This window comes from Populus nigra, chromosome 3 (genome assembly GCF_951802175.1).
Source record: "Populus nigra chromosome 3, ddPopNigr1.1, whole genome shotgun sequence".
Lineage (NCBI taxonomy): Eukaryota > Viridiplantae > Streptophyta > Magnoliopsida > Malpighiales > Salicaceae > Populus > Populus nigra.
In genome coordinates, this window is record NC_084854.1 from 24,473,614 (window position 1) to 24,617,792 (window position 144,179).

Below are 144,179 nucleotides of genomic sequence, written 5' to 3' on the forward strand. Positions count from 1 at the left end.
CTTGGTTATAAATGAATATTTTTTCATAAATTGTTTAGAGCTATTTCCAAGTGAATAAAATTTGAATAGTTACTAAATAAACATGTTTGATTTTCAAATAATTCTATATAAATTGTGATAATTATGATCAAATTAGTTCTTAAGAATTTCCAACTATATAATATAGTTTTTAACTGAAATTGAGTAAACACTATGAACATAATTGAATTAAATTTAAATTTCATGATTGTATCACCAAACACCTCCCTTTATTGATGACACGAAAATTTGTTACATAGCCATCGCAAAATAAACCCCAACCAACTAGCAATCCAATTTTCACCAACCACCATTACACAAATTAACACTTCGTTTATAGGATTCCAAAGCATCTTGTGATTTGGAGGGACTTGAATTAAACACCATTGTAACGCTGGTGTAAATATATATAATTTTTTATTTAAATTTAATTATATATATTTTTGTATCGTTTTGATATGCTGATATCAAAAATAATTTTAAAAAATAAAAAAATATATTATTTTGATATATTTCTATCCAAAAATACTTTGAAAAATAATAAATACCACACTTTTAAACACCTTTTAATTAGCAGAGACATCACTTATGATTTTATTTTTTTTAAGAATTAGTTTTTTTTATTTTAAGTTATTAAACTCGAGCTAATTTATGACTAAGCTCAAAGCTTAAGTTTTGAATTCAACAAATTAACTTGAGTTAATCTATATCGATCTAAAATGATATTGATTTAAGATTTTTTTACCTAAAAATAAAACAAATTAGATTATAAATTAGTCTGTTGAACTTATACTAGTAGAGGCATCACTTATGGTTTTTTTAAAAAAAATCAATTTTTTTTATTTTAAGTTATTAAACTCGAGCTAGTTTATGATTAAGCTCAAAGCTTAAGTTTTGAAATTAATAAATTAACTTGAGTTAATCTGTATCGATCCAAAATGATATTGATTTAAGATTTTTTTACCTAAAAATAAAATAATTAGATTATAAATTAATCCGTTGAACTTATACTACATTAACATTTATCAGACATAATTTAAAACTTAGCATAGGTGGCAGATTAACGGGTTAATGTAACAACTAGGGCTGGGGCCAGGCTTATTGACTTGAATGTGGTGTCATGTTATGTAACTCCAATGATTAAAAGCAATAATTTGATCTGCTTACAATGTATTTGCCACAGAAGAGTCACATGAACTTGATTAAGTCGTAAAGAATCACTCAATCAAGTGAGACAAATGATTTTCAACTGAGAAATTATTAGATTACAAAGACAAAGTATCTGTATCACAAGCCATGATTAATAATAATAATAATACTAATAATACTAATAATAATAATAATATCTAATTAACAATTTAGGTAGTAAAATAATGATAAGAGTTTGAGATTAAAAGGTTTTTCTCTTTGTGATCTCAAATTCAAGCTATGTAGTTGCTTATATGATAACAACTGGAGGTTTACATGATCGTTAATTTTAGAGCTTGTGGGATTTGTCAAGGTATGCATAAACTGGCCAAACATCCAAAATTAAACTAAAAATAATAATAATATCTAATTAGATAGACACCGTGCCCTACTCCACCCAAATCCAACGGTTGGCATTCATTTTGGTTAATTACAACGGTCAAATTAACTGATCCACTGCCAAACGACAGCCACTGCAATTTACCGTTGTGGTGGTGACATGGAAGTACTCATTGCCTCCACCAAAAAGCAAGGCAAGGTGCCTTTTCTTTTTTCTTTGCAGAAAAAAAATGATGTTTTCAGGCTGTGGTATTAACACGATGTTTTGAAAGAAAAAAAAATAGTAAAACGAGGTTTTAAGATTATAAAATTATTATAAAAATTATTTTTTACAAGGAGCATAACCATATTAATTTAGTTATAGGTAGTTGACTTTATGTAGAATCGGACTTGAAAAATATAGTGATCAAATTTATATTTCACAAAATAAAAAAAAAACTACCTAAATATGTTCAAACTTCTTTTTAAATTCAAGTTTTTAATACAAATCCTATATCATATGAATTAATATAGTGTTTTGTATTATGATAGGGGTTATTTTTAAAAATTAATTCTTTTAAAAAACGCAGCACACTTGGCTCTGAATCCTCGGGCTAACCTTCTTCTCCGAATCCAGAGAGGTAATGAAGCTGTGATCAACGATGAAAGAATTTGTGGGGACAGACAGAGAAGGAAGCTGTGACAAGGACACGTACAGACAGAGAAATACGCACAGATGGCGAGATTTCGTAAAAGGAAGTGACTGGGCACACCAAATGGGACAAACGCACATGCGAGTGGGAAAGCGTAGAGAGCACATGACAGAGAATGGATCTGAGTCATCTGACCATCTGCTTGGGCCCCACTTATCTCCATTATTTTTTATTTTTGTAAAGTTTTCAATTATTTTTATTGTTTTAATTAAAAAGTCGCCATCGCCATACACTGTTTGCATACCCGCACGAACGTGTTTATTTTTTATATATATTTCTTTTCCCACAATAATGGCAACTTTATATATTTTTTATTGTTTATATATATATATATATATATATATATATATATATATATATATATATATTTTGCAACTTTGAAAACATTATTTTGATCCTTTTAATGCGGTGCACCGATTCATAAGAAAGTAAAAAATCTAAGTCTATTTAAGAGTACAATAACTTCTATTTTTAGATGGTTTTTAAGAATATATTTGCCTTGAAAAAATATTAAATTAATAATTTTTTGATTTGTTTTTATAATTTTAATATACTAATATTAAAAAAAAATCTAAAAAAAAATTATTTTATTACATTTTCAAACCAAAAGCACTTGAAAAACACTCTGTGTGATAATTTCAAATACAAATATAGTCACGAAGACCTATCCTTCTCACTAGGAAATAACATTGAATGTCACAAAATCGACTGCATTGTTAGAGAAAATAAATAAATACATATCTCATGGTTTCATTTGCTATAACTGGGTGTTTGGCAAAGAGGTTAAACCTGTTTTTTCTCAAAATTTGAATTTTTTTGCTTTAATTTTTTTTGGGATCGTTTCTACATGATAATATCAAAAATAAATTTTAGAAAATAAAAAAAATATTTTCATGCATTTCCAAACAAAAAATACTTTTAAAAACAATCTTTATTACACTCTCAGGTACCCTTAAGTAGTATAAACTGATAGCTATAACCAATGTTCCTTTCACAAAGTGATAGTTTAAATTTAAAGGGACTTTCAGTTGAAGTTTGCATCACTGATGATCCTTGCAACACTAGCGTTATCATGGCTAACAACCAAAGAACATGCAACTAATTGAAACTTGCAAGGAGGAAAATCTATCATTTTCATTAACATGTAACTAGATAACATGTCATCAGGTGGACCTAGCTACAGTGCAAGATGTTTTTAGCAAGAAAAAAGCTACATGGGTGTAAGAATGGTATTGCTAAGCCTACCATAAATCTCCCAATCAAACCTCAGAGGCTTCATTCTGATTTCTCAATCAAGTTTCTCCATGAATTCTCTCTGCTACAAAAATGAATAGGTGCTACTTTATGCTCCAATCAAGGAGTTTTATGCAAGACTTGATCTTTTCTTCTTCTTCTTTTGCATATTTTGATGGGAGAAAAAATTAGGTGAACACCATCAAATGTCACACGTCAATTACAAAACCAACCAAATGTCTAACCTCGAAGACCCATCTCTGTTCATCTGGAACCCTTTGTTATGGCATCAGCTTGACGGTCCTGACGGTGACGTTCTCTCTAAAACACCAAATGCAAGGCATGCAAAAACAATAAGAGCGACAATAATCACCAAATATGAAGTTCAACATGTCAAAGGAGCCATGTTTGTTCATTATTCCTTCAATACGTCAAAAACTCACCAAGATATTAACAACGCTATTATGGCAACTAAAATGGTAAAATTAAACTAAAAGTATCTCTTCACAAAGGAAACATTGTTTATGAGAGAAGTTTTGCTAAAGTTCGTCATTCCCGAAAACACTTTGGGTGCCAGTGTGCATCTGCTACTGATTTAAGGATGTCTCCTCTCTGATACTCCATGTTCAATCAATACACATCGATACACACTCAGCATTTTATTATGTTTGATTCAATAATTCATGTAATAAATCATTCTAACATCCAGGCCTCAATCTTATACTGATTTATCAATTAATGTGACGATACTTAAACCCTATTCTCTACTTGAAAAAAAAAACAAAACACTTCTCTAGTAACCAAAAAGTGGGAACGAAGATTACAAACATACCCTTCTTTCCCAGTAAGGAAGGAAGCAAACAAAATCATAGACTGGAGTAATGGTTGATACCAAGATCACATTGAGTCCAGTGAACACCAGCAGTGCAGTCATCGGCCGTGTTCTATGCGGCATTTTCCCTTCAAGTCAAGATTCTTTATCTGCAAACATGAAGTTATGGCTGACATGTTGAAATTTATTGCTGACATGTTGAAATTTAATAACTAAATTAAATCTTAATAAGCTCAATAATAGCCAGGCTGTTTCTCCCTCGTCGAAAACTTTCCCTACTCCCTAGCAAATCAAGCTAAAATCATAAGCAAGCACAAATCCACCTCAAAGCTTTTTTTTTTTTTTAATACTGTTCTGTTCTAAATTCCAATTATTCAGAATAAATCCATTATATTTATACAAAAAAACGTAAATTAATCAATTAAAGGTAATAACAATCAAAACAGGCCCATCAAGCACGGATCTTTTTTCTTCTTCTTCTTTTTTGGAAGCAGAAATGCCATCAAATGCAGTGTATATTAATTCCCATTTGCCAATTTCCACAATAACTCATAAGGGAAAAAAAATAAGGATCAAATATTGCATTTTCGTTTTTTTCTCTTTTCATTTTCTCAGCAATCAATCAGAAATAAGGAATAAAGGCACTAGACAAAGTGAGAAAAGAGTAAAGCCATACCTATTATACAAGATAGCTCCACCGAAAACCAGAAATTTGATTAGAAAAACAGTTCCTTTGTGACCCAAAACCTAGGAGATTGAGAAAAAGCTCTGCTCTCTTTCAAAGCCTGATTCTTTTTGTGTTCGACCAAGTTACCGCTGTGTTTTTTGTTGCAGAGTTGGATGAAGGGGGAAGCTTATGATAGAGCCATTAACGGGCCTTATTGACAAAGGGCTTTAGCCCATTTAATACCCAAATGCTTCGGTTTCTGGCCCAAAAGGATAACTGCCCAGACACTCATAATTTCTGAATAAAAAAAGTGATTTAATTTAAAAATAATTGGTTATTTCTCGTTAAATAATGTTACAAGTACTTAGTTCTAATTAAATAAATTTCACTAAATAGTATAAATTTATTTCATTATTTTTTTTGTATCATTAATATTCATGATTTAGAAATTTTCTTTATATTATAAACATCAAGCCATTAAATATACAGATTTTAAAAGTAAAATTATTTTTGGAACGCGTTTCATAACTCAAAATTTTTTTCATATCATGTCATTAAATATACTAGTTTTAATTGTAGAATTATTTTCTAATTAGTATTGGTTTCCGTATATAAAACTAAAATTGGTTTTGATTAGGATTTAAGTAGGCTAAAAAGTTAAAAAAAAAACACAAATAAATATTGAAATATGCTCGGAAATATTATGTTTTGAAATGAGTGGATGCCATAAATTAAATAGCTAATTCTTATAAGAGTTCATATTAAAAAAAAATTATTTTGATAAGATTAAAAATACTTGAATAAAAATAAAAAAGTCATCGGGTTTTAATTGAATTTACCAATTAATACTAAATTAATTTCTTTATTTTTTAAAGAATATGGTATAAGATGATTTTTTAGTTGATCTGCTAGTCAAATAGAGTTTAATAATAATGGTTATTTTAATATGTGTTTAAAAAAAATGATATATTTGAAAACTCTCTCTCATTTAATATAATTAATAGATTTATTTCTATAATTGTATAAAAATCACATCAGTAATTCAATATTACTAGTATTGAAATGATTTATTAACTTGTATCCTTCGAGCATATGAGAAAAGACCCCCCCCCTCTCTCTCTCTAAAAGGTTTATTAAACCAGTTTTTTAAATAATATTAATCATTGATTTGAGAACCTCGTAAAAGAATTATTATTTGAGATAATATTCGTGAAAGTATAACATTATTCGTTTATGCACGCTCGCGCGCATATTATTAGTGGCCATATTCTTTAATAGTCGTGGTATTATTTAAATAGATGATTTATGTTACACTACAGGTTAATTTATTTTTTTAAAAGTAAAAAAAAATACTAAAAAAACGTACACATTTCTAAAAAAACAAAAATAAAATCTAAGAATTGAGAATACTAGATTTAATAAGCTTGGCTAATCAAATAACATGAATAAACTAATAAATTTTTTTGACAATAATCAACTAAAATATGAAGGTTTCCCAGCACTATGGAAAAATATCTTCAAAATATATTTCTAAAAAATATTTATAATCTTCTTTTATAACGAAGCACAAATCAAATGTGAATGTGATATCATTATATAAAATAAAATAAAAAAATATTAAAAAACCCCAACTCGAGCCCATCCATATTAGCATGTCAAATATGAGACTTAGTTGTGATATTGAAGTAACCCTATTAAATTAAATTATATAAAATCATGAAACTTAATTATTAAACAACTCAATGTTGAAGGGAGAAGTTGTAAAAAAATCATTTAAAAAAAATAAAAAAACTTAAGTCAACCCATGATAACATGCTAACCATGCGACCAATGGTATAAAACTAACTTTCGAGACCCGTGACCTTGGTCATAAACCCTGTGACTAACTCCATAGAAGGCAAACTTTAAAAAATCACAAGCAGAATTTTCAATTAACCAAATGCTAAGAGATGAAATCGAAAAAAAAAACAATAAAATAATGATAAAAAAAAGTAGCAATAAAAAGAATGGAGACTGAATTGAACATAAAAAAATTAAAATATAATACTGAGAGATGAAATTGAAAACAAATTCAATTAAGAAAAGGATTCAAACAAATAAGCAACAATTAAAATAATGAAAATCAAATTTGATAAAAAAAAATAAATGAAACCAAATGATAAATGATGAAATTGAAGAAAAAAATCAATAAAAAAATAAAACAATAACAATTAAAAGAATGAAGATCAAATTAGATATAAAAAATAAATTATATAATACCTTTATATTTTGGAAGGCCAGCGTAAAATTTGAGAAGAGAGAAAAAAGAAAAAAGAAAAACAGAGTTCACTAAAGCCCAACCAATGCATTGTTGTTCACATCATTATTAGAAAGAGGGCATCAGAAAGCTTTCAAGGTTAGCGTTGAAGGCGGCATTTGGCCACCGGGAGACACCAAACTAGCTGCCCGAAAAGCAAAAGCATCTCTTGCCCGCCAATCATTTAAAAAACAACATATATTTTATATTTATTAAAATATTAAATTGTCTCTCATTCAACTTAATTATAACTAAAAAATCAAAGCAAAAATATGAAAACCCTCTGGATGCCAACTAAATAATTTTTGCATCAAAAAGTAATTTAGTCGTTTTACCGTGTTTAAATAAGTGAAAATACAAAAAAGCTCTAGACACCAACTTAATAAATCTTGCTTTTAAAAATAATTTAATTATTTTACTATACATTAAATATGTAAAAATACTAAACTATCCTCAATTAATATAATAATGATCAATAAACCCCAAGAAAAAAACCATACTATCCTGAGAGCTTTCCGAGTGCTTTCTTTTTGGCATTCGAGTGAGAACTTATATTCTATTTTTTAAGAAGCCAATAGAAGGAGAGTCTCAAGTTCCTGCCATTTGAATTCCTTGATAAACCTTCATGTCAGATTGTCAGGAAGGACTTCTATCTTTTTTTTTTTAGTTTAATTATCTAATGGATCTAAAAGTTTAGAATCAAAAAATTTATTTTTTAAATTTTTTCTATGATCTCAGATTCATACCCTCTAATTACTCATATATACTTCTATCTTATCTTGATTTCACGTGTATTGGTTGTCAAGAGGGTGCAAAGAAGCATTTAAAAGATTCAAGGACCGGTCCACATAAAACACAAGCCGCAAGCACTGTTTACGGGCGATGGGAAAAATCTCCAGAGCTCAGATAGAAACTATAATCCTGATTTAATTTGGTTTCTGGAAAACAATTGAGAACTGTAACCTATGTTACATATGACACTCCTATTTCCCATCATCAGTTCTAATAAACACCAAACATTATCGAATTATTGCCACTAGATGTTTTATAACAAGAAGATAAGCATACATCTGTGTGAGCAAACCTGGCGTTACAACTGCACATGAAACCTATAATTACACCAACTATGGCCGCTATTTGTTTTACAGCAAGAAGATAAGCATACATCTGTGTGAGCAAATCTGGCGTTACAGCTGCACATGAAACCAATAATTACACCAATTACGACCTATCAGCACCACAATTACCACCGATGATGATGACTAAGACCACCAGCGGCAGTCCACCCAATGGCATGATGAGAACTGAAGGCCAAGTAGGAGGGTGGTGAAGTGGTAGATATTCATGTTAATTTTGTTGGGGGGCAACATACTGCTGCTCATTCCTGTGGCCGGGCCAACCAGAGAGAACTAAGGGCTCGTAGCCTAGAGAAATAGTCATGTATAGCTAGAAGTGCACGGGCTGATTGCCGAGTTGTCAATATACGGTGCATTTGTTCTAGTGTTTGCTGCCTCAGATTATCAGCCTGAGAATAACCAAAGCAAAAAATAACTATAAGCAATGAAATGCCAATAAGATAATTATATTCAAAATGAGTATGAATGAAGCGATGACAATGGTGGTTTGAGTACAATGTGTAGAGCAGCCTAGGCAAATCATGAGCAACATTGCAACTATAAAAATGACAAGGATTGTATGACAGATTTTTTTTTATTACCTGACGAAGGAATCCCTCTAGAGTTCCTAGCTTTCCCATGGCCATGGCCATTTGACCCATATAGTTCGCCACGTTCCCAGACGAACCTGATGAGCCAGGGTTGCCATTAGCCAAGGTTTCTGCCAGTGATTGCTGCAGCGCTTCCATCCCTTGTGAGAGAGCATCTTCTGCCTGCTGAGAAGATTGTTGCAAGTTGTAAATGCCCATTAGCTGTTGCTCAGTTAGAGGCTCCAGTTGATTCACAAGAAGCTGCACCAGTTTCAACCAAATTCCATTCAGTTCACATAAGAAACCACATGATCACCACCTTTTTTGTGTTAAAATTATTAGAGAACATCCAAGAAGGGTATGATATGTTTGGATTTTGAGAAATGGTGTGGAGTGGAATTTGCTGTCGCTACATTTACCATTTCCTCACACAATCTCATCACCGGGGCATGTACATAAAAGATGGGAGGAAAGTTTTCACTCATCATACACGACAATGGTATAATCAAGAATTCCAATATGAGATGCATCATTCTCATAGCTAGATTACACAACTCTAATAGCAAAATATAGTTAACAAGCCACATCTTAGCAGAGCCAGAAAAAAAAGGGGGGGAGAACATAAAGCAAAGGCTATGGCAAGACAGCACCCACCTTGAGGAGTTCAGATGAGCGAAAGCCACCTATCCACATGAAACAACGCTCTGCTGGTGTCTTCCACATCCCTGATAGGATGTGGAAAACATCAGCTTTTGCAGCAGTGCCTTTCAGCCTGAAAACATCACTGAAGTGTGAAGCAACATTGTCGACAATAGTACGAAGTTCAGTATCTCCTGCATGCGAATTGACTGCAGCCCTCAGCTCACTTATTTGCCTGTTATGTTCTTCTAGCCACCGTGCATACTCTGCATCAAATGCCAAGGCACCTGTAGAACAACGTGATCGACAGGATTTGTATTAAAGATCTACAGAGCCAAGACTGTTTCTACCATTGTATATCTGTGCAGTGGAATAAATTGGAATCAGTAGCACCAAGCAATGAAGACAGGGCACATATATGAATCACAATAGAATAATAATGGAGAGAATGGAAGAGTAAAGCTCCAACAATATCCAAATCACACAAGAAGATTGTGGCTAAAGAATCAAAAGGATGCTCAAGCCCAACCTCCAGCTGGCAGGCCAAACTATATTCGACTCCCACAGCACAAGGTGTTTAATTTGCAATTTGTGACAATAACTAAACAAAAGCATCCCATAAAGATTGTCATGAGCACTAAACAAACAACCCAGAGCTGTTGAAGCAGGAGGAAAGTGTGATGATGGGATGGCAATTATGATTCGCGGAATGCAATTCTATGTGAAACATTGTTTACAGTAGACATCCATTCATAAACAACAAATATAGGGGACAGCGATTGGAATACAACACTTCTCTCACTCACAAAGCATATTTCTTCTGAACTTCAGAATACTGTGCATCTCCAAGGAAAATGTTAATTGCTTGTGTTTTATGGTCAGCAATCAGATCCCATCATGAAAAGTCCTCCAACTTTATCAAGTAGCAAATTAAAGAAGCACCACAATCAGGGCTACAGTTTATCCCATACAAAAGCCGGACACTGTTTATTGCAACCATGGAGCAAATTTGTCAACCATAATGTCATTGTAGAAATCAGTAACTCAACACAATAACATAACGCTCACTTCCTCCAACTTTTCCAAGTAGCAAATATAACAAGCACCACAATGAGGGCTACAATTTATTCCATACAAATGCTGGACACCATTTATTGCAACCATGGAGCAAATTTGTCAATCCTAGTGTCATAGTAGAAATCAGTATCTCAACACACTAGTGTAATGCTCGCTTGATTAACCACAACATATTGAAAACAAACCATCTTTACCATGATCAATTCTGCATCTCCACACAAAATACAAATCAAACAAATGAGAGGTAATTATGTACCATTTCCACTCATTGAATGGGTTTGGTCTCCTGAGCTTGAAATGAAAATTCCCTGCAGTCAAGAAATTTAAATACAAAATATAAGACACAATAGGTAATCCTGCCAAAATAAGACAGAAAAGGAAAACAATAAAAAACAAACCTGTTGCCGGGCTTTCTGGAGCTCTTGCTCAAGTTGAGTCAGCTTCAGCCGGCTGCTCTCCAGTTGTTGTACATATGCCTGAAAAGGAGAAAAGAAAGACAACAAATTCCATGAAGAATGCATAGAACTGTTTAAAATTGAAACTCATAACAAATATAGACCTATCCTTTGCACTCGCAGCTTTCCTAAATAATAGCAAAGGATTGTGGGAAATAACAACAAAAGATCACACAGGACATACTTTTTTCCTTAATCGGCTTTTTCTGGCAGCTTCACGATTTTGAGCAAGCCTTCTTAAAGTCTGCATGACAATAATTAAAAGAAAAACAAATGAATATGTCATAATGTTGGGTGGTGGTTATGTAAACAAAACCAGCTGCATATATGCAACCTTCTGATCCCCTGCTCTTTCCTTTGACTTGTCACTGGAATCGGATGCTGCTATTACAGCTGATTGTCCTCTCTCAAACTGCAAAGGAAATTACTAAATTGTCACCCACAACAGACCAACAGCCTACATTCTACCAGGAAACACAATTTCCTTTTCACGAGAAGGAAACATTTAGAGAGAGAGAGAGAGAGAGAGAGGGAGAGAGAAAGGAGTGAGATGCATAGATCAATGAACTTTTGCAAAACTGAGAATACGCTGCATGGCAAAGTAAGAGACATCACCCTTTGATTTTTTTCATCTGTGTCATCTGTTGAGGTATCAGTTCTAGGACTGGCTTCTGCCATATTGGTCTCTCCCCAATTCTCAGGATGGTTGCTGTGTGTAGAAACTGGATATACTTGCAGTTCTTTTTGCAATGGTAATGTCTGGGACCCCACAATGGCAGCTGATAGATTTATATCTGAGGATGCAAGGGACTGAATTCCAAGATATGAGGAAAGGGAAAAAATCTCCATTAACTTCGACGCCATCATCAATATAAAAGTCAAAGAAACATGGAGGGAAGATAAAGGCTCACCTTATTTAAAGCGCCAAACTGGACATCAGCACCTATTGCCTGGCTGCTAGATTTTAATTGATTAAAGATAGAATCTGAAAGACGAAATAAATGACTAAGGATACAAGGTGCATAAAACTATATCAATATTAAAAAAAAAAAAATTGATAGATCAAGAACATCATCACATAGTAGTGAACTATATCAATATCATAAAACTATGCTCAATGGATCTTGCTGCAAACTGAAATCATCTGGTTTGCAATCTACCTACAACATCATGCAAGGATGTGTTGACGATGTTTCATCTAGAAGATAACCAAATAAAAGATTAATGCTTTAAGTAATGTAGTGAAGAAAAGATGTTATAGAGAAAATGGACCCATGTTGAGAACACTATCCGAAAATCCGTTCTAGAAGATGATGTTTAAGCAACTGACAGATTGACTGTAAGCCCAAATAGAAGACCGGGGATAACAATCAAGTGCCTCCTGAGCTACAATAGTTGATTAAAAGGTATAATGCATGATTTAGTGGAAATTAGATATGCCATGATACAAGGTAAAATGGTTAACAGAAACCAAAGATGTGCAAACAAAATTGAACATCTACGGATCGTCAATACAGAGAAGGAAAGAAAGCTGCTTCTGACAGAAGTCAAGATTTCAACTACATACTTCTGCTAAGATCAACAGCATCATCTATGCGAAACCCAAGAGATTGCTCAAATGTGGCAAAGTCTGAAACTCGAGAAGGATGAATGTTATTTGCTTCTGTGCCACTGAAACATATAACATCAAAATCATGAGTACCAAGAATAACTATACAGAAAGCAAGGCAAAGCTGTCCCAAAAAATTTAGCCTCGGCAGAATTTATAGACAGCAACACCTCAAGTAAACCTTTCTAATCTAACCAACACAATGTAAATTCTAAAGAACATAACTCCATAAACCTAAATAATCAAAAAATGAAAGTAATCAACCACATGAAGAAAAAAATGGAGGGGAAAAATATAATAATCCAGCAAAGAAAGGTAAGAAAAGAGGAGTCACCAAAAGATACTTCACCTACTAAATACCCCCATCATCCCTGGAAAAAAAGAAGAAAAAGAAGATGTTCCATCACGTAAATGTTTCTTTCTAAACTTTTGAGACTTAAACATGTTTCCCTTGCTCTGTACAATGGTGAAATATCAGGCTTCAACCACAACGATGCACGCTCAAGTCAACCACAAAAACACTAAAAGTGTAGAATTCTCTCCAAAATTCCTCCCTTCTAGGACCAGACTTCAGTGGAACAACAACATGCAGCCACTTTAAAATATGATGTTTGAAGACCATAACACAGTTGCAAATATCTAATACAATTGCAGGGCTTCACCAGTGATCATGCAATGGGGCCAAATTTAACTCCTTCGCAATCCTTTCTGATAACAACAAAACAGCCTCACAATACCTATACTATCAAACAGAACCTCACACAATTATATAAACACGCACCTCATGCCATTGTCTACAATCTTTTTTAAAGAGAACAATAGTCACTCCAAGTCTCACAACGTTTTCGTCTAAGAGCATCAAAGGGCTACCTTAGGTTCCATTAAATGTTCAAAAAATGTGCATATATTATGATGCAGTTAGTAAAAAAAATTTAAGACTTGAGTTTCTTCTCACAATTTTTTTCCAGGGAACCAATAAAACAATAAAATGTTCCACATTTAAACTTTCAACTGCAAACAAATGATTTCTTGTGAATTAGCAGGAAGCAATTTCAACTGCACACAATGATTTGTCGCCAATTAGCAGGAAGCGATCACTCAAATTACAGTCTATATTACTTCACAAGAGTAATCACAGCAACGCAGAAACAGACAGCCAACCATGATAAAATCCAAACTTACAATAAAATCAACAAAAATCTTAGAAATAAAAGTATAATTTAGCCAGATAACTTACAACCACAACAGGAAGAATTACTTGTGCAATTCAAACTGATAAAGAAAAAATTGAACAGAAAACAACTCACATGGGATTAGAAGTGGATAGCTGAGGTACATAGCTTGGCATCTCGGTCACAGCTTTATTATTATTATTATTATTATTATTATTATTATTATTATTATTATTATTATGCGTTCTACTCCCCATGAATCATCATCAACACAACCACCACCACCACAAACACCAATCTTTTGTAAGAACCAAACAGACCCTTCTCAAAATTAACCAAACCCAGAATCCAAACACTTCTACACAAAAATAAAAGAAAACCTAATCCTTCAATTACACGTAAAGCACCAACCGTTACCAAGCACTCAAGACCAGAACAAGAAAACAACACCCCTCTATCCAAACACAACCCAAGACGGGAAATTCAAGCTCAAACACAAAACAGCATCTGTGAGACACCAAGGTTGTTCTCTACTCACAAAGCTACAAGCACCAAAAATTGAAAAAACAAAGTAAGGCCTTAAACTTTATTCGAGCAAGAAAAAAAACCCCAAAACAAGAAAAATAATTATCAGTGCTAAAAAACTGAATTAAGACTAATTAAGCAAAACCCAGATGGTGGAATGAAGAGAAGAGTTCAAAGAAAAACCCTAACCAGAAACACAGTCTTGTAGAAGATAAATACTCCAAACTTTTTTGACTTTTTTTTAATTGTACAGAGCATATATATACCATACAAAATAGTATATACAGAAAATATATATATCTATATTAAAAGGTCGCTCCGTGTTCTGTGCAATGAACCCTTGGTTCTTTCTTTCCTCTCACTCTCTGTATTAATAGAGTAAACAATTTTTTGTCTTCAAAGACTCAACCTTTGAATTTTAAGTTCTTTATTTATTTATATATATTCATTATTTACCACCTTTGGTAAGAGATAGTGGAGGAAACGTGACGTTCAGATTATTCCAATCTGCCCCTTCTGTCTTTTTCTATATTTACTGTTATACTATCAATACTTTCTTTTTCTTACTTTGATTTTTCGAAGCTCCTTTTCATTCCATTGTTCTTGGTATTCTTTAAGAGTTTTGAAAACAATGAAAATAAAATTGATATATTCTTAATTTTTTTTATTTTAAAAACATAAAAACTCATTTTAAAATTATCGTAAATAAATTTATTTTATATATTTACTTTTTGTACAGATATATTTTTATCTATTATATATCTGTTTTTCTCTTGGACATTAACAAAATGCAATCTAAGGAATCTTAAAGATCATGCAGGTTAAATTCTATGAAAAACTATTCATTTAAAACGAAAAATAAAAAATGCGTAATTGTTATCTATAAATTAAGTTGGGTTTGTTTGGAATCAGGCAAGAATCATCGCTGCAGAAATATATGAAGCGGGCATTGAATCTTTGTCCTAATTTAGTAAAGAGCACGAAATCTTATTCCTTTTTTTTTTTTTTTTTACTCTTTAGGATACCTCAAAGATTCTTAATTAAGCGACAGTCTAGTAGATTGTTTTCCATGATCCCATGAATATGTCTGATTTTATCTATGATTAATAAAAATCATGAATCAAAAGGGTTTAACTGTAATTTACTAATATTCTCCAGACAGCCAGGTCAACTTTCAGGGGTTGGACAAGGATCCAAAACTCTTGAATGCGGCGACTTTAGAACAGCAACGAAACATCATGGCAAGCTTCTCATCTTCATATTTTCAATAATTGTAATCGTACTTATTGAATTCAATTTGAGGGGTTGATTTCTGGGCTCTGTTTTTTTAAAATTATTTAAAAAAATTAATTCGATTAAATTTAAATAATTCATCGAGTCATTCCATGAGCTAGACGATATTCGATCCAATTAACTTCAATAATTTATTACTAGAAGTTGTTCAAAATAACCTTGTTTGATTATTTTTTTATCCAAACAACATTATTCAAAGTTCTTTCTTCTAATTAAAACAAAAATGTTTTGAAATAAATCTAAATTAACTTTATAAACCCACGAGGGTCATTGACAAACGGTGCCTAACACAGCTGGTACAAAAGAAAAGAAGCAACAAAGAACACATTTAACTTTTGAAATCTGGCTCAAGTTTTCAATCTACTCTCTACTTTGTCTTCTTACAGTGATCTAGTCCCTTCAGAAAAGAAATATTTTCTACATATTTGAATAAGTTATTTATGATCTAGTGATCGAAGCATTCAGATTTAGTCCCACCAACACTGATCCAATAATTCCCTAAATGCTAAAAAAAATAAAAAAGAAAGGAGTAATAGCTCGAATAATTGTCTTTGATTCTATAAAATCAACGCACAACCACTGAAAAGAAAATCGTGGGTATTTTTTGTGTGATTAAGGTTGGTTTTGGGCTTGTGATTAGCCTGGTAGAAGAGAGCAGCAGGTGAATTCCAGCAGCTTTGAGTTCATGAATGCTCAGTCGCTTCGCCGCCAGGTTAGAAGATTGTGCAAGTCTTACCCCTTTTTCCATTTTTGCTTGTCTCGGTTCATGTGTAGGAGAAGCCTTTCCCTACCAGAAATCGAGACCCATGCAATTTTTTAGAAGCAAAAGTCAAAACTGCTTTACTCTCATCAAGGTTAATATTTTTTGAAAAAATGCATTCATCACCTGCTACCCCACGAAAAGACAACTTCGAAATTCTATTATTTTGTTATATATGTGTATATTTGTTTTTGTACTTGAAAGTCTCTTATTTGAATAAGAACACATTATATATGGAGTTTTGTTGCCATTTTTTTTTCAAGTGTCAAATTCTTATTTATTTACTTTAATCATGTGGGTTGGTTGGGTAGTTAAAACAGATGTGAAATTATGATAGTGATTGTTTTTAAAATTTTTTTTTAAAAAAATATATCAAAATAATATATATTTTTATTTTTTAAAATTTATCTTTTACATCAACTAATCAAAACAATCTAAAATATTTTAAAAAAATTAAAAATTAATAATTTTCAGAAATGTATTTTGAACGCTAAAACAAATACAATTTTACTTTTTTTCTTGATTTTTTGGGTTCAAATCTTCAGATTGATATTTAAAAGAATTTATTATATTTTTATAGACACCGTTGAAGGAGAAATTTAATTTCAATTAACATACTAATGAGTCTTTTGTCCGACTCAATACCTCCTTCTCGCCGACATAAATGAGATTTGATCTCAAAATGTCTTTGAATATCTCAATTTGGATTCTAAGACGTGGAGATTAAAGGGATTTTTTTATTCATTTATGAGATCAGAAGTTCAATCCCACAAAAAAAATTATTTAACAAAAAACAAGAGAGTAAATATTATTTAAAAAAAATATCACAGGCAAATCCATTCAAGGAAATATAAGCACCCGTCAAGGGACTTTGTGCCTTCCTTTTATTATTAGAAAACTCAGCTCACTGTGTCTTTAGTCTCAGACTTTCAGTTGAAAGCTGCAAAAGAGTAAATGAACAAAGATTATGCTGTTTGCTTGCAGAGGTAGTAATGAATATTCACTATTCCAGACCTTGCAGCTCAGTACCAAGGTAACCATGCGGCCTTTATAAAATTCGGCTAGCCGAGTAAGAGCTCAGTAAGGTAAACCCAGCTAGACCATCAGGTCAATGGCATTGAGCCTCACTACTCCAGAATGGTTTGTAAGATCAAGCCTTTTCAGACCTCAACAAAGCCCAGCCACTTATTCTCAATGCCCTTGAAGCCCTCTCATATCCATCCAATCGAAGATGAATGGCCCATTGATCTTAATTTGACGCCATGCCTGGGATTTAGAGAGGTGCGATCTGCCTAGAAATTAAAATCTAATCCTCTCGATTGTTAATCGAGTCCAACATTCATGCTTAAACAAGCTTTATTACCAATGGGTTTTCCTATCAACAATGTTTTGTGCTAGTCCTCTAGGTTCATGCATAGATAAATTCATCGTGGACATAATTCTTCATTTATTAGGCCATGTGGGTATACATTGGAAAAATACTCCTATGATAGCATAGAAATATACAGTGCCAATGAAAATCACCATGCTATCTATATAGCCTAGAGCATTAAAATAGGGTTGGACAAGGGTGGTGCTAGTGGTGTGATTTGATTTGTTTAGAGTTGTATTACGAAATGTTTTTTAAATTGTGTTTTGCTTGAAAATATATTAAAATAATATTTTTTTTATATTTTTAAAATCAATATATTAAAATGATAAAACAATATTAAAAATATAAATTTATTTTTTAAAAAAAAATCTTAAAAAAATATATTTGAGCCGCACCTCTAAAGCATTTATAATTAGAAAGTGCTTGAGAGTGAGAGTGTGATAGTGCTTTAAAATGTTTTTTGTTCAGAAATTTATTAAAATAATAAAATTTTTATATGTTTTTAATTTTTTAAAAATTAATGCGGGTTTTACAATGTTAGTAAATTAAATTGTACATGCACTATCATTGCAAATGCACCGTTTTAATAGTCGAATTGCAAGAGGATAGGGACTCGAGCATTATTAATTGAGTACTCGTCTTCGAGAGGGGCCACGATGCCACGGAAGAAAGCAGAGTTTGGCTTTTAGACGGGGACAAGACTTTTACTACAAAACAAATATGTCCATAGCCTATGATTTCCTAGGTTTCCATTAGCTGGATGCACTAGGCTGCCGCTCCCCAATATCCTTGCTCGGGATGGATTTAGGGCAACTCTAGTAGGCTGTCGTTCATTTCTGTGGATACACGAGTCAGATGAGCTGGAATAGATTGTGTGATTGTGTGCAAGAACACGTATACTCTCTCTGTTTTTTTTTTTACTCCAGGGTGCATGGGTCAATTTACATGCATTATAATTAATTTTTAGATTTACTAAACATCTTGTAAGCTCAATGAACATATAAGACACCATGAAAATAATAAATATACACACTAGAACTCCAACCCGAAATAGTTATGTAGTAGCTCGCATGCTATGATTCCCAGGGCTGTTTAAAGATTGATTTATATATTTTTCTGAATTTCAGATATGCTACTACGTACGTACGTACTTATACAAGAAAAAAAAAACGTTTATGAGACTGCCTTGAAATTAAGCTTCTTTTCTCGCATTAATTGCAATCGATGCTCAAAGATATATAAGGACGGGATAATTTGTTTCAAGATGGATGCTGTGTTTAATTAAATCGGTTTGAAATTTAGAGATGAAAAACAACCGTACGTCTAGCTAGCTAGCCGTGTAGGTCAAGATTCATTATCTTGATCCATTGAAAAAGAAAAGAAAATAAATATTCATTTGAATAAGAGAGCTCAACTTCAATACTCATGATGTCATGCATGGTGTTATCCGAGTGAAATAGTTAACCACTCATGACATATACTTCTTCATTCTCTTTTATAGTCTCTCACTTGATTAATGGAGATCATTTGCAGAAAATATTTCAGTCACCATGCATGGTTTTTATGTGAATGCAAGAGTTCATTTGAGCCGACCAACTCTTATTGGGAATGGAGTTTGTAGAATGTTTTGGCAAAATTCTAGTGTGGTTTAACAATCATATAAAAATGATGATTTTTTTCTTGTAAAAAAAACACTGATATTACAGATGAAAAATATTTCAAGGCGTACCAGGGCTTGTAGCCCAGCGGCAGAGGCAAGGTTTCCTTGTCTCTATCACCTGGGTTCAAGCCCTAGCGTGCACGCCTGTCACCCCCGCGGTGTCTTACATGTCTACTGGGCTTGCAGGATGTTCAGTGAGTCCAGGGATTAGTTGTGGTGCGCGTAAGCTGGCCCGAACACCCCGAATTACTAAAAAAATATATATATATTTCAAGGCTATTTATCGATGAAAACCATGACATAAAACTTCCAGTAATAATTTCTAATATAAACAACAATATAATAAAAAAATTAATCAGCATTTATAATGTGTCAAATTACCAATTAAATTTTCATTGGCTATTTTAAAAAGAATTAAAACTCGACAGTTCTCACTTTCCCCACTTTTTCTTCTTCAATTCAATTCAAACTCTAACCCCAATTTTTCAGATTTTTTATAGCCCCCCATTTAAAATCCATCCACCCAACCCACCTACCAAGGCAACCTCTCTCTTCTGGTTCTATTTCTTGTCAAACTTCACACTATCAAATAAAAACACTCATTTATTTTTTGTTTTAACATCTATTTATATTTTAAGTTAATTTATTCAAAATTTATTTGTTGAATTTGTAATTTGTATGTATATTTAAATGTTTTACCTGTTATATAATAATAATTTTATTATATTAATGTATGATTTATTAGAATTGAGTTCTTATCTCGCAATTCCCTTTAATTGTTGTGTTGGAAAAGCAGGAACTGGCCGAAAGACAACGACTGCTGTTATGTTTATTAAATAGATTGGTCAAGCTGCCTCTTGCAGTGGAGTTAAAAGATATTTGATTCTTTTCTTTGCCCCAACAGTTCATCTTGTCAATCAAGAACAGTTCATCTTGTTAATCAAGCATTCTAGCTAGCTGTTCGTTTTAATAAATCAATCTCTGTAAATGTTAATGTGCCAATGCATGTTTTTCACAACATAAAAAAAGGTTTTTTTTCAGTGCTGTTTTATAGTTATTTTCTGTGTATAAAATCTGTCTAATTTACTGGTTCGCATGTTGAAATTAAATGGGTTTTGTACTTGAAGTCATTATATGTTCGGAAGAGAGGTTACTTCTGTTTTTATTTGTTTTTAAAAAGTATTTTGGAATTGATATTTTTTTAGTATTTTTTTTATTATTTTAATATGTTGGTATCAAAAATAAAAAGATATCTAAAATAAAAAAGTATTTTCAAGTATTTTAAAATAAAATATACTATTAAAAAGCATTACCCATCATAATGATCTCAAGCAAATCTTAGAGTGGAAGAGTACACTGGAGCCAAGGGAATAGATAAGTCCTGGGAGAAGGAAATTGATGAGCACGATGTCGATGTGAGTAGGAATTTTTCTGTAGATTGAATATTTCCATATATTATGTATATATATTCCAACAATTTCCTTTCTGGGCTGCCTAATATATATCAGTTATGCTGTGGCTATCTGTACCTGCATTTCTTTCGTCTTGCAATTTTTCCCTAGCTAGATTGAGTTTTCATTTATGAAAAAGTTAATTAATTGTGCTTTGGATTTCTTTTTTATATTTATACAGTTAGATATTAACGTAACATGGATCATCCATTCTTTGGTTGAGTTTGCCCGTGAAAGAGACAATATTCTTTGGTTGTTCGTTGTATTGTTTAAATATGTTAACTATCTAGTAGTAAAAAATTATGATGAAAAATTTACTTTCTTTATAGTTTTAAGATTGTGTCTTGTTATGACTAATATAATTGTTATTGAAAGTTTGTATGGTTATTAATTTCAAAATTTATATAATTAGTTGAGATACACACAAACTGATCCAAACACTCATGTTATATATATATATATAAAATGATTGTTTAGAGATAGGTTTACATTCGTGAAATAAAGATTGTAAACTCCATTGAAATCACCAATAAAAAATTATATTGGTATACTAACCGATGACAGAATTGCAGACAAGGTAGAAAGCCCAAAAGAGATAATTTTTTACGATGGTTTTTCATGGAGAATAAAATTACTGAAGGAGTTTTATGTAATATCCTTTATGAAATATTTTGTTGGTATTTTTTAGTTTTCCTAGACTTTATTATCTTATCCATCCAGTACATAAGGATATTAAATCACATTTTACATGATTGAGTACTATATATCAATAAATGGGTCTGTCATGAAGTGAATTTTTTTTCTTTCTTTCAATAAAGTACACAGTTGAACTTTATATTTGTTGTACAGTCGTGTTTGCCTCATGCGTACCTATTAATTAGATCAATAATAAAGAGATAATTGTATATAAATTCATTTAAATTTATCATATAAAGGTTGTAGTCACTGTGATTCAACAGGGGCCAATTAATTCCTAATGCTAACAAAATGCTATGGTCATATTCAATTAATGTCTTGTTTGGCCTGCGGAATGCATGCAACAGAGCCCGTACCCTCCATTCATTGCAATAAATATTCATGTAAATATGGAGGTGCCCTCCACTTTAGCCTCACCCTTCCCCTCTGTACGTATTCATTGCTTCCATGGAGGGGCAGGTGAGGTGAGATCGATCTTTTTCAGTGGAGTCGGAGAGGCTTGCTAGCCTCCATTAATCAGCCGCCCGCTTGTTGCTCATCTCTCCCACACTCAGAAAAGTACTCTACATGTTGTGAAGTCTCCTAGTCTTATTAATGGTGATTGGTTCTGTTTTTCTTCTTCTTTTTCTTTTTTTGGGTTCAAGTCTAATGGCATTCGGTGCTTGAAGTGAATTTCCATGAAGATGACGGGGTGGACGAGGACTATGACACCCGTAGACCTAGATTTTTAGGTGTGAAGTGGTCATTTTTATTTTTATTTCTACGAATATGGATAACACCTTCTTAAAATATTAATTAGTGATAATTGTAAGTGTAGTTGCCCAATCCGATATCGTTTACAACAAATTAGAAAGCAATAATCATGTTTTTAATCCTTCAAGTTACCAACAAAAGAATTATACTATTTGATTTCTAAATCATCCTCGAACTAATTCTACTACTAAATGAGGCAATCTCTGCAACCTAGAAGAAAAATGAATTCTATGGCCTGATAATCTAGCTAGATTACTTTTTGGATAGTAATTAGTGTCTAACAACTATATTTACCATTACTGAATGCAATTGAAATTAAGCAACCTGTAAACCACATCATCTGAGGAATGAATAGTAGACTGTGCATACTTTACATTGAAAGCATACATTAAATTAATATTATTTAAGTAGTAATTAAGATTCAAGCAAGAAAGAGGATAATTGGCTGATGATGGACTATTTAGCTAGATGATTGCATGTTGAATTTAGAGCATAGCCCTTTCCCTTCAATGAACAGGGAGAGGTAGTGTTCACAATAAATGTCATTTTACTTAATGGCCTATGCTTCATATCATACATCATTACGTGTTCCGTTGAGCACTTAGATTCCTGTATTAAAATTAAGGAAAGTCAAAACACGTGCGAGCACTAATGCCCCAGCTCGAGTTTCTCTTGTGTGCGATGTCCCACACCAAACAAAACTCTATAATATTATTCTCAACAGAATATTTTTTTGACAAAGCGAAAGAAATTTAGAAATGTTGTCAAATTGATAACGCTAGATCAGTGTGGGTGTGGTTGTGTGATGTAATTTTTTAAAATATATATATATTAAAATGATATTTTTTTGTATTAATTTATTAAAATTATAATAAATTGATGTTTTTATATATGAAATGTATTAAAAATAAAAATTATTGTACTCTCGAATACGTACTATCTAACTTTTTAACTAAAGAAAGGTTATCTTAATTTTTTCAAAAAATAATGATCAAGTGATTTATAAAAATTATTTACATAAGTTATTCAAAAGGGGAATTCAGGTGGTGATATGTAATTTCCTATTTATATTTTTATCCAAACGTGCCAAAAAAAGAATACATAATAATTAATTAAGATACTAGCTTGATATGAAACAAGTAACATCCTTCCAAGAAGATAGCAGCTCGTGGAAAATGATCATGGGACAGAAATAAAGAAAACCAGACAAGATTCAAACTTGTTTGGTCTATTTATAGATTCTAGAAAAAGATAATGTTTCCAATGATCTGTGTGAGGAAAATTTCGTGTGGAAGGTGATCATTTGGTTATAAGTGCTTCACATGTGTTTTTTAAAAGTAATTTTTATTTAAAAATATATTGAAAAGAAGTTTTATTTTTTTAATATTAATATATCAAAATCATTAAAAAAAACATAATTTTAATGCTTTTTTTTAACAAAAATACACTTTTAAAAAAACATCTAAAACAAAAATTGCCGCATTCCCTAACATATTATTATGAAATTCAAATAATTTTGTAGGGCTAAATTAACATTTATTTTTATGTTATACAAGTATTTTTATTTATTTCTTTACTTTTTTTTATTTGATTTAAGATTTTTTTCCATCCTTGTAACTTTTTTATTGTGTCAATATACTATAAGTTCAATTCATAAATTAAATATGATATGATATGATAACACGCGAATTATTATATCTATACTATATTTATCAATTTTATTTTATTTCAAAGAAGGAAAAAATTTCTTCTAAATGACCTGTATTTTTTAAAAACTCATAAATATTTCAGGAACACAAAACTCATTTTCTTAGAGTTGAAAAAGAAACATGATGGAGCACTGTTTTTTTTTTATATAATTATAAGAGAGCAAAGGCTCTGGATTCTTTTAAAAATATAATGATATGACGTGGAATTTCGAGTGACATTCAGTGGAGGGTTCGATGATTTATGATGATGGTAAATTGGTAATCAACACTAGATCATTCATGCAGCCGAGCCTCATCAAAGCCACCTATTGAGCTCCATGATTTACACTACTTTACGGCCATGATGTCATCACATGACGACGCGACGACGTCGGAGACATCCAAACAGCCTTTAGATGAATGCCACGTCGTAAGATTATCGACACACCGATCACTCCAAGCTCCCATAGGCCCTATTGCTTTCACGTGAATCCTAGGCGCGTGTTGAACACGTTTACCGCAATCTTCCTAATCTAATCACACAATTTACATTAGGGTGAGTGTAATGATATGGATTTGTTTATAATTGGACCAAAAAATAAAATAAAATGGAAAATCAGACTGATAAAGTAATTTTAATAATCTTTTTAAAGATAATAAAGTTATTTAGTTTCTTATTTATCATCTAAGATCAAGTTCATCTAAAAATATATTATAAAATGATTGATTTTCTAATCTCTCATTCTTTTAATTTTTTTCATCTTAATTTTCATCCTAATTAATTACATAATCTATATATCATGCATATAATATTATATCTAAAATGATAATTTCGATAATCTCGATGAAGGAGGGCATCACAAGAGAGAGAATGAGAGGGCAAGAAAAGAGGGTTTCAAAGAGGGAGAGAGGCTTGGTTCGTTGTGAATTTTTCAAAATAAATTAAACACGATTATCATGTTCACATGCAGATCGAGCTTAAGATTATTTATAGTATAATATTAAGTTATGTACATAACTAATTTAATTAATTTAAATAAAAGAGTTAACAAAATAATAGATTGAGAAATTATTTATTTTATAAAAATAAAAATAACTTAATTAAAAATATAAAATTAGATTGAAAACTACTGTACAAGAAAACATTAAGGACTATTTGAGAATGTAGTAGAAATTATTTTTAAAGTGTTTTTCATTTGGATATATATTAAAATAATATTTTTTTTAAAAAAAATTTATTTTTAATATCAATTAACACATTAAAATAATTTAAAAACAAATCTAAATAAACAACTTAAAAATTAAAAAACACCAGGAAACGGCCACGTCAAATTAACACGACATAAGTCATTTATGCTTGAAAAAAAAATATATATTCTGGAGGAGGCAATTTCTAGTCGTGCTTCGGGCGCGACTGAGACTTGCATGTCTTACCCGAACTTTCTTGATTGCATTATTTTGTACTCTCCAAACGTCCCCTTTTTCAAGCTTCCAAATTTCTCTCTTATCTCTCTCACCTTTTTCTTTCTCAGAAATCTCCTCTGCAGCCTCAAAGAATTTGTCCTTGGGTTGTCCACAATTATCTTTGTATGTAAATATAGTGCCACTCTTGTGATTTCAAAGCTTATCCATCTGCCTCTACAGTCATGGATAACAATCATAGTCACTCGGTAGGTGGTGGTGTGCAAGAAAAAAAAGCACACAGAATTGCCGGAACCAAGAAAAAGCCTATGAAAGTAGTTTACATATCCAACCCCATGAAGTTCAAGGCTAGTGCATCTGAATTTAGGGCTCTGGTTCAAGAACTCACTGGTCAAGATTCTGAATTGCCAGACCCTAGTAAGTTCGTGGACAGTGATGGCCATGATCGTGATGTCGGTGGAAATTATCAAACGGTTCCGAATGCTTCTAAGACTGTTGTTGTTGACGGTGGTCATGCACAAGAAGTTCCCATAGAGGATCCTAGTCAAGTGCAGCCTGAAAGACAAGATGCCCCATTTGAGTCTTTTGATGATGTTTTCATGCCTCAGATGTTAGAGGATATTTCAGAGAAAATGCCATCAAAATTATGGTATGAAGCTTATAACTCATGGATGTACTCTTGAGAAGCCTTGCAATGTAATTTGAGTAAGATCTCTTTGGCCCAGTTTGCTACTACTATTATTTAGGGTATGTTTCTCCCATATTGTACCATAGTAATTAATCACGTGGTTAATCTTTTTCTGTGTAATTAACCTTTTTCTCTGTAGTTTAATATTGAAAAGGGATTGCAACTAGCAGGAGTTTTGTGGGGACTTCTAGTTTAATGTTGAAATGTTCATATTAATAACAATTTGCTTTCCTTTATCTCTACCAGTGCCAATTAGTGAACTTTCAAGTGTGTTTTCGTTTTGAGTAAGGTCTTTTACAAGTTTGGTGCTGGGAATTGTAGCAGAAGATCCAAGCTAGGAGTGGTGCAAGAAACAATGTCACGGGACCCAACTTATATAATCTTATAAACAAGCAAAAAATATATATAGAAACAAGCAAAGTACATCACAAGAAAGGGTCCAAGCCAAAACTAGCTACTATTACAAAAAAAAAACAAGCTAGCTAGCAAGCAAAGAAGGCCTAACACTGAAACTAAACACCATCTAGCAGAGGTGGTGTGAAAAAGCATGATATATTGGATTTTCAAGTGGTCATTGTCTATAGAGAATATTGGTCAAAAGTTAATGGTTCAAGTTGTTAATTTTCTAAGGCATCCCCAAAAGTAATTAAGATTTTCTTAGTTGATTAACCTCGTCCTAGTGATGATTAGTGAGGAGAATCAAATAAAACAGCATTAACTCTTCATATAAGATTACACAAAATACTATACGACTACTTATTGCTTAGAAGTAGCTCAATTTTCTTGCAGTTTAATGATTAATGAAACCTGGATGATTTTGATTGCTAGGCTGGCTGGGCTAAGAGATAGATGTACTATACATCCGCAGGCTGAATTGCCCAGATAATGCGGCACAGCGATGTATGTGTTGTTGTTCGCTAGCAGAGCTAGGTTCCCACTTGCAATGTACGATTAGCTTTTGGGATTTATTAGGGCTTGTCTTTTCTTTAACGCAATTTCCTTGTCTTTTTTTTCACCTTCTAGGGTTCATTGAATCCAAAAGAAAAAGGTTTATTGTTCCTCTCTCTGTGAAGGATCTGAAAGACTGAACATATCCACTAGCTTTCTACTCTTCTCTCTTCCACATTAAGGGCAGATCACAATTAACAGATGCGCTCTCTCTCACCATTTTAGTGCATGCATGCATGCTTTCTGAAATATAATTATTTTGTATCATGCTCAAGTGTCCTTCACTATTTTTAGCCCATGGCGGACAAGTGGACATGAAATTATCAGACATCTATAATCTTGGCAAGTTGTACTACCGTACTGTTCTGACCATAAGTGATATTTTTGTTAGCAGTGGACAGGATTCATCGGGGGGGAAAAAAAACTTGTTCAGTCTCATCAGAAATACCAGACCAAGATGGTTTTGAACACCTTAATCATTTCAAAGAACTTGCATATAGATAGATATTTACTTTGGTAGGAAATCTGAGTTTTTTTTTTTTAAAAAAAATAGCATGGTAAGGAAAGAAATTGAGAAAATAACATTATACTAAAATATCTTATAAAACAATATAATTTAGTGGGTTATATATATATATATATATACATATATATATATATATATTCTGTGGCTCGTGAGTTTCATGTTTTATCTACGACTTGAGAGTTGTGTCCAGAGAACGGTGGGGAAAAATGTATCAAAATATTTTAAATTATAATTATATTTGATGAAAAAAAGATTTAATGAACCATCTAGGAGATAATTATGAATTATATTTTAAATTATAAATATATATATTCAAAAAGATTTAAATCAAAACTTTATATGAGATATATATGAGATATGAGGTATGTTAAGCTAGCAATTTGTGTTTATCATCAGGCTGCCATTAATTTTCCAATCTACATGGGGAAAAAAAAAACTAGAACAAGGTTTGAAATTAACACAAATAGAATGTCATGTCTAAGTTTTTTCTATATCATACAAAATAACCTTGCAATGCTCTTACTAGTGTTTCTCATGCTGCAAGGAAGAAAGAAAAGGCAATATTATAAATTAAAATTAAAAATTTTAAAAAATTAAAAGGTTGGTGAAAACATTGTTACATTGCACTGTGGACATAAACAATATTTTAACTATATATCTTATATTTTAAAAAAAATTGTTGATGGTTAAGGGTGCTATCGTGTTTGCCATAAGACAATTATGATATTTTTTTAATTGATTGAAAGTAATGTGGATATTTATTTTTTGAATGCACGGTGAAATAACATTAATACCCTTGAAGGTGAGAACTTGTTGGTATTTTCATACGAAAAGTGTATAGTAGAATAACAACTTAGCACTACAACTTGAAATGAGGGTTTTTTTTGTTTGATTAGCAAAGTAAAAATCCGCACTTAACCTTGGAGTTTAGTTTTTTACACTTTGGGTCTAAGGGCATCTTTGTCATTGTACTTTAAGTTTTTTGTTATTACTAGGTAAAGTTAAGAGCGATTTGGTCTTTAAAAAATTAAAAGTATTTAGATTAACCTTATTTCATTTTTTTTAATTTGGTTAATCAAGATATTCAAAAAAATCTCGAGTAATATAATGATTAGTAAAATTTATTGAATTTGAATCTACTTTATTAAGAAATAAAATGTAGGAATTATATTGGGTAAAATGGCCCTTTTCTATACCAACAACTAAAGGTTATTAATCTCTTTTATATCCATACTGAAAAATTTTACACTAACAACTTTTTTCCGTGGACAATTATCTTCAAGTTAATTAAGAAATTGTTTTTTTTAAAAACTAAAACATAAATGCTGGAATTAATTTTCATTCGATCTCTTTTGTTTAAAAGCTACAATCCATCGCAATCTTGCATTGCACTCCTCAACTGAGCAATTCAAAATTAAAAATATGTTAAAGAATTATTTTAATTTAATAGTTTAAGTTGTTAAATGGGATCGCAAGATATAATTTATATTATTTTTTAACACATTTTTTCAAGTAAAAGCTCTTTGGACTTAAAACTTGTACATGCTCATATTACCTTTTACTTAATTTTTATCAAATAAATAAGAATGATGAGATTTAAATTCGTGACCGTTTGGTTATCAAGACTCTGATACAATGTTAAAAAATTATTTTAATGTAATAACTTAAATTATTAGGTGAAATTTCAAGATATAATTTATATTATTTTCTAATAAAATTTAATATTTATTTTTTAAAACATTGACAAAATTGAAACAGTAAACATAAAAAAACATCGTACGGTCATATTGGTAGTTTCGAGGCTATTACACATGTATAAAGCTTGAAAAGTGCCTGTTGCAGAAGTCTGGTCTTTAGTGACACTTGGTTGGGCGGCTCCTTCTTTCTCGATGTCTTTTGCTAATCGTCGTGTTTGTGTTTGGTGGGGTGCCACCGCTTTTTTTTTTTTTTTATAAAAAAAAGCAACAGTAAAAGTTTGTTTGTGTGCTACTGAGAATTATTCTTAATAACAAATACAAACTCAACCACTTAACCCAAATCAACTCCTTTTCTTACCATCGTGATATTTTCCATCAGTTTTTATGTGTCATGTCTTCCTTTGGTAGAATTTTATATATTTTATCAAAGTTATTTTATATATTTTGTCAAAGTTATTAAACTTTGTTCAACACTAGGGTTATGAGTTTAAGTTATCTTATATGAATTATAATCTATTTAAAATGATTTAAATAAATTAAAATCACATCTTTTTAATATGTTTTTATTTAAATCAAACCAACTTTTCACTTATTTGACATTAAAAAAAATTAAATTTTTATCTAGTTAATAAGATTAATTCACACTTAATTTAATTTGAAATCTAATCCAGATCAAAAACTGAATTAATAGGTTATTAAGTTGATATGTTCCAGGTTTTATATTCATTCATATCCAAACTTGTGCATTGAATAAATTTTTTTTAAACCTAAAAAAGGGAGTTTTTTCTTTTTTTAACACAGCTCATAATAAAAACATTATCGAAGCACGCACTGGAGAACATGACTTGGTTGCAGCCTTCAGTGCTGTTGTCTTGCTAGCACTACCAGTACTTGGTCTTGTACGCTGTCGGCAGGCGGAGACAAGCCCTTAGTCCAGCCCATCTCGAAAGAGGAAATGGTCGCAACCAAGACCACGTTCTTGACTTGGCAAGAAAAGGTGGCAGCAAGTTCAACAGCCCAAGCACGAGGATCATACCTTGACACATCTTGCTTTGAACAAATTGATCGTGCAAGGCTAGATTTTTCCTGGGCATGCTGCTGCCAATCATTGATCTATTACAGGACCAGAGAGCATCCTTCAATATTCTTTTTGAGCAACCAATTAGGCTGTAAATGAAACTATAATTGTACCTAATCTTTTGGATTTAGAAAAAAAACAGGCTGAATTACATTGAAGTTGTTTTTGATTAACCAATAAGGTTCTAATTAATCCTTGATAAACAAGGTATTTTGCTTAATTTTCTGGTTTAAGAAAATGACAGCCTGAGCTCCATGAGAAGCAGTCGAAATGTCAAACCATGCATGTGACGTTATTGCTGTTTTTATCCTTTGAATCAATCATTGGCTTTATTGGCATTAAAAAAGGATCTGGTCCTCCCCTGGAGATGCTACAAGTAGAAGATAAAACCCAAGAAAACTTTAATATAAAAAGTTTTCCATGGGGGGGATTAAGCCTTAATTAAGGGCTCAACCATGTAAGATGATCAATGGATCAAGTATATAAACCTTTCTTTTTCTTGCACCAAAACCGGGCTTGGTTTACTGTACAGGCTCGGCCCAGGTTGCATTGCAGCACTGTTAACTACCACCTTAGAACTCTAATCATGGCTACAATAACAAGAAATAAAAAGAAAAACAAGAAAAAATAAGTACATTCTATTTTTGACAAAAGACACACACCCAGGTTTGATTGCTTTGGATCCACTACCCAATGATGATTTTCCTACCTCTCGAGGAAAAGATCCTTCCCTTTTTAGCCAAGAGGGATTTGAGCTCCGAACATCATGGTTTGAAGTTGACCTAGCTCAAGTTTAAAGTTACAGATTAGATTATATAGGGTCAATTTAAATTTTGATATTTTTTTAAATAATCTAAAATAACATTATGTTAGTAAAAAAAAATTAGGTATTTTATTAACATGGTTTAAATTAAATCTCAAATTGAAATGTTAGCTGATCATGTGCTATAACTAGTATCATTTTTTAGAAATAATAATCACTATCCCGATCATGATTTTCCTTATCTCTAGAGGGGAAGATCCTTTTTTTTGGCCAATTGTGAGCAAGGAGGATTTGAGCCCCAGATGTCTTGGTTTGAGGTTGACTTAACTCAAGTTCAAAGTTATAGATTGGGTGGAATTAATTCAAATTTTGATATTTTTTTAAAGAATCTGAAATAACATTATTTTAGTAAAAAAGTTAGGTATTTTATTAATATGGTCTGGACTAAATCTTGAATTGAAGTGTTGAGTTGATCAGGTGCTATAACAAGTATCATTACCTAGAAATAATAATCACTATTCCAATCATGATTTTTCTACCTCCATAGGGAAAGATCCCTTCTTGTTTTTTTTTTTTTGCTAGTTGTGGGTAAGGAGGATTTGAGCCTCGGACATCATGGTTTAAGGTCCCCAGACACCATGGTTTGAAGTCGATTTAACTCAAGTCTAAAGTTATAGATTGTATAGAGTCAATTTAATTTTTGATATTTTTTTAAAGAGTTTGAAATAACATTATTTTAATAAAAAAAATGTTATATTATTTTACCATGATTTGAACTAAATTTCGAGTCAAACAAAAGAAAAAACAGAAAATGATTCATTACACCATATAAATGTAGAATTAAGAAATGAGTATTAACATAACTCTAAGGGATGTATTTTAACTAGTTAGATCCTAAATTTGCTCCCTAGATGCCACCAGTTTGAGTTCCACAAACTTCAGGGCCACTGGAGGCTTACATGGTTGTTAATTTCAGGACCCGTAAAATTAGTTGAAATACATGTAAACTGAACCAAGCAACCATATTAATAAAAAAAAAAGAAAAAAGAAATGAGATAGGGATACGAACAAACGGACCGTATGGATTTCCATTAAGTGTGTGTTTGTATTTGAGGTGGAGGTTGAGGTTGGGTATGAGACCCACTAAAAAAGCCACAAAAACAAGAAAAATTAGCTTTTGTGGTTGAGTTTTGTGCATAAATAGATTGTATTCTACCACAATTTCAACCACAAAAGCTAAACCAAACACAAACTAAATATATCTATGCATGCCTAAAGCACAGGCATTTGTCGTGACCTATACCTAACCCTAGAGAAAAGAAAAGGGAAAGCAGCAAAATCACCCTCAGACTGGTGCATCCGAAACATGCATGAACAATTCAATGCTTTTTTCTTCACCTTTTTCCTATTCAATGTTTTTCTGGAGATGAAGCAGGCGAATTTCATCATTGGATTTTTTTTTATCTGCTTATCATTTGATTATCATGCCATTTGTGAAACTTTCCTCAAGGGCATCTTTTATTCATCCATTTATACCGGCAGGATTCTCCAGCTTCAGGAATGGTTAGCCAACTTCTCCTTCGAGTGCTCTTTTCCTGGCCAAGATTGGAGCTCCTTTTCCACAAGCAACGCCAAAAATGGAAGCTTTACACAGACCTTCTGGTACTATATATACTCGTCTTTGGAGGGTTTTGCTTTTGAATTCATAATTAATGTCCCATAAAATGCTGAAATACAGGACCTAAATATTAACTTGGGGAACTGCTGCTCAAATATTGGTCGAATTAAGCAGGATGTCCCACCTAGAACAGCTCGCAGACGAAAACAATATAAAAAACAAAGATAGAACTGGCTGAATTAAGCACTTTACTACTGATTTTTTTTTATTTATTTTGCAGTGTGGTCTTTTTGAAAGATTTAACATTTTAAATAGATTAGAAACCGACATTTTAAATGTAAAAAAAAAATCAGAATTCTAAGTAAAATAAAAAAGACTTTATAAAATAAAATCTGAAATTAAACGAACAATCTAAACTATAAAATCACCTGATAAAATTTAAGCTTAATTCAATGAACTTGGTCGAAAGTTACAAGCTTTTTTTGCTAGACTATTTGTTTGACATGAACAAGCCTTTTTTGGAGCTTAATTCTGTTTTATTTGCCTATAAACGAGTTTAACCAGTAAGTACTAGTAGATTCATAGCATAATATTCAGAAATATTATAGATTAGCCTACATCCAAATACTTGAAAAAAAGTAAAGCATTATTAACAAGAATTACAAACATTCTCATTCTATGGTAATATACGCAACAACTCAAGTGTGTTGCTTGCATTGTAATACTTTGGAATTATTAAAAGGAGCAAAATTACATAAGTTGATGCCTTGTGAGCTAGGAAGCACAGACATGGATGTAACATCAGTGGATCTAATGCATTCTGATGCATCGCACAAGTTTCTCATCGGCACTAGAATCGAAAGATCAGCTAGCATATTAAAGCGAATGCCCATTTATAAACCAGAATTCACCTTGACAATCAACTGGGAGTATAAGTAATCCAAAATATTCTCCTGCAAGGCTGTCCAGCGGCATCAGCTCCGTATCTAACAGCTCCTCCAAAATCTCCTGCATCAGTAACCCCCGTCTTGCTCTGTGCAAAACAATGCATGCAGGGTTCTCAAACAAAATAGCTCCCATTTCGCCATATAATTCTGCAGAAATGCAGAGCTGCTCACCCTCTAATAAAAGATAGTGGTTTTTGAGGTTTAAATCTACAGCTAAAGGTTAGTTGAGGCGGTTCACACACCATATAAACTAGCATGTATCACCATGCGGGTCAAGTTATCAGGTATATACGGCTAGCCATGATTGGTTCTTGTACATTGAAACAGATGCAAAGTAAACCATATGAAACGGGGGGGGGGGGGATCTGTCCTTTCCATAGGTGAAGAAAAACTAGATCACGAGCACTGGCTCCCTTGGACAGTGGACACAATGAGGCAGGGTCCCAGATGGGTCGGTTCCTTTCCTTTGCATGAGGGAGAAGAGCTTCTGGGGCTTTGTTTTTTTCTCTTTTTCGAATTGACCTTTCCACTATACAGAAAACATAGCAAGATTATGTGATCTTCAAGCGCAGTGATTAAAGCTTCAAGCTTCTCTGCGTTCTATTACAATAGAATCACATAATGATTCTAAAGCACATAAAAACCATGCAAATGGAACAACAAGAGAGATTCAATTAACAGCCTGCAATCATTACCAAAAATGACATCAAATTTCTTTGACATATACATTAAAAAACGCCTTCGAAATTTAATTTCTTCATCCAAACTTCACATTTTGATGCCATTAATTAACAGTCTAAAATCATTACAATAATTACATCAAAAAATTTAAGATATAAAAAAATTCCCATAAAATTTAATTTCTTCACATTTTAAACACATTATTGATTCTTGCTTCAACAACCAGTATTTAAAAAAACCACTAAACTAATTAAAACCCATCAAACATATCTTAATTCATAAACAAACAATGCCAAATAGTACTCCCCCGATAAAAAGAGTGAGAATTGGAGAGAGCCACTTGTACTTAATTTTAATAGCCTCCTATTTTAGTCCCTTTTTTATGATATTTATTTATTTATTTATTATTATGTGTTTTGTGAATAAATGGATTGGAATAAGAAAATTTTGCTTTTATATATGGATAAATGGGTTGGAGTAAAAAAGAATAATTTATTCACAAGATCCAAAATCTAGCAACATATAAAGCTCAACCCAAGTAGCCCAAAAGCATGTTAACAAAACAGATTTCTATCATTATTCTTTACTTAGGCCCAGATTGTTCTTTGCTCTGCTAATCGCATCAAGGACGACAACTCTTCCCAAGTCCACCAGTGACTACTGATATCTACCAATTAATAAGAAGATTAAAGCATAGTTATAGAACCTGGTTTAGGTCATCTGTCGGTCAGGTCAACTTACGAATCAGCATAGTCAATCCTTTTTTTAAAAAAAAAAAAAAGTTTTTTTTTTATAAAGAAAATGATATTATTTTTGTAGAAATAAAAACCTAGATATACATTAATCTCAATCCAATCCAGACCAGTTTCGAATCCACGGATCACAGGATTTACTTGCTAAGCAGAAACATATTTTATAACTATGGTTTAAAGTCCAGCAGCCCCAATATTAAATGATGAATAAATAATTAAGAAACAAGAACGCTCCAAGAATCAAAATTCCTGAAGTGCTGCTGTTTAGCTGCCTCTGCTAATTCATGTTGAAAAAATGTGCTCAATATAGCTTCTCCAAGGAAAGGTATGAGAAATGATGAGCTTCAACACTAAAAATTACAAGGCCCTTTTGTTTAAGTAGTCATGGAAACAGATTATCGCAGGAAATGATGCTTATCACCGGTTACTTGATCAAACGTTTGGCTGTTGGTATCTCATGAGTACTGCTTCACGATGTCTGATAATGAAGAGTATGTTCCAACGATTGCACAAATGATGCCCAGTGCAGCAGTCATTGAGCTCAAGACAACCTATTTACAGACGAGAATAGGGTAATTACTCCTTTTAATAACAAGTTAGTGACAGGAAATACTAATCATAAAACCAGTTGAAGTTAAATAAATAGTTGAAAGTTGCTTACATGTGTCCTTGTAGCTTTCTTCCCCATGATCTTTAGGAAGCATAAAGCTGGTAATATTACTGCCTGAATATAGCCACGCAAACGATAAAAATGGATATCGAAGTCCATAAACAAGAAAGAGAGAAAGGAAGTATCGCGCGAGGCAACAAGCTTGGTCGTGGAAGCAAATGCAAGTGGGAAAGATGCAGCTCATGTTCAGAAATTAACCAAGTCAATTTTCATATTCAAATAACAACGATGGTGCGGATGATTATCGCGCCAAATTGTCAACGAAGATCAAAATGTTCTAACAATGTTTGTTATAAACAAGAATACAAGTTGAAAACATTTTGAACTTGCAAGGGGAAAAAAGTTATTCTGTAATGCATTATACGTTTGCTCAAAGGTTTATACGTACCACAAATATACAGAGGACAGAACCCATCAAAGCCATTAAAAGACCTGTAACGAAGAACATTATGACATCTGAGTTCAGTAAAATTTAACTTGATGGAAAAAAGATATGCGTACATTGAATTGCTTCTAACTACTAGTGGAATCGGAGGAAATTTTTTCACAAGATCATTCTAATCAGTTGCATTAGAACCAGCTGGTTCATCATAAACTGTGCACAGAAGCAGAATATTTATCTCCAGAGATTAAGATACAAGACAATTGCAAGATGAATTTCACCCCGTGAAGAATATGAGATGGAACCAAGAAAGCCAGCTTTCGATACTTACCGAAGAAAGGAATAGAAAAGGCAACGCACACAGAAGATGCGACGAGCGCTGTTCGTAGAAGAAAGTAGCACCACAGACTGTTTGCAACTCTAATAGGCAGTAGCTCCTCTATACTCCTGGCCAATGGGTTCATCAACAGTGCATATTTGTACATTGTCAAGGAAGTAAAAAGGATCGTTCAATTAATCAACTAAAGCCGAGAACCAACTATCATATCGTTGCAAAAGAATCCATCATAAGGTGTTCTAGAATCACCATTTATTTGTCTGTAGCAGAAAATCATATCTACTGCTCTTCAGAATTCAAGAAATTAGTTGTCTAAAGGATATTTGGTAAGCGGGTTGGTAACCTGTGAAAAAAAGAAGGAATCCCACTTCAGTAACCAAATAAACCTTACAGTAAGCAGAGGAGGAATTTAAAATCTTGTACTTACTGTAGTCCACAAAGCAATTTTTGATGTAAGGGTGTGTGCTGGCATATTCAAGGTTATCTGAGACAATGTACGCTCACCGAACATGAGAAATCCCAGAGTTGCAACACCTCCATAAATCACAAAGCTCAATACAAAGCTGTAAAACAACAAGAAGGCATTGAAAAGGCACCCGAGACTTTATGAACCATAGTTGAACAAAGTTTTATACCATGCTATTACTGCCTTGGTAAATTGTCTTTTATCAGCCATTGATTGGTAGATATTTGGAAACACAGAGTGAGCTGAATAACAGAACCCATGCACACCAACGGCAAATGGAATTCCACTCCACTTCACCAACGGACCATTTTCATGGAATCCAACTCCATCGACAGTACCAACCAAAATCATACAAAGAACAATCATAATTGTCGCTAACACCCCACAAGCTGCAAGAGAAAGATGAAAGCAAAAGGTCAGGTGAAATGTGAAAGAATGCAATGATGCTTCATTGCTTCTATATTTCAATACAAGGGGGACAGACAGATGACAGGATAAGATTGCATTACCAGAAAGGTACGAGATCACACGAAGATCCCTTAGCCAAACAGTTGGTAGAACAATAAGAGCAACTAAGATTCCAAACAAGTGCTTAGAGTCAAGATGAAAACCGGCGGAATCCAAAGATGTTCCAGGGAATAGCCTGCTAAGATTATCGCCTTCCAAAGTGATAAATTCTACACAGTACGACTGCAAAAGTTGACAAGATAGGCCTCGTTAATTTGCTTGACAACTAATAGCATATACTATACAATAGAAGAGACTGTAAAATCAGAATCAATGTTTCACTTACATATAATTCTGTGTACAAAATGATCTGCACCAAGACCCAAGATTGCAATATTAGAAGAGAACATAAAAGCATGAAACAATTAAAACAAAACAAAACAGATATAGCCTATGATTATATCAGCATTCCTTTTCATTTCCACGATTATTAATTTTGCTGAACCTTCCAGATATATATCACCATTCCTGATAAAACTTGTTAACAAGGAAGACAATAATGTGCACTTAAGTTACATGAAAACTCACTGATATTGCTAGACGTCCGTATTTCCCAAATGCAGCTTCTCCTACATCAGGGTAGCTTATGATGCCTTCCTTGCTCTCAAAACAATGTTTCATAAGAGTGGCTGTGTAACAACACACAAGTGCAAAAACAACAAGTAATACCAGACTAGCCCAGCCTCCTTGTTTCACTGTATAAGGCATAGACAGAACCCCAACTCCAACCATTACATTAAATGCTGTTCCAAAAAAAAGTCATTTCTCAATTTCAACAGAAAGAACACTACAGTATAAACAAAATTAAAGTTCACATATTATAGGACTAATTGAAAAGGGGGCTTACAATTGAAGACAGTTTGAGTGAAGCTACATCCATGAGGAACAGGTACTTCTCCAGTATGAAATGAAGCTTTTGAAAACGATGACCGCGCTATTGAGATCCTATCCGACTCTTCTTTCTGATAATTCTTTTCAACATCAGACAGAAAGGGAGTCTTTGCATCCGCATCTGAAAAACTTTTACTACAATTTTCATGACTTGAACTGATCTGGTTAATTGGTCCACGTCGAAGAAATCCAAAATTTGGTGACACCGAGATTGTGTAAGGATAGATAGTTTCTCTGCCATAAAATGCAAAACGAAAGGTTGTTATAAGAAGTTCTACTTGAACACATTTCATTCTAACGGAGAACTCATCTCCGAATTTGTGTTTTTAAACAAAAGAAAAGGCCAGCATTGTTGAAGTTCTTCAATTAAATTCTTGGCTAGGCCAGAGCAATGATAAATAAGTTCCTCAATACTGAACTTCGGTAACCAGCCATAAGTAACTTGCAGAAAATACACACTATTGACTGCACTAATTAAAGTGGATGCATTCAGAAGTCTGGCCCCGGGCACCAACTTTCTTACTCAACCACCATCTAAACACTCACTTCTAGCTGCCAATGCAGCCAGGGAGCAACAATAACTGAGAAGAACAGAAAAAACCTGTATATTGTGACAAGACTATCTTTTTCCGTTAACAGTACATTAGTTGTTATATACTTCGATCAACCAACTTACGATAGAGGGAATTTAATGCAGGGCAGGCAAGAAGGACATATAAATGATTTCGGGCGGCCAGATTACTATAAAAAACTGCAAATCATATTATTGGACTTGTAACTTGTTCCCCCGTCCTATGATTTTCCAAATAAATCTTAAAGAAAAATTATGCAATCAACAATTGCACAGTGATCTTCTCATGAAAAGCTGCTTCAATATATAGACAAATGGATAAATATATAAACTAATCAAACAATAATGCTAGTGAAAGATTTTTCTATGCAGCCAAGTGGGATTCATTTATTAATTTATTCACAAAAGTAAGGGATAAAATAAGCATAGCTTAATCATTCAAAATCAAATTACGTACATGAAACTTTGAGGCCATTGCTGAGAAGAGAAAGTCCCATATTTCCCACCATCATCTTCATCACCACCTCCACCATCACCACTACTACTACTTTCAACCCGGTTCAAGGCTTCTCCTTCCTCGTCACCATCTTCGTCCTCCAAATAATACTCAACTGCTTCTTCCTCCTTACCTTTCTCTGCCATAGGAAATCGAAGAAATTAAACAAACAAACACCTAGCCAGCAAGCTAGCTAGCGAAGAAAGGTTAAAACACCTTGTAATTTAAGTGCTTTTGTTGGACAAAAAAATGGTTTTGCTTTCTGTGGCTTTGGTTACACTTTGGTACTCTCCCTTTTGTGCGTAAACATGGTTGGCTAAAATTAGAAGTCGAGAAGGATACGGCGATGACAGAAAAGATAACAATCTTTTTGGTGGGAATTTAGGTTGCTGTTCAGAAGGAGGAAAGAGACTTACGTAAATGAATAATAATGATTGATAGCTTCTGTCAGAAAACCGGTGGCAGTATTATCTACATTCTACACGCGCTTCTCTTTCTCTCCTTTCCTTGTTATGGTATGAATATCCTTGTGACGTGTAAGCATCTAACGAGTCATATCCTCGTTGAAATTTAAAGGAATTATTATTTGTTTACCTTACCTATTCCCCCATACAACTAACATACTTGGAAAAATCTCTTTTTTCTTTTTTTAATTTAGCCCCTTTCCTTTTTTTCATTCTCATATTTTTTAAAAATTATTTAGGTTTTTTTAGATTAGTTAAATTAACTTAATTATATCAAGACAATTTTCACTCAATTTAGTTTTTAATATAAACTAAGTAAAAAGTTAGATATAAGATTTTTTTTATCAATTTTATTTTTTTTATTAGTCGATCGAGTTGTTTTTAAACTTTTTAAATTTATTAAGTCAAGTCAGAAGAACTCTTATATTATTTAATTTTAAACCTTCATGAGACAAGAACATGGTGGGTACAAAGTTGCAAGACATTATTTATATTCTATATAAAACAAAATTTTTAAAAATAATTATCTTTATATATAATATACAAGAAACGACAAAATCATACTTAACACCTTTTCTTGTCCCGGTTTATTTAAAAATTAAAAATCATTTAATTTTCTGTTTTATCCTCAGCATATATGTGGATGCGCGTTGAGGTAGATTTTTGTAGCGTGCCATGTTTCCGTTCAATACGGACCACGTCATCACACGTGACACGTGATTGGAGTGGACGTTAAGTGGGCTAGTTTTTGCTCAATAACAATCGTGGGGGCCAGGCAGTGTGTTACACGTCCTACGTTTGGACAAAAAGAGCAGTCATTAATGATTCATAGTATCACAATTTATTCTCCAATAGACATTCATCCATTTGACCTAAAGAATGAGTTTTTTAATATTTATTTTATTTGATATGTAATACACTGAGCATAAATATTATCTAACTTAATTTGAATCTAATATATATATAATTTTTCTATTTTTTAAGTTCAATGTAATATATATGTATATCCTAATATAGATATATTGTTTTATTTTATATTGAATAATAAATAATGCTCAAATAATATATATATATATATATATATGAATACCTGATGAATAAAATATAAATATCTAGTTTTTCTATCAAATATAAATAAATAAGATGTAAGTATAATAAAAACTCAATTTATAAATAATTATTATCATCTATAGTTATTTGTGTTATTTTATTCGTTATAATTTTCTTGAGTTATTCCAAGTTTTTTATTGGTACTGAAAATTTCAAAATGTATCAAAATTTTAATATGATTAAATATTTTTGTGGTTATTTTTAAAATTTTGATAATTGTTAATGTTTTGTTACAGTTTTAATATTAATTAATTGACTATCATATTAATAATAATAGATGAACAATATGAATTTAACTCGGTAGTAAAGACGAAATATTTCATAATTCAACTTTTTAGATTTATATTTTAAGAATAAATATTTCATAATTTAACCTTTTAGATTTAATTTTTAAAAAGAAATTCACTAATTTACACATGGGATGTATATATTACCCTAAAAATGGAACGGGGCCAAGAATTATTTTCAGGGGTGCAAAATTAAGAAAAAATTTCTAGGATGGGTAAAATTGAAATTTTACTAGTTTTATGATGGGTATATTATAAATATTTTTTACAAGGCCAACTAGCCTCCTGTCTTCACCACTGTCCAAAAAACATTATCTATAGATGGGATGTATTCTCAATTGACAGGCAAACTAATTTGAAAATCTCTTATCATCTAAAAAAATCAGAGAACATGGGTTATATATATTATGTTTCTTGATAAATCTAAAAGTTTTTATCACTCAAATCATGCTATCTTTATTGAATTTGATGCACCCACCATGATGCCTACCCATCCATTAGTCCAATATTCGGAAAATATTTGATTCGGAGTCATCCTTTTCAGTTGATTTAGATTTATCCTAATCCTTACTTGTCTAAAGTTAGAAATTTATATTAATCGAGATTAAATTTTATTTTTTTAATTATTTCAAAGGACAATCCACATGTTCAGGAATGCTGCGGTAAAAACCATTTTTTAAAAATTTTGAAATTTTTTTACTTAAAATGAATTTTTTTTATGTTTTCAGATTATTTTAATGTGTTAATATCAAAATAAATTTTAAAAAATTAAAAAATAATATTTTAATGTATTTATAAGAGAAAAGCACTTTGAACCGTCATCACTACCACAATTCTAAACAGACCCTAATCTTGATCGAATGTATGAAGATAAATAAGTTTTTTTATATAAATAATGATTTCAAGATTTAATCCTCTTTAATTTTTAATTATTTGGAAAGTCTCATAAAAATAACACCCTAATTAACTTGCAAGTAATAATATTTAATTAACACCACATCACTATTTTTCAATGTGATAATGTCATTTTAAAATATGTTTTGTTTGAAAAAACATTATTTTTATATCTTTTCTTGCTAAATACAATTTAAACCACATACATAAATACACAAATGCAAAGAGAAAAATAACTTAATCGTCTTCTATATTCTTTGACTCCTATGTTTTATATATTCGGTATAAGCTTCTTCCTAGGAAATAATGCATTGTACCCTGCCCAACGTACAAGTTTCATTGCTAAGTATAGAGCTGAGCAGGGACTAAATCGTGTTTAACACCTTTTTCTGTCCCTCTTATTTCATTGTTTTTCACTTTTTTATTAATTACACCTTTAAAACTTACACTTTATACCCTGAGTTAAATAAATAAATAAATAAATAACCATCTTTATTACCTAATATATAAAAAACAACAAATCACATTTAACGCCTTTTCTTGTCCCTCTTTATCTCCTCTAAAAATTACAGTCTCTCTTAATGAGGTGTGTGTGTGTAAATTTTAAAAACTAAAAATATTTTAATCTCCTGTTTTTTCCTCCACACTTGGACGTGTAAGAGAATTTTTTTAATTTTTTAATTTTTTTAAAATTATTTTTATATAATAATATCAAAATTAAATTTTAAAAAAATTCACAAGTAGTGACTAGGGACTAAATCGTGTACCCTGGTTTTGTTGCATACGGACCACGTCATCACACGTGATTGGAGTGGACATTACCGCGGGGGGGCTCCGTTTGGACAAAAAAAAAGAAGAAGAGTAATTACGACAAAAAGAGTAATTTACGTTTGGACAAAAAGAGGAGAGGGCAGTGTGTTTCACGTCCTACGTTTGGACAAAAAGAGGAGTGGGCAGTGTATTACACGTCCTGCGCGTAACATTAATTGACTACCCATAAAACAAAAGTTAAATTAGTGAGCGGAAATCACTCTCCATCGACAAATATTTCATGTGAATTATAATAATAGTTTTATTTTTTATTTATTTATAAATAGATAAATATTTTTTAGATAATTTTTACAAGGATATCCAAGTTTTTCTAATTTACAAGTACAAGTAAATAATAATTTTAACCTCATAAAAGATAAAAAAGACACTTTTCATTTGGAGGTATATTAGTATTTTTTACATATGTATTTTGTGTAATTAAAAGGATAATAGGGACGTTTTGCGTTTTAGTATTTTTCACATTGTATTTTTTATTTTTAATCATAAAGTTGTTGGAGCGTGTTCCACACATGCCATTAAAAAGGTGTGTGAGACGCTTTTTGGTGGTCAAATCTGGTCGACCATCGTAACACTGGATGCGTAAATATGCCCTCTTCCACATTAAACGGTGCATGTAGACATATCATGGTTGAATTGCGGCCAGTGATTAACTGTTTGTGTTTTTTTATTTTTATTCTTTCTCCTAACAACTAAAGTACATCATTTTTCTCTTTTTATTTGTTGTTTACTTGGGTTTGACATGAGTTGTCAGACCCAGGCGCGGGTCTGCCACACCCAACTAAACTTAGGTCAAGCATAATTGCTAGACCCAATCACCATGGGTGTGGCATTGTTTGCCAAACCCAAAGCGCCTAGGTCTGGCATGATTGTTATTATTATTATTAGTATTTTTGTTGTTTTTATTATTATTACGTGTAAACGTATAATGGTTGGACTGCAGTCAATGATCGATTATTTGTGTTTTTTTCTTTTTTTATCTCTCCTGACAACTAAAGTGCATCATTGTCCTCTATTTGCTTGTTGTTTGTTTGTGTCTGACATGATTTGCTAGACCCAAGTGCCTTGGGTGTGGCAACCATGTTTGATGTCAGACCCAAGAGCGAGTGTAGCAGACCCAAACACGGGTGTAGCAAACCCAATTAAACTTGGGTAGATATGATTATTAGACCCAAGCACCTTAAGTGTGGTATGGTTTGTCAGATCCATGACGTTTAGGTATGGCATAGTTGTTATTGTTGTTGTTGTTGTTTGTATTATTATTGTTATTGTTATTGTTATTGTTATTGTTATTATTCAAGTAAACTTGGATCAGATATGTTTGTCAAATCCAAGTAACATGGATTTAAAAATTATTTATAAACCAAGTATAAATAATTTATAAACAACAAATCACCACAAAAAATCTAATTTAACATTTTAGATTTAAAAATTTAAATTATATATTCCCATTGAAATGATTCATTTTTTTTATGTTTATGCATTTGTTATTCCTTCAATATAAATTCTATCTTCTCTCTTTTTTAACTATATATTTTTGTTAAAAAAATGTAAAATATTGTTGTCTTTGGTAGAACATGGAACGGGGCCAGGTTGAAGAAAATATAGAAAAAGTCATGACCAGATCAAAAACCCGGTTGCAACCTGTTGACTTTTATTTTTTTGTATTAAAATGACACTGTTTTGAATTTTTTTTAAAATAGAGATTGACCCGGCCAACCTGGTAACCCGATCAAAACCTAGTGACCCGGTCAAAATCTAGAACCCGGGCTTTGGACCGGGCCAGCTACCAGGCCAAATTTAAAAACTATGATTTAAACCAAGTAGGAAAATGGGTACAGAAAGGCACGAATCATCTTCCATATTCTTTAACTCCTATGTTTTATTCATTATAAGCTTCTTCTTAGCATTGCTTCCCAGGAAAGAATGCAATATACTCTGCCCAACGTACAAGTTTTCATTGCCCTGTGGATCACATGAACATATAAAAGCCCTCTCTCTTTTTATTACTTCGATCAGCCCCCCAAACTTCATTCTCATAATTTTGTGAAGAGACATGGGCCAGTCCTTGAAGAAATTAGCTCCTGGTACGGTTCTGGCCTTCTCTCTCGTGTTTTTTTTTTTTTTTTTTTTTGAGATTGCACTTTGCATTTGTCTTGGGAATTTCTAAGAAAATATTATATTATTGTTGCTGATAAACAGATGCAAATGGAAATCATATCATCAAAAGATATCTTTCATGCATTTTTTTTGGAGTTTTTGTGTGGGGTTCTCATGTCTTGGGAGTTGCTCATAAGAACAAATTAATGAACTCCCACAGGGCTATTGTCGAGCTATTTTAAGGCTAGGGCTTTAAATTTTGAAGGTGTAGATGAATTGCTTGGACTGTTGTCAATATTGTCTAAAGATATTGGTGCCAGAGAAAGTAAGAACAAGGCCTTGAAATCTTATAAAGTGACGAGTTTTTTTCTCTTATCAAGAAATCATAGAAACATTTCTTCCTTCCTAAGAAACTTCATACACTTAAAGATTCGATCTTGTTAATAGATTTGTTTTTCTTTTGGAATTGATTCTGAAAATAGATGAAATATTATTCAAATTGAAAAAAATATAGACCTGATTTGGCTATCAGATCAGCCAAGCTGGTATTGCATTTATAAGATTGTCAAGTTTTTTTTTTTTTAATTATTATTATTACACATGAGAGGTTGGGATTTGAAATCTACTCAGATCCCTCAATTTATGAACTTACTCGTTAGACCTGTTACAGCTATTTTTTCCTGCTTAAAATGGCATCGTTGCATTTTTTCTTAATAAAAAATAACAAATTTATTATATTAAATAAAGAATAGATAAATCATTATTTTTCATACCATATATATTACAAGATATCATAACTTTTTTTTTCTGAAAAAAACATGGTTGCCCCATTAATTCATAGACAAAATTTTTTAGCGAAAAGCCTTAAACCAATGAGATAAATATATTTGTTGAAATTTATGCAAATTAAATAATTATGTGAGAAACCAGGCTAACAACGCATTAAAAATGAATGAATGCAGGGAGTGAGGAAAACAAGGAAAGGGAAATAGGCCGCATAATAGAAAGTAAGTATGAAAAATATTTTGGAGAAGAAGCCATCAAGAAAATGCATGCAGCTCATGACCCCCAATCTTCATCACATGAACCATCGAAGGAAGAGATACCCTCTGCTCCATATTTCATTCGAGCAGTATGCGAAATTGTCCAGTACTATATATACACTTGACCTTCTTCTTGCATTACATGTTGATCTCTTGGCTTTATTTTTTGATGTTCTTGAAAAATAATTAATATTCATTAATTAGGAGTAATTGGGATTAACTTAATTACTTCTTGTTGTTGTTCTTTACAGAGAAATTAACATAAGCCTTAAGAGCACGCAACTCCGTCTCCCAGATGCTGAGAATCTCAGGGAAATTTATATAGTAAGCATTATAATTGTCTTCTCCTTTATATTTTTGCTTTTAAGGATCGTTATTAACGTAGATAAAAAAAAATTTAATTCTTCTCATTGTTTATTCTAACATTAAGTTATAAACATTTTATGATTTTTAAAAACTTGAGTTAATTGAGATTTAAAATTATTAATCCCGCCCAGTCTTACCCGGTGGGTTAACTGGGATCAACAAAAAATAGTGTTGTTTCAATATTTTATTTTTAAAAACAGGGAAAACAATGTGGATTTGAAAGGGAGAAAAAAAGTCGGGTTGGTTTTTGAACCGATCAATTGGATCAACAAAGAATAGTGTTGTTTCAATATTTTCTTTTTTAAAACAGGTAAAACAATGTGGATTTGAAAGGAAAAAAAAAAAAGAAGTCGACCCAGGTTTTGAACCGATCAATCAGATCACGGGTTAATCCATCAGGTCAATTGGATTTGAATAAATCAACTCCTACTCTATTTAATTTGAAACCCCATGTAGATCAAATCCTGGATTGGCAAGCTGGATTGAGTTTAATAACAATGGTCCAATCTCTACCAAAAATAGGGTTGACTGAGTACCTCTATGTTATTTTATTTTTCTCATTTATTTTGGTGTCTGAAGTCGTTAAGAGTAGGCAGAAGATGTGTTAAATGTGCAGAGATGTGCTTAGTTATGTTTAATGAAAAACAATATTAGCCATGGATAGACTCAAATAATTAATCGTTATATCGTTCATATGATCAAGATGGCCTATATTATTAACAATAATAAAATTTGAATGCATGCAGAAGCACTCCCTGGACAAAGGAAAACATCTGGAAAAGGATGACTTCCAAAAGATCATCCAAGAAGTAATAATCCATTCAGGGTTTACAGGTTTTGGCTCAAAAGACACATTCCTCTTCATCTTTGGGATTCCTTTGATCACATACTTCATCAAGCAACAAGTAGCCCCTAAATCGATCCCAAATGAAGTCTTCATACCTGGAGTCACCTCTGCCTCCGTTTACCTTCTTGCTAAACTTAACAAAATATGAGTATTCATCATGTGTGTGGTGTTGTTGATCAATTGTCAGTGCCTTTCCAATTCATTTACTCATGAAAATCTGCTCGTTAATTATGACACTTTCAATGCGAGAGAGTTTGATTGGTATGTAAAAAAATGATGTTTTCAAATATTATCGACGAGACGAGATCTCAAGCTGAATGGGTATTCTTTCTTTTCTGACCTTGTCTTGATTTTTAAGACTGGATTTTCACGCTAAAGCTTGCATAGTGCTCAACATGCAAGAGATGGCTACGTTTTCTATATGCAGGAGAAACTGAAACTGATGCTGGACCTTGCCCCTTTCGAGAGCAGATATGGACCAGCTTCTTCTAAACAAACACCTTTTCGGTGGACAATTACATACAAATCTTAAAATCTTTGCTCCATTATGATTCAAAGTTCAGAAAAAGAAGTTGCCATAGGATGACGTTAAACTATACATTGGGAAATGCATAAACATGCCAGCGAAGGCTCAAGGAACAGAATCGTGAGAAGTGATATTGTGAATTTCTTGGGTTACACTGCGGTGGATATGCGACTATCATTCTCTTGGATTAGCATAATAAAAAATAATATAAGTGGAAAGGATAAAAAATTCGTATCCTTTATTAATGCCAACATAAAAAATACAAATATTTTTTTTATTTAATATTAGAAATATATTTTATGTATAATTCGTAATCTCACATATTAAAAAGAAAAAAAATATTTTTTTTTGAAATTTTTTAAATATAGATTAAGTTCTCATAGTTTTAATAATTTAGTTACTAAATCAAAAAATACATGTACAAATAAAAAGACTATTTTTATGATTTGTTTTTAAAATGCTAAAATATACAAATATAATTTATTTTTGAGAGATTTAGCCGAATGCACATAAAATAAAATATATTTGTATTTTTAAATGAATTTTTTTTGGAATTTTTGAAATTTCGGTGAAGAGCGAATATTTTTAACACCCGATTAGTATCTTACAGTATAAATCTACACCCCCAATATTAAATAAAATAATGAAAAAAATATACAAGGGATCCAAAAATAAATTCAAAATGTCTATTTTTTTAAAAAAATTTCTAAGGTTTTATAAAGGTCTTTTTCACTAGATATTAACAATACTCTAAATGGTGTGAGGAAATCACTGTTCTCCCATACACACACAATGTACTGTGGATTACAACAGGAATCCACAGTGCATTCCTCTCTCTTTTTTTTTGCATTTTTTCCCCAAGTTTTCCCTTTCTTTTTTTTTCTTGTTTTTTTTCCAAAATTACTTTTTTTTTCAACTTTCCTATTTTTTTTTTGCATTTATTTTTTTTTCAAAATTATTTTTGTTGATTTTACTTTTTAAATATTGACCTAGTTAAAAATTTCACTTTGTAATTTTTTTCTTTAAAATACTATGGATTGCTGCGGTGTTTTCCCATATAGTTTTTCTATTTTATTTTTTTATTTTTTAAAATTATATTTGTCGATTTTTTTAATATTGAGCTAATTGAAAATTTAGTTTTGTAATTTTTTTCCTTTAAAACATTGTTGATTGTTACATTGTTTCTCCGCATAGTTTTTTTTCATGATTTTCTCCGAAATTATTTTTTTTATTTTATTTTTTAATATTGAGCTGGTTAAAAATTACAGTTATAATATATAAAGAAAGCACTGTAACTTTCCTCGAAAATTACTGTTGATTGCTACAGTGTTTTTTCCCACATGATTTTTTTTCTGTTTTTTTTATGTTTTTCCCTAAAATTATTTTTGTCAATTTTATTTTTTAAATATTAAGCTGGTTAAGAATTGCAATTACAAGTAAATACAAGTTTTTCCTCACAAAACACTATAGATTGATACAGTTTTTCCTTACATGGTTTTTTCCAGTTTCTTTTATGTTTTCTTTTTTTGTAATATTTTTTTCCAAAATTATCTTCGTCGATTTTATTTTTTCTAATATTGAGTTGGTTAGAATTTAACTTTGTAATAAAGCTTAATCATGTGGGGAAAACACTGTAGCTTTCCTCACAAAATATTGTGGATTGCTACAGTGTCTCTCCGCATGGTTTTTTTTTCCTTATAATTTTTTTCAAATTATCTTTGTCAATTTTATTTTTTTAATATTGAGTTGTTTGAGAATTACAATTACAAGTCATTACAAATAAGGCTAAATCATGTGGGGGAAGCACTGTAGCTTTTATCACAAAACACTGTGAATTACTACAATGTTTCCAACATGATTTTTTCCCATTTTTTTGGTGTTTGTTTTGTTATTTTTTTTAAATTGTCTCTGTCGATTTTTTTTTTTAATATTGAGCTGATTAAGAATTTAGTTTTGTAATTTTTTTTCTTTAAAACATTGTGAATTGTTGCAGTGTTTTCTCATATGATTATTTTATGATTTTTTCCAAAATTATCTTTGTCGAATTGTTTTTTGAATATTGAGTTGGTTAAGAATTATAATTACAATAAAGCTAAATCATATGAGGAAAACATTGTATTTTTTCTCACAAAACACTGTGGATTGCTACAATATTTTTTTAAATAGTTTTTTATTTTATTTTATTGGGAAAAATACTATAGTTTCCTCACAAAACATTGTCAATTGCTACAAGGTTTTTCCTCATGGGTTTTTTTTTCCTTCCAAAATTATCTTTGTTGGTTTTTTTTTAATATTAAATTGGTATAGAATTTAACTTTGTAATTTTTTTCATTTTTTATTAATAGAAAAGCTAAATCATGTGGCGAAAGCACTGTATCTTTTCTCACAAAACACTGTAGATTGCTACAAATCATTTTGTTCAGTCTCTAAGTTTTTGATTACCAACACAATTTTTTTTTTCCATCATGAAATATTTACTCCATCATACCTTTAGTTTCTATTACTTATCTAGCACTTGTTCACAATTATAACATTATCAAGTATATTTGTTTTATAAGCCCGCGGCAGCGCGCGGACATTTCATCTCATTATAACTGAAAGGCATAAAAATATATCTGCCTAATATACCCTTACACCTAGTGGCCGGGCCAGCTTAAGGCCCAATAGTCTCTCTGGTTTTTTTTTTTTTGTTGGGATGAGGGCTAGTAGAAGCTTTTTATGCTGTATACAGCAGCACATGAATTGGAAGACGACTCCCTCTACATGAATCTATTAATGGCCAAATTATACACTTCCACGGCCTGTTTGCTTGTTTATTTATCAAACTGTTGCGGAGCCACTAAGAAACTATACTCAATCCTATTCAATCCACAAACCATTTGAATCCAGTTGATCTTGTTTTGTGTTTCTACCAATCAAATACACAAATGATAAAAGATGGAGAGAGAAAGTAATGACATTGAAATCTAGAGTTGGTGGGCAGTGACCATCGTAGCAACATGAAAAAGCAGTTTCAAGTTTACACAATCATGTATCATAAGACTTCAAGTATTTGTTTATTATTGTCTGACAGCTCAAACACAAACCTTATTCATAAACCTTGACATAGTCGATCTCTAAATTTTGATGGCAGCACAGACAAGCAAATCTTAAACTCTGAAAAATCCAAGGCAGCTCACAAACTACCTACAGTATCCAGCTGCGCCTCACCTCACAGGAAGTACGGCAATAAGTAGCATTCTCTTCTGACATACCGCTTTTCCTCTAAATATGCAAAATAGCTAGCATTTCATTCCCCCAGACAGAGGACATTGGGAGAACCCTTCGTTTCCATGCACAGGTTATGGGCCAATTCAATTCATCAGAAAAAGAAACATCAATAGCACACACATCCCATTCCCATCCTCTTAATGATTGCCATTCATAGAGACCTCGAATCTTGGTGCAAGCTGTTTAAGAAACAAGAAACCCACTCAGCTAAGTCACACAGAATGAATGTTCCACACAGCGCAAATTAGTAATCAGCACTCAATTATTTTAAAGGTGTAAAAACAGGTTAAGATGTCAGCAAGATATAAATAGATGATGTCCTATCTTCCTTTGATCGCTAATAGAACAATTTCATAATTTTTTCGAAGGGGGTACATCTGCTTCAATCAGTGGTCGAATCAATCACACACACGAGAGATGGGGAACCGGCCTTCTAGCCCTCGGAGGACACCTAAATCAAATATTAAATTCACCTATTTGTGTTTCAGTAAGGCATCTGATCACATGTGAGGTTTATTAGTCAACCTTCTTTAAACTCTGTGTCTGTTTATGTGCACACTCCATTTACCTCTGTAACTGCAAATTAAAAACGACCTTCACTTCCTCAAATGAGGACATTATATGTGCTGAAGTTAATTCACTAGTCCAGGAAATCATCGAATTCATTTTTCTTCAAAAAAAAATAAAAATGGTTGAGCTCTAAGCATGCTCAAAACAAACCAAACAATAAAATCCAACTGAATGCCTTTCATGTGCCTGTTGCAATGTTGTAGAGGTTATACTAGGCAGATCACTCTCACATTCAAATACATTTCAGCATGGATGTGCATGGAAAAAATGGCAAGCATTTGCATTGGAAGAAATGGTAAATATAGATGCAGAAGAGGCAGAGACAAACCCGTTTAAGAGCAAGCACCAGCAATACTCCAAGACCAACCATTCTCCAATGAAGACTTCAACATTTGCAGCACTGCAGAGATGAAGATTACTTGGTCATGACAAGCAAACAGATAGTTCACCCAAAAAATATTCTTCATAGCCCAATGAAGAAAATGGATCAGCAAGATCTGAGAGTAAAGGTTTGTTGCAATGTATACTTCGCTATATTGTCATCAATCACAAAAATACTATGAACTTACCATCTTCATCCTCTTAATGATCTCTCATACAAAGTAACTATCCACGATACTGCTGCAGCAGGGGAAGAGACTGCTAGCCTATTTTTGCAAGTTGCTGCTGTTGCCACTCCTGGTATAGTTTCAGATGATCAGGAAGCTGGCGGTTCAACCAGCCATTCTGGCTTTCAATTTTCATAGGAAATGTTTGGAGTTGCTTGCCAGGAAATGGAAACATTCTTGTTCCTGTCAGGCCATCATTCGCTTTCATATGATGACAAGATTGTTCAGGGTGATTGATAGAATTGTTAAACACAGTTGCTTTTGCTGATGACGGTGGCTGATATCCATCAAGCCAGCTATAATCATCCATATGCAAATCATAATTCTCCTGACCAATGCCAGATAAGATCTCACATTTGGCCCTAGGAGGAACAGAGCTAAATCCAGGTGGAGGACCAAGGTGATGAACAGGACGGCTTACTGGATTCAATCTTGAACTAGCTGAGAACACTGATGATGCCTTCAAGGACAGACTGTCAAAACCAGAGACAGAAGACATGACTGGCTCAGATTTCAAGTGTACTGCAGTATCAGAAACCTTAGCAGGTAGCAGGTTACCAGCACTAGGGTTCACAAAGTGTGGAAGAGGAAGTGAAACTGCAGAAGGTTGCAAAACTACTTGGTGTTCTTGCAACCCACTCTTCATAACAAGCCCATTCCCTACCAAATTGAAGTTGTTCAGCCCATTGGGAATGGATCCTTCAGATTTGGCAGGCCATTTTGAAGCGGTAGGTTGCAATGCTTGAAAATGCAGGGGGGCAACAGAAGCAGGAGATTTAGGGCCAACTGTGCTTCCATTGAAACCATTTGACAGATAATAAGAATCACAAGAGACAGGAACAGATCCTATACAGCTCTCCATTTTGCCTTGAGAGGCATTACTTGGAACCTCAAAAGTAGACAACTCAAGAGCATTGACATCAAAGTGCCTATCAGCCATCAACGGCTTAAAAATAATCACCTCATCCTCTTCTTCCCCATCCATGTATAATGGAGTCTGTTCCACACTCGATTTCTCCACAGCTGGATATTTTTGCCCCAAAACATTTAAAGAAGACATTTCAAGAGAAGCAGCCACCTCAAAACTATGGGCTGTTTGAGGCACAGCACCAATGGCAAATTTCTTCGACTCTGAGTCAAAATACATGCCTTGCTGCCCAACCCGAACTAAGCCTACAAGAGCTTTTCCAGCATATAGAATCCTCTGAAGACATGCCTTTTTCTCCTTAACACCACCATCACTTGTGACAGATTGCTTCCTTGAAAAATCAAGAATCAATTGTGCTGGAGCAAGAGGCAAAAACCCTCTCAATTCGAAGTCCTCCCACAATGCAAGCCTGTTGGAGGTTTCACTTTCATCATAGCTGCTCATGTTGGAAAAACAAGCATCCTCTCCGTCCACATCAATGGGCATGGTCCCATTTGACAAGAGCTTGTTCAAAAAAGAAATACAATTCTCCCAAAAGAACAATCTAGCAGCAGCTTGATGCTCTTCCACTTCGATGCCAGTAGCAAAATCTGGATGACAGACTAACCACTCCAAAAATACCATCACTCCAGGCAACAGAAAGCTAGCCAAAGGATCATTCAGTTGTGTGCATCTCTTAATAATGAGCCCCATCAAGTCAAAGATGGCAGTAAAAGCATTCTGAAGCAAAACTGAGCGTTGCAAGATGTCAGCATATGACTCAAGCTTAGCTTCCCGATTCACATTATGGATTGTGAATATAAGAATGGATATAAGCCTAACAATCACAAGCCCATTATCCTCAGCACTTGAATCAAAATTGTACTCTTCTTTTGACCCAGATGACAGAAGTTCAAGCAAGTCACTTTTGACCATTGAAAGAACCTCTACAAAAGTTTCCAAACTGGAAAAACAAAAGGCAAAAAGGTCAGATGACCAGGCAAAAAAAAAAAAAAAACACCAATCCTATAATATATCATGGTAATATACCTTGTTCGTGTAAATAGGATGCCATTTAGTCGGACAAATCGAATTTTGAAAGCTTTTAAAGTTTCGGGAATACTGGATGTGTTTTTCTTTAGAGCACTTGCATCTTTTTTATTGTCTTTCAAGGGAGACATTTTGCTACCTTTGCCTCTTCCTCTCCTACCGATTTGCCTTGTTGCATTCTTCGTCAATGAAGCTTTGGCATCCCCACAGAGCTGGGAAAAACTTTGACGATTCTGTCAAGGAAAATGAGGTAATGATTAATGCATGCCTTCTAGATTCTAGAATCATACATTTTCCCGCCCTAGTACTTTTCTTCTCTCTTGTGTTATTACCAAATGTTCCATTTTCAGAAAAAAAATTAAAGGGGACTTACCTAGACAAAAAGGAAATAAGTGAAGACTTCAATTATTTCAGTACCCAGTACATGTATAAGAACATACCTTCTCAAATTCAATAATCAAGTTATCTCTGGCAGTTGAGAAGGGGTTGTCAACGGCTAGACTCCTAAAGTAGCAGTATATTGCTTCAAATTCATCCCCTGAATAAGTAGCTAATATTCCAAGCTGAGATAAACAGAATGCAAGTTAACACAATGTAACAAATTGATAGACACCTAAAAGGCAAGGGTATAGAAGACCACAAATCTTGTGAAATGAGAACCACATCAGGTAATAATGAATTAAAAAAGTAAACCTGATGGTGCGGATTGCCACTTGAAGGCCACAATGAAGATGCTTGCTTATAGTAACTTGACGCGGCTGAAAAATCACTTAGTTTTGAGTCTCCTTCACCATATAAGCCTTTATAACGTGAAAGGTCACCAAGGTAAATCAGACAACGGTGGCAGGAAATCAGGCCTTTCCTCATCATAGTAGCTTTATTTCCTTCCCCAGACATAATATTCTGACTCTCTGAATTATCTGAAAAAGAAACTAGAGGAAGACCACACTTTGCTCTGATTTTCAACATTAAATCATGATAGAATCCAGTTGCTTCAGACAGAAAGGTTTTAAACTGAGAACGAATTTTTGTAATTCGTTCAGGTCTTGCAATCATTGTTCCATTCTGAGATGTAACTGAACCATTTGAAGCAAGAGCAGCTTTGCAATGAGTTCGAAACTCCTCAATACGCCGGTAATGCAACTGCCACAAAGCATATTCTATTTCATGTTGCTCAGAGAAAGCATGATCTTCTAGGATAATTGCCTCATAATTCTCTCGCATCTGTTGCCAAACAGTAAAATCAGATGGAATTCTTGCTTGGGCTGACCTCCGAAGCCTATTCCCCAACTCAACATTCTGCAGTTATATGGCACAAAGGTCAATCACTTATTCTAAGCTCAACCAGACAGACATAGAAGCCTGAACTACTTGTCCTTTTTTTTGTGAGATAACATGCGTGCATACATACAAGAACTTGTAATTCTCTGTAACTTGTACTGTTAGTTGAATTTATGCTCTGCCAACAGTTGTATTTAGTTTCAAAACGTATGATACTCTCACATGCTGTGGGGTTTGAAAGCTACATTTCTTTCAAAGAAATAAATTCATTGCTCTTTTAAGAATTAAGAATTTTAGCTATTCACATAATTTTTATTTTATTTTATGATCAAGAGTAAGAATAAAATTCAATGTGCTGATTTTGGTGAAAAAGAAATGTTTATAAGCAAGTAGCAAGAGAGAGTTGAAAAGATAAAATCATATTCACACAATTCATTACACCTATGTAAATAACATCCTAGTCATTAAAGTATAATGTCTTTTATGTGAACTACCCATTCCACTTATAATATCTTCCTTTCCACCTTAACCTATAGACCTTCATGACTTCTTAATTTCTCTGTTTTGTCTTGCTTGCATCTCTCTCTCTCTTTTTAATGAAAGAGCAAAAGGCGATGTAAATATTTCTAGAACTTGAGTTTGCTATCATTGCAAATCTATTCTACATCCTTTGGAAATTACCTATGTGCACCATTTGTTCCACCAGCCATAACACTCTTCCCAGGTGCTTTAACATTTGTTCCACCAGCCATTACAGTAAAGCATCTCCCTTCCCAGGACTTGGTTTTAATGTATTTAGAACGTTTTCACTTCATGCTTGCCAAATTTCAAATCGATGACATATCTATAACACTCTTAACATTTGATTTCTATTTAACACAAGTACATGAACAAGATCGTCACAGTGTAGATAGAGTAGTTACTCCTATCTAATTGGCTTAAAGCATTATCAAAACTTGAAATCACCCCTGAAACCAAATCAGGATTATTTTGGTTTCTTGTTTTGTATTCTCCTGTTGGCGTAGTCAAGAGGCGGGGACATCACATTTCTCATATATTCAAGATTGACAGAGTATCACACAGAAATACAAAAATATCAGCAAGACAAGTAATTACAACAACATAGTATTACAGCATCCTACACACAAACATCTTACATAATATCAGCAAGAGACTATCACAGTTAAATATCATCAGCCTTCTTTTTTATCAACACATACTATTTCATAAGCCCATACTAACACTTTCCACATAGAGCTACGTAATTTGCAGAAATTATTATCCAATGATTAATCAAACCCAAAACATCATAAGTAGACTTGAGTTCAAAGATAATGTAACACATCAATCAACCTCAATTGTCAACATGGGATATTCAAATAAACAACAACAAACCTTGTCATAAAGACGTTGAACATGGTCCCGCGATGAAAGATCCACTGGATTATCCATCGGAACCGTCATTGTTCATCAAAAAACTTGCCACCAAATTTCCCCTGCAAATCAAACAAGAAACACCATTGACAAGATCATTCCAGTCTATCAAAAATAAACTATAATGCTAAAATCACGACGAAAACACAGATTTAGGGCTTGATTAACAAATTAATAGCGTAATTAATGATTGCGAGAAAGATTCTAGAAAGCGTAAAACTATTAATTACTGATGGAAGAAATTGAAGCAGTTGAAGAAATAAAGAAAGCTAGAGATCGATCAAACCCTAAACTATAATTAGGGTAGGATAAATTTAAAATAAAAAACAAGGAATTAAATTATTTATTCAGGTAAGAATATTTTCATACCGTGTTGCTAGAATTTGATTTGATTTGAATTGAAGATCGAGAACGCGAATTTGAGTGATTCGAAAGCGAGAGAATGCGTGTGGGAGAATTTTTATTTTTTATTTTATTTCTGAGGAGGAAATAAAAATTGGGGCAATCTATTCTTTTAAATATTTTATTTTCAGAGATGGAGTTGGATTTGGATATGGATTTTAGGCTTTTATTGCTGGTGATTTACCACCGCCACAAGTTAAACGGGGAGTATTGATGGAGGGCTTTTCTATCATATAAAGGCCTTTGGGCTTTTATGTTCTAACCAGTGCAGTTAGCTTTCTCTAGTTTAGTTGATTAAACATCAGATTGTTGGTGGACTTGTTTTTTCGTGATTAATTCATAAAGTTTCTTGGATTATTGGGTACAATTTGTATCAATTATTTTTATTAAAACGGTGTTATTTTTTATAATAAATATTTTGGTATTAATCCGATTGGCTTAATTGGGATAAGTCACTTGGATTTTATTCTAATAAATTAATATTTTTTTAATTTAGCTTAAAACATGTCCCAGATTAGGTTATAAATAATAAAACGAAATCTGTGGCCGAGAGTTTAGCAATTATCCTCATAATTGTTTCAAAAAAATCCGCTTTTTAATTTTAGGAGTTTAAATTTGTCTTCTTCTTTTTTTGGCATTTGTCTCTCATATCTTTTGAAATATGTCCATCCGTCCATGACATAGCATTTACTATTTTTAAGATTTTTTATTTAACAAATTAATTTAAATACAATTACTCACTATTCTAATGCTATAAAACTCGACAACTTTCAGTCTTTCACGCTTGTTCTTCTTACCTATAAATTCTAGCTCTATCCCTTGCCCCGTTTATGAGGTATTTTAAGCTTGGACTACAGTATAAAAGAAGTGTGAATTCTAATTTGAACTGGGATTTATTAAAATCTTATTGTTTCGACTGGATTAGTACCAAAAATTTCATTTTAAGTAACAAAATCATATTTTTTGATAAAAAAAAATAATTGATACAAGGCTATAAATTGAATGGGCTTCGAGTCTTTAGACTTTCAGAGCTAACATCCTGATATGTTCTTGATATGTGCAGCCCAGGTATAGGACGGATAGCTCTGGGCCTCTAGCATCCACCAAGTGAACTGGAGCATCATCACCTTACAATCCCAGGCTGTCAAGACTCAAGAGGACGAGGTTATGTGGATGAAAATCATGCGGTGGTGGATGGTGCCGGTGGTGGGGCATGAAAAGGACTTGCGTCTTGTAAGTTTTTGTGACCCAAAATAGCAAAAGGAAACCTCGATTGGGCCCTTTGGGATGGCTGGCTCTTGAGATCTTGTAAAAGTCCATTTTTGAGTGCCACTAGAAACATAATCGTTTCCCTTCGCTCTTTGTTTTATTTTCTTGGGGTCAACGATACTAGAGTTGTGCCTAGAATATTTGGCGGAGACGGGGAGTATCCCTCAGCCTACGCAATTATTTTCTTGAAATCAGTGAGAATTGGACACCTGGCATTTGAAATGATCGATGCATTGTATTCACCCATAAAAGTACCATAAAGCGAGAATGTAGTACCATGTTTATGATTATTATTAGGGTGGAATGATATTAAGGTGTTTTTTATTTTTTAAAATTTATTTTTAATATTATTATGTTATAAATTTTAAAAGTATTAAAAATATAAAATTTTTATAAGTATTTTTGAATTAAAAAATAGATGAGTTCAAAAATATTTAGTTCTCGATCTTGTGAAAATTAATCTATTTCTTTCTTGAAAAAAAAAGGGAGAAAATTACCAAAATTCCATTTTAGAAAGTAAAATAATGGTGAGCTCCATCTAAATTTAAGCTCAATTTTGTTAATTTTGTTAAGGGTGTTTTTAATGTTTCAAGATATTTTTAATGTTTCTTGCCACCTGTAGTCCTCGTCTACTAATCATGCATGACATGATGCTGATTATCATAGATCTAGCTGGAGAGTTGAAATTGTCCTTGGCATGTGGATTAAAATTTAACAAGGGCTCTTGATTGCATATTTGCAATGCAAGGGTTAGGTGATGATGGTAACATAAATAAAAACAGATGCCGAGGGGTGCGTGCTCGTGTAGCGATCCACGTCAGAGAGTGGAAGAATACGACAAAGATGACAAGATACTAGAATCATTGTTTAAAAAAAAAAATGTTTTTCCCTGCCTGTTCAGATTTAAGTTGTAGGTCAAGTTGTAAAAAAAAAAAGATTTTCATAAAAATATCTTCACTTGCTATTTAATAAAATACAAATATTTTAAATTTAAATTTTAATGCCATTTATTTAACCTGAAAACGTTAAATTTGTCAATATAATAATATTAAATTGATACGTTAGCTAATTTAGATATCATTATTATTAAATAAAAAATAATAATACGGGAGAATTAAGTTGGGAATGCTTTTTTTATTATTATTATTTGAAAATATGGTAATGGTTATTTTTAAAATATTTTTTGATTAGAAAAATATTAAAATAATATTATTTTATTTTTAAAAAAATTATTTTTTATATAAGAATATCAAAATAATTTAAAATATTAAAAAATAATTTAAAATAAAAAAATAAAATTTCATTGAAAACAGTGTTTAAAAAAACAAAGCCGCCCTTGTTACTAAAATAATAAAATAAAACAGAAGGCGTGTAAATCCAAAAACAAGCTGACGTGACAAACTGACAAGCTAAAAAAGATTTCCGTATCATTGTCGGTGTTAGTGCGTGCTAGTTTACAGCAGCAGCAGAAGCACTGTCGCCATACGCACCTTGCCACGTGCATTGTATGTTTTAATTTCGATAGTATAACCGAAAATCAAAGATTCGTATGATCCCTCCTCTAGAGTCGAATTTATCAACTACGAATATTTCATAGCTGTAAAACCCAGTATGGGGTTGATAGGGGTGTAAAGATCGGGAGGGTTGCCTCGTTAATTTAAATTAAAAAAATAATCATAACATTATTATTTTAATTCTTTTTTAAAAAAATAACAAGTTAAGGGTTAAATTTTGAATGAATTAGCCTCAAGTTCACTGGGCTAAGCAAATTTTTTTCTATATTTTATTTTTTCATTTAAAGTTCTGGATGAATCTATTAAATTGATTTAGGTTGACAAAAAACCTTTCAACAACCTCTATTCACGTCATAGTTAAACCCTTCAATTGTCACAAAGAAGTCCATAGTTTTTTCATGGAGAAAAAGGCTATTGATTGTTTATTGATATAATAACAGTTATTTTTTAAAATATTTTTATTTGAAAATATATTAATATAATTTTTTAAAAAAATAATTTATTTTTAACATTAACACATCAAAACAATTTTAAAAAGTTAATTTGAAATAAAAAGAAAAATAAATAATTTTTATTTTTTAAAAAACAAAATTAACTTGAAAATCAAACTAAATTATCTTGACAGCACTAAACTTTTTTTCTATTTTTATATAAAAGATACTCTTTTTCCTCCCACCACTTTTTTGCTTGGAAACAAAACAAATGGAGAACGGAAAGATAAAAAAAAAAAAGGAACAGAGAGCAAACTATAAGTAGAAAAAAAACAAAAAAGAAAGAGACCACCCTAAAAAGAAAACTTCTTTCATAGAGATAACTATCACCAACACCATTAATAGAAATTATTATTTTTTTCTGTTTTTGTAAATATTTTTAAAATAAAGTCTCTTATAAACTATTTAGCAAGTGATCTGTATCCATAAACACTAGTTTGTAGGACCTTTACAGCATAGTTATTAAACCCGATTCGTCCCGGCCGGTCGACCCGAGACTTGGTGGCTGGATCGGTTAGGGTTTGTTAAAAGACTGGCAGGTGCAACAACCTAGCAAAAATCGAGCGACCTGACAAGTTGATCCATGACCCGGGAGAACCCGAACGAGACCCAGTTATTCTTTACATGTGGTTTCTGTCATTCGGCTTCTCTTTTTATTTCTTCATCTTCTCTATAACAAGTTGATGTTTGCAAATGCTCCAGTCGTCCATGGAAGCTAGCCCGACAGAGACAAACTGGCTGAGAAATTTGTTGCCATGCGCAAGGCCAGTACTGGAAAAGAATCGCATAAATGAATGGTTTATACTGTTTGATTTTCAGACCTTTAATGCTACTAGAAAATAAAAATAATACAAAAACAAACAAATCACCATTGAAGAGCTATGTCTCTTGATTTAGCCAATAGGTGGCTACGAAAAAAAAAAGGAGGGGCTCTTTAGTTTTGGCCAAGGAAGTTGTGGCCGGGTCTATGGCAGTTACTTTGCCAAGTGAAAAGGGAAGTTTTATTGGTTTTGGGAGAGAAAATTCAAAGCAAAGAGGGTGGCAACTTGTTTTTATTTTTGGTAGAGATAGGGAAAATTTAGGGTTGTTTATATCTTTTTTTTTCTTTTTAATTAAAAAAATAATATATTATTTTTTAAAGTGAAATAAAAAAATTTAAAATATTTTTTAAACTTTATTATTTATAACTTAGTCTATTTTCATATGGATTTTTTCTTAATTTTTTCATTTAAAATATTAAAACTTTAATATATATATTTTTTTATTTTTTTGGGTTGACTCATAAAACTCAGGACCCGGCCCCTTAACTGGGTCAATTCCCGAACCGGGTTTAATAATTATGCTTTTCAGGTTAAATTATTATTTTTTAATATAATAAAAAATATATATTATAAAGAATTATTTAATATTATTATTAAATATATTTTAATGACTCACTATAATCTGAATTTAAAATTAAATTGTACCTGAGACGTTATCCATAACCATGACGATCGTAAAATCATAGAAAATAGTGTGAGCCCGAGAGCCAAGAAAAGAACGGAAAATCCAAAAAAAAAAACAAAACAAAACGTAAGGTAAAAGAGAAAGAGAGAAGTGCAGTGTGTGGTTACAGGCAAGTAGACGGCAGGGGAGAGAAGTGAAGAGAAGAGGCGCGGGTGGTACCGGTCCTTTTTCTTCCTTTATCCACCTCTTAAAAAAACCATTCCTCTTTTATCCTCCACACGATTCACACACAACACACACCCACTCTCCGTCCTCTCTCGCTACTCACTCACTCACTCTCTCATGGCTTCTCTTCAATCACCATTAATCTCTCCGGTTCCGCAACTCGTCAATGCAACAACACCGAACTCAGTTAATAAGAACTTATTATTTGTTGATTTTGTTGGACTCTACTGTAAATCGAAGAGAACTAGAAGGAAAATCGGAGTTTCTTCTTCTTTTTCCTCGAGTTTCTCTCGATTTGCTAACAAGAAGAAGTCCTCCTGTCCAGTCAACGCCACTCTCAGTGTTGACCGTCGTAATATCTCATCGCCGTCTTCTCCTCCTCATCCTCCTCCTGATTTGAAACCGCAGGTATGTTTCTGTCTTTTAATTCGTTTTACTTTTTAAGCTGAAATAATTTTTTTTAAGAGACGTATTCGTTTCGGTTTTGTTAGTGTTTACAATTTTTTTAATCCAGTTTTTTATTATTTAATTATTTTTAGATATTTTTGTTTTTAAAATATTTTTATTATGCTATACTACGATAATAATTAGCTATTTGTTTGCCATGAAGAGTAAGAAATGTGGACAACCAAACAGTCCCGTAGATTCTCTATGGTGTTAAAGCTGTAACTACCAATAGTTATGGTATAGGAGAGAGACAGACAGAAAAGGAGAGAAAATCACATCTAGGCTATCAAAATGGAATAGCTAAACTCATCAATTCTTGGATTTATTTTTTAATAATCATGAGTTTTAGTTTTTTCAAGAACATCGGAGATTTATATCATTTTTAATTATAGGCTCATGAATTGATTGAGGTATATGCTAGTCCGAATATTTATGTTACTAATAATAATAAAAAATCCTGATCTTTGTTATGCCGTACGCACCGGTAGTTATAATAGCTTGGATATTATAAATTTTTTTTTCTTATAAATACTGTTTCATAAGATGCATTTTTGTTTGATTATTTATTTATGGACCATAGGTAGCGAACTTGGAAGATATAATATCAGAAAGAGGAGCATGTGGAGTTGGATTTATCGCGAATTTGGAAAACAAGCCGTCCCATGCGATTGTCAAGGATGCACTTACAGCTCTTGGCTGCATGGAACATCGTGGAGGTTGTGGAGCAGATAATGACTCTGGTGATGGTGCAGGACTAATGACTTCGATTCCGTGGGAGCTATTCGATAAGTGGGCTGAGAGTGAAGGGATTGGTTCCTTTGATAAATTGCATACTGGTGTTGGAATGATTTTTTTCCCTAAAGATGATAGCCTTATGAAAGAAGCAAAAGAAGGTAACTGCCTGAAGTGGTTTGAATCCGGTTAAGTTTGTGTTTAGCGAATGAATGCTTGTTCGTTATCTCATTTTTTATGCTTCGTAGGATGTGGTGCATTTAGTTTATTGAATTATATACGTTGACCTTTTTTTTAATTTTATATTGGGTTGAATTTGGTTTTCTTGTTGTATTTGATTTAAATGAAGATGGTGTTTTTCTTTCTGCTATGTTAATGCACTATTCTTTTGATTTTCTGTATTGGCTAATGTTTTCCATCTTCATCCCTAAAACATATATACGTTCTTCTATTTAGCTGTAGATATCCTTCTGTCTCTCTCTCTCTTCTTTTTTATTTTCCTGTTCCAGTCTAATGTGCATGACGGATGCTTTTGTTCTCCTTAGCATCAGTATGATTAACTGTACTTTGTGATTGTTTTGTAGTGATTGTAAATATTTTTAAACAAGAGGGCCTTGAGGTGCTCGGATGGAGGCCTGTTCCTGTAAATACATCTGTAGTTGGTTTTTACGCAAAAGAAACCATGCCCAACATAGAACAAGTATTTGTTAGAGTTATTAACGAAGAGGATGTTGATGACATTGAACGAGAACTGTATATCTGCCGGAAGCTGATTGAAAGAGCGGCAAACTCAGAAAATTGGGGAAATGAGCTTTATTTCTGTTCTTTGTCTAATCGAACAATTGTTTATAAGGGAATGCTTCGTTCTGAAGTTCTTAGGTTGTTTTATTCTGACCTTCAGAATGATATCTACAAATCACCTTTTGCCATATATCATAGAAGGTATAGCACAAATACTAGTCCCAGATGGCCTCTTGCTCAACCCATGCGGTTTCTTGGTCATAATGGAGAGATCAACACCATACAGGTTATAAAATTCTCTACAGTACTGAAATGTAGTTGGCATTTTGAGGCATTTTCTTATTTTGATTCTAAAATGTATTCAGGGTAACTTGAACTGGATGCAATCACGAGAAACCTCATTGAAATCTTCTGTTTGGCATGGTCGAGAAAATGAAATCCGTCCTTATGGGAACCCAAAGGCATCAGACTCAGCTAATCTTGACAGTGCAGCAGAAGTAAGAGCTGCTACTTTTATGCTTACATGATTTCCTCAACCTTCATCTGCAGCTACTCGAGAAGATTTCTCCAATTTTTTATGTCCTTTCCCTTTTTTTCATAGTGGGACTCGCTTTGAGTATTTTACGTCTACTCGCATATTTTTCATTAGATATCACTAGCAAGGACTGAGTGAGGAAACTTTATTGGCTGGAATCTTTAAATTTTCGACCATACATATCTAGTGCATCCCATTTTAGCTGGGGCAACTTCTTTTTGGATTACCTTTTTTTGTTGCTTAAAGTTAAAAGTTGGTAATGTTGTCACTCTTTGTTTTGGCACTATGAAGGAATAATTCTTGACCCTCTTTCTATGCTTAAATGAAAACCATGGTACATGGTGTTTATTTGATGAATAATCATTATCGCCAGGATTATTAACTAAAACCGATACATGCGATGGGGTGCAAGCCACAACAAAGGGGGGAAGTGTGTTTGCTGTAGACCCAATTTAGTACAGTTTAATTGGTAAACTTTTTATTTCTTCTTTAGCTATTCTTATGTAGCCCTTCTGTGTTTGATTTTCCCTGCTCTTCTCCTTTTCAGTTGTTAATAAGAAGTGGGCGCACTCCTGAGCAGGCGTTGATGGTTCTCGTACCAGAGGCATACAAGAATCATCCAACTTTGACTATCAAATATCCTGAGGTATTTTCTGTTGGTGATTTGAAGTTCCAATTAAGCTGCAAGTTGACTAGGACAATTTTTCTTTCTGAATGCTAAAATAATTTAACTAAGCCATAGAACATGATTTATTGGGTCAGCATCATAAATCTCTTCCTATCCAAGTTTATTTTGGGCTTTGTTCCTTCTAGAATTTTGGCAGTCATGCCTTTTTTTGCCACCTTAATCTATGTATTTTCTGATTCTTTCTTGAATTAAATCGGTGCTGATAGTGTTTCATCGTTGATACTAAGTGAATATGTAACTGAAAAAGCTGTAGTGATTGTAATTAAAATTGACCCCTCATAATTTTATTGCAATTACATGTAGGCAATGCATGATTTGTTGGTTCTCTGTAGGTTGTAGATTTTTATGATTATTACAAGGGTCAGATGGAAGCTTGGGATGGACCTGCTTTACTCTTATTCAGGTAAATTTCCAGACATCTTGTACTACCCTGGGGCGTCAGGAGTTTATGCCTTATGGTAGCACATAGGGACCCATAGTAAAGAGCTACAGATGATGATCGATGTGCCCACCCGCAATATGAAAGTGTCCTTGATTTTGGTTTCAATATTTAGTCATTTTAAGCATAGTTAAAAAAATAGAGCCATGGAATTGGGAAGATTGTTCTATTCTATTTCAAATGTGATGGTATAATTAGAATTAAGGGGTGTAATAACATCAGGTTTTTCAATAGAACTTCCTCGGAGTCAATTATGATGTAAAAGAACAATTTGCTTGCTTATACACATGGAAATGCTCGCATGCAAGCACATGTATGTGTTACACATATGTAGTGGTCTAGAATATTGATCTTTTATTTCGAGCTTTATTATTTAATGTATTTTTTTTTTCCAGTTCTCATTACTGACTGCTATTGTATTATTTCAAATGGCACAGTGATGGAAAGACAGTTGGGGCTTGTCTTGATCGGAATGGCCTTCGCCCTGCTAGATATTGGCGGACAGTCGACAATTTTGTCTATGTTGCATCTGAGGTGTGTTCCACATATATTATAAATCGGAAGCACTCCATGATTGATAATCTCAAAGGAAACCAGATGTTAAAGCACGATATGCACATCTTGGTGCTGTTAATTTGCAGTGAATTAGGGTCCTCAAATGTTGATTTTTTTTTTTGTGCATTATTGTAGTAAAATTGCTTAAACTTTTAATTATGATTGATATGTCATTGCTTAATGGTGGCTTGTATTGATGGTGGGATCAGGCATGACTTGGGTATTTGGAATCCGATTGTGGGTCCTTTCTCACAGTAGTCCTAAATCACAAAATCCTCCTTTTGTTAGAGTTTCTTTTTATTAAATAAAGAATTGACATTAAGGTTGCTTGAACTGTTAACTGAAACTTTGGTTAGATAATTAAAGCATTGTTTTTTTAATATTATTGAATATCACATAATTTGTCTAATATTATTGAATTAGTATGGAATCTAATGTGAATGAACTCAAATCTGACTTTGACTAGCATCTCTAGGTGTTTGATATTGTTTTTATCATTCCTATTTTTCCTTTTCGCAGTGCCCATGAAAAAAAAAAAAAACTCCACTTGAGCACTGCATAAATATATTCGTTGTAACTGCTGTGGTCATGTGGATCATTTTTCACACCAGGTAGCTTTGGAGGAGTAAACGATTCGGCTTCATGTTCACTTCGTAGACAGTAAAGCAGAATATTTTAGATTGCATCATTAAATAATTTGATTAATTTCATATTACCACCATCTCTTAAACATGTTCTTTTATGTTACAATCACTGCTCTTAAAATGCTAACCACACCTTTTATTAATCAGGTTGGGGTTGTACCAATGGATGAATCAAAAGTAACGATGAAAGGCCGTCTAGGTCCCGGAATGATGATAACTGTAGATTTGCCTGGTGGCCAGGTTTGTGCTTCATTTTATTTTTATGTACTTGATACCTTGATGAGGTAAATTGCTCTGGAATTAGTTAGTTCATTGTAACTCTACAACCATTTTAATCTACTATATTATCTTTTTTATACTGATATCTTCTCATGTGTTTTTTATGTTGAGTCACCTTCTCTCTTTTTTCAAAATCAACGTATTTGATGGAGAATATGTAAGAACTTTTAAGAATAATGTCTTATTTTTTGTTTTTAGTTTTATACTACCATCAATATTTTTAGTGGATTTAGAAACAATTTTAATTTAATTTAATGTTACTCTTTGCTTTTTTGAATTATGAAGTAATATTTAATTGCTGAAAATGCATGCTGGTTTTTGTATATTCCCTTTATCTATGCTGATCCAATTCTTATTTTGGTGGATTCAGTGCAACTATACATGTATCAGGCTGGTGGCAAGTTTTCATTGTGATAGTATTGGCAATTCTTTGAACCCAAATTTAGATTAGACTATTGATCAGTATTTTGGCTTGCAGGTTTATGAGAATACTGAAGTTAAAAAGCGAGTAGCACTGTCAAATCCGTATGGAAAATGGGTTCGTGAAAACCTGCGATCCTTGAAGTCTGCAAACTTCCTCTCAGCAACAGTTATGGACAATGAATCAATTTTAAGATGCCAACAGTAAGCATATTGATTTAATTTGTTAAATATCATTGCCTGCTATGACTTATATATGATAATGTTTTTTGAATGCTTAACTTTACATAGCTGATAGTTATATCTGGCACCAACTTAAGGCTATCTGCTTCTTAATTGACTTTGGAATTTGTGTTATGATTTATATGAAGTTTAAAAAATCTCTAGTATAATGTAACACCATGGCCATGTTTGATTGAGACTCTCAAACTCAACAGATAAGAACCGAGAGACTCAACCAATCATTCTGTTTCAATGCTACAATTAAGATAAACAGTACATCAATATTGATCACATATGATACAAAACAACAAATAATGAGTACTATGTGTTTATTTCTGAGCATAAACTGAACATGAGTGAATATATTGTTCACTATTTTGTACTCTCATGGGAACAGGGCATACGGCTACTCCAGTGAGGATGTCCAAATGGTTATTGAGAATATGGCTTCTCAAGGGAAGGAGCCTACATTTTGCATGGGGGATGATATTCCTTTGGCAATATTGTCTCAAAAACAACACATGCTTTATGATTATTTCAAACAACGGTTTGCACAGGTTTGAACTTTGAACATGCCTTTTAGTATTTATTTTTTAATTGTGCTTTATGATTTTCAGAACCAACATCTGTGGAGTTCTGAATGTGCCTTTTTTTTTATCACACCAACTTAATTTGAAATCATATACTGTTTGCTGAGCTCATTCTTATCCCATGAATCCAGGTTACAAATCCAGCTATAGACCCACTCAGAGAAGGATTAGTTATGTCACTTGAAATCAACATCGGAAAGCGAGGAAACATCTTGGAAGATGGACCAGAAAATGCTTCACAGGTGCTGAATTCATCCTAGCTTCCTCACAGTGGATCTGATGATGTTTATAATGCTTATGTTACAATAAATTGCATGTTAGTGATTTCATATATTGGGTGGACTAAAAATTTTGTTACTTTGTTCAGGTTATCTTGTCTAGTCCTGTACTAAATGAAGGGGAGCTTGAGTTATTACTGAAGGATCCCTGCTTAAAACCTCAAGTTTTACCGACCTTTTTTGATATACGTAAAGGGGTTGAGGGTTCTTTGGAGAAAACACTGATTAAGCTTTGTGAGGCAGCTGATGAAGCTGTTAGAAATGGTTCCCAATTGCTTGTTCTCTCTGACCGATCTGATGATCTGGTAATCACCCCTTGGTTTTCCCTTTTCCATTTGTGATGAATTGGAATTTACTGTGTTAAAAGTAATTAATATTGATAACACTTTCCGTGAGAGTAAACTTTCAGCAATTATTTTTAACTCGGTTTTCATACATCACAAATTGCTTTCTTTCTCAGTGCGCTTTGTATGCTGTAAGGGGCAAGAAAATGCTGATGATTCCTATTCATGACTTTCCTGTTTAAGAATATTTTTGGTAGCTGGACATAATCACGCGTGCATTTCTATTTAAAGGTGCATGCATTTTTGTTGATACCTATCCATCTTGATTGGTTAACAGTTGATCTGCTTAGCCAGAATTTTTAAAATCTATTAAATTGTATCACAGCATCAGCTGTTGTAAAGTTTCATGATCTCAATCAATTATGAAATTGTAATTATTTTATGTAATATATGGGTGTGACTGTCTCTCTAGCCCTCATATCTTAGTCTTTCCACATAGGAGAATATGCATGTAAGCTTTGCTATCCATAAATTTGTAAGCTGACTGCCATCAAACTCTTGGGGCTTATATATCTTGACCCCTACTTTCACTTTTCTTAGTTCTCCAGGCCATGCAAGGAAACTTCAATAAACGCTAATTTCTTAATTCTGAATGATTCCAATCTTTTTCCTCTCTCAGGAACCCACTCGACCTGCAATTCCAATTCTTCTTGCTGTTGGTGCTGTTCATCAGCATCTTATTCAGAATGGCTTGCGAATGTCAACTTCAATTGTAGCAGATACTGCTCAGTGCTTCAGCACTCATCATTTTGCCTGTTTGATTGGATATGGTGCCAGGTTAAGTTTCCTTCCTCGCGTTAAATGTTAGTAGTTGATGCTTTTGCCTTGTTTTTCTTAGATTTTGGTTATGCTAAAAAAATAGTGGATAAAACAGTTATTAAAGATATTTCAAGTTTTCATAGTGATATTTATGCATTGTTATTTTCTCCCTTTAGGTTAGTAAAAAAACAATATCAAATTACTTTTCTATGTTTGGGATACTTTTTTTGGGAGCCCTAAATACTTTGCTATCACATAATGACCACTAATAAAGTCTATATTGAGAACGACACACATTGATGTGTAACATTCACAACTGCTGAAGAGTTATTCATAATTAAAGCTACAAGATACAGGAAAATTGTTACTTTCAGCTAATGAAATAATATTTCATATTTATCATACCCTTTTGTATCTTAATCGCTTCAAAGTAGGTTTATTATTAACTTCCATTTGTCAAAGTAGGTCAGAATTCTAAATATCCTGTCTGAATCAGTTTTACTTTTGACTTATCTTAACTTTTTTATTGTTGGATCTTGTAAGAACTCACCGTCCATCCCCTTAAACTTCGCTTTTTGCTTATGTTATTGCCACACGTCTATCGCTTGCATTGACAACATGAATAGTTAAAAATTATAATTTATATCGCTAAAATAATTTTTTCAGTGCTATATGCCCGTACTTGGCACTGGAAACTTGCCGGCAATGGCGCCTGAGTAAAAGAACTGTTAATCTGATGATGAATGGAAAGATGCCTACTGTAACAATCGAACAAGCTCAAAAGAACTTTTGCAAGGTTAGTATATCCTTGAAACAAGAAATTGTTTAAAGATTTTCACTACATAAAAATGAAGGACAAAAAATCCAAGTGCTGTTCATACCTTAAAACTGCTGTGTTTCAGTGCCCAACTATAGTACTTTAGCTTCATTTTAGTTCCTTTATATTAACTGTAACCTTCCTATGCATTTCCCTTTCATTTGTTAAAAACGTTTGAGGCTATGTGAACTATAGAATTTCATTTCTCTTGTAGTATAACCGTTTTGTTCAACATTTAACAAATTGGTAATAATTGAAATCTGGTGATTTTTTCAGATTAATGGGGTCTCTAGCAAAGGAAATGGATACAGTTATATGTTTGTGTGCATAAAAAAAGTTGCTTTGTCCTCCAGTTCTTAACGTTCAACTTTTACAAGAAAAAATGACTTTCATTGTCCAAATATAACTGAATTGGTGCTTTATAACATTTGTATGGATAGCTTATTGTATTGATTGCTCTTTACCATTCCAGGCAGTTAAATCTGGTCTTCTCAAAATTCTTTCTAAGATGGGCATCTCATTGCTTTCAAGGTCCAAGTTCAGAGTTTCCAGTTCTCAATTATTTTCTTTACTCTTTTGGAAGTCAATTTATAGATGCTTTGTAAAGTTTGCTGGTCAATTGACTTGTTTGTTTCCTGTATTTAGTTATTGTGGTGCACAGATATTTGAGATTTATGGATTGGGGAAGGAGGTTGTTGATCTAGCATTTTGTGGCAGTGTTTCAAATATTGGTGGAGTGACTTTTGATGAGGTAATTTGAAGTTGGTAAACTATAAGCTAATAAGTTAAGGAAATTTGGTGTTCTTTCTCATTGTAGTTACCTACCGCTTAAGTTTTAAATCTTTTAATCTTTATTTTGGATTGTCATTTTCTCTTTCCAGTTGGCGAGGGAGACTTTGTCCTTCTGGGTGAAAGCTTTCTCTGAGGCTACGGCCAAAAGACTGGAAAATTATGGATTTATACAATTCAGACCTGGAGGTACTATTACTACTGAACATGTCGGTTACATTTTATACAGACAGTTACAGAGAGCAGTTACTTAGTTACCAGTATCATTACTATAATAACCTGGTTGACATTGGTAGGTGTTTTTAGCAACAAGCGAATCAATGCCTTGGTTGCAGCTGTGATTTGTAAAACTTACTTCCAATTTCACTAGAACATTAGGATGACACTAAATTACAGATCCTGTCAAAGTTGACATATCTTTGAATTTGGTTGCTTATATACTTCATAACCAAAAAATCATTCTTAAGATAACAATTTTTAATTTTTTTTTATTACAGGGGAATATCATGGAAACAATCCAGAGATGTCGAAATTGCTTCACAAAGCTGTTCGCCAAAAGAGTGAAAATGCATTTTCTATTTATCAGCAGCATTTGGCTAACCGGCCTGTGAATGTGAGTGCTGAAGTAAATTAGTTTTTGTTTCAATTTTTTTGTTACTATAATGTATTCCCTTGAAAACCAGCATGTTATAATCATGTAATTAGAATCTGATAGCATTTCAATTGCAGGTTCTTCGTGATCTTCTTGAATTTAAAAGTGATCGTGCTCCAATTCCTGTGGGAAAGGTTGAACCTGCCATATCCATAGTTCAAAGGTTTTGCACTGGGGGGATGTCACTTGGAGCCATTTCAAGAGAAACTCATGAAGCAATTGCCATTGCTATGAACAGATTAGGTGGAAAATCTAATTCAGGGGAAGGTGGTGAGGTAGTCTTTCATCGATTGGTTCTCTTTGCTTGTTTTGTTTATCACTTGGTCTGTTCACTGTCGACCTCTCTGTCTATCTTTATGAATCACGCACAGGCATGCTCAGACACAAACAAATGTAATGAACCATCAGCTCCACATGGAACTATATATGTAATTGGTTATTTTTTAACATACTAGAGACATCATTGTTTACAATATCATGTCATCCAGGATCCAATTCGCTGGACCCCACTTACTGATGTTGTTGATGGGTACTCCCCTACATTGCCGCATCTTAAAGGTCTTCAAAATGGTGATACTGCTACCAGCGCTATCAAGCAGGTGATTATCATGACATTCAATTTAACATGTTTGTAACCTCATGTGAAAGAGGAGCTTTCAAACAAGTTTGTAACCTCATGTGCAAGAGGATTGAGAATTTTTAGGGGATCATGAGTGCGTGGCTATACATTGATATTATCTGTCTAGGAGGGATTGTGCTCTCTTTGAAGTAGTCAACTTAAACTGGCCTTTTCACCAATGCATCTTGGCATGAGAATTATCTTATGACAGCTAGTTGCTTTTGGTTCAGGTTGCTTCAGGACGTTTTGGTGTCACTCCAACATTCTTGGTCAATGCTGTTCAGTTAGAAATCAAAATTGCACAGGGTGCCAAGCCTGGTGAAGGTGGCCAATTGCCCGGGAAGAAAGTTAGTGCATATATTGCGAGGCTGAGAAATTCTAAACCTGGGGTTCCACTAATATCTCCACCCCCTCACCATGACATTTATTCCATTGAAGATCTTGCCCAATTGATCTATGACCTTCATCAGGTAATCATTTACTGTATCTGGGATCTGCATGCATTATTAACTTGAAGATCCATTCCCCAAATTGTAACAACTTCAATGTCTGCTCAACAAACAGGTCAATCCTAAGGCTAAGGTATCTGTAAAGCTTGTGGCAGAAGCAGGTATTGGCACAGTTGCATCTGGGGTAGCAAAGGGTAATGCTGATATTATACAGGTACCTTCTCATGATACGTTGACGTAGTTCTGTTGAGCCTTAATATGTCTGATAGTTCTCTGGATCCTCATTCCATGCTATTTTAAGTTTTTAACATCTTCCAAAGTTGGTATATTCAAGTAATTTGCTGGCTGTTGATGAAGAGGTAAAATACTTTCGGTAAAATATGTTCCTTTAATGAAGTGACTCTTGATTGTTCTTGGAAATGTCTCTTCTAAGACAGCTATTAAGCATAAAGTTTAGTAGATGTTTAAGGTCAAAAGTTAAATTACCTTGACACTATCAGCTAGAAGAGCCTAATTTTGTGTTCATGTTAAGTGGTAAAGTAGAATACATACTGTTTTTTCTGAAAAGATCAAGTTCCAGCTTTAAGATGGTATCTCAATGTGGGGTTTTGTCCCAACCATCCCAATCCCTCTCTTCTCTTTCATACCCCTATACACAGTTCGCCATCATTTGCAGGTAATGTAACTGAATATCAAGTTCTTATGCAGAAGCACTCTCATTTTTTTTTTCCTGAACAACAAATTTATGCTATGAATCCATGTGGGCACATGAAAAGGTGGAAAATTCTCGTCAAAGAAAATTGGTTAGATTAGGTTCACAAAAGTAGTGGGGACTGGGAGGGCTGACTCTTATCTTTTTTTTTTTTGCAGATATCAGGGCATGATGGTGGAACTGGAGCTAGCCCCATAAGTTCCATTAAGCATGCCGGTGGTCCTTGGGAACTTGGACTTACAGAAACCCATCAGGTTATTATATCAACATGTGAATAGAATGTTACTCTCTGTGGTCTGCTTCTCTCACATTCTGTGTGCTGTTTGATCATTGACAATCTTTTATAGACTCTCATTGCAAATGGGCTCAGAGAAAGAGTGATCCTTAGGGTTGATGGGGGCTTCAAAAGCGGAGTTGATGTCATGATGGCTGCGGCAATGGGTGCTGATGAGTATGGATTTGGTTCTGTCGCAATGATTGCTACGGGATGTGTAATGGCCCGCATTTGTCACACTAATAATTGCCCTGTTGGTGTTGCTAGTCAGGTATCAATGGGAGTATATATGTGATTTGCATTTTGTGTATCCCTTTAGTGCCTTATTCTTTCAAATTTAATTTCCTTCAGAGAGAAGAACTACGTGCCCGGTTTCCTGGTGTGCCTGGTGATCTTGTTAATTTCTTTTTATATGTTGCTGAGGAGGTAATCTTTTTTTCTGCCTTGATAATTTTGATGGAATTTTTGCACTTTCTATTTTTTTTTGGTCTCTGGGTGACATCTTCCAAGCTATATCTAAATCTGTCCTGATTCTTGTTGCATTTCTTTATGTGGGCTAGGTAAGAGGCATGCTGGCACAATTGGGTTATCAGAAGTTGGATGATATCATTGGGCATACAGATTTGTTAAGACAACGAGATATTTCCCTTGTCAAAACTCAGCATCTTGATCTCAGTTATATTATGTCGGTATGTACTGAAAGAGTATCTTAACTTCCCACCATATGTTTCACCAATGTGGACTTGCTCTGTCTTCCATATCTATTACATTGCTTCTACTTCATTTCCAGAGTGTAGGATTACCAAAACTGAGCAGTACTGATATCAGGAACCAAGATGTACACTCTAATGGTCCTGTTTTAGATGATGATGTTCTAGCAGATCCAGAGGTATGCTTCATATCAATATCTCAATTTTCAATTTTGGACCAATGCTTTTAGTTGTAAAGGGGTTTTAGGGGGTGAGCTTTGCTTCCTGTGTGGAAGTGTCTTGGTGTGCCCCCATATTTTTGCTGGAAAACATTGAGAAAATTCCATGGGCTATGAGACTGAAGTTACGATCACTTGTACTCACTCATTGTTTTGGTTATGGTCATTGTGGTTCTATGATGGTAGCATAGACAGCATACTGATTATGCGCATGATAGACAGCATACTGATTATGTGCATGCATTCACAGGGTGCCTTGCTACCATTTGTTGTATTTCTAAGAAAAAACATCTTTATCTTTCTCAGATTCTAGACGCTATTGAGAATGAAAAAGTTATCAATAAAACCATAAAAATATACAACGTGGACCGCGCTGTTTGTGGGCGTATAGCAGGTGTAGTTGCAAAGAAATATGGTGACACTGGTTTTGCTGGGCAGCTGAACATCACGTAAGATGTGGCTTTCCTGATAGCAAGCACTAAAAATTTAGCATACTAACATGACAGTTTCTTTTATTCTCAATTTAAACGAGTTATCTTCACATCAACAGGTTTACTGGGAGTGCTGGGCAGTCGTTTGCATGTTTTTTGACACCTGGAATGAATATTCGCCTAATAGGAGAGGCCAATGATTACGTGGGAAAGGTATTGTTGGGAAAATCTTCCACTCTTATGCAGTGGTTTGAGAAGTTTGAAGTTGAATTCAAATGCATATTGGTTATTTGATTCAGCCATCATGCTTTGAGAGTTTCATGATTAATCTATTTGCTAGTTGGTTCTGTATTTGTGGTGAAATTTGACTAGATGGTTCGAGTTGGAATTTTGCTACTGTTGAATTAACTTGGCATTTTCATAATTAACATGCGGAACAGATAAATTGATTTCAAATGATAATGTAACATCAATTTGGATCGTTCAAATGTTAAGCTAATATGATGTGCTAATCCTATTAACAGACTGTTAAATCTTGTTGCTGAACTATGGTTTCTGAAACTAGCAATATAAATGCCTTTAGGGTATGGCTGGAGGAGAGTTGGTCGTAACTCCCGTGGAGAACACTGGGTTTGTTCCGGAGGACGCCACCATTGTCGGGAATACTTGCTTGTATGGGGCTACAGGCGGTCAAGTATTTGTCAGAGGGAAAGCTGGGGAGCGGTTTGCTGTGAGAAACTCACTTGCTGAAGCTGTAGTTGAAGGCACTGGAGACCATTGTTGTGAGTACATGACTGGTGGTTGTGTGGTGGTACTTGGAAAGTGAGTAATGTCTCCCTACCTTACATCTTTCTTCTTATCAAGCAATATAAAGAGAACTGTTCAGAGTTTTGAGCCATCATCACACATTTCCATGTCACAGAGTGGGTAGAAATGTAGCTGCTGGGATGACCGGAGGTTTGGCGTACATGCTTGATGAGGATGACACTTTGATGCCCAAGGTTTGTGCTCATGTGACTTTCGAATATACATACTTTTTGTGAAGAAAAAAAAGTTGTTAAATTTTGAAATTGTAAATTATATTCCAATAAAATATAAAAAATAAAAGGAATGTTCTCTCCCCACACTTTTCCATTGCAAATTTTGTACTTTTAACTCACATTGAATCTCCACGAAGGTACTCCAAATGGGTGCGTTTGCTTCTTAGCATTTTTATGACATGATCAGCTTCTCAAGCGCACACAAACATCAGTTCCCAGTAGGGATTATCTAAATTCTGAAAAGTACAATACTGCTTCACTCTAGATACTTTAAATCCGCTATACAATCTATTTATTTTCCCTTCATTGCCTTGATTGATGGAGGAGGAATCTCGGGGCAGTGGTAAGGTTGCCCCATTGTGATCAGGAGATCACGGGTTCAAACTATGGAAAGTGCCTCTTTGCACGTACACCATCGTTCTCTCAATTAATCTTATTGCTCTTTCCTAATGCATGCTTAGCGTTCCCGAAATCCTCACCAGCACTTGGCTTCAAAATTGTTTTTTTTTTTTTTTTTTTGCCAGTTCTTCGAGGAAAGCTTCAAAATAATATCTGTTGTAATTCTGAGCAGGTAAATAAAGAAATAGTGAAGGTCCAAAGAGTGACTGCTCCTGTTGGCCAGATGCAGCTAAAGAGCCTTATTGAAGCTCATGTTGTAAGTCTACTGAACAAAACTAGCTTATATGCACAGACGCACTTTGCAAACTAATTCCCATTTTATTTCTCCTACCATAATGTTCTCACAAACACCTTTCCGGTGAAGGAAAAAACCGGAAGCGGCAAAGGCGCTGCTATCCTGAAGGAGTGGGACACATATCTACCGCTCTTTTGGCAGCTAGTACCACCCAGTGAAGAAGACACCCCAGAGGCTTGTGCATCATTCGAGGCAACCAGTGCTGGGCAAGTGACATCATTCCAATCTGCATAAGCTAGCGATGCTAGGAAACCCTCGAGGCCAGCCGGAAAAACCCGAATTCGCAACCTCAACCTGTACATGTCAAATATAAGATGATGGATTCTTGACTTGGAATTCTCCACAGATTTATCGGGGAAACAGAATGCTGTGGTATCCTTGGCGATGAAGTTTTTGCGATTGAAGAAAGGTTATCATCAACCAATTGTATCTGCAACCCAGACATCCATTTTCGAGCATCCAGCATTCCCATTGTTAGAGAAATTCTATAGTGATTTGTGGCAGAAAATGTAAAATCAAGTTCAAAATCTTCCACTATTGTCAAGATTCTGATGTTCAATAATAATAATAATAATAATAAAATTGATTTCATTTCCATGATATCCTTAGGCAAAAGATAAACGCCAAGAATTACATTTTTTCTTGGCATACGCAGGAGACTTTTATTTAACTATTTTATTGGTACTCAGTTTAACTATGGGCTTAAACAAAAACTGTCTAGCTAATGATATTACATGCTTAATATACCAAGGACCACATGCAGAACGTCGCCATGATTTTCTTTTTCTTCTTCTTGGTTTATTGAGGGGCTTGATAAGCCTTGAGGTATATAATAAAAAGAAGATCGTTGATCTTATTCTATTATTATATATAGTTGCAAATAGAGAAGGCAATTTAATTCGAAACTGATAGATACTGAACCGACATGAATAAATGAGTATTTTTTGCATGAATGAGTGAGTATTTTTTTTATCTAATAAATAATAAGTATGGTATATATATTATCAAACCTGACCTGAAATTTAGATTATAATTCTTGGGATAGGGAGAGTCTCTCCTAGTTTGTTTTATAGTTGTTAAAACCCGGTGGTAGATGATTGATTGGAAAAACTAATGATTCATGATCTAACTTGGGTTATATTTTAAGTTGAATTTATTATCATAGATTAGATATCTAGTTAACTCAGTTAGATCAAATTCGATATAAGATCAATATCAAACTTTGTTTTACAAATAAAACGATGTAATTTGAATAAAAATAATAGACTCTGTTGACTGACAATCAATAATTTAAACGCCTGAAAACTATAATTTTAAGCTGTTAGGCTACGGTAAAGTAAGTTTTGGGTGTCTTTCACAGTATGTTATAGGCTTCGACTTAGCAACAGACCAGAACTTAGGAGCATTGTTCCTTGCTAAAAATTTTCCTGCTGGGGTAAAAGAAAGGATTCTGGATGGCGATTGAGTGGTCAAAAAGCTGTCCCAACTTGAAGCGATTGTTTAGTCGTCTCCTATTTGGGCTGCTAAAACAATTTGCAAGATGGGCGGCTACACAATTGATTGATAGTCAATTGATTATAGGATATTGAAAATCCTGCTAGAAAATTTTTTCTACGTGCCATCATTAAAAAAATAATAATTATAAGAGTAAATATATTATTTTTAATGAGGCTGAATGTATAATTATTATAAAAAATTTAAAAACTAAAATTAAAATATTCTTAAAAACTTTAGGGGGTGTGTTCTTAGAAAGCTCATTGACTTCTCTATCTTGTCTTAAATATTGATTTCTCTATAGGGTTTTAGTTAGGAAGCTCTTAATTTTATTTTCAAAGGAGATGAAAAAGAAGAATTTCCAAATACCATTAATGAGCCTAAATATTATTTTTGGTTCAATTTCTCACATGGTCTTTACAGATTTTAATTACTCTAAAACTTTAACCCAAGATAAAACGACGTGTCCAAAAGCTCCTTGTAAAGTTTTAGTCTAGTCCGACAGTCGGATTAAAAGTCATGTTCGATGACATAAAATTAATCAATTAGTGATTTTAAATCATTGCTAGAACCATATCAGTTATTTTACTAAGTCTTCAAAACTATTTTCTTATTCCAAAATTTATTTATTTTTTCTTTTCATCATTTGTTTCACTTACAGACTTACTATAGTTTCACCACATGCCGGATCCATCGATGCTTGTCGCCCCCTACTTAAAGCATCACATGTTGGTAAGTTAACTCGGATATATACTAAAATGATGTGATTTTATTTTTTTAGAAAAACAAAATTATTTTAGATATTTTTTTTTAAAAAATTAGAACAATATTACTTTGAATAATCTTTATTTTAGAATTAGCCTAGTTAAATTTTACTAGAATTTGACTGGGTTAACCTGATTATATATTGACTTATTAAAAGAGTATTTGTGGTTGCTTCTCAAATAACTTTACATACAAATTATATTAAATTTTAACAAAAAAAAATTAAATTTTTAAGTCATCGAGTTTAAATGAGTAAAACTTTTTAAACGAGTTAAAAATAAACTCGAATCAGATCATGTTCTGAACTTGTCGGGACAGTCAAATGTAATTAATACCTATGCTAAAAAAACTCCAGCACATAAAAAGACTTGTCGTTGATTGAAAATTAGCCTTTCCCTATGCTGTTTCTCCGAGGACGACTCCTCCAGCTGGAATGGTCAAGCTTAATGTGGATGGTACCGAGCAAGGTTGGATATGGTGGCCTTATTCGTAATCACCTAGGTGGTTTGATACACAGATTCTCTTGCTATATAGGACAGGCTTCAGACCTGGTGGCTTAGCTCATGGCTATTCGGCATTGTCTATCACTGGCTTGGCAAGGCGATTCATCTTCTCTTACATAGCTGTGGCAATTTGCAGCCTCTTTGGTCTCTAGTCAATGATATTCGGAGCTCACAGGAAAGAATTCGGCAGGTTGCCATCAACCATGTCTCGAGGAAAGGCAAATATTGCGCAGACCTCGTGGCTGAACTTGGTTCTCATCAATCAGATGCTGAGGTGATTTGACTTGTCCCTCCACCTAGGCTTCGGGAAAGTCTTCTTGACGACAGCAGTGGTGTTCTTTTTGTCGGGCCGTTTTCTCTTTACCTTTTGCACCAAAAAACAAAAAAAAAAAAAAAACGAAAAGTAAAAGAGAGTTTACACCATGATCACGACTTGTAGAAAACTATACGCATTGACTATTGATCACCATTAAGAAGTCTACCTGTAATTTGATTTTGAATCTTCAGCAATTTTTCATTTGGTGGATCCGTGCAGCAGAAGTGATTATGGTCATTTCTCTAATCCGACCTCGTCCTAAATTTTGTTCAGATTGTGGAGTTTGTTGTCACTTAATTTTATCTTTCTACCGTAATCTTTTACGTTGTATTCTCATATTTTATTGTTTAATCATTACAGAACTATAACATGATCGGTCCAGTTGAGAAGTGACATTGGGGGGGGGGGGGGATTTTGAGTCTAGAACACTGTTGTTAAATTTAGCTTGTGCCGACTGGTTTGATACGAAGTAGCTTGGGATCTTAAGCCTCACTCTTGTTCGATTTTGAGTTAAATTTAATAAGATATTGATCTAATAAAACTCGGCTAAATCAATTTAAATTTTAAAAAATAACAATGATAAATTGATATGATAATTCAAAACCTTCTTCTTGAGTTATAAAACACAACTTGACAGCTTTTTTTTTCTTGAAGTGTCGACACCCCCAAATGTTGATTTTACAAAGATAAGAACTATAAAAGTGCTTAGTTTTCTTTTCTTCCCAAAATAGTCACTACAAATAAATTTGACAATTGGGCATGGCAGCAACCACCTGCTAGCAAAACATATCTACTAATTTTCTTGTTTTAGCTGTAAAGCACCAACAACCGCAATTGCTAAAAGAACTTTGCAACTCAATATATCCAGATACAGATGAATCTCTCCTATATCTATCTTAATATTCGCCCACAGAAATTAAAACATAATTAGAGACCAACCTCTTGATGTTTTTTGTTGTCTTTCCTCAGTTTCAAATTAATACTGCCCCGTCTTCTTTTCCACGCGTGTCCATATTTGCATGCTGTATAGTTTTAATCCTGCAACTTAAAATGATTAGTTTTGTATTATTTTTTAATATGTTTTATAAAACAAGAATATTTTAGACTTGAAACTTGTACATATTCATAGTACTTTGTGCTATTAATCAATTTTAATTAGAAAAAAATAAGAATAATAAAATTCAAACTTTAATTAGCAAAACTCTAATACCTTGTAAATAAAAAAAAAATCTCAATCCATCAATTTAAACTATATTAAATAAGACTCTATAATATAATTTATATTATTCTTTAATACTTGTAATTTAATAAAATAAAAAAAATGAAATCCTCTTCCTCTTCAGCACGTGTCTATTTTCCTCATTCTCTTCCTTAAACCTCAATCAAAGTTATTCCTTTATATATATTTTTTTTATAGTTCAAGTGCTGTTTGTTGGCGATGGTTGAGATAGATTCTCGCCTTCAAGTGTGGTGTGTCCATATTTTGTCAAGCAATCGTCGTTAATTTCCTACTCAATTTAGAAGCACTTTGTAGCTGGCTGCAGCCTGCCAATGTAGAAAGCTGGCTTTGGTTAATCCTAATTAGAGAAAGATGAGGTGTGAGCCTGAGACAAAAAATTCTACAGAGGCAGCAGCCGAAGGAAAAGTCTAACCTGGAAGGACAGCGGCGTGGTCCGAGTTTTTGCTTTTTGGCAATTGTGAAGTTTCTTTGGGAGGATTCGCGTTCATTGCATTAGGACTTTGAATTTATGATATAACATTTTAGAAATAAATATAAAATTAATTTTAAAACTTTAATTTTAATTTATAGTTTAAATTTATGAGTTAACTATGTTTTTTTTTCAAGTTCCGTTGCATACATATCAATATCAAATTTTTTTAATATAAAAAATTATTTAAACGATAATAACTTGAGTGAAACAAGGTTAATTTAACTAATCATCATAATTTGAATAACACGCAATATCTTATAAGCTCTATCTCCACCGAACACTTTGAAAAATTTTGATTTTTGAATGACAACACACATCACTAAAAGATATAACAAAATAATTATGAGAAAAATACTAAAATATCATTTGACTCGTCCTTTAATTTTCTTGACTTTAAAAACAATGAGACAAATGTACTATTTAAAAAAATAAAAATTACACAAAAACCTCTTAGCCTTTTATTATTATTATTTTTTTGCTTTTAAAGACATATATGTAATTCAACTGTATATAAAAATATAAACTATCAAATTCTCCCTGAGATCTTTGAAGATCTTTGTATGAAGAATGACAAAATATAAAAATATATCTCTGGGTCCCATGGAAAATATCATTCTACTCTCGCAATCTAGGCAAAACCTTTGTATAAAGAATGACAAAAAAATAATTATACCGTACAAGTCCACAGTAAATTATCTCATAATCTATTGAGCTCTTTTAGTTTTTTTTTATAATATAATTCTTGATATAATATTATATTTTTAATAATCAAACTATCACAAACTCAAATCTTGTAATCCAGGGAGAGAACTAAAGTATTTTTTCGAAAAACCAAAATATTAGAAATCCAATGTCTTTTTTGGAACAACAAGGTTCAATATATAATAGAAATAGAAACTACAAGGATCTTCTCGGCCATATAGCCATTAAACCGAGAGACGACCATTTGTCAGGATCTTTCCATGTACATACACGGTGCCTGGCTAGGTAGGTGGCTAGCTGAGTAGCTGCAGCCTGTAACCTTTGCAACACTTGCAAGTCAGGTCGGACCCCAGCAAGATGAACCCACTTGCTTTCCAGGAAAGGAAATATATATATATATATATATATAAGAAAGACATAATTAAAGAACAATGAGAATGTTGTTTCACTGTTTTTTTCTTCCCCTTCTCTGTCTTCCTGCCATTATGCAAAATGCAATCATGATTACATCTTGATTTCAATAAAAAAATATATCAAACTATGAATATTCAATCAGGTAAAAAAAATCCACTACAATTAGCTTCAAATTCTTATATTTAAAGTGATTATTACAAAAAAAAACAAAGAAAAAGAAGAGAAGAATAAGAATTAAGAAAAAGCTTCACAGTACATTTTCTCCGAACACAGAGTCTTCTGCTAAAGGATATAACTTTCGATTCATCTGCATCGCCTACACTTTTTAGTGCATCAACACCACATTAATTACCATGTATGCCTGTGTTTGTATGAATTAAACGCTTAAACTGGAAAGGGTGGTGTAGTCAGGTAACTGTTTAGATGCTGAAGAGAATGCCAGGGCAACAAGAAGAGACATCATCAAAACTGGCAGGAAGAGAAATATTGGAGGTGGCGGTGGCAATAGTGGCAAGAACGGCGGCACAATTATTATGATTGAAGTCACAACAACCATCAGCAACACCATCAAAATTCTCAAACCAAATAAACTGGTCTTGCAGTACGCGGCCATTTTATCAGAGCTGGGAACCCCTAGTGCATGGTGGAGACTTGACAGAGGATTTTATGAGAAAGACTTCACCTCTGGGCTTTAAGGGGGAGTTATATAAGGCACCATAGCTAGAGAGAGACCAGGTAAGGACAGAGATGAGATGCTATTTCATATACTTGGACGGTCACCGAAGCACATCCACCAGTCGCCGTGTCCTGATTCAGCTCTTTCCATAATTTCAAGAATGGAAAAATTGTTTTTGTCAACCTTGTATTCTCAAGGGTGTTGCACGAGAATTGTGATGTAATGTATTCATTTTAATCTTTTTCGAATTAGAACTTTTGACCGTTGTGGTTAGGTATAGGACCACCTTAATTCAAGACTTTCATAGAGTATGACTTACACAATTTATTTTTATTTTTCACTATAATTTTAAAATTTGACTTGTAGTCCACTCGGGTTGATCAATTTTTTTTTTAAAAAATTAAATTATATATATTTTTTTTATATAAAAAAATCAATAAGGTGATGGTTGGGTCAAACTAGAGTAGATTCAATGATCAATTTAGATTTTTGACCAGGTCAATTATTTTTTTTAATTTTTTTTAACTTGAACTGATTTAGATTTTATGTTGATTGGGTTCCAAGTTGACTCGTCTAATCGAGTTTTAAAACAATCTAAAAAAATAATTTATAGTGATAGTTAATTATTAACATTAATAGTCAATAGTTAGCGGGATAACCTTATATTGTAATCAACCATTTTTTAAGCATAAATATTTCAGAGAAAGAATTTGAATTCACAATTTTTTATAAGTATAAGAAACTTATTATCATTAGAACAGATTTATGGTTGAAATATTAAGCAAGTTATTTACACTTTCAACTGATAATTTATGATATTCTTTAATAATTAAGCCTAGAATAATAATTTAAGAAACAAACCCCTGTTTTATCATCAAAAATGAAATTCAGCAGTCGGTGAAGGAAATCTCTGGGTAATTTCATTTGAATTTTGGCATGAAAGCATTACTGCTATTTTAAACAGCGTGCCCTAGATGCATGTATTTTCTTTTATGCCCATCATTGAATCTCACAAATACTTCCATGTGAATGAAAGAAAGAAAGAAAGAAAGAAAAAAAAGGAAGAACAACTTAATTTTAAAGATATTTAACCCCAAAAAATTATCTAATCCAGCCAAAAAAATAATAATATAATTTTGACTTATAAAGCTAGTACGAGTAAAGATATTTAACAAAAATAAAAAAAAATATTAAAATAAAAAAATTAACATCAAAGGATAAATAATAAACCGATGAGACTGAATATAGAAGGCAATACCTTATATTTTTTAAAAGTATGTTTGTCTTAAAAAAATAATAATTAATTCTCCATGCATTTTAGCTGAGAAATTAATTCTCCATGCATTTTGAAGTGAATGTTATTTTGTACCTTATTAACAATGAAAAAAATGCAAATCATATGCTGGAGTTTACCTTTGCGTGTGAAAGGAGCCGTCCTTGCCTCTTTTTTATTTTAAGCTTCCACCCTCCACCTTCCACCTTCCACCTTCCACCAGTACTTGAAGATTCTTTCGCCCTGCTAATGGACAGGGGAGAAAGCAATGATGAAAGCTTGGTGCGTGACATAGAAGAGGGAGTAAAACCTGTCCTTCTCTTTAACTTTTGACATTATTATGATTCTACCAGTTTTTTTCATCGCTTGCATGCTTGGCAAGCAAGAACATGGCCGATAAATGTGAAAGAATCAAGGGAGCTGTTGCCATCAGAGGGGAAATTTCTCTTTTCTTAAGGGTGGGTTTGAGTATGAATGATCTTTTTAATATTTGGTTGAGTAAAAATCTAGTCTAAAATGCTCCATTTAAAAAAAAAAAAAAGGAAGTTCGGAGGAGGTGCCTTAAGTATACAAAATAATGCTAAACTTACTAAAAATTTTGTACTACCACATTTCTTTACTCAATGTGGAAAAATGTGTGCCATTGACGAATATAAATTCAATGGTGATATATTAATTATAAAGACTTATCCTATATTATGATTTAGAGGGTGTTTTAGATTGCTTTTCAGAATATTTTTTACTTTATTAAAATAATATATTTTTAAAAAATTTATTTTTAAAATTAGTGCATCAAAATGATATAAAAACATATGAAAAATTAATTTAAAACAAAAAAATCAAAACTTTTTAAAAATATAATCGGACTACAAAAACAAACACAATCTTAGTTAAACAATACTAACTTACTAGCATGCAAATATGTTACGGGTTAGATTGATGGTTTCTTTGAACTTGAAATTGAACTTGAAAAAAATACTATATTATCATTAAACAACAATAGGTAAATGATAATACTATTTTTGGTATATAAGATAATAAAGCAAAATTATTCGAATCCTTTAATCTTGATACTAACAATTTACTTTTGATGGTATCGCATATGTTGATATAATTTAAATACACGAGAATTAATATAGAAATATTTCAGATTTAAAAATAAAGAAAAACTTCATATTCAATGATTATATATATATAGGCTCGATTTTTATAAACATGCTATAATTAAGCTTTAAACTCAGTTTGATTCGGGTGTCAAAATTATTTAAATATATATATATATATATATATATATATATATATATAGTTGTTCAATTAGTAATTACTCCTCAATTACTATAAAATTTCTCATCGAAACACAATAGGTAAATAAGGGATCGATCATTTGGAGGGAATCGAGGATACTGTTTCCAAAATAAAAAAATAAAAAAAGCTAATTTCACTACAAAAGGCTCGAATTATCGTAATCATGATGGAGAGTTGAGGGAAAAAATTCTAAAGTAAAAGCAGATATAGCCTTCGCCATTCGAGTTTAAAGAAAGGCCTTAGATTCTAGCTTGCTAGCTAGCAATCTGCTTCCAATTAAGGGTGCAGTAATTGATCCAAATCACTGGAATAATTGACGGCAATATGTAGGAATTATATTCATGATACAACAATTATCATCCCTTTGACTGCGAAAAGGCCATCCCCAAAAGTTTTTTTTTTTTTTAATCAATCTATTTTTTCATCCTTTATACTAAGTACCATTAAAAAGTGGAAACGGACGACAAGCAAAAATATAAAAAAAATTCTTAATTTTATTGATTTTTATGCATTTAATGCAGTGTAAAGTTCTTAAGAAAAAGTAAAATTTAATTAAAAATATATTAAAATAATGTTATATATATATATATATAAATAATATCAGCACATCAAAACTATTAAAAATTACTAAATTTTAAATAAAAAATAATTTAAAAACCAGGTTAAACCATAAAAACAATGAAACTATTAAAAAATACTAAACTTTAAATAAAAAATAATTTAAAAACCAGATTAAACCATAAAAACAACGAGAATCTGCTCCCTTCCACCACCAAATGAAATTCATATACCATACAGGCTGTAATCCCTTTCTTGCTTGCTTCGTGAAAAAAAAAAAAAAAACTCAATATATTTTTCATTAATTTATAACCGAGGGGCAGAGCTTTATATATATATATATATATATTGAGTCAATATTTTGTTGCTTATACTTTTTAGCTGGGCTGTTAGGTATGTTGGTGGTGATAAATGTACAGGGTGTCTAGTAATCGTGCTGTAAAAACTATGCCAGTCAAAAAATTGATATCTCAGATAAGGTTTTAGTGTTCATCTAGGATATTCAATTCGTCTTTTTAGCTTAAATTCATTAATTTTTAGGTTGATGTCATTAAAAAATAATATAAAACCATTATTAAAGCTTTATCTAATAATTTAAATCTTGGAATTGAGATGATTTGTGATATAATATCAAGAAGATTTTTTACTTGAATTAATTAATGTGCTATTCTTAAAGTTTTATTCAATAATTTACGTTTTTGACCTAAAATGATTGTTAAATGTTTACTTATTATTAAAAAAATACTTTAAATTTTGACGACAATAATATTCATATGTCATTTAAAAAGCTCAATATATTTTTCTAATAGTTTCTCAATTACCAGTTGCAACAACCTTTAAAACAAAATTCAAGCTTTATATACCATTTATGATTTTTTTATCAAAAATATTTTTAAAAAATCAATATATTTTTCTAATAGTTTCTCAATTAAAAATTTAATTAATATTAAAAAAATATTTTAAATTCTAATGCTAATAATATTTATTTTCCATTTGAAACGATACTGAAGGTATCATCATTGGAGTTTCGATTTGCCTTTGTGGTTTCTTTATTTTTTTTTAATTTTTTTCTCTCTCCTTTCTCTTTATAAATTATAATGAGGAGAGAGGAAAAAAAAGAAAGAAAGAAAATAACTTTGGAGACACACTAAAGCTCTAATGATAACACCACATCTGCCATTGAAAAACTTTTGACGAGACAAATCCAATGACACTAAAGAAGGTCACAAATGATGAATGAAGTATACCACATGAGCCGTTCAAAGGTGTTGGGGTTCAGTTACCTTCTCGGTGTCGTTGGATTTGTCTCGTTGAGATCTTTTCAATGCTACCGATGGTGTCATCATCAGAGTTTTAGTGTGACTTTAAGATCTTTTTTTTTATTATTTCTTTTTTTTCCTCTCTTCTTATTAAATGTTGCAACTTTCGAATTGCAGATATCATCTATGATTCTCTAAACTGTGTTACTTTCCTAAATATATTTTGCACTATGTTATTTTATTATTACTTTTACCATGCTAGAGTTCAAAAACACTCTCGATGTGTTTTGGTAAGTTAACACATTTAAAAAAATTAATTTGTAAAGTAACATACGCAGGAAAATAATTAGAAAACTAGCATAGTTGAGAGAGTTGCAAATAACATCTGCGACTCCTCTAAACGAGACGTATATAGTTTATTCTACTATCAACTCCCTTGCAAAACAAAGCAATTTGCACAATCACAAATAATCATTTCTCCACCATTAAAACACAATTCACATAAGTAGGATATAATATATTAAATCATAAATAACAAATGTACACAAACATTTAAAACAACATTACATTTTATTAAAAATTAAACTAACTATACATTTATCCACAATTATAATAACATATAATAATATGTAATTATATCTAATAATTTCCCTATCTTGTTCAACTCGAGATCGAGTCTATAATATCCATGTAGGTTTAAGGAGTACCAATATCATCCCAGCTCGTAGATATAATTAGATATCACTTGTAAACAGGTCTGGAATGCTTATGGACGGACCAACATCCCTAACACTTCCACGATAAGCAATCTCATCTTCCGTTAATGCTACTTAAAGATACTCAACCTCAATCTCTTGAAGTCTGCACGACATAAATTGAGCGTGGTGTTGACCACAATATATCCTATCTCATCAAGACTTTCACGGACAGTCGTTGCTGCTTTTTGAGCTTTCCATACAAAGTAATTAATCTAATTATATACATTAAAAATCAATTAGCAATCATCATCCACAATAAAATTATTTTGATATTTAATAAATATAAAATAATATTGTATATCAATTGATTCTGTCTTGGATACCAGAGCTATAATGCATCAGATTGCGTATACATCTCGGGAAACGCAATCAGATTGGTGTAATGAAATAGCGTGTAATGAAATATATATAATGTTATTTAGGTATTTATATCAATAATAGGTTGTCACTCTTTAAAAATACAATATCTTTGAATATTATAGAGATCAAGGTAAGATATAATAGTGTGTTTTAGAGAGAGGAAGAGAAGTGTTTTAGGATAGTTTGGGGTAATAATTTGATTGTGGAGAGAGAGATCTCGGCATGAGAGGGGACGAGCGGAAAAAAAAAAATAGTGTTTAATTTCAAACGAGTAACTCGTTTAAATGTGCTAATTTTTCAGATATTTTTCCACCTGTGTTTCTTTATTTTTTTTACTTGCCGTGTTAAAAAAAAAAAACTCAAGGAAGCTATGGTTCAAAGAACCTAACACATATGTCTGACCAGGCTTTGACAGTCTGTTTTCAGCATACTTTGCTGTCCTTGGCAGGACAGAAAACGCCTGCCACAACCCAAGTAAAGTCTAGTTCCATGACAGAATTAAAGATTGGTGCCTCCTAGCTACTGTTACCATAACTTCAAGTTACCGTGACTTCACCTTTTGTTATTCAAACAAGAAACTCAGATTCTGTAACGAAAGTCTTATTATTGGTTTCAAGATATTATATATTGTAGAAAATCCAAACGCATCACAAGTTGTACATCCAATTATGACCTCTAAGCCATGGCCGAATCACACAAACATCCGGCCACCACTCTCTGTGGCATAATCGAGTGTCGCACTGCCGGTGTCTTGGAATTTTTCCCAAGTATGTAAATTGGATTGATTCTCTCAGGTAACCATTATAAACAATAAAACAATATTAAGCAATTCGGTTCACACACAAGAAAAGGATTTCAAAGAAATTAAGAACACCTTACCAAAATCCTGATCTATATCTTGTTACATTTTCTACATGGATCGAACCTTTCGATCTCTTCCATATCTCTTCCATGTAGACAGTACGCTAGCTAGAGAGACTTGATGCCTTGGTTCATTCCCACAAACTTGATTTCACCATCCATGGTGTTTTTAGCAAGTTGGTACTCTTGCAAACTCAAGAAATTGATCGATCGGAAGTACCTTGTCATGTAGAAGAGTGCAGTGCAATATGAGGGATTTGAGACGAAGAGAAGGCCAACAAAACTAGAAAGGACATGATCAAAACTGGAAGAAACATAAGTATTGATGGAGGTGGCGGCAATGGTGGCAACATCAACGGCAGCAACACAAGCAACATGGTCAAGAAAACAAGAAAGATTATTGATCTCAAGCTGAAACACTTGAACATCAAACTCTTCACCATACAATAATGCTTCATTAATTCCGGCAGCTAGCCGCAGATCAAAATGGGGATTCGGAAAGTGGGGTGAGAAGAGGTGAGGAGAATTTGGATGAGGATTTTGAACAAGAGAAGAGTATATGTACGAGGTGATAGTCATAGAATTGATGTAAGGCTGCGTTATCAGTACTGCTATCTGGGTCTAGCTGCAGGCAACTTATGTAAGGTGTGACCAATCAGATTCAAGCTTACTCCTGGTTAGCTAACCATAACGTATTGTTGTAATTACTATTAACTGCTGGTGGCTGCCATATAATCGCTTTTTTTCCTTTCTAATTTGGAAAATGATACTATTTGTAATTTTTTTTAGATATATTAATTATTAATTTTCATGAAAGCTTAGCTTAACTCAATTTGATTATTAATCTAGGTTAAGAGATTACAAGTTGAGTGAATTAATTTAAATTAATTAAATTAATAAAAAGATATGTTTTAAAATTAAAAAAAAATTAAAATAATATTATTTTTTAAGCGAATTGATTATTGAATAAATTAATTTTAACCGGGTAATTCCTACTTGATTTTATTTGAAACTTAATTTAAATTAGGTCTTTAATTAACCATTCATTGGGTTAACCAATTATATTAGGCTAAATTTAATAATAATACTATTAAATGTGTGTTTGTTACTTATATTTTTAGTTAGAATTCACAGTTTAAGAAAAGTTTTGTAAAAAGTTTTTTTCAACGAGAGAAATTTAGTCTTCATAAATAAATGATTGTTTAAGAATATCCTAAGAGATGAAAAAAAAGGAATGACAATTATTATTTTTCAAGACACATCTTAATATTGCATAAGGGTGAAAAAAGAGCAAATGACTTTTATTTATTTACTCATGAATTATTGTATTTTTGTAAAAATAATTATATTTTAAAAAGTACATTATAACAGAACACAACACATTGTCGTTTCTCAGATAGGAAAGAAGGGAAAACTACGTACGATTTTTTATATGAATTAAATGACAAAAATATTGCCATCACTGTTCATCACATTTTTTTCCCACTTGAAATGAACACTTAAATGTGAACTTGTCATTCACTAAACTCGGCTTATCCTGTTGAATTAGAACTTAATCAAGTGTAAAAAAAATTATAAATTTAAAATTAACATAATTTGACCGAATTAACCTTGTAATTTTTTATTTTATTATTTCTTTAAATCCATAATTTAAAACCTCCATCAGGTTGCACTCTCAGGGTGGTTGTAGCATTTTCCTAAAGAAATAAAAGGATTTTGGTTTTCTCAAGTCTCGACAGCAGAAAGGTCTTTCTTATCATGATTTCCGTGGAAATTTCTTGAGCGTAGACTTCTTCTTAATATTTGAATTCAGAAAATTAAAAGATATGAATAAATCTACTGTAATTGGAGCATATATTCCTTCGGGTGAAGTATTTGGAAAAAGAAACTAAGAAATTTCGTGGAAATTTAATTAACGTCGAGGGAAATGCCAGTTACGTGTGGGACATCGAGTACTCTGTTTTAGCTAGCTAGCTAGCTGCTGTAATGGATATACTGAAACTTCTGATGTGTCCGTCTCCTTGCCTCTCTTTTCTCAGGCTTGAAATTCAATGGCTGCCTATTAGGGTAGAGCAGGCAGTAAACCACATTAACATGTTTTAAATGAGTCCACTTTTTTATGTATGAATTAATTAATTAATTAATTAACGTGTACGGTGTACCCCCATCTTCACCTTTTTTTTTTTTTTTTTGAAAAAGTTCCGACCTGCATGCCTAATGCACATCCACTCAAGAACTTGTTCTAAAACAAATTGAATTATTGATTTCATGTACGTCAATTATTTTTAATTTAAAATAATTTTTAATTAAAATGAAATAAATTTTCTTGGTGCTGATTCTTTTAGAATATGTAAAATGAGGTAACATCGATGGATTGATTGGAGTTGGGTTATAATAACATTTTATTGTGGTTCAGATGGCGGATTTGAGTCAGATCAAGAATTTTTAAAGTTAACTTGTTAAAGTTGATATAATAATAATAATAATATTAAATAATTTTTTATTATCTCAATTTATTTTGTTGTCAATTTGTTTTTATTTAAGTCGCAACTTAGCGAGAGTTTCTAAAACTAGTTTGAATCTAAATGGATGAAAGAGGAGAAGGATCTACTGTAACTTTGCATGGATTCATACCCACTGGTATTTTGAATACCTACCAGCCCAAAAGTGTTGCTTGGACCGGCCTTTTGTACCCAGACTCGCTTGGAGGTAATAATACGTTTTGATCCCTAAAGTATTCCTGATCTTCTACTCTAGTGTCTCAATGCCTTAATTGCTTTATTAGCAAAAAAGAACACTGGTTTAATCCTTCAACTTACACTCCAGAAATTGCAATTCGTACTGTAAATGTTTTTATTATTAGTCTAATTTGATAACGGATTAACAGGAGTTGTTCAAAAAAATAAGAACCCTCCACTTTGATAATGAATAATTAACAAGAACTATTCGACAACATAATTATAATTTGTACTGGTGGTCTTTTGCTTCTTAATTTCTTATAGATTCTGCCTGATGGGCCTGTCTTAAACCTTAATCTGCCACCTTTAAAAATGAAATGAAATGAAATGAAATAAAATAAAATAAAATCATTTCCACCTTTCTTGAATCTTGGCTTCTTTTCTTCCTTTCTTCTCCACCATAAATTTTTATTTTATCAATTTTCTCCCCCCCTTTTTTCCCCAGAAAGTCTACATAACATTTTGAAAGTTTCTTTCAAAGAAGAAGTACTCTTGCCTTGTCATGTTATTTGAAGGCCGGATTTAGGCTTCCTTCTTGACCAATTCATAATGTAGAGGACAAATTAATCTTCACTTGGATGTCGAAGGTGTGGAATTGTTTGGCCACGATGCTGATGATCATCACTGAATTGCCTTTTCTTTTTTAATCTAAATATTTCTTTAAAATTAAGCTCTTACGTGGGCGACACATAAGATTGGTAGAATATTAAGAACGGCCGGGAATGGGATAAGGTTGATGAAGAATTGAGATGCATGCACTTGGATCGATATTGTGCAATCTTTCTATATATAATCAAAGCTAGGTTTAATAAGAAATTGAATCCTTGGCTAGGGTTTTCTTAAAGTTTTAGAAACTCTGGCATCAACAAATTGACGACATGGGTGCGCAATACTTAATTAGTTTTGTAATATTCTTATTTTGTTAAAACTAGATTACTTCTTGCCCGGTTGGACAAAATCCTTTTTTATTGTAAAAAAAAAATAATGTTTATGCTATAGAAATTCTTTTAACACTATTATTAAATTTAGTGAATCAAACTTTAAAACTTCCGATTTGACTTTGTGTTTTTCTAATTAGTTTTTATTTAATAATATAAAAAACAAACACTTATAAAATTAATGATTAATCTAATATCATGATGTTTTATAAAGTATAAGCACTGTTTTGTAAATAAAAATCTATTATGGCTTTAAAAGAAAATTTAAAATGAAAATTTCAAACAAAGTCACAATATTTTGTATGTGGTTGAAGAAAAAAAAACATTAATTCGGAACAGTTCCAAATTTTGTTGAGTCATATCACTTGTTATATGCTTTTCAAAATTTAAGCTCCATAGAGGTAGCTAGAAAATCAAAGGGAAAAAGTTCTTAGACTAAAAAAATTCATTTTAACCACTTTTAACTTGAAAAACATATGACAATCACTATAAAGATTTAAATAAATCCATTTATGACTTCAATGACAAAAAATCAGGTTGAAAAACCCACTCGTTTAACTGTTTACTAAGTAATCAAATTAATCCATGAGTTACCAAGTTAAAATAAATTAATTATTTTTAAAACAATATTGTTTTGCGCTTTCTATTTATCTCCTTGGTGTTAAACTTAATAGGTTTGGATGGAGATTAACAAGTTTTTATCAAGTTGATGTCTTATTAAATTCAATTAAAACCTTGCCCAGGTTCTAGGCTTTCCAAATCAATTCATAAAACTAGCTTTAAATCAATAATTTTAGATGAACATAGCCCCAATTTGAATGTATTACGCTACCTTTTTAAAAATTATTGAAAAAAAAATCTCGATTGATGTGTAGATTAGTTTAAAAATAACATTAATGTTCCATCCTTAGCACATGGGTTCACAAAACAATTAATACAAACCATAGAATGCCACTAGCTTGCTCACCTATAGCCAGCTATTTTACAACAGAACATTTCCCAAATGCCTTTAGTTTCATTTTATAATCAAATGATCTAAAAGTTCTATTTCACGTTTCCAAGTTGTCTGATGGAGGGATAAAAGAACACAATAAAATTACAATTGGCATCAATAAGTTAGCATCTGGTTGCCTTGAGTTCTGTAAATATGAATATGACCGCTAAAGGCCACTGCATAAGGTATCTTCTTTCCTTTTCCTTCGTTTCATTATTTGTTATTGCCGGTGAGATGTGAACAATTTGTCGATGTTTAGGTATGGGACTCCAGCTAGGTATCAACCATAAATGCTGAATTATTGATGAAAACAGTACTCAATGAGGATTTGGAAAGTATATATTTCCTTCTAAGATTGTTATTAACAGTGAAATTACTGATTCAACCTATTAATTATATTTTAATTTAATAAATAAATAAATATAGTGTGATTTAAACTTACTACAATGGTTAGTCATCAAAATTCTGATGTAATTATGTTATGTTAAAATATCAATTTAGCCTAATAATTAATTTTTTTTAATGAGACCCTCAAGGTATAAACATTTGATATTTGATTTTACAATAATTTTTATTAAAGAACTCTATATATATTCTATAACAAACTTTATTGTAAGTTGATTTCTTTATAGTGACTTCTATTTCTCAATATTATTTCTTAACATAGCCTAATTAAATTCAGTGGTGTTCTCCATCAACACTCAAAGCACTTGAATCTAGGCTTCCGTTTATAAAACAAACTCACTTTTCCAATGATTATCTAGTACTTGGTATACTATTTTTCTCTCTTTCACGTACGAGTAAGGCTCATGATGAATTATCATGGGTGCCTGAAAAGAGAAAAGCACTATAAGTACTAAATGTGTATTTAATAATGTTTTTAAAAATATTTTTAAATTAAAAATATATTAAAATAATATTTTTTAATATTTTATTTTAATTTTTAATATTAATGCATCAAAATCTTTAAAAACCACTTAAAAAATATCAATTTAATATTTTTCAAATAAAAAACAATTTAAAAACCATGTTAAATCATAAAAACAAACCTTTCTAAACTCTACCTTAAAAATCCCAACCTTAATCCCCCATTGATGAGAAATATATGTGTGTGTGTGTTTTGGGATACATAGATTCCCACACTTTACAATTTATTTAGGTTGCATATAGTTAATATTATAGAGTGAATAAACACATACAAAAAAGATAAAAATATATTTAATTAAAAAAATAAAGTTAAAAATATAAAATAAATTTATTTTTAATATAGTTTTGAAATGAATTTTTATTTTTTTTAAATAATAGTTGTAGGGAGATATGTTATCTCTATCTCCATGATCTATGACTCTTTTGTAATGAAATGAAAATGTCATAGAGATAAATTTATTTTTATATATTTTTATTTCTGTCACTGCACCAAATATGTTTCTATTTGTTTTATGTATTTATCTACTCTGTTATACAACACTAACTAAATTAAACACAACCTTAAATACTTATGTGATATGGTGTTTTTTCTTCCTATCCTTGTTATTAAAAAAAAATTCCCTTTTTATGCATATTAAATTTAGATATAAGTTAAGAAGATATATGTTTTTGAGAATATATAGATATTAAGAAGATATTACAACTACTAATTAGATATATATAAAATTCAAATAAAAGACGTGTTTGACATATATATATATATATACACACAAACGCACTCGTGTGCGTGTGCAATCTCTTAAGTCATGGGTTGGTTCATCAGCATATATAAAGGCACTATGCTATGGTCCATATAAAAAAACTAGTTTCATTTTTTTATTAATCCGTCTATGATATTCAATTAGTTTCATCTAAATTGTAAATTACCGAAGGTGATGCAAGTGGTTGTCATCTTTTTTATCTCTTTGTCTTAGATTCAATGCATCTCTCTTTGTTTCTCAAGACACTATTGTTTATTTAGGTGGTTTCTACAAAGAATGTGAACACAAAATCTTGTCGGGATCACATAATAATCCAAGTTGATTCTCGGAAATACCACTTGAATTCTACCTTGATATATACTAGTTAATTACTTTATTAGTTCGTTAATTATTTATCTCTTACCTGCTTTCTTTCTTTCCAGTATAATAATTAACGACTACAACTCGAAGCGTGCTGTGGCGTCTAAGACCTCTGTGGTTGCTAGCTTAGCATTGAGATCAAGACCTGTCTTGTAGAAAATAAAAAAGACCTGTAAAAATCAGAATCCTTCAAATTACAGATCAGAAATGGGCACACAGTTGATAAAAATATATCTAATTAACTGATTAGTATTTCTAATAACACCATTGATCAATTGTGTACATAGAAAAACAATTAACTTCAGGCTTCATCTTCACAAAAAAAAAAAAAAATGCACACGTGAGATTGTTCAGTTCCAGGCTGATTTTGAAGGAGGAGTGATACCTAACTAAGATATAATATTAGTAAGGATATTTAAAATTAACAACCAAATAGCTGGACCTCTTTCCCTTTTGATATTGTATACACAAACGAACACTATTCTCAAAATTTAAAATTACCTTAATTATGGCTAGATTGGGGCAAGGATTACAGGAACCCTCGAGCCAAAATCAATAAAAAAACACAATACTTTACCAATATTAATTGTTTATACCCCTTGTATCGTGCAAGTTGGACAGCAGATTACCTTAATTTGTGAATATCTATCGCACTTAGTTCATTGAATCCCTGCGGCTTTGTGCTCCACTCCTCTTTTGTGAAAAGCTGGAATTTATTTTGACATTGTAAGTGCTAGTCATTCGCGTCACTTTTCCACTATGCTTTTGAACCTTGACGCAAAATGCATGACATTGTTATGATCTGCTGACCTAAAGCCTGATGTTGTGGGTTTTTTATTTTTAAAAAAATCTTAGCTTAGATTGCCTCGTATAAATCCGCTCAACCCAAGCCCCGGGCCAGGTTGACCCTAGGCTGGGTCTTGAGCTGTAAACAGATGGAAATATATTATACATGACGGTTTTTTTACCAATCTAGATTTTCCATCAGAAAATCAACAATCAAATCATGGATTCGTCATTGCATGGAGCGTTTTGTAAGAGAAATGCATAAACATCACAGAGAAGAAGATGCCAAAATATTACTTCTACTTTCCGTTGAAACAAGAAAATCTCACAAATTCTCGAATCCATACATATAAGTGTGTTCACGGGTGCCTGCGCATACGAGCCCGTGAAATTCCAATTCCCAAATCTTCATAGCTCTTATGAGTCAATACGATACAATCTTAATCAGGCTGTGGGATTAAAATGCAATTTGAAAAAAAAAATCATCTTATGAATGGATTCGATCTCTTATCCCAAGTATATAAGTAAAGGCCATTGCTCTACATTTACCAGAAACTAAAAGCCATATTGTTCGATGGTGCAATACGTACAGCAATGAAATGACTTGGGCTATGCCTTGTTCGGACAATCAAGTAGAAATTAAGCAAATAGCATAGCTATGGAGAATCTTCATCACCATCTTGCATATTCAGGAAGTAGCAATAATTACCAAATGCTTCTTTTTATACACTCCATGCATCACACATAATACTGGAAAGTATACTTGAGAGCTTGTATGATCTCTCCTCTTTCTTCAAGAATTTTTACATGATCAGCAGAGAATTAGAATCACCTAATAAACTGATTAATTAAAAGAAGAATGCAAAACCAAAAAAAAGTTTGTGATGGATTTAAGGCCAAGAAAACAACAAGGGAAATGATATATCAAGCATAATCTTGATGTACAGATTTAATCTTGCAACACAGATATATATCAGGCCAGTTCTCTTGGATAAACCACCAGAAGGCTCTATACAGGGAAACAAAGGATCGTAGAAGAGAGAGGAGAGAAATCAGTATTTGTTATCAAACTGCACTATTGGTGTCCATGTTGGGCATTTGTGATGACCTTAAGGCCAATAAAACAAGAAGGGACAAGATCATGAGTGGTACAAAGAGAAGAACCAAAGGTGGCGGTGGTAATGGTGGCAGCACCAGTGGTAGAACTAGAATAGAGATAGTCAACACAACCATAACCATGATAAAAAAGCTTGTTCTACAATAGCTTACCATCAAACTTTGCGTTAGCTGAATTTTCTCTTTCTCCAAGTCAAATAACACCAGCCCGCCTCGATTTCCAGCTCATAACTCATTTTCATTGGCCTCCATTGTTGTAGCATTTAGTGTTCAAGAGAAGGACTTAATTTCAGGTTACTGAAGGGATGTTTATGTAGAAACGAGAAGTTAAAAGACCGAATTTAGGGTTAGAGAATTGTAATTAGGCCAAGTGGCTATTAGTTTACGAGTCCCTTTCAAACCCTAATGCTAGCTATGTCCTGATTCAACTAATCTGAATGATATAGCTAATAAATAATGACCCTTAATTAATGGCGGTTAATGCAATTTCTCTGTTTATTCTATGCCTAATATATGATATTAATTTTAGTTACTGGGGGAGCACATTCAATTAGATTAAATCACCAAGAAAGTCTCTTTCTTTTCTAAGCAATGAAATTTTATAAATTCAAATCTGGACTTTGATTTTTTTCCAAGTATAAATTGATCGTATAAATAAATTAACTGATCACGTATCCAACGAAAAATATTATTTCATTTACACACACCGTTTCAGGACTTGAGAATGTTTATGTGAGCATAGATAATAAGAAGTAAATATGCTTTTTTGAAAAAAAAATATTTACATAATTAAATTGAAAAATTTAGACGAAACCTCTAAATTACAAAGGGCATCACAAATCTAAACCATTCAAGTTAAGCTTCATGTAAAAAATATATAAAAAAACACATATTTCTTGTACCAAAAATTATTAAGAATTAATTTCATTGATTTTATTTTTAATTTCATCCTGATTTTTTCATAGCCTGTCCCATTTCAAAATTCTAGTTCCTCTTCTGTGTACACTTCGAGCAACTTCTAACCTTTGGTCAATCCAATCAGGCTATATTATAATTATAATTATAATTGCCTATATATATATATATGGTGATGGGTTTACAAGTATATGGAAACAAAAATCAAGCTATAACCAGAATTGACTTTTTGGCTAAACTTTTTCGTGTTATTGTGTAAATCGTCGTTGGAAAATTCATGGGAAAGTAATTTTAACGATGATAAATAATCTAGTCCTAACAAAAACTTAATGGCACAATTAGCTGATTTAGACTGTGTAAAATGCCATTATTGATATACTCGTGATTGCTGATGCATGATGTAGTCATTTACTCAAATGTCACCATTGGAATGCTGTGAAAAGTCATCAGGTCTGGGATACACACCTGGCCACCATAATTACCATACCGATAGTAATTAGTAGAACTCGTCCTGCCAAAGGACTCTGGAATTATTCTGGAAATTAAGGCATGCATTATGCAGACAACTATCGAGTGGTCCATGTTCATGCATGTCATTGATTACTGCTGCAACAAGCAGATACGGAGGAAAGCTGCTTTTCTTTTTTTAGAGTCAAATTTTTAATTTTAATTTTATTTTTAGAATTAAAAATCTAATTTAGTAAAAAAGAAAAGCTGAAAATTTGTTTTTCCTGGCAGGGCCAGCCCCCTCCTAATTCTGCCCTGGCAACACGTCAAAACTGTTGAAAATTAAGGATGCTATCCATTTAACACACACATAAAACATTACACGCACAAATTCACCTCACCTCCTTCATGAAATTCCTTACTGCTTGGTCACTACTGGTGTGGTGGTGGACCGGTGGTGGTGTACTATGTAGCAAAAAAAAAAAAAAAAAAAAAATAGCTACCTTTGAGTCAATTTTTTTTTATTTTAATAGTCCAGATTTGACTATAGTTTTTTTATTTCTAACCAATTAAATTCTCCACAATATACCACAAGTTAACATTCACTATAATTCTCCTTCAACAATAAATTCCCATTCAAACAACAATGTCAAAGTATTTCTATTGATATTTTTCGCAACAAGCTTAAGAATTTAAGCCGTACCAGATGTCAAGTTTAGCTAGCCACGTTGGTTCCTTGAATATTAATTATGAACACAAACGTGCATGCATATACTCTTCACTTGAACGGGGAATTATTCAGCATATCAGGAATTGTACTCCTGACTCTAATAAAAATATAGGACTCGAAAATTATTTTCGAACCAGTTACAATATACTTAATAATTTCTCAAATTGTTGCAGAATATATTAAAATAATTTTTTTTTCAATTGTTTTTTTTTAATTTTAACACCAACACATTAAAATTATCAAAAAAAAATACTAAATATATTTTTAAAATGCATCCAAGCATCGTTTCAAATACAAAAATAAATGATACTCCGGTCAACAATATCCACTAATAGATAAGCTTTCGGTGTCTAGACTTCCATGTATAAGGTATATTAAGCTCATCAAATAAAATTTCTAAGATCACGTGTCATGATCTTAGTGTTAAAAAACATTATCATAGAGAAAACCTAGACTTCAATTACGAGAAAAAAGTGAAGGAAAAGAGAAACGAAAAGAAAATGGTTCCATAGAACACGTATAGATCCCAAAAATCAAGGGCTGATAAAAACTTTGACTCTCGTATATGAACGTTCTGTGGGAGTCAAACCCAACATATCAAGAATTCATTGGTTCTAAATAATATGTGGCCAATGACCAATATATAATGATAAATGCAAATTGACGTATGACATGTCTTTCTAGATGATTCATTGCACCAAGTTCTTATCTGATCCTACACTTAGAAATTAAATACCATCACATAATGAAACGACAATAAAGGGTTAGATGTTTGAATAAATTGAGCGAATGGGTTTTTTTTTTCTAAAGAAACCATCATTTTATGTCGTGCTATAATAAACTATCAAGAAAATAAATATTTTTTTCAACATGAATGAATCTCGTTTAAAGCATGAGCTTTCCACCTCTTGGATATTTATCTGTTCCCTTAAGTGCTAACAATGAGTATTAAAAGTTGGCGTGGAAGATTTTGTTTTCCTATTTTGAGAACTAATATATAGACCAGAGGTAATACGATTATTAAAATGATTTGAGAGCAACCATTCATATTTAATAAAAAAATAATAATAAAATATTTTTTAGTCTGAGTACGTACAAATATTCTTCTTGTTTATGGTAGGTTACAGATTTGATTTATTTTTTATTATCTATTTATCTGTCTTTAAAATAAGTTAAGAGAGTAACCACTCATTTACTCCCATAAACACCCTCTAATTTTCAATACATTAAAAAAAAAGTTGAAATGCGAGAGAAGATAATTAGAGAAGTTTATTAAGCACATGAAAGGCCTTTTTTCTTTCTTTCTTTTCATAAAATACATAGGAAAGCTCTTACCTTCACAAGAGTGCACGAGGTCAAAATTTGCAAGCTGTTCACTGAGGTAAAATGCATTAATCGTCATGTAAATATCATGATTTTAGATGATTTTGATCAATGATGGCAATGGACTGGGTTGGAATTAACTAGATTTTGTTCAATTCTAAATATCTAAATTCATCGCCAATCTACATGTCTAACACAGTCAAATATGGTCAGGTGGAGGAGTTTCTTCACCCAACAAGTATCCTCTAGATACTTGATTTGATTTATTTACTTTTTAAATTAACTTTATAAAAAAACAATCTAGATAATATTTTTTTAAAGAAAACTATATCTTTTCATAAAAAAAAACTACATCTCTATCCATAAATTATAAATAATAAAATAGATTCTAAACTTCAAAGATATATATAAAATCATAAAAACCCTCCATGAATATGAAAAAATAAATAATTAAATTATAAATTCATAAAATAGAAACAAAGTTAAATAATTGGGTTAAGGCTGGATCAAGTGATGGGGTAGGTGAACCCCTCACCTCTCTTTTATCCATCTTTGATTTGACACTAATCAGCTGGATAAAAACCTAATCTACTCAGAAGGCATATTGAATATCCAATGAAAGTCGAGTGAAATTGTCATGTGTTTTAATGCAATCTTATTTTTTTTGCTAAAAGACAAAACATGACACTTTCTCTTCCTTTGGCGACTTTTTGATTCGCCATTACAGGCAAAGGAGTCCCCGCCCACCCCAAATCACTAAAATGCTAAATTGTTTTACTCTGATACGAAATCTTTCTTCTGTTTGATGCTCAAGATAATTAAAATCAGTACTGCAAATTAATTTTCTGCCGATAATGCTTCACCTAAATTACATCAATGCGAAGAATCAAAAGCTCTAAATATATAGGGTACCATTTAGCCTTTCTTTCTCTTGATCTCATAATAAAGATATTTAAGGAAGGTCCATTGCAGTGTAAATCAATTATATTCGCACTAAGAAAAATTTGGCTAGAAGTAACTATCTAGGGCAGGCACTACTAATTCGGTTCAGTCACCAACAAAAAAAGATCAGACTTTCTGGCCGTCTTGGTAGGCTGCGGTACACTGATCAAAGCTGAAAGCGAAAAGAGCCTAGCCGCCGCTGGTCATTGAGGGCTACTAGCTAGTGATAAATAGTGGGGATGGAACATGTTCAGTGAACCAGAAAATGGAAATTGTTATACTATTCTAAGAGGAAATTAAAAAAGAAGAAGACGAAGAAGAGGAGAAGAAAAACAATTGACTCTTGTGCTACCTAGTTGTCATGCAATTTCTTTATTGCAGCCTGATTTTGTTTTTGTTTTCTATATATTTTGGTTAGGTATATAGTTTTTTATTTTTTAATCTTTATTCATCTAAGCTATAAAGTTTTTTTGGATGAGATTATTAAAAAATCATTTTAATCCAATAATTTAACTTATTAAATAAAGTTCAAGATATAATTTATATTATTTTCTAATAAAATTTTATTTATAATCTTTTATTTTGCTTTTATTGGTGCTATAAAAGATTTTCCTTCTCAAAAAAGAAGAGAAGAAAAGGTTATGCCTTAAGAATTCTGGCTTTGTATTAATGTCGTCTGTTGGCTTCTATTACTAGCACATGCACAGAGGTTAAGTGAGGGAGCTCTTTTGGCAGATGGAAAACCAGCTCCTTTTGCTTTCAATACCAATTTCACATCCTCTGAACATGCATGTATATCTACCCAGCAAAAATAATTCAATAAAAAAGGGAGGAAACTTCTCTCTCTCTCTCTATATATAGGACAGGTTAATTCTAGTGTACTGAAAGGGAAATGATCCTTCCGAGGTTATATCCTTTTCATGGTCCCAACTTTATATATATATATATATATATATATATATATATATATATATATCATTCCTTGTCTCATATTTACTCAGTACTCTTTTGTTCATTTATATTTGAGCTTGAGAGGCTATATTTATATGCTAGCCGAATTTCAGGTAGGATTTAATTTGATCTAAGCTTGAAGCTATACATTTTGTTAGGTATACCGATCTGCTTTACCTTATCGTGAAGGAAAAGTGCTGAGCACAGGTTTCGAAGGATTTCAATCAAAATTAATGGAATATTTTGATTTTGCGAATGCCAAAGACATGGAAATGCTTACTGCGGGCGTTATTACGAAGACCAATGTCGATTTAATTTGATTAAAAACACTGCTAATTCAAATTGAAACTTTCTTCGGTACTGTATAATTAACTAATCTTGATGTCCACTTTCCACTAATACAAATTATTATACAATGCAAAACCATATGCTTAGTCAAAAAGAGAGAGAATTATATCTATCGGTAATATTCATCTAATAAATAATTTGATCTTAATCACCTCTAATTAAAATCCTTAAATGATCTTGTTTGATTTTTTGGTTGATTCTAACTACTCCATAATCTTCTCTACATTATATTTTCTAATATTCCCCTCAAATCCATGGAGATTTGAAGTAAATTTAGATGGATTTGATACTTTAGAAAGTTGAGATATTGTTTTTAATGATCTTCATAAAAATAGCTTAGTTGTTTTAATTGAGATGAGAAATATAATAAGTTTTTTCTTTAACACACTCTCTTGAATAATTTTTTTTTAAATTTAAAACTTGCACATGTTTATTAATTAGATGAGAATGATAAGATTTAAACTTGAATTGTTTAATCAACAAGTTTTTATATTATGTCAAAAAATCTTCTCAATTCAAAAATATAAATTGTTAAGTGAAATTTCAAAATATGATTTATATTATTATCTTATAAGAGACAATAAAAATAATTTATCTAGGTCCTATTTAGAGATATATGAACCTCTTCAACTAATAAGGTTAGGCTATAGTTTTCAATTCTCTTCTAAATCTTTTTCCTTTATAAAACTTTTAGAAAAGTACGATGATAATAAAAATAAAAAAAATAATCTCTTAAATGTTGAAAAAAAAAAATCGATAATGATAACATAAAACACAATATCAAGTTGATGAAAAAAAGAACAAAAATAATGGCCGAATGAGAAGCAAACTAAGGTCAAATACTGATTACCGGAAAAATAAAAGCTAATATTTAGTAGGAAATATAATTGTTACCATTGATATCATAAAAAATAAAATAAAAAAGAATTGAATTGAATGATTATATTGGATTGTTACGTATGACTATTTTGATTGATTCTAATTGCTCCACAATCTTCTCTCACACTCGGTTTATATAAAACACTAGGATGAAGCCTATACCAAGTGAAACAAAAGTTAACCAATTATTGATGTTTCAAAATCCACAAGATTCATTGAATTTCATGATCATTTAAAGTCAAGCTTCCCACTTGGTTTTTTTGCAAGATGCTCCAAGATGCTAGGATGGTGTCAATTGTTCCACAATTTGGCTGCTTTTCTTTTTGTTAGACAATAAGAAAATTTCCCGGTTAACTGATAATTTCTGTTCCTAATAAACCTCCCCTGGCTAGTTCCTGTCACTCTCCAAAAAGCCCACCTACATATTAATTAGTTCATCCAAGTTTTTTTTTAAAATAGAAACAGCATTAATTTCTTCTGGTTGCTTGTTTTCCATGCTGAATGGAGCTCATCGCCCCCCCCCCCCCCCCACCACACAAGTACTCTTCCTTAATTAAGCTTTCGGTCCCCATTAACGAAAAGTAGGAACCTGTCGTCAAATTTAAATGTCTATCTCAGCCCCTGTTATTGTGGAGTGTGCATGAAGGTACGTACAGATTCTCACTTCACTTTCAATCTCAAGAAATTTGCATATAAACATTAACAGTGCTTGTCTGTTATAATAATGAGCTCCAAAGGCAGGGCCTGTACAGATGCTATACATGTACATGTGTCACACACAATCTTAAAGGAAACGGGAAAAGAAAACAACAAAGAACTTCTGTCCATTCGACCTATTCTGTAGTGCCAAATCATGAAATAAGAGAGGGGGGCCATGGACTTATTGCATTGGAAGCTCAAAAGTTCTTTGAATCTGTTTCAAGGCATTGCATGAATCATCCGTGAGTAGAAGCCCCAGACATTTATTAGGTGAGGCTTAACAACAACATAGACCATACCCTCATCAATCTTGTCCTTCATTGTCTAACAAAGCGATTTCTAAAATATCTTAAGCATTGAAAATTTTGAAGGAAGCCTATAATTAATGGTTCTTGATTAACTTCATGACTGAAAGCTTTATTTGTATTCATTTTCTTCTATTACAACATGAATGGAAAAAATCTACTACCTTTTAGTACTCTAAGAAACTTGCTATTATTTCTTGCACAAGGAGCTAGCATATATACCAGTCTTGAAGATGGATGCCCTCACTACATATATATATATATATAGAGGAAGATCATCACTTGCTGCCTTTAAATAAAAGTCCTAACGATGCTTCATGAACAAGCTGAGAGTCCAAATCTGAAATCAAATGGCCCATGAAGAATTTGAAGCAATGGCCGCCTCTGAACCCATCTCAAGATTAGGGCAATTTCCCTTTTCATTTCCTCATCGCTTCTGAGTAGAATGACTAAAAGAAACCTCATAGGATCCTAGCTCGTAGCGCAAGTTTCCTTGGAGATCTTGGATACGAATAGAGGAAATACAAATGAACAAAAGGAGATGAAATGAGCTTGAGAGTACCTAAGCTAATCAGGCCATTAGACCTCCTACACAACCCCCCACCAAAAAGGAAAAAAAAACAATTATATATATGCACATATAATTATATACAAATTTACTACTTCCTCCAAAATTAATGACAAATTAATAAGGAGAAACAACTCTTCCATTCATCAAAAAGAAGAAAAAAGATAGAGTACTTTATTTAATCTATGGATCATATAGATGGAGTACAATATTTAGAACACATGCATACCTTCATCCTTTCTATATATAGTATGTTCACGCTATCTATAGTAGCGGCGCCATGCAGCAAAGCATTTGGTCCTGGAAAGATGGAGATAAGGCCAACATAACTAGAACAGACATAATCATGACCGGCACAAAGAGAAGACACAGCGGTGGAGGAGGTAGTGGTGGTAAAACCGGAGGCAACATAAGGAGAATCAAAGTTAACACAACCATGAGCATGATCGATCTTGTGCTATAATACCTTGGCATCAGTTCTTATAGTAGTCAAAGTTTTTCTTCACAACCATGAACACTAGCTACATGCTCATCAGCTTCCATTGTCGAAAGATTGAAGAAGGAAAGAAAAAATGGTTTACTTGATGAAGGGTTTTTATAGAAATCAGAATTTGAACTGCTTTAGGGTTAAGAAAACAGGGAGGTAGATTATTTATGCTTTTATATAATGAGTGTGGACAGATGCATTTCCAGCCCAAGTAGCCATCAGCCTATCACTCTCAAAACCCCACTATTTGCTTAGGCTATATACATGTCTTGGTTCAACTAATCTTAATGAATATACTTGGATAAAAAATTATATAGTGGCCATTAATATTTTTTTTCTTAGGTAGAACGCAGAAACGTCAAGTTAATCCTTCATTTTCTAATAGGGATGTTTATCTTCGGTGTGAATCATGTTGTTTTTTTTACCTTATACTCTGATTTTTAAGATCGGCATAGATATATTAAAAAATTATTTTACCTTAAAAATTTAAAATGTTAAATAAAGTTTCAAATATATTTTTACTTGAAATTTAAACAAGTGTACTGTATATTATCTTGTATTTAATTATTTAATTTAATTAAAAAGAATGAGAATTATTTAGTTATTAAATTTTTGATACTATATTACAAAAACATTTCAATATAAAAATTTAAGTTATTAAATATAACCTTAGAATAGTTTTATATTATTTAAAAAAAATGAGAAGAAACATATTTTTTTTATATAGAAGATCTCTTTATTTGGTGAAATTGTGGAAATTAACCCACAGAAAAAGATTTTGAAAAGATCTCTTTATTTGGTGAGATAGTGAATGTCATAATCTAATTATGGGTTATTCCTTGAAATTTATTTTTTTCAAAAATAAAAAATAATAAAATAAAATAAAGAATGGCGACGTGAAGAAAGTAGACAGGGGAGGATTCCAAAAAAATACATAAAAACTAAGCTGCAATTTCGGAGGAAATTCAAGGCTTAATTGTATCTCATTATGCCAAAAAATAGAGAAAATACAAATTCAAGGTCAAATTAAATTATTATTGGACGAATTTGCATAAAACTTAAGTCAAGGATATAGTTAAATTTTCAATAGGCCAATTTAATTTAATCATGGGCTAAATTGAATTTTAATTATGTTCAAGAATTAATTTGGGTCCACTTGAAGGATTTAATTAAGTGCAAGGACTTAATTATACTTTAAATGGGTCAAATTAATTTTATTTGGGGTTTAATTGGTAAAAAAATTAAGTTTGGGGGCATAATTTAGGCTTAATTGAAAAGATTGAAATTTTAAGAGACCAAATTTAATTTTTACCAAGTTAATTGATGAAATCAGGGGCCAAATTGCTAGAAAATTGAAGTTTTGGGGTTAAATTGATAAAATTAACAGCAAAGGACTAATATGTAAAAGACACTAAATTATAGGGGCTCAATTGGCAAAAAAACAGGGGTGAAATTAAAGAATTTAAAAGTTTAATGGTTAATTAGGGATGAAATTACATAAATCTGAGACCAAGGACTAAAGTGCAAAAGGCGCGTAAATTTGGTTTCCCAATTGAAGTTTCGGAAGGTGCTAAATTGAACTAAATCAAAGGTTTAGGGTTAATTAGGGGTACAATTGAACGAATGCAAAAGAAAAAGGACTTAATTGAAGTTTGGCAAAACTCCTTTATTTAACCCAAAACGATGCCGTTTTGGCATTTAAAAAAAAAAGGACCAGACAACGCGTTGTGTGATCACTGTTCATTGTCTTTCTCGATTTTGCCAGAAAATAACAGTTCGGGGAGCTACTTTTAAGTTGCATTTAATGCCTCACATGTCTACTAAAATTGACAACACATGGATCAAAATGGTCACCTGACATCCCTCTATCCTCGAGTATGGTCCGTTCAGGCCTATTAACATGACACCGGCCCCGGCGCCGGTCTAAAGAAGCCAACTCAGATAGTCTTTTCCTGCAGATTTGACAACTCACGATGCACACTTTGAACCGACGGTTGGGATCCTTCCCAGCCAAACCAGAGGCCGTGATTTGTCACCATTAAAGACAAAATGTCCCTCTTCCACCTCCTATAAATAGGGGCGCATTTCATGACTTGAGCAAGAAGAAAATCGAGTCTAAAGTCGGCCAAAAACCAGCCACTTTCCCTAGTTTCTATAATTTTTCTCTCTTTCCTCTCCCTCTCTTTCCACCGTGGCCTTCGGCCACCACCATTCCTATCACTGTTGTTTCATCACCGTCTCTACTACCAGCGGTCACCTAAACTCCTCACTCGCGGCAAAGCAGACACCGTCGATCCCCTCTCTCTCTCTTGTAGATTTTCTTCTCCTTCTTTCTTCCAGCTCTGCGACCTTCAACCAGTTCCAACCGCCGACCTCACCACTGTACGACGTCCTTCGTAGTCAGACCACCACCACGCCCGGTAGTCTTCTCCTCCACCTATCTCTAACTTCTGCAACCATTTGGTTGCATGCAGAATGTGAACAATAATTGTTCACTTTTAGCAAATAATTAACTTAAATGGTGGGTAGGACCCAATTTGGCCCATCCCATATGTATAGGCCAGGTCCAGCCCACCCTAAAAAGAAGAAGAAAGATCACATTGGGCCGAGATCGACCCAACTATTTTTGAATCGGGATCGACCCATCCTTTTTCTGGGTTGAGTTCAGCCAGCTATCTGGGCCAGCCCAGCCCACATATTTTGTAATATATTAATATATTATTATTATTATTATTATTATTATTATTATTATTATTATTATTATTATTATTATATTTTAAAAAACAAAACAATCCAAAATTTTTTCAAAAAATCATTTCAAAAAATTGTGATTTTCTCAAATATTTTTCTACCAATTTTGCATAATATCGGGTTGTATATTTATACTGTAAAATACAAATCCGGTATTAAAATACCTAGTTTTCTCCGAAATATTTTTTTAAAAACTTCAAAACATTTTAAAAAAATCTCAAAAACCTTTAAATTAATTTTCCCTTTTAAAAAAAATGTTTTCATGCATACAACCAAATCCTAAAATTTTTCTAAGCATATTTTCATTAAAAAATTACATCTTTCTCATGTTTTGAAAATCCAAAAAATAGATATCATAACCAGTTTATGATCATCCATTACGATTTTGCCAAATTATCAAAAACCTTTTTCCAATCTTTTTTTAGGGTCCAGATATAGACTTTAATATTTATGGGATGTAAAATTACACGATAAGATGCACCTTCAATTATTAAAGATACAAGGTATAGATAAATACGATGCTAAAATTCAGACTTTAGAATGATTATGATTTAACCCAATAAGGTAGAGATTTTTTCATGAAGAGAGATTTGCTTTGAATCTTAGAAAAGACCAACGAATAGAAACTTGACTTAGAAAAAACAATCAAACAACAATGCAGCTTACCTTAGATAGGGTGCACTGGGGGTGATGCGTCTTCCCCTTGCACAACCAGTCCCTTACCCAAACTTTCGCAGACCTTAGGTTCCTAGTGACCATAATACTAGGTGGCGACTCCTAAACATTAATCATAATTTTATGATTAAATCCAAAGACCCTTCCCAACACACCACACCTCATCAAGAGGTAAGATATAAAGCCTCCGCCGTCGCCAGACGACATCGCGGCGCGCACCCCGCAACAGTGAAAATTAACCAAAAGAAGAAAAGGAGGGATCTCTCCTATACATGATTCTGAACTTATAATTTTCTATTTATCCAATTCAAAAGATTAGTTATTGTCTCTTCTTTTTATATTAACCAAACACACCTTTACCCACATAATCAGATAAATTTAATTGATATTTGTCCTTTCTATTTATGGATGAATATACTCAATTTTAATTTAGCTGACAATTTGGAAACATTGTCTTTATATATGTTTTTTTTTAAAGAACATCAAGTCCTTGAGGTTCTATAAATGTTGCTCTTAATTAATTAATAGATTCATCCAGACTAGAGCTAGCTGTATAACATCAAACAGACCCTTTCTTGACCTCTATTGGGATCAAATCTAACTTGGCTAGCTTTCACATACATTACTATATATTATAGAAAAGAAATTGAACCGTATTATATTACTTTTTATATCTTGTCATTTTTTTATAGTCAAAGTTTAAATAACTTTACACCCATGAACCGTGTTTTAAAATCATTCATATGATAGATTTCCTTGATTCTTACTAGACAAGTTAAAAGAAATGAACCAGAATAAAAACCTTCTAATTTTGTTTTAATAAAATGGCTACCATGTAACTTGGTTGAGTTAATTTGCATAGCACTCTCTTTTTTTTTTTATTATTATTATCATTGCCTATGTCGACTCTTTTATTTTTTTTAGTCACTACCATGTTAGGGTTCAACACGTATAATTAGAAGTACAATACATTCGACAAGTATACCCTTAGGCTTGTGCATACCACAACACGTGGGGTAGAAAATCCTCATCAAATAATCTATGACTCTTAATATGAGCTCATACCATCTTTAGAGGAAATTAACCATCATTGATTAAGACTTGGATTTTTTTGCTAGAAAGTCTTGGGTTCAATCTCTAGATAAGAAAAGGTGGAAATTTGAGAACTGGGATAATAATTCCACAGTGCAAAATTACATCTCTCATTAAATATAGTCCAACGTTAATTTGTTGCCAAGGACAATACCTTCTCAAATCTTGTTTCTTATGATAATTTTTTAAACTAGTTTTCTTTTTTCTTTTTTCTCTTTTTTAACTAGTTCTTGGTTTCAAGTTCTTATATATTTTTCCAATTTTTTAAAGTAAAACTTCCAATCAAGATTTCATTAGGATAACACTAGCAAAACCTTTCACGGTGATTCTTTCGCTAAATCTTTTGGGCTTTTCTATTGTTGTTCATGGGTCAAGAAGCTTTAGTGTTAGTTGTATAACCAAATTTTATAGATAATGATGTTTAGTTTATCATAATAAGACATGCTAAATATAAAAAAGTTTTCAAGGAAAACCTAGAGTTCATACAAGTTTAAATCTATAAGTATGTAAAAACATAACTAATGAAAAACATGCTTTAAACATAAAAATAATAATAGAATACTAGCATGCACACTAAGAATATATTTAAATTTGTAATTGATATAAAATAAAATAAAAAACCTAGCATGTATATAATAATAAAATTAGTTACGCTTAAATTAAAAAAGAATGATACTTACTTGTTAAAGCACTTTAAAGTAATGAATCTTTTGTTATTGTCAAATGATGAATCTTTTGTTATTAAAGCTTTATTACACCTCACTTTTGCAACTAAAATGTTTGCAATATGCCTCTCAAGATTCCAACATAACCACCTTGGTTTAGATTCACTTCTAAACAAGGTTTTTGAACAAAAAATTTATAACTCAAATATCTCTTAACAAGATGAGCTTAAGCTCTAGATTTGAAAGGAAACTTAAAGAAAAAAAAAAGGGTATAAAAACACTAAAAATGAGGTGTCGAAGAGGGTATAAAATCTGAAAAATTCAAATTAGAAACTCTTTCTTCACCTTTTTTTTTATAGTGAATTTTGGAAGCTAAAAGGTTGAAGAATTAAATCATAAATCCAAAAGATTAAGGGTTCTTTAGGAATTAAATCTCTCATTCACCCATAATATGTTTAATTAAAAACAATTTCCAACAATCCCATACATGAATGAAAATTGTCTCACCAGTTTGAAAACAATTCAAAGATTTGTTGAGAGATGATTTGGTAGATTACTACATCAGAATAGGTAGCTTTTGGCTTTGAATATTTCTTAGTAAAATACTATCGAATTTACACGGCTAAATAGTGAATGCGATATTTTGAACTATTCAGCCTTTTATGTAAATCAAGACAATAATACTGACATTGTTATATAGAGATTTTTATTTATTCTCACTATTGTATTTATTTTGGCCCTGAACAACTTTTGGATTCACGAGTGCTTTAGAGAATTCAATCTTTATCGAAATTCTCAAAGATATGGTTACATTTTTTACTCATATAAGTGATCTTTTATTAAAAGTATTCTTCTATAATCCACTTGGTGTACCAAGATATGAAAATCATTAAGAGCTCAACTCATCTTTTATCACGCTACAACTAACACTTAATTATTTCATCATAGGACTAGGTAGGAAGTAATTATTTTTTAGTGCTACCGAGAATGTTATATGACCTAGTTTTTTATTTGAACTAGATCTTAGGATCTCCAATCGACTAGGTATGATTACTGTCATAATCTAATTTTTGAATTCATAAAAAATTAATAAAAATAATAAAAAAATAATTTGAGAATTGGGTCAAGAGAACACAAATTGAAGGTTTGGGGACTAATAAGGAAATATAAATTTGGAAGTCAATTTGGCAAAAAAATTAGGAGAATTGATAAGTTTAGGGACTTAATTAAACTTTAAATTAGTTAAATGAATGAAATCAAGGGCTTAATTGAAGAAATATCAAAGTTCAAGGTCAATTCGGGTCAAAATTGCAAGAAATTAAATTCTAGAGACCGAAGTGAATAGGCACTAGTACTATAGGGGGTTAATTGATTTTACTAGGAGTAATTTTAAAAGAATTAAAAGTTTGAGGAGTCAATTAAGTAAATAGATATAATTATATCTTGTGAAATCATCTATAAAAGTAATAAAATACTTTTTTCCTCATTTAAAAGTCTAGAAGTTTACTGCTTCTTTTAATTGTTTGAAAAAATTATGTAACTCAAATATTTCTCAATAAAATGAACTTAAACTTTAGATTTGAGAGGAAAATCAAAGCATAAAAAGAAGAAGAAAAACTTTGAAAATTAACAAAGTGAGGAAGAGTTTAAAATCTAAAATTTCTAGTTAAAATTTTTTCCTTCACCCCCTTTTTATAGTTAATTTTAAAAGTTAAAATATTGAAGAATTAATTCTCACAATTATTAACCTGTAATTAGATACCATAAATCAAGAATTAAATCTAGAAAAACTAAGGATTCTTTAAATAGAAAAATCAAAGATTTTTTAAAATTAATTTCTCAATTAGGCATAATATTTTGTTATTTAAAACAAATTTTCAACATTAGTATTTTCAGATTTGGGGTTCTTTGGTTGGCTCTGCGCATCTCTTTGTTTTGGTAAATTCTTCTTGATATTGCCTCCAAGACCAGCAAGTTATTTTCTTTATACTTTCAGCGGCGAGTTCTTTTTTATTTTCAGTACAAAGCCCTATAAGTGATACATAGTTAGTAGAAGTATATTGTCATGATTCATGAATGGATAAGACTATATTTACAGACCAAATCTAGAAAAAAACATGTAAATGAATTTCTTAGATAAAGAAACTGTTTGCATTCTCCAAAGAATTTCAGAAAATCTTGGATTTTTACCAAATTCCCGATTTTGTCTTTAATTATGAGGAGATTACAAGAAAAATCAAATCCTAACCTTTAAGGCCTAGTATTTAACCTGTACACTAGAAGACTAGACAAATCTTGAGAGTATTCCCAACATCCAGATGGAATTTTATACCTGTAGTTTCCGTAGTTTTAAGAACCTTATTTCTGACATGAATGGCTTGGTTTTACAGCAAGGGCAACTAAATCATGATTGCTCAACTCCACAAGAGTGAACAAGACCACAAGAGTCAAGACTTGGCTCCACAAAATCAAGGCCACATAAAGATTTTGCTCTCAGGTTTATTTGTGGGGGTCAAACCCAACATGTCAAGACAGTAATGATATATTCGAGAGCTGATGCAATGGGCAGATAATAACATGACAATGGGAATTGATCATGACCCGTTTCTACATTGTGCAATGCATCTTCCTCCGTCACTACAAAAAGTAAATAATATCTTATGATTCTCCCAATAAAATGGCTCCCAAGGAAAGAGAGGGAATGATAATTCCCGGAACCGGTCCTTTTCAGTCAACTTGGGATTTTTTTTTCATAAATCAAACACTATTTACTTCTCTTTCAATCCGAATCTCTTTTATTGTGTGGCCTCTCTTTTGTTTAGGTGTTCTTAACTTGGTGAAATTTTTATTTTATTCATTAAAGTTGCTTTGAGTTAATTAGATTATTTTTTTGGAGGATTAGTTTTGCTGATAAATAACTTTTTTTTTTTGTTTAGATTTCAAATTTTAAAAAAGAATGTTGGAAAAATTAGTTTTAAGAAAGTTTCTGATATATTTAAAACTCGATAAAATTACTAAAGCTGATTTAAGCATACTTTTATTATTGAGATTTTTTTTATAAAAAAAAAACATATTCTTTTCTCTCCCTTTGAAATTGTAATCTTTGAGTGTGGAAGAGCATAATACAGCCAAGTAATAATATAATAATTAAAAATACATACACTTAAATAAAAATGAATATCGGTTAATTAGTTCTTAACCATATATCAAGTGTAAAACTTAAGTTTCAATTTATACTATTCATCCATTACCGCAAAATCAAGAGAAACTTTTATATATATGGACCACCTGCAGCTCCAATTACAATCTAAAAATCCTCAAACCCACCTAAAACAAACCTTGAACAGTTTAACTAATCTTTGTTGTGACATTTTATTAGATTACATAAAAAGAATATCACACAAAATTCAATGGATCCCTGTCCAAAAGTCCGGTCAGTGCCATCATTTTTCATGAATTTATGTTTAAAGATGCTTTAATTGGTTATGATTTCACTTATATTAAACCAATTGACAAATGAAAAGCTTTGAAATGTCACCAGACAAAGTTTGAAAAAGAAAGATAATATTCTTTAATTAAAGACAAGAAAAGAAGAACAAAAGTAGAACACTCAATGCTCATTCTGAGGTGCAAGAAGAAGCCGTACTACTTGCTATACATTAGATTGTTGATTAAGGAGGAGATGCATTCCCCTTCAATATTGTGGTGACGTACTAGTCATGACAAGGCACTGTATAACCCTACCTTATCTGGGCCTATCACGCACTCTGGCTTCTCTTAAAATTGTTCATCTGCTTTTCCCTGTAGCTAGGTGTGACCAACCTTTTGAAGGAAAGACAAAACATTAAAATATCCCACATCAATTCTATGCGAAGCATAAAGTTGCAAAATGATAATTAACGTGCAAATTCTTATCTATAACGTAATGATAGACTAACGTAATAACCTTTGTTGATTAAGGAGGAGATGCATCCCCCCTTTTTTTTGTTAGCGTTATCCCTTCGGTTTCAATTGGTGAGGGTGTGACATAGAGTAAATGTAATTACTAAGTTCAGCAAAATTGTGTTTTAGTGGTATTTTTCAAGAGATGTACTTGTACGTGTTTGGGAAAAAAATAATTACCTTTACTATATTCTCTTAACAATATTTGTTAATTAAATTAAGGTGTGTGTCTATATATATATATATATATATATATATATATATATATATATATATATATCAATTTCAATAGAAATTATGATAAATTTTTATGAGCATTGGATTTAATGACATTTATGTCAAATGGTGTGCGAATATTAGTGGCATTTAGAATAAATTTGAATATATCCATTGTTTATAAAGGTATAACATAATTTCCACTAAAAGTAATAATATATATAGATGTCGCTAACATATATATACATCACAATGGCAATAGGGAAATTCCAGTAGAATACATATTTATACTGGTATCTTATAAAAATAATTTTCTGTAGTTTTTCGGTAATTTCATTGTAGTATAAATTAAATTTTAGCAACACTTTTTATATTTATAGCTAGCGACATTGTCATCATTAATATGTTATCTATAGATATATTCATGTTTACTTTGTTTACTTTTTTTTTTTTAATAATGATAGGCATGTATTTAAATGTCAGTAGATGTTATTAAATTTAATTGTTAAGTTCGATATCGAAGAAAAAGATGTAAACTCCTGGATAAAATCCATAATGTTAAACAAGCAAAGTGAATATTTAAATTATGGGGATGGTGATAAATTTATGAATTTGAAATAAAATGTTTATGTACTAATGTTAAAAAAAATAAATGAAAGTGATGTACAAAGAAAAAAAATATTGGTATATGATTTAATGAAATTTGAAATATACTAGGTTAGATTCGATATAAACAGGTGGTGGGGTCTGGAAAATATTACCCGGTGAACATAAAAGGTACAATACGAACTCGTAACTTGAAAATTGAACTAGTGCTAAGTATGGAGCATGTTTATAAATTTGGAGTGAAAATATTTAGAAAAGTATTTTATAATTTTTCAAATAAATTAATGTGTGGTTTTACATGTGAATGACCTTGACTATCGATATAAGTCTTGCATTTAATCATACAATTTTTAACTTGAAAGGGGACAAAATCTAAGGAGAATTTTTATTATAAATAGGGGTGAAAGTTCCGATGAATTATTTTGAAAATCTAGATGATTTAAGTAGATAAAACAATACAATTTTTTTTGGATTTTTGGCATAAAACTTCCTTGTTGTCTAGTTTTACGCTATCGAGTACAACTCTCAATCTGACCATTGGATTGAACTGAAATTTTGCATGGAGTCACTTTACATATTGTTTTACATATGTTTGCAATTTTAGAGAAATCAGAGTTCGGGAAGGCCTTACAAGAATGTCAACAATTAGATTAAAAAATAAAACATGGATAAGTGAGGGGTAAAAAGGTTATTGGCTGAGAATCCAGCCCTCTTCCTCTTTTATATCTGGCGGAAGCTATCAAAAAATGGAGAAAGAAATAAAAAGAGAGAAAAAGCTTAGTTAACATTAAAAATCCCTAAGAGAAAACACTAAAAAAGTTAGATTATAGTGTTTTAAAGAGTTGTAAGAAAGATTTAAAGTTGAAACTCTAAAGTTAAAGGGTTTTCAAAGCTTGGGAGTTAGGGTTTTGAGAGCTGAGAGAAAAGTGAAGAGAAAAGGGGAGAAATCTAAGCTTTTTTTTTTTTGCAAACTCCACTTTTATTTGTTTTTAAAAGAGAGATAAGAAACCTAATTTCATGATTCATTCATGTTTTTATCGTGTTTTTATCATGAGATAAATTTGCATGAAAATCAAAGAAAAACTCGTGACCCTATTTAATGTTAAGTTTCGACGTAGGTGAGGAAAAGGAAATTGAGATTTGTTGAGTTAGTTATTGTGATATGATGTGTTAAATGATACTGTTTTGGAATGGATATGGAAGACAATTAAACAAATTGACATGATAGGTGATGCTAATGTAAAGGTGTTAGTAAAGGCTAGCTGGTGTGATAACATAAATGAATGAAATATATAGTAAAATAAAGGTGGTAATGAATAAAGTTGATATTGATAAAAGAAAAGTTTATTTAATAAAGACATATCTTATGTAGTGAAGAATTTATTGATTATATTATACTAAATGTAAAAGATTGTTTAAGTTATATTAAAATCTTTAAGAAGTTATATAAGAATTAATAATGGGAAGATGTGGTAGAAATATATGTTGGAAAGATTTGTACACATGTATTTATAGTTGTACAAATATAATGTATACACCAAAGAATGTTTGGAAGTGAAAATAAATATGGATTATAATTGGAAGAACTAATACATTACTATGTTAAAAAATTTTGATATTAATAAGTAAAGTGTGTAATAATTGGGCTTAAAAAGATATTCATGTTGGTACCTCTTTTTTAAGATTAGGAGAGGCACTCAGAGTCGGATTGTTTGCGGTTAGAGGAGCTAGATCTACTTATGGAACATGTAAGTTTTTAACACCTTATTTGAATTTAAAAGTCATTAAATTGTATTATTGCAAATAATTTGTTTGGTTGATGTGTATTGAATGTTCAAAGTGCAAAGCAAAGAAAGGAATAATATTGTGAATCTAATCATTAGAATAAATAGCATTTGTGAGGCGATGACCAGATTATTGGCAACTAAATAGGTTGGCCGGAATAAATGACATCTATGAGGGGATGACCGAACTATCAACAACCAAATAGGTTTGTCAAAATAAATGGCATCAACGAGGGGATAAGCAGATTGTTGGAAACCAAATGGGCTTGCTAGAATTATAGTCATCTGTTACGAGGAGGCTCATAATTGGTAACAACTGTGTAGGATAGTTAGAAATATTAAATAACAAATTAGAATTGAAAAAAATAATAATATATGAATTAAGGTGTTAAATGACTAAAACACATTGGTGAAAAATGAGGTGGTTATTTAGTTGGCAAAGTTATTGGTTAAATTGTTAATTTAAAATATTATGCGTGAATTGTGTATTTTCAAGAAAGAGTAAATATAAATTGTGGACTTGAAATTATAATAAAATTTGAATCAAATGGTTTTAATGCAACTGTTTATGTAAAGGACTTATTAAACATACCTAATAAATGGTCGTGTTTGAATTGTGAAGTTGTGTATTAATCAACCTATTATTATATTATTATATGTGTATTATTATATTATTATATGTGTTGTAGGTTCAACGAATACCACTGAATAAAGTTGACCTAATCACTGATTTTATAGTTGTTTAGATATATATATTTGATAATATTATATGAATATCACAAAAGGATGGTTGATGATCTATATGTTATTATGGATCGAGATGATGATAATATGATGAAAGAATTAATTGTAGAATAAAGAGTTAATGAACTGAGGTATGCATGAGGCTACCATGTGATGTGATGAATGAAATAAATTGTTATTATGCAGGAAAATATGAAATGAAGATGTGGAAATAATGGAAAATTAAAAGGAAACTTTACTGAAATTTTATTGAAATGGGAATTCAATAAATTAATATAATAAATTATGGTACAAATAAATGTGTTACAAAATGAAGAAATGGAATGAACTAAATATGCTAGTAAGATAAAAACATGAAATTTAAAAAGAATATAATGAAAAGAGAAACATGGTATGCATGGAAATGTTATGATTGGAAAGTATTATGGATGATTTATGGATAATCTTGAAAGATGCCAGGAAAAACTAATGAAATTCCAGGGTGGAAATTGTGGTAAGAATACTTACAATGAATAATTATGTAAATCAATAAACGGGTTATTATAGGTAACACGACAATAAAGAAATAATGTTTCAAGTATTAATTGAAAGAAACTGAAAGTTATTATAAATGAAAATTTATTGTAAATGAATCATAAGTAAGTGATTATTCCTATAGTTGATTAAGGTTTTATAATTATATGGCTACGAACAAGAATGTGTGGTTACTTTGTATTAATTTGTTAGAGTTGATAAAGGCTCTAGAGGATAGACATACTTGGAAATAAATACTTATAAGCTACTTTAATTATGTGTTATAAGCACATCTACAAACGGTCTTAACCTGAGGTTCACTTCAAGTATCATTCCATAAAAATTAATATGAAGATAGGAAACAAGTTAACAAAGTCGTGTGTTGTATTTTTAATAAATTATGTATATTTATTAAATAACATAACAAGATAACTCTTCAGAAGTGCGATATCAAACTTCAAACAAGTAAGAAATAGATTGAAAGTATTAATAAAGGGGTTTTATAAGGAGTAGGATGATGATGGTAAATAATAAGTATTAATAAAGGAAGGGATCTCGCCAATAATGGATGAAAACATATTATGTTAAAGTCTGCCATGAAATTTATACAAATAGGTTAATGATGTTGAGTTGCTAATATAGATTGATAAATACTAATCATTATGACTATTTGAATGCCAATTAAATTCTATAATCTTGCATGTGTCTTAATGAATTATCTTGGAAGGCTTCAGCTTTTCTCAAGAGATTAGCAAGTTATTTAGTCTCTTTGACATATAGGTCTTTGTAATGGAGAAGAAGAAATTTGTAATCAAGATATCTACATATAATATCGAAAGTGTTGGAAAACTTACTAATGTGTAAAAATAAATGATACATCTTTGTACATGATGTTAAAAAATAATTACCCAAATTGTTACATATAAGATCGTTAGAACTTAGTATAAATACATTTAAAATTGTGGGACTTTACAAAAGAATTAAGCTTTATGATGAAAACAACATTGAATGGGAAAACCAATGCCAAATGATGAAAAACGAAAAAAGAAAATAAACAAATAAAAAAACGATACCAACCCGTGTCTCGAACCATTTGATCGGAAGTACAAAACATAGAAAAACCACGAAACCCAATTCCTAATAGATCAAATATTGAAGGATAAAATAAAAATAATAATTCAACCACACAAAAGGATTAGAAAAAAAGAAAAAAAACAATAATTAAAAGCTAAAACAAAAAGTGCAAGCCCACTTGAGATAGTTCATCAAACCCGTATGTTAAATCATGAGATCATGGTAACCCTGTAAAAAGAAAGATGAAGAAAACCATGAAGCCTATTCTAATAAAAAAAACACAAATCAACGTCTAGTAATGAGATCGAAAAAGAAAATAAGTAAAAAAATAAAGATGTGAACCTATGACCTAGGCCATTTGACTGGAAACATTAAACCTTAAAAAATCATGAAACCCATATTTCAATAAATCAAATATACCAAATTTGAAAAAAAAATTAAAAAAAAGCTAAAAGAATGATGGTCAAATTTGAAAAAAACAATTAGAGGATAGATAATTTTGGATTGAAGGAGTAAATTGAAAAGAAAAATCAATTTTTTTTTATTAAAGAATGAGATTGGAAACAATTGAAAGTTTACAAAAAAAAGGCAAGGAACAAATAAAAAAAATTATACCAAATTTGAAAAATCCAAAAACAAAAGGCCTAAATTGAAGGATATAATTGAGGAAAAAAAAACCTTACAAAATAGCCAACGATAAAAATTCAACAATTAAAAGAATGAGGATTAATACTTAAATATACCTAACCAAGGGGATTGCTTTGAAATTTTAAATGCTAGTGTGAATCTTGAGGGAGGAGAGAGAGAAAAGAAAAAAAAATAGCATTGACGATAACACATCCACTAAAACCAAACGTGGGCTGCTTGTTAAGGAAGAGGACACCGAGAAGAATTGAATGACATGATGAAAACAAATTTTTAAATTTTGTATGACTGTGCACGCGCTAATGAAGTGTCGCAACTTCCCTCACACCCCTGACAACTTTTTTTTAATATTTTTTAATTATTATGAAAGACTAATTTACCCGTCAAACAACTTTATTATAACAAAAAAAAATACAGAATTTAAAATTAAAAAAAAAACTCTCAAAGAAAGTTTAATTAAATTTTGAAGCTTAGATTATTTTAGTAAATTCATTGTGATAAAAATGTCAAATCTAAAATAAAAAAAAACCCTTGGAGACTAATTATCTGATTTTTTTTTATTTTCAAGGGTATTGAAGAAATCGTACTGTTAAAAAAAAACCCGTTGTACCTCTAATCAAAACAAAAAATGACAAATGAATCACGTTAAAAAAACTATTTTACCCCTGAGTTTAGTTTTCTAGGTTGATTCGATAAAGAAAAAACCATCAATTTACTATTATAATCCATAATAATAAATTCATAGTAATACAATGTTTTCTGTTAATTTATCTTAGCAATGTTAACTTTATTTTTGTTTTATGTGCTGTCTCTGTGCTGCTAATTTTCTACTTAATTCCAGGCTGTACTAAAAATTATTGTCACCATATCAACAAGGCCAAAATTTACATTAATCAACTTTTCCATCATTGAGTTTTAATAAGAAAATAAAAAAATAGTCCATAAACATAAAAATATAATACAATAATTTAACCCCCAAAAAAAAAACGAACAAAACACAGTATATAACATGCAGGCAGCATTCAAGAATCAGTGATGCCATCTTCCATTTTTATCATGACACTGCCTTTTCTTATGTTGAAAAGGGATAATACTTGCAACTTTTTTTTTTTTAGAAATAATCGTTCAATGAATCTCAATCATTTGATTCTTGGAAGTGATTTTGAAAAGATTCTTTATATAAAATTAGCATTACTAGCTTACCAAGTAATAGAAAAGATAATGATTTGATGTACAATTGTGGACTTGGAAACTCTAAAAGCTACAATAATCAGTCATTTTGCTGTTAATTATTGACAAGAATTGAAGCCTAGACCCGTCCCATCAAAATGCATGCATATTATTAGCCTTAAACTACTGCTAGGACGTACGTAGCGTATTATTATTGGCAAAACCATCAACCTTTTTTTATTTTATTTTTATTTTGATAAACCTAATTTCATTAATTAAAACACACAAAAAATAATCAAAAGTAATATAACGAGAAGTTCACTACTATTACAAGCAAACGTGGATACATGATCTTGTGCATAGACAAGATTGAACATAAGGGGAGCGAGATTAAGCAGTGTACATTGGAAAATAATTAGAGAGGTGGAAATGTGTACAAATCTGCTATTTAGGGTGTGGGAGGGTAAGAGGCTGCTGGATTTTAATCCTCACCCAATTTTATGACATAATACAAAGATAAAGCCTTGATCAAGCTTGCTTGATCATGTCAGCATTTATTAAAATAATAATCATTTCAGCAATAGTACATGTTAATGATCAATAATGCTTTCAGAATTTTTTTTAAGATAATTATATTACTTGTAGATTTTAAATTTAGTGTTTTAGGATTGCGGTAAATATTATTTTCGAAGTGATTTTCACTTGAAAATATTATTTTTATTTTAGTTTTTAAAATTTATTTTTGACATCAACATAGTAAAACGATTTAAAAAAACAAATAAATTAATTTGAAGCTAAAAAATAAAAAATATTTAAAAGCACAGTTCAACTGCAATCCCAAACACTACCTTAGTGAGTGTTTGATATTGTGATGCATGATGGTTTTTAAAAATATTTTTTGCTTGAAAATTAATCAAAAAGATTTTTTTAAGATTTGTTTATATCAGCATATTAAAACCATAAAAAATACTTAAAAAAATAATTTAATATCTTTTCAAGTGAAATGTACTTTTAAAAATCACTCAAAAGCAAAAACTATACTTTTATACACTCACTTAAACCGATTGAAACATTTTGTTTACATTGCATATTTGTCATATTGTTCACGAGAAGAATTTAACCACTAGCTTAAAGGTGAGTATATACTCTTTAATTAGTATTGGTGATGTTTGATGCAAGTTCATGAACTCGTGTCTTACAAAAATAATGATGGGTATCAAGATGACTCGAGATTTATCTCTTTTAACATAAAACCTATAAATATTCATGAGTCAAAAAATTAGGCTCATATACAAACACCTTGTGGGCTCGGGTAGAGTACCCAAGCTCAAGTAGTGGGCATGGGCTCAGGCAAACACCCGATCAGTCTTTTATGGGCTCAATCATCTGCCTGAGCCCAGGTGCTGGGGTGCTCCTAGCATTTCCTTATGGGCTCGGGCATCAACCCGAGTCTAAACGCTTGGTATATAAAGGCATTCATCAATATATTTTCTTTTATATTGAAGAAAAGAATTATTTAAATTATTACTTAATTATCCCATAATTCAACCATAAAAAAACCTTATTCTACAAATATATGTGATTTCAAAACATCATCAGGTACCATGGTGCAAATGCATGAACTTGCTGCTAGGAGAAGGACTGAGCTTTATGGAGGGTGGAATGGCACACACGAGATTGTTTTGAGTGGGAATGGACTGCATGGAATGTGGGTATGGGTGGCAGTGCTCATGCATATGAACTTCTTTGTTAGTAGATTATAAAGATGTAAACGTTTTATACAGCACAAATTATTCAACAATCTCGCATCTATATATATAGACTCCCATCCTTATTTTTTTCTTTTTATTCTACATAATATATGTGAGTGAGCTATCAATGAGGTTAAATAAGACTCATAATAAATGCAAATAGTGTTGGGTTAGTTACCATTAATGTGCATCAACCATTAATGGACGGCACCGTCCATTGACAAATGCAGCAGCTGCAGCTGCAGCTGGAGCTGTACCAACCATGTGCAGCCTATCCCAAATGTCAAAGGTGGCAGCCACCATTGTTAAATAAGAGCTGGAGTTGGCAGCCACCATTGTTGAAGAAGAGCTGGAGCTGGTGGCACCATTCTTGCCTATAAATAAGCACAGAGAGAGAGAGAGAGAGAACAGAGTTGGAGAGAGATTGTTAGTGCAGTAGAGAGAACAAGAGAGAAAGAGGGGCTGCCAAGGGCAGCAGCTGCAAGTGCAGCAATGAGAGGTGGGAGTAGAGCTTGAGTGAAGTGATCCTCCTCCTCGATGTGTATTGTAACCCTTTCTCTATTTATTTCTAATAATATGAACCTCTCCCGTTGATATAGGCGATTTATTGAACCACGTTAAATATTGTGTCTCAGTGTGCTTAGCCTCCAATATGCAACTATCAAAACACCACCGGTTCGTGCAATGGGAGCCGGATTCCCCAAAAATTGGTATAAGAGCATATGGTTTAAAGTGGTGTTTGATTTTTGCTCACAAATGAAAGTTGTCAAAATGATATTTTGACCATACCACTGTGTAGAGGAGGAAGAGACGAAGCTACTGGTGAAAACCGTGTTGAAATTGGACGTAAAAAACATCCTCACGCGCCGGCGAGGTGACTGCATACGTGCACATACGTGCGCCACGCGTCACACGTGTCTTATTCGCCCAGATCGGCTGACCCGACCTGAATACTAAATGACCCGACCCATATGGCTAAACCGGATAATAATGATGTCAGCATGCACAATAGGCATGACCAGGATGACGTCATCATGATGTAATTATAATGTCAGCATGCACAGTTGGCGTGCCATGTCAGCGCCCAATCATCTGACACGTCAGCACAGTAGGACCTACCTGCCACGTCATCAGCCGTGAGCTGAGCCGAGTTGGAGCCGTGCCGCGAGCCAAGGGATAGGATTTAGTGTAGCTGATTCTACGTGCAACTGGATCTGAGATTGAATCTTGGTCTTTCATCAGGCCAAAATCATTTTGATCAAATCTTAGCCGTCTGAAATGCAATTTGGACGATTTCAGACTTGTTTCCAACTAATTTGATCGTTCCAGATACAATGATATGGTCCGATCATTGAAATTGAGACAAAAAATAGTGGTGGTGAATTAACAAAAGGAGATTGCTCAATTAGGAGGCATCTGAAGGTCATCATGGTGGTCGATGGAGATGAAGAAGAAGAAATCACATATGTTTGTCCAATTATATGTGCTAAACTGCTAAGTGAGATAATGATAATTGCCTTGAGGGAAGGCAAAATTAGGACACTCTAGACACCCGATCAAGTGGACAATCCGATCAAGTGGACAATTAGAGGTGTAGAGTGAAAATTGACAAAGACTAATCTTAATAAATCTAAACACTGGTAGTCTCACCAGATGTTGAGAAATCATGTATTAAACCAGTATATTCCAGATCACTTGTAAAGAAAAGCCGCAACAAAGCAAGCAAATGGTTGTATATACAAAAAGACAGTACGATGGATAAATATGGCCTAAGAAGTTTTGTCTAAGAGATTGAGTTTTAAGCGGGATTGGTGTGACCCCTCCAATCTTTCATAGAAACTTGTTTAGTGGAAGGATTATCCATACGGTACTATTTTTGAATATATAGCAGTTTGAAATGAAACGGTTGAAGACTAGAAAAATGATGGCATGAGGGAACAATTGGGTTCCGTATGTTCAAGGATCTGATGGAGTGGTGATTTCTCCAAAGAAGTTAGATTCAGTGACTGTGATTTCTCGAGGGTAGAATTGATGAAGACCTTGATAATGGAAGAGAAATACAGCAAGGAGATAAAGATTGGCACCCTATTTTAACTTGGACAGGTGTTGTGACAGGATGAGCTACTGTCAAACATAAGTAAGGAATATGGAGAAATCTGGAGAACAGAAATTGCATGAAGGCACATGGAGATTGTGCAGGAGTACCCGTAGGATCCAATGAGTTACTGTAATGAGACAACAGGTGCAAGGAGAAGAAGAGTTCCCATATGAAGCTTAGAGCAGAGACTATGTAGAAGTTATACAACAGGAAGTCTCTTGTGCTCTTGATGAAGACAATAGGTGAAGACCTTTCCAATGCATGCAAGAATGAAAAGATGAGCTATTGCAGAGGCACCTAATTGAGGGGGTGCAAATGCTTGTGATAAAAGACGATCGCCTATGATGAAAGGCGAAGACACCAAAGAGAGTTGGTGTAGGTGGAGCTGTTAAGCGCAATGATGAAAGGCGTAGAAGCTCCAAACATAGAAATTGAGGTGGAGGATTGCGAGAAGTGTACCGCAACTTTCTCTTTCTATGTAATTAGTGGCAGTGATCTCCCATAGTCCACATGGTGGTAGACACTTTTGGAGCCACTTTGAAGCATCTTAACTGAATGAGGATGCAACTACCTATGAAAGGCGAAGACACTTTAGAGGAGGTGTGAGAGCCATGATAGGAGCCCTAGTTCAGACCGTCTTATGACAACAGGCGAAAACACCTTAGAGAAGGTGTGAGGGCTATGATATGAGCCCCAGTTCAAACTGTCTATGAAAGGCAAAGACACCTAAGGAGAAAGTGTGAGGGTCATGATAATAGCCCAATTACAGAACGCCCCAGAGCCAATGTGATGGCCAGATATAAGTGGACAAGTGTATAGCCAATGAAGTGGTTATGATGAGCATGGAGACAAATGCAGTATTGACTTTCATGGATATTGCTCTTATGCTAAAAATCAATGAACTAGAAGACATTTGCCTTGGACAATAAATGGGTGACTTATGGAGCATTAAGATGTGACTGCTAGGAATGAGCAGAGGGCATGCGTAGGTTCTGGGAATAAATTGACTCTTGTCAAGGTGGTGAGCTCGGTGAAGGCATTGTAATACTCAGAGTATCAAGACATATATGGATCAACCTTTAATGGGTTGCCCCCATGGGTAAAGGTGGAGAGCTACCTAAACTCTTGAGGCCAAGAGCGGGAGACTCACGGAGAAGTAAGGCGTGGTTCCTAGGGTGGAACAGAGGGCAGACGCAACTCCTGGATGAGTAGACTCTTGGAAGAGTGGTGAGCTCGTGATCATATTGAGATACTCAGATAATGACTGTTACACTTAGAAATGGAAATTTCCGTTTGAGGGGGTGTTTTAAGCCTTGATGAATCATTTCGGATCGAGCATGGTTGATATGCTCGAAATGAAATGTTGTCTCAAAAACAAGCGTTAACACTCTTCAGATGTGATGTGGGAGACCATCTGGTTGTAGTGATTCTTTTGTGTGAGAAAAGGTGTGCTTTGGTGACTCTAGTGATTGAAAGGTGTGGCAAGTACCTGTAAACTTGGCAAAAGACGCTCTCAGAATGGTAAGTTTGGAAGAGCTTTAAGATGCAAGCTTGTGTTGAAGAAGCAAGAGGACAGTTGCCCTACATGAATGGCAAAGGGGGTAATTGTTGGGTTGGTTGCCATTAATGTGCAGCAACCATTAATGGACGACACCGTCCATTGACAAATACAGCAGCTGCACCAACCATGTGCAGCCCATCCCAAATGTCAAAGGTGGCAGCTACCATTGTTGAAGAAGAGCTGGAGTTGGCAGCTACCATTGTTGAAGAACAGCTGGAGCTGATGACACCATTCTTGCCTATAAATAGGCACCGAGAGAGAGATCAGAGTTTGAGAGAGATTGTGAGTGCAGTAGAGAGATTAAGAGAGAAAGAGGGGCTGCCAAGGGCAACAGCTGCTAGTGCAGCAATGAGAGGTGGGAGTAGAGTTTGAGTGAAGTGATCTTCCTTTTTCATGTGTGTTGTAACCTTTTCTCTATTTATCTCTAATAATATGAACATCTCCCATGGATGTAGGCGATTTACCGAACCACGTTAAATATTGTGTCTCAATGTGCTTAGCCTTCAATAAGCAATTATCAAAACACCACCGGTTTGCACATAGGGGAACCAGAATCCTCAACATATAGTTAATTCATAATTAGTTCCCATATCATCATCTTCTTCATTTATGTCGAAACACCCAATTTTATCCCAAAGAACAACTTTGTTTAACCATTGAAATTGGTGTTTCCACTTCAAAATTTGATTTCAAATGTTAGAAAGAATAGGATGAGACTTAAGAATAAAAGAAGTTATTTTCAATTGTGTGGTTCAAGGCCCATTAAACTTTTTTTTTTTCTTAATAAAAAAAACTCTACCAGACCACAAATTAATCAATCTGTCCCGTTCCCAAGATTACACTGGGGCCTTATTTTATCAACAAAAATAAGTGAATTGTTTAAATTCCTAGAAAGCATGTACTACGGTATGAAGCGGATATTCTCTTCTCTAATAAAGGCAAGGTTCTAAACTCATATACTACATACGTACGGCCACGCATGACGCCACGCATGACAATTCCTCTTCTTCTTATTAATATTTGGTAAATAAATTTGCAAACAATTTCCCCTCTCTTGTAAACGCCTAGAAAGAATGTAGATGCCGTAATAATTATAATTATAATTATAAAATCAATACATGGAGTATGAAAACCAAAAAAATATAGTGACTGGTATTGCCATGTTTTGGAATTCTTCAGTTCTATTTTCATTCATCATAACACTTTGAAATGAAAAAAAAAGATCATATATATATATATATATATATATATATATATATGCTCCTCTTCCTCATCATCATTTTTTCTTCAATTCTCCATTTAAAAGTAAACGGGTAAAAAAAGAAAATAAAAGAGAGAGAAAGAGATCATGACTAAGGACAGAACCTGAGTTTTCTGGTTAATGTAATGATAAAAAACATAGACAACAAACTTGGATCAACCTCACGTACAGTTCCCAGATGGGCAATCTTCTTCTTCTTCTTCTTCTTCTTCTTCAAGAGGCAAGAGACATAGAGAGCTAGATTTGCTGCTTTTCCAATCCCTTACACTGGTTTTTGGACATCTTGTGCAAGCTTTGGATCAACAGAATTAATTTCCAGCTCTTGCATCAAACAGAAGTGACAGCTATATTGGGCTCAGCTTGTGATGGAGATAAAGCCAAGAAAAGCAGAAGAATCATGATAAAAACTGGAATAAAAAGAAATAACAAAGGCGGCGGCGATAACGGTGGCAATACCAGTGGCAGCACCAGTAAAGACGCTGTCAACACAACCATGGTAACAATTGATCTCAAGCTATATTCCCTCACCATCAACTTTTATGCAGAGGCATGAATCTGCTTAAACATTCTTGAAATCTTGTATCATGATCATGATCTTCAACTTGATATTGCATGATCATTAGTGTCCATCCCTATAGTGTTTGAAACATTTTTTTTTAAAAAAAAAAATCCTAGTAGTCAAGGGGGACTTGGGAAAATTTTGTACTACGAGGTTTTTTTTTTGGAAAAGTGGGAGAGAATTTTAAAGTAATAATACTTATTGTTTGAAGAATTCATCAAATGGGTCCCACAGAAAACTTATTTTGTGTCTTCATTCAACTTACCTAAATTTATTTCTATAAATAAATAAATAATCCTCTCTTGTCATTTTATCAAGAGAGGTAGGGACTCGAGAGTATTATAAACAAAGTATGAGGGTTGGTTTTCAGCAATGGCTAGTTAGGTTCTGTGAGCCTTTGATTTATAACTTTATTTTTTAGAAGAAAAAAAAAAACCAATCTCTCATCCATACGATGATAAAAATGGGACCAGCCTATTACCTAAGTATGTTGTGTCTTAAAAGTTAGATTCCTCGCTAATTAAGGTTTTCTTTAGATTTGGAGTTCAAAATTCCATAACGTGACTTAAGTGATTGCCTTTGCCTTTTTAATTGATTTCCAAGTTATCCCTCACTAGTGGGCTAGGAGATGTGCGAGATTCATGTATGTGGTTTTCAAATTTTCAAGTTATTAAGTCTATTTTTTCTGCAATTTAATTGAAACTCGGCCTCAATCAATCTCGTGTTGTGAATTTCTTAAGTTAATTCATCAAATTAATTCACGTTTAACAGCTATACAATAACTAGTTTAGTCTAATGGAGGAATTCACGGGATTATTGAGTACGATGTTCTTTGTACTCATGAGTTTTTTTTACTTTAATTCATTGCTTGTGTTTTCAAATTTGTTTATATTAATTGTATTCCTTCTTTCTATATCACTAAAGGTATCATTTTAGATCTTAATTCATTCTTACCTGTAATATAGGTTTCTCCATATGGTTTATGATTTTTGGATTTATTTTATTCTTTTAGTTTAAATTTATCTGTATAGGTGTAAATCATTTATCTATTTCTTTTTCTTTTTTTCATGATTAATTAATATACAAAGCATATTCCAAGATCAACAACCTAAAATTCATCTTTAGCGATGAAGGGACTAAACAATATGAACGGATCCAATAACTAGGAAATGGATCAAATTCAGCCAATTAATCATTCATAAAAAAACAAATTAAAAAAGAAAGCTCAGTTCATTGTCGGTCCACCAGGGAGCCCGTAACGAGTCATTTCCAGCATGATTCAATTTTTTTCAAAGCCTGTTGTCGAATGCTGCCTTAGGGGGGCAGACAAACAGGCCTCTCCAGTTACACCTCGATTCAGAATAATTAAAAGGTAATTACTTTCCAAAAGGAACAAAAGGGCCCTCAGAAAGTTTTTACATCTTCACATCGATCCTCATATTTATTTCGATTACATTCACACCCCACATTTTGTTTCAACATTGGCCCCTCCACTCCCAAACTAATCTATAGCTCTGCCCAAGGAGCTCCATATTCTTTGAGCATTGACAAACACATCACAGCATAGCATTTATGAATGACGTGTGGGTGTGTTTCTTTCATTACTAGCCAGGCGGGGAAATTACATAATTTACATTAGTGGACATATTGTAATCTTGGTGACAACAATCATAGAGATAATGATGGGAATCATATCCTCCGCTCCATATATCCATGGAAAAAATGGGATTCGTGGGCCCTTGGAACTTGTCTCCTGTCCAGGTTCACCCCTGAACTTATTAAAATAGCTTTTCTTTTTGCTATTTTTGGTCTAATTAGATCTTGTTAAAATGACATCACAGTATAATTAATACATCAATGGAGTTCAAATCACATTAGATAGTGGATTCTGAACTATTACTAGAAAAAATGGAGAGATGATAACCCATATAAACACTCTTAAACCTCTCCTATAGTGACAAAATGGAGAGAATGCATGTTTACCAATTAAGCAATTATAGACCTTGATTAGATATATAAGTCATAATCATTTTTTTTCATTTGCCCCTTGCATAAGAGTTCCCAAGTCAAGAGTTTGATTATTATGCCACTACTATATGACTGGCTTTACACAAATACAATGCACCTCTCGCTATCTTAATTAATATTTTTCAAGCACGTAACATATTTTCTCTCCCACAAGAATGGAGGTTTTGAAATATATGAAAAGAGGGGAGATATTGATGAGTATGACTATCTAGGCCAGGTCGTTTTCCTTCACAGTTGCTTAGTTAATCTAGCTATGCCCTCGTCCATTCATTTCTTTTGATATTCTTGGCTGTTTTTCTAGTCTGAAATCATGGTAAACGAATGCTCCTAAATCTAACACATCATATGTATTTATTATTTTTAGTTGAAGGATTAGCTAGGGAAATTCATAAAGTTACGTTATTCAGGGATCAACCCCAAAATCATAGTCAGTAAGGTAAGAAACACATTTCAAACTTTTGAGATGTTGATTCATGTGATAAATGAATTTGATTTTCTTCACAATCTACATTAGAGACTGCAAGGAGAGAAAAAAACCCTTCTCATAGAAAGCTTCAATTTGAATGTGAAGGTATACTTGAGAAGTTATTCTATTTTGATACGTGAAAATTATATACCGAGAACATACTTGTAATACTAATATTCTGTTTGGTTTAGGATAAAATTTAAATTTAAATGTTATGGAATTAAATATTAAGAAGCAATATCCCAAAAATGTCAAAAAGTGGTTAAAGGATAAATGCTATAGATATATAAAAATTATATATACCATGACGAATATAGTTAGATTAATTAAAATTTAAATGGAATCTAATGAAGCTGGAGTATTGATAATTCAAAAAGATTGATGCTATAACAATTAATTAATATATCTCTAAGTATTTCATTAAAAAAAATCAAGATTTAGATTAAATATGACAAGAGATAAGATGTATTGACGGGATCCAATGATTTATACATGTAATAAAGAAGGTGAATCATAATTTTAGAAACAAAAAGCACAAATTTCAAGAATCTTACGTACTTCACATTATCTTCCCACCCCTATCTAAATCACAATCAACTTCTATCTTCTATGCCATGAAAATTACATTTAACCACAGGAGAAAACAAGATTAGGGTGGTCAGCTTCGCTATGAAGTTGATTATGGAGTTCTCTATGACGTGATAACCATTTACTGCAGCAATCAATTATTGCTAATCCAATGGTTGATAAGATACAGATGACATTATCGAGATGGAATTATTGTTTCTAACGATGTGAACCGGCCCACCACATTAACAATTTTAAAGCTCTAGCTCCAAACTTCAATAAAAGACAAGAAAAACAAAAGGATAACACTCGTTGCTTTATGGATTTACCCAAAAATGAAAATGAAAAACATGATAGGGAGTTATTTATTTATTTATTTATTTCTCTGGACATATGTAGAATTCATTTCGGAATATGATGCAAACTGTATTTTTAAAAAATTTATTTATTTTTGTTTAAATTTAATATGTTTTAGATTGTTTTAATGTACTGATGTCAAAAATAATTTTTAAAAAATAAAAAAAATCATTGACATGTATTTCAGCAAGAAAAATTATTTAAAAAATAACCATAACCACACTACTACCAAAGATATTCATAGAAAATCACCCTTGCTGAAGTGAAGTTGAATTTGCATGAGATAAAAGTGAACATTTCACTGTTATTTCCTGTTCTTTTAGCTGAGGACTACTTCAGCCTATTTTACTATGTCGAGGCCACTCTGCAATGCTAAAAACATGTACTCCTGCTAGGTAGTTTCAAGATTGGGCCTTTCTCTTGGTCTCGGCTCCATACAAATATTGGACAAGGCTCATTTAGGATGGGTTGGGAAGATGGAAAATTTGGCACCAGCAATGATATTCTCTCTGCCCATGTTTATGAGTTTCAAGAAGGATTTAAGTTTGCTTATACTAGTTTTAGATTATGGTTTCTTAACGTTTCTTAATTTTTAATCATAATCCCTGGTTCAATTTTTGTATATTGAAATCAATGTTTTTTAAATGTATTTCTAAATCATTCTCACTCAAATAAATATACTTGATAAAAAAATTTCACCAAACTCATCTAATCAACGTGGCAAAATTCGAATCCTCCTCACTTCCATTCTTTCAAGCACTCAATTTCTTGTTTTAGTGATAAAAAATGATGGGGGTTACAGAAACCGACCTAATTATAACCAGACCACCACCTTCTGTCCTCGGAATCAAAGAATGTGCAGGTCAACGAGGTATGTCGACCTATGGAATGAAAGGATGGGAGTGCTGGATCAAGTCCAAAAGAGGTGGGGGCATGCATAGATGATATTATATTACAATCTCCATGAGGTTGGAGGCATTTGACAACGTTAATCAACTCGATTTAGTCATTTTGTGTCATGAAAACGTTGAAGATATGATGGATTCTTGTACAGAAAGAAGGTTTTTGAGAAATTGCCGTTGTTGTGTTTCTTAGTTCCCATTCTTAGACAAACATAATGCTCGTGGGTTACACCCACTGTGGGGATGGCTCCTGGAAAAATCTTCCTAGCATATATATGGCCTTTATTTAATTCTGAACTTTACATGTGAAGGGCAAGCATTTGTTGGATCCAACAACAACAATTGTTTATGGTCGTTGCCGTGTCCTAATAACTTTGGTAGTTCAATGAAATGACAAAAAGTTTACTCATACAATGCATATATACATATATATATATCTTGGAGACGGTGAACCACGTTAATTTCATTGTTCTTTTCAAATACATTAATTTATATGGAAACTAGGAAAAATTACTCTCTTTTTTTCAGAAAAGGAGCGATGATTTGGTGGAGGCTTTTACTGGCAACATAAGAAGACGGCAAGGTTTAAGAAACGGGTATAGATTAGGAAAAAATAATTACTAATTTGATAGAGAGGGGTTGTACGGTCAAAGAAAGAACTGTACAAGATATCGATAAAGATGGTGATAGATGGAAAAACTTTATTATGTTTATTTATTAGATATATACTTATACTATATTATGTGGTAGAGATAAACACAATGAGAATATATAGATAAGATAGAGAAATCTGAAAAACAATATTTTTTAAATAGAAAAGAATTATTATTTTTATAGGATGCAAATATGATTATTATTTTTTTGTTTCACTTTAATTATATTGTAAGTATTCAATAATTACAGATTGAGTATCATAAAATTTTCCCTAAAAATAAGAAAAGTACTAAAACTATACAAGGTTATTTGATATATCTTCATTTGCTGTTTTGTTCTTTTCTTTTTGTTTTCTCCATTTTATTTCTTCTTTAAAAAATAAAAAATTATTTGACCGAAAATATTTCAAGAGATTCCTCCACTCAATTCTACATCCACTTAAATTTAGGCAGATGGACAAATTGACTAATTTAAATGATCTTAAGAAATTAAAACAAAACATATGAAAATCATATCAATTTTACCATGATTTATAAGTTTGTCTTTATGACTCGATCTAAATGAATGTTGCATTGAGTGGCTGGTACTACTCTTAGAGTATTAGACTTTATTTCATTAATTAAGTTATTTTTTTCCTGGTTTTTATTTTCTTAAAAAAATACTTAGTCTTAATTTAAAACCCAACCTTCCAAGATTGACTCTTATATTAGAATGTGCATAATCGAAATCTAAAGAATGATCAAAGATAGGATAATAACTCAGTATTTTTAGTTCAGTCAAATGTTGAGTCCAAACATATATGAATTTAACGAGTTGCAAGATCCATTATCCTTGAGTTTAGTCAAACGTTAAGCTCGTGTTCATTTAGACTCCAGGAATCCTTGACTTCATGATTAGATCATGAGCAAAGATATTTTACTCCCTAATAAGTCATAATATATTTTACTCCTTGATGAGTCAAATATATTTTAATCTAATAATCAGAGATATTTTATTTAGACTTTGAGCTTTTCCTTTTAAAAAGAGACAAGCCATGTGGGCTATAAAAGGGATCGTAAAAATCCCTGAAGGGCAGTTTTAATTTTTTGACTCCTTATTGTATATCTATTCTAAGAATTCTTCTATCAAATATGATTGTGTTTTCTCTCAAACGATACTTATTTAAGCATCGGAGAGTCTACAAATCTATAATAGGGGACGTTTTGCAAATATCAAACATGATTCATCAACCATCTTAGTTAAAGAGAAAAAAAATCAGATCATCAGAACCATGAGATTAATCATTTATTTGAGATATCAGCTTCGCCCACAAGCTTATTAGATAAATCTGAACCTCATTAATGGCGCCATCTATAAGAAATTGATCAAAAAATCATTGTTTGTTCTTTCAAGAGTCGGGTTATTGACATCTTGAATCACTATCAAATGTAGAGTATTTATGCACTATTGGAACGAGATGTATCACAAATTTTTTTACGGTCATTGGCACACTTGCTCCATCGGTGCGTTAGCAATCTTTCTTTACATAGGAAAGTCTATTCAATTATTTGATCGCTTTAAGTCAGAGGAGGATTTCCTTTTACTTGTCCATGGGCTTAGTAAGGCAAAACAAATTAGGTTATGCATATATCAACTCCACAAACACAGTTGTAGGTACAACTCGAGAGTTTGGAAAGCTTTTAATAAGTACAAGTGGAGTGCTAGTTCAAACCATACAATTTGAGAAGTCTATTCGGCGAACGCCCATAAGACATCTATTGAAAAAACTCTATTCTCTCCTCTCTCAGGACTAAGACTATGATCTCAACAGAAATATCATTAAATTGATTATACCTCAATGAAAATAAAAGTGTAATGTGATTAATGATTAAGAATGTAAGTTTTTTATATAAAAATTGTTCAAAGTAACAATACTTTCTATTCTCTAGGTGTTCCCCAGGGAGATAACCTCTCAATCTTTTAAGAATAGGATGGATTCACTTCTCCTAGTGCGATTGCACATTTAGTTTGGAAGGAATCAACATCTATCTAGTGCTACAACATAATTTACCTTGAAAGGGATGTGCATGATCTCCCTAATCCAATCACACATCTCTCAAAGGATATGATAGACACTACCTCAACAACGAGGATGAATACGGTCTCCTCAGGGCATAAGCCTCGCAACCTTCCCAAATTAAGATGGATTTAATCCCTTTAATGAGATTGCATATTTACTTTGGAATGAATTAACATCTCCCTAGTGCTATGATATAATTTACCTTGTAAAGAATTGATATGATTGTCCTAGTGTAATCACACATCTCTTAAAGGATGTGATAAACATTACTTTAGTAACGATGAATGGATAGTCTCCCCAGGGCACAAACCCCTTAACCTTTCAAGGATGTGATGGATTCACTCTACTTAATGCGAGTGTACATTTACTTTGGAAGGAATCAACATCTCTCTAGTGCCACGACATAATTTACCTTGAAATAGATTAACATAGTGTCTTTAATGGAATCACATATCTCTTCAAGGATGAGATAGACATTATCTTAGCAACGAAGATGGATATTGTCTCCCCAAGAAACAAACCCCTCAACCCTCCAAGGATATGATGAATTCATTCCCCCTAGTATGATTGCATATTTACCTTGGAATGAATCAATGTCTCCTAGGTGCTATGACATGATTTACCTTGGAAAAGATTGGCATGATCTTCCTAGTGCAATCACACATCTCTCTAATGATGGGATAGACACTATCTCAGCAAAGATGTTTTGCTCTCCTAAGAACGGTAGCCATAAACTCCTTCGCAATTTAAATTTAGTTTCAAAAGGTTCTAAATATGATTGTGTTTTCTCTCAAACGATACTAATTTAAGTTTCAAAGAGTCCTTCAAAGAGTCCTTAAATCTATGAAAGAGAATCTTTTGCAGATATCAAACATGATCCACCAGTCATCTTGGTTAGGGAAAACAAATCAAATAACTAAAAACAAGGAGATTAATCATTTATCTGAGATATCAGCTTAGCCCACAAACCTATTAGATAAATCCAAACCTTATCAAAAGTAATGCACTCTTATTTTATTAGTTACAATCCCTCTTTTGAAAGAAAAAACTTATGTTTTTTTTTAATAAAAGACAATTCATATATTCAAGTCTAATTTTTTCAAGAAAAAATAAGCTTTTGTTCCTTTTGGAAATCAATATCATTTCTGCATCAATATGTTTTTATATATAAAAAAAAATTGTACGCAATTGATTAGGGGATAAGGATTTAGTTCTTATATTGGAAAGGAAATAAGATCATTATAATTCAAATCTCGACATTTTTTCAAACTCAATTAATTATCTATATATAGGTTTTATTTACAATTAAAAAATAACACAATTTTGTTTTAATTGGAAAATCAAATTAAATTTGAACAAGTAATTAAATTAATTTTCATTTCATATATATCACTTGAAAAACTCGACAACGTTATCTTACTCCTAGTCTTCTGTAACATGTAATTAAGAAAATTGACTCTTTGAAGAGAAATTTCTTGCACAAATTCAAAACTATGTATGGGATTGACTATATATACAATGTGAAAATCACTGTGATTACACCGACCACCGCATTAAATTCATGACCCTTTTTGTTTTAATCTTTTTGAGGATCAAGAAATTAAAGATGACATTCATAAACAAGAAAAATTCAAGTTCTTTGCTCTCTTTTTTTCTCTTATTTAATTTTGTATTTAATTTCAAAGAACAAAGAAAGAACATGGTGTCTCAGTTTTACTCTACCTTCTTACAGAGAACAAATCAAGGAACTCACTTTACCTTACAAATTAGATCATATCACTTCATGTTACACACGGAATATAAGAAAGATCTCTTGTACATCCCCTAGAAACAAAAAACTTGAGATGTGAAACTATTAATGATCAGCATGGAAGCTAGCTTTCGCCTTTGACACATGTTGTCCCAGATTTGTTCAAACACTAGTGGAAGGTGTATCAGGCAGTTTGGAGGGAGAGAAGGCCAAGAAAACAAGAAGACTCATGATGAAGACAGGCACAAAGAGAAGCACAAGTGGCGGCGGCGGCAGTGGTGGCAAGACTAATGGAAGCACCAGAAGGAAAACTGTTAACACAACCATGACCATGACCGCTATCGATTTGAAGTACCTGAACATTAAACTCTGAACTAGCTTGTGATCATCTCGATCTCTTCTATCAAATACTGGCCGGTGTGATATTGAACTTAGTGGGTTCTTACTTTGCTTTAACGTGTCTTTCTTGTAGAGAAATGTTACATAGGAGATGGAAAAGGAGGAAATCAAGATGTATATATGTATGGAGAGACACAGAAGAGTGTGAATGAGAGAAGGAGAATTGAAATTGAGGGAGGGGCCACTTTTTGGCAACGGAGTGGACAGTAATTGCAAATAGTGATGGTTTGAAAGTATAGTTTTAATTGTTTTTTAAAATATTTTTATATAGAAATATATTAAAATATTATTTTTTTATTTTAAAAAATTATTTTTAATATTAACATAAAATATTAAAAAATATTTTTAAAAAAAAAATTAGTGAAACAGTGATTGTACTGCCAACAAAACACAAATTTGTAAATAGTAAAACAAAAGAAACGACCGTTTATATTTTTTTAGCAAAAGCATATGTTTGTTTGATACTTTTTTTTCTGAGATTTTGGATAAACCGAAAGTAATATAGAGTCCTGAAAGTCCATTCACCACTTGATAATTCCAAGGTACAAATACAAATTTTTACGGTGTTAAAACCCTAAACTTGTATTTATTAATATTTATTAAAAATACAAGAAAGAAAAAAATAAAAAATTATATAATCAACTATAAAAAAAAGTTGAGAGTGGGTTTTGCTGTTCACATGAATAATAAAATAATTTAATATATTTTTTTAATTATTCAATTATACACATCACAACAATATTGCTCAAAGGTTAACACCTGAAAATAATATAAGGTCATGGGTTCGAGACTCAATAAAGTAAAGTCTATAATCCGAGTTCAATAAATGATTAGTTGGGTAAATATCATTCAAAGGGTTTTAATTCAAGTTAAAACTATTGTAACATATTAATTTAATGATAATATTAAAAAGTTTTTAATAATTTAAAAATGTTTTTTTATGTATAAAAAATTTTTAAATTAATATTTCCCTTATCATTTAAATTTACTCACCAAGAAAGTTTCGTAATAAGGCCGAATTTAAATCTGCACCGCTGAAGTTATTTATAACGAAATCTGCAGAGTCAAAAAAAAAAAAATTAAATCCGGATGGTGGTTGGTTTTGTATTTAAAAAGTATTTTGTTAAAGAAATTATTTATTTTAAATTAATATTATTTTATGTTTTTAGATCATCTTAATGGGTTGATATTAAAAATAAAATTTTAGTGTTTTTATATCATTTTGATATATTGATGTTAAAAATATTTTTTAAAAAATAAAATAATATGTTTTTAATATATTTTTAAACAAAAATTATTTTAAAAAAAATGGTTATGGGACTATCAAACAAACACAGATGCAGCTAGCCGACAGAAAAAATAACAAAGTTTTGAAATTTGAAGACCTCCAGGTCCCATAGCTTTCGTTAAAGTAATGAATCCAGAATGGCATCACACGTAAATAAATAGAAATGAACCTTGACTAGGTCCCAAACAGCGACCTTTATTATATTTCTTATCTTGCTCTTGCTTTCTAGAATTCCAACGGCAGGCAAGAGTACTTGGTTCGGTCCCTTTAGAGCGAGAACGTCATGTTCATTCCCTTGCTTAAAAGAAATTCTTGTCGCCAAAGGACAATGGATTGCAATTTGAAGATCCATGCACACTTCCATTGTTCAACCGCAGCTGAGAGGCTCATATTCATGCATGTCATCCTATATTTGACGACCTCAGTACCGTCGGAAAAGAGTGGTTTAGAGCCGTAACTAGCCCACACATATATTGAAAGATCGCATTTACATTGCCAGAAAAGTAAACCACGCATTTCTTATCGTATTTTGAGTAGATAGGGCACATATACTCCTCCGAGTGCTCTTTCTAATTGGTGGCTAACTGCCTATAAAGACACGAGTGGGAATAGGACTTCTATATATATATCTACATATAGGCTTGATTTGCTCCTAGTAGCCTATCTAAGTCTCGCTGAATTCTTCCATGTATAAATCTTCACCTTTTCTCAATTTCTGTCTGCTGCATAGACGAACGCAAAATTGGTCAAACCCATTTGCTATTATTTCTTATTTATAAATCCCAGAGTTAATCACCAAGTATAACAGATGGAATTTTTTTTTTTTTGGGGGGGGGGGGGGGGGGGTTGCAAGGACAAAAGAGTCATAGATGCAGTCCTTTTAGTATTGAGAAAACTCAATTTAGTCTCTAACATGTATAAATACTTCAATTTAGTCCTAAAATTAAAGGTATTATTAATTGGGATCCAAACATTTTGCATTCCTTTGTCTCTAACATAAATACCCATTCTGTCAATATTTTCTGTCCGTGGATTATATTACAAAAAGAGCCCGTATTGGGAAGATTTAACCAAAAATATATATAATAATAGAAGATGACAAAGACCCAATTGGGAAATTACTGAAAAATTTAGGACCTAATTGAAAACGTTTTGTGCTAGTTTGAGGTTTCTCCTTTTAGAGTTGTTTTTATATATGTATCTTTTTCTAATATATCTGCCTTGCTTCTGGTGATTATCTTACCTCAATTCTCTCATCAGAATAAAAAAAAACACAGAGGTCTTTTCTGGGTATAAATCTACAAAAATTATCCAATGTTCCTAGCCGGTACATTCCCTCTTTGATTGACAATGAGACCCACCATAATAAGCTTTTGTATTTATTTATTTTTGTGATTTCAATAATAAGGCTATTATAAAAAATTGTCTAAAAATCAACTCATCTTTTTATATGCCTTCTCATCTTTCATAAGCATGATGTGATTAATTGTTTCAAACCATATTCATAAATCAAATATATTTACATACAGGATCGGTGGTAAAAAGCTAGCTGGTATCCATCCATGCACGCATGGTCTGCGATAATTAATGACGATAAGGTTCCCACAGAACCTATGCCACGCCCGAGCACTGGTTCTCAGGTTGGTGACTGTGGGCGTGATAGAGAGAGAGTGTACATAGGCCAACACGTCAAGGCATTTCATAGCTAGGACCCATATATATTGACTATATGCAAGTTCATGTATTGCATGTTTCCTGCACTAATACAATGCATCTTTCTCACTAATATCTCCCAACAAAAGATGGGCAGCTGGGCAGGCGCCACGAGGTTTTAAGCAAAGAAAGAGAATCAATGATTTTGACCTTTCCGTCCATTGATTTTCAGTCACTAATTTTGTAATTAAGATGGGGACTGTGATGCTACTCATTTTAATAATTTTTCCCATTCTTGTCTCCAAAAGCACGCTGTCCCATTTACTAATTAAACCTTTAGATTTCCGATAAGAGATTATTTCTAGCTACTAATCCCTTTTTTTTCTAGCCCAATAGCGCCTGGGATGGGGTATTGGCTAGAAACACTCTCAAAATTGATAAATTGCATGCAAGCCTGTGGACGCATAGAAAGAAATACATGCATCTGATGATGATTCAGAAGAGTAGCACCGACCTGCAACTCCCTTAAATTCAGATATATTCTTATAAACAACCGAGGGTTAACGAATACCCGCCTTAAAATCTCCAAACCGCTTCTCGAAGCCGTAACTCAAGACGTGTTCGAGTAAAGCACGCCAGTTTAAGCCACTGGCTCTGGAAAAACTCTAGCTTTTGTTATTAGCCCTTGCTGATGCTCTTCTCCTCCATGCCTCGCCTGGTGATTGTTTATTCTCTGCTTTTCTCTGTCGGGCTGATGAAAAATGCAAAGGAAAACTCGTGCCTTTTGAGTGGAAAATTAGTGGGATTTGGGGGATGGTAATTCAGCTATAGCCAGGGATGTGGAAAATCATGGCTAATGTCGCCTTGCTTTTCCATCAATGGTGTCATGGCAATGCCACATTGTCATCACAGGCTTTGAAAATGAGGCTACAAATTCCGGATTTTATCAACTACAAAAAGGAGATGACACGTTTGACATTTTTGGATTTAATTTTGAATTTTAGACAGCACTGATGGTGGAAAAATTCTTTCTTTTCTTTTGTCCCAACCCAAAATGACAATCTAACGGTTAAAACTGAAGATTTCCAGCTTTAGAGCACGCAACTATGATTCAAAATGTCTTCCTATATTCTTAAACTAGATATCATGCTCGCGCTGCACTGGCGAGCAAAATAATACAAAAAATAATAAGTTCAAAGAAATTCAAGT

General features: G+C 32.4%; 6 protein-coding genes and 2 long non-coding RNA genes across 11 annotated transcripts; 3 read left to right on the top strand and 5 right to left on the bottom strand.

Moving 5' to 3' along the window:
- Positions 1-3,353: 3,353 nt before the first annotated feature.
- LOC133688934 (uncharacterized) lies at positions 3,354-5,149 on the bottom strand. The gene is made up of 3 exons (XR_009841234.1): positions 4,979-5,149; positions 4,303-4,451; positions 3,354-3,791 (listed from the first exon to the last, which is right to left on the bottom strand). It is a non-coding gene; the product is annotated as an uncharacterized LOC133688934 (long non-coding RNA).
- A 3,135-nt stretch (positions 5,150-8,284) lies between these two features.
- On the bottom strand, positions 8,285-14,855 carry LOC133689538 (transcription factor TGA2.3-like). Of its 2 annotated transcripts, XM_062109406.1 has the most exons (12): positions 14,637-14,793; positions 14,058-14,464; positions 12,709-12,812; positions 12,053-12,126; positions 11,757-11,951; positions 11,476-11,553; positions 11,326-11,385; positions 11,085-11,162; positions 10,943-10,994; positions 9,625-9,896; positions 8,983-9,231; positions 8,285-8,790 (listed from the first exon to the last, which is right to left on the bottom strand). In XM_062109406.1, the coding sequence occupies exons 2-12, from the start codon at positions 14,177-14,179 to the stop codon at positions 8,644-8,646; spliced, it is 1,431 nt and encodes a 476-aa protein (XP_061965390.1). In that variant the 5' UTR covers positions 14,180-14,464; positions 14,637-14,793; the 3' UTR covers positions 8,285-8,643. The 2 variants fall into 2 exon arrangements, with proteins under 2 accessions (XP_061965390.1, XP_061965391.1); XM_062109407.1 differs by lacking the exon at positions 14,058-14,464 and having other exon boundaries at positions 14,637-14,855.
- Positions 14,856-25,534: 10,679 nt separating this feature from the next.
- On the top strand, positions 25,535-27,341 carry LOC133689162 (uncharacterized). Its single transcript, XM_062108940.1, has 2 exons — positions 25,535-26,247; positions 27,059-27,341. The coding sequence occupies exon 1, from the start codon at positions 25,767-25,769 to the stop codon at positions 26,223-26,225; it is 459 nt and encodes a 152-aa protein (XP_061964924.1). The 5' UTR covers positions 25,535-25,766; the 3' UTR covers positions 26,226-26,247; positions 27,059-27,341.
- Positions 27,342-35,376: 8,035 nt separating this feature from the next.
- LOC133690039 (amino acid transporter AVT1A) lies at positions 35,377-39,970 on the bottom strand. Its single transcript, XM_062110184.1, has 12 exons — positions 39,522-39,970; positions 38,450-38,727; positions 38,131-38,345; positions 37,889-37,912; positions 37,605-37,785; positions 37,265-37,484; positions 37,057-37,192; positions 36,949-36,972; positions 36,624-36,765; positions 36,299-36,342; positions 35,902-35,964; positions 35,377-35,791 (listed from the first exon to the last, which is right to left on the bottom strand). Exons 1-12 carry the CDS (start codon positions 39,704-39,706, stop codon positions 35,696-35,698), a joined length of 1,608 nt encoding a protein of 535 aa, XP_061966168.1. The 5' UTR covers positions 39,707-39,970; the 3' UTR covers positions 35,377-35,695.
- A 5,115-nt stretch (positions 39,971-45,085) lies between these two features.
- On the top strand, positions 45,086-47,817 carry LOC133689172 (uncharacterized). Of its 2 annotated transcripts, XM_062108952.1 has the most exons (5): positions 45,162-45,230; positions 45,464-45,568; positions 46,206-46,392; positions 46,538-46,610; positions 47,399-47,817. In XM_062108952.1, the coding sequence occupies exons 1-5, from the start codon at positions 45,200-45,202 to the stop codon at positions 47,645-47,647; spliced, it is 645 nt and encodes a 214-aa protein (XP_061964936.1). In that variant the 5' UTR covers positions 45,162-45,199; the 3' UTR covers positions 47,648-47,817. The 2 variants fall into 2 exon arrangements, with proteins under 2 accessions (XP_061964937.1, XP_061964936.1); XM_062108953.1 differs by lacking the exon at positions 45,464-45,568 and having other exon boundaries at positions 45,086-45,230.
- A 3,139-nt stretch (positions 47,818-50,956) lies between these two features.
- LOC133689073 (nonsense-mediated mRNA decay factor SMG7-like) lies at positions 50,957-57,689 on the bottom strand. The gene is made up of 8 exons (XM_062108793.1): positions 57,515-57,689; positions 57,107-57,207; positions 55,124-55,729; positions 54,871-54,993; positions 54,431-54,663; positions 52,435-54,344; positions 52,194-52,265; positions 50,957-51,474 (listed from the first exon to the last, which is right to left on the bottom strand). The coding sequence occupies exons 2-6, from the start codon at positions 57,173-57,175 to the stop codon at positions 52,508-52,510; spliced, it is 2,868 nt and encodes a 955-aa protein (XP_061964777.1). The 5' UTR covers positions 57,176-57,207; positions 57,515-57,689; the 3' UTR covers positions 50,957-51,474; positions 52,194-52,265; positions 52,435-52,507.
- A 4,723-nt stretch (positions 57,690-62,412) lies between these two features.
- Positions 62,413-78,165, top strand: LOC133689566 (ferredoxin-dependent glutamate synthase, chloroplastic). Of its 2 annotated transcripts, XM_062109466.1 has the most exons (33): positions 62,413-62,900; positions 63,520-63,832; positions 64,256-64,698; positions 64,778-64,909; positions 65,495-65,593; positions 65,968-66,038; positions 66,512-66,608; positions 67,421-67,513; positions 68,031-68,176; positions 68,592-68,751; positions 68,916-69,026; positions 69,152-69,367; positions 70,026-70,183; positions 70,832-70,961; positions 71,455-71,513; positions 71,628-71,733; positions 71,864-71,960; positions 72,269-72,384; positions 72,501-72,698; positions 72,912-73,022; positions 73,273-73,512; positions 73,607-73,705; positions 74,362-74,457; positions 74,551-74,748; positions 74,829-74,903; positions 75,038-75,166; positions 75,268-75,366; positions 75,712-75,854; positions 75,956-76,049; positions 76,420-76,658; positions 76,759-76,837; positions 77,448-77,531; positions 77,640-78,165. In XM_062109466.1, exons 1-33 carry the CDS (start codon positions 62,610-62,612, stop codon positions 77,802-77,804), a joined length of 4,887 nt encoding a protein of 1,628 aa, XP_061965450.1. In that variant the 5' UTR covers positions 62,413-62,609; the 3' UTR covers positions 77,805-78,165. The 2 variants fall into 2 exon arrangements, with proteins under 2 accessions (XP_061965450.1, XP_061965452.1); XM_062109468.1 differs by lacking the exons at positions 62,413-62,900; positions 63,520-63,832; positions 64,256-64,698; positions 64,778-64,909 and adding an exon at positions 65,350-65,416.
- A 28,594-nt stretch (positions 78,166-106,759) lies between these two features.
- On the bottom strand, positions 106,760-107,950 carry LOC133690243 (uncharacterized). Its single transcript, XR_009841400.1, has 2 exons — positions 107,483-107,950; positions 106,760-107,186 (listed from the first exon to the last, which is right to left on the bottom strand). It is a non-coding gene; the product is annotated as an uncharacterized LOC133690243 (long non-coding RNA).
- Positions 107,951-144,179: the final 36,229 nt, after the last annotated feature.

Bases quoted from the DNA above. Each gene is read 5' to 3' on its own strand.
- LOC133689162 (XM_062108940.1), top strand. From the start codon at position 25,767: ATGGATAACAATCATAGTCACTCGGTAGGTGGTGGTGTGCAAGAAAAA.
- LOC133689073 (XM_062108793.1), bottom strand. From the start codon at position 57,175: ATGACGGTTCCGATGGATAATCCAGTGGATCTTTCATCGCGGGACCAT. The intron at 55,730-57,106 runs GTTTGTTGTTGT...ATATAACTGCAG, and splicing joins TTCAACGTCTTTATGACAAG to AATGTTGAGTTGGGGAATAG. The intron at 54,994-55,123 runs GTTTACTTTTTT...TGTTTATCTCAG, and splicing joins GTGGCAATCCGCACCATCAG to CTTGGAATATTAGCTACTTA.
- LOC133689538 (XM_062109406.1), bottom strand. From the start codon at position 14,179: ATGGGGAGTAGAACGCATAATAATAATAATAATAATAATAATAATAAT. The intron at 12,127-12,708 runs GTATGTAGTTGA...TTCGTCTTTCAG, and splicing joins TGCTGTTGATCTTAGCAGAA to ATTCTATCTTTAATCAATTA. The intron at 8,791-8,982 runs GTAATAAAAAAA...GGTTATTCTCAG, and splicing joins TAGAGGGATTCCTTCGTCAG to GCTGATAATCTGAGGCAGCA.
- LOC133690039 (XM_062110184.1), bottom strand. From the start codon at position 39,706: ATGGCAGAGAAAGGTAAGGAGGAAGAAGCAGTTGAGTATTATTTGGAG. The intron at 36,973-37,056 runs GTAAGTACAAGA...TTTTTTTCACAG, and splicing joins AAATTGCTTTGTGGACTACA to GTTACCAACCCGCTTACCAA. The intron at 36,343-36,623 runs GTAAGTATCGAA...TCTTCGTTACAG, and splicing joins CTTTTCTATTCCTTTCTTCG to GTCTTTTAATGGCTTTGATG.
- LOC133689172 (XM_062108952.1), top strand. From the start codon at position 45,200: ATGGGCCAGTCCTTGAAGAAATTAGCTCCTG. The intron at 45,231-45,463 runs GTACGGTTCTGG...GAACTCCCACAG, and splicing joins CTTGAAGAAATTAGCTCCTG to GGCTATTGTCGAGCTATTTT. The intron at 46,393-46,537 runs GTACTATATATA...TGTTCTTTACAG, and splicing joins GCAGTATGCGAAATTGTCCA to AGAAATTAACATAAGCCTTA.
- LOC133689566 (XM_062109466.1), top strand. From the start codon at position 62,610: ATGGCTTCTCTTCAATCACCATTAATCTCTCCGGTTCCGCAACTCGTC. The intron at 75,367-75,711 runs GTATGCTTCATA...TATCTTTCTCAG, and splicing joins ATGTTCTAGCAGATCCAGAG to ATTCTAGACGCTATTGAGAA. The intron at 76,659-76,758 runs GTGAGTAATGTC...TCCATGTCACAG, and splicing joins TGTGTGGTGGTACTTGGAAA to AGTGGGTAGAAATGTAGCTG.